At 39.2% G+C, this 121,896-nt stretch overlaps 1 protein-coding gene and 1 long non-coding RNA gene across 5 annotated transcripts; one reads left to right on the top strand and one right to left on the bottom strand.

Moving 5' to 3' along the window:
- Positions 1-205: 205 nt before the first annotated feature.
- On the bottom strand, positions 206-1,744 carry LOC105738466. Its single transcript, XR_004030837.1, has 2 exons — positions 1,630-1,744; positions 206-1,065 (listed from the first exon to the last, which is right to left on the bottom strand). It is a non-coding gene; the product is annotated as an uncharacterized LOC105738466 (long non-coding RNA).
- A 136-nt stretch (positions 1,745-1,880) lies between these two features.
- Positions 1,881-84,960, top strand: C1AH9orf135 (chromosome 1a C9orf135 homolog). 4 transcript variants are annotated; one of them, XM_003267394.4, is made up of 6 exons: positions 1,881-2,108; positions 22,265-22,373; positions 34,599-34,717; positions 35,946-36,014; positions 65,203-65,260; positions 84,687-84,960. In XM_003267394.4, the coding sequence occupies exons 1-6, from the start codon at positions 1,957-1,959 to the stop codon at positions 84,867-84,869; spliced, it is 690 nt and encodes a 229-aa protein (XP_003267442.1). In that variant the 5' UTR covers positions 1,881-1,956; the 3' UTR covers positions 84,870-84,960. The 4 variants fall into 4 exon arrangements, with proteins under 4 accessions (XP_003267442.1, XP_012356099.1, XP_012356101.1 ...); XM_012500647.2 differs by lacking the exon at positions 22,265-22,373 and adding an exon at positions 80,722-80,855 and having other exon boundaries at positions 1,896-2,108; XM_012500645.2 differs by lacking the exon at positions 65,203-65,260.
- The last annotated feature ends 36,936 nt before the right edge of the window (positions 84,961-121,896 follow it).

Here is a 121,896-nt window from a genome sequence, read left to right as displayed (position 1 = left end):
TCAAATTTGTGCCATCTGATACAGAAGAGTGCCTCACTATTTATGGGAGCACTATAACACATTTTATAAACCAAAGAATCTATTTGTAGTGTGAATGGTCTCTTACTCTGTTTTAAAGTTTGATTTTTTTGTGTACATGTGGTCTTCCTCAAGTAAGACACTTTTGGAAAGTAAATCTAAGGTAATCAAACATAATGAACATTCATTCATTCATTCAACACTGAAGATATCTGTATTAAGGACTATGCTGGGTAAGTGATTGCAAGGACGAAGTTCTTTAATGCCCCTCAGGTACTCGACTAAGGCCAGGGAGGAGAGAAGAATTCTAATGTGTTACATATTCTTTTCTTGCAAAGTCAAAAATGAAATAAATGTCTTTTCTTCTGTAACACATCTATCCAATAACTTCTTGAAGGCAATGTTTTCTTCTGTAACACAGCTATCCAATAACTTCAAAAGACCATCTTTTTGAAATCTCCTTCCCACATATAACACACAGCACAAAAATGTGATGAATTTGTGTTGTCACAAAATATCAAAAATTTCAATGAGGAGAACTTGACAAATCCTGGGGATCTGAATGCCCAGAATCCTAAACGGTACCTAGAGTCTTGCAGCGTCATAGCCAGAAGGGACTTGCGATTCTTGTGCCCACTCCACTCTACGGTCCCATTCCCTCTTTCGTTTTTCAGAGGAAGAAACTAGTGTTCAGAAAGGTTGAGGGAGGATCTGAAACTGGAGCTAGGCTTTTTGATCTTCAAACTTTTTAGGTGATTTGCTGGATGAGCCTGCTCCTCCTCTTTCGCAGGTAGGAAAGCTGTATAGAATGACAAACTTTGGGTTTCAGGGGATGTTCTCTTGTTCTCTTTTAGTCAAACTTACTATAAATAACTTGTAAGCAGAAGGTGTGGTGGCAATGGATGATGGACGGTAAAAAGAACTTCTGCAAAGGCTGGGCGCGGTGGCTCACGCCTGTAATCCCAGCAGTTTGGAAGACCGAGGCGGGCGGATCACTTGAGTTCCAGAGTTAGAGACCAGCATGGCCAACATGGTGAAACCCTGGCTCTACTAAAAATACAAAAAATTAGCCGGGAGTAGTGGCGGGCCCCTGTAATCCCAGCTACTTGGGAGGCTGAGGCAGGAGAATCGCTTGAACCTGGGAGGCGGAGGTTGCAGTGAGCCAAGATCGCGCCACTGCACTCCAGCCTGCCTGGGCGACAGAGTGAGACTCCGTCTCAAAAAAAAAAAAAAAAAAAAAAGGCCGGGCGCGGTGGCTCACGCTTGTAATCCCAGCACTTTGGGAGGCCGATGCGGGCGGATCACGAGGTCAGGAGATCGAGACCACGGTGAAACCCCATCTCTACTAAAATTACAAAAAATTAGCCGGGCGTGGTGGCGGGCGCCTGTAGTCCCAGCTACTCGGAGAGGCTGAGGCAGGAGAATGGTGTGAACCCGGGAGGCGGAGCTTGCAGTGAGCCGAGATCGCGCCACTGCACTCCAGCCTGGGCGACAGAGCGAGACTCCGTCTCAAAAAAAAAAAAAAAAAAAAAAAAGAACTTCTCTAAAGACAGCCCAAACAGACCCACTCGGGGTTCAGGGAATTTGCTTTTCCCTTGGTCCTTAACTGACCTACCACTCCCCCATAACTGTGCCCAGCCACTCTTAGGATTTGGCGGGTGGACAGGCGAAACTGCGGATCCCGGGATGCAGTTCCCCCTTTCATCAGCTGTGTAGCCCGGTCGCTACCCTCACTGCATTCTGGGAAATGTAGTTTCTTATCAGTAACGACAACGTCTAGGAAACGTTTGGCCGTCAGGTTGGAGGGATCCGCCCCTCCATTGGCCCCGCCCCAGGTTGCTTAGGAGATAAGAGACGCCGAATCTTGGTACTTGCGGTCCTGTCGGGCAGGACAGGTGCATAGGGAACTCCTCAGAGGTCTATACCTCGAGGGCTCCCATGGATAGCCTTGACAGATCCTGCCAGGACTGGTGCGACAGCAAGCAACACTGGTTGGAGATCGGACCCCCGGACTTGGTGGAGCGCAAGGGCTCCCTGACCCTCCGCTCCCATCACAAGAAATACTCGAAGCCGGTGTTGGTGTATTCCTGGTGAGCGAGGTCCCCCCGCAAGTTCCCGGGTACTGCGGGGAGGAAAGAGAGGGGAAAGGATGGAACAGGAAAGGAAAGGGGAGTCAGAGAGAGGGGACAGGAGTGGAGACGACAGAGGAAACGGAAAAAAGAATAAGTGGGAGAGAAAGGTAGAGAAAGAAGGAAATGAGAAGAAAGGTGAGAAAAAGAGACGAGAGAGGAATGGGAAGGAGGAAAAGAGAGAAAAGAAAGACAAGGGAAAGAAATATTTTCAAAGGAGAAATGGAGAGAGGGGGAGAGAGGTTGGAGCAGGCAGGAGGAAATAGGAGGGCCTTTCAGGGGCAGCTCCCAGCCACACACTGGGCCACGCAGCAGCCAAATCCCCGGCCACCTGAGGTTTTAGCTCATTCACACAGAGCAGGTGTGTATAAATAGGGGTTGAAAAGGGGCTGAGACAGGCACTTACTCATAAAAGGAATTGGAGGCCAGGGGCATAGCAGGAGGGAGATGCCTGTTTAGAGGACCAGCCTCCAGGGCTGCCACTTCCTGGGGGTAGGGTGTACATGGAGTGATTTGAACGAGGCCCCTCCTATTTTCTAGGCTACATACGAGAACTTTTCTGGCCAGAGACTGCAAACTGGCATCTCCCACTGGTTAAGGCCAACAGACATCGTTTGGCATGAGATCTGTTTACTTTTTTTTTTTCATTTTAATTAGTTGGCCACATTTAAAAGTAGGAGATTCACCATAAATCCAGGGTTGTATCTTTGAAAATTTGAAAGTCCTGGCCAGAGAGGATTTTATTTCTCCAGGAAACTACTATGAATGTACCAGAGCTGAGCACTGGCTACACCTTAAGATGGGTGTTGTTCTGTCTTTAGGAACTTCCCTCATGTAAGTTTTTGCTTGGCCCCAAGAAGCATTTGGTTTACTTCTTGTGCTTTAGACCTTGACCTGGAAATTCACTTTCTCTTTAAGAGAATTCACTTTCTTTTATTAAATATCACAGTGACCAATAGCAACACTGTGATGTATAACTGGAAGAAAAGTGGAAACTTTTAGGACTTTTCAAATTCTGTCCCTTGAATTAACTTTCCTGGCTCTACTGTTGATAGTAATTACATTTGGAGTAGCTGGAATATTTGGGAGGAGTGTGAAGAAAAAAAAGAAATGAAAAGAAGTCACAAATCTTGTCTACTTTATGTTTTTGCTTTTGAAAGAAATGAATGATTTTGACCCTGGCCCTAAGGCTAAGCCTGACTTCATCCCATTCATTCATGTAATATATGTGACCCCTGCAGTTTCTGTCTTGCAAACTTTCTAAAGCCTATTCCCTGCTTTCCAATAAGTTTACTTTTCTGCTTTTACTTCTCAACCCTGAAACTGTCTCTCTTCCTCCTTTGAACTCAGTATGAGAGGTTATACAGATTTGGAATCCAAAGCTACACTGGGAAACAGAAAATCCTCTTTTAGCCTCATATAGGGCTTACCTCATAGCTCTCAAGCAAAACACTTAGCTCTTCTGTGATTCTATTACCCCACAGAGATTTGAATCATAACATAAATCACCACTAGAAGTTATTGTTAAAGAGAAAGAGCTTTTGCAAAGGGACCGTGCTTCTGCTCTCTGCTGCACCACTATTACTTTGAAAATTGCATTGTGAAAGTTACAGACATCAATAGCAAAACCACAGAAGACCACAAATGAGAAGAAGGTGAGGAACCTGGTGAGGAGAGAAGGGTAGTGGAACACTGTAAGTCATTCCAGCCACTGCTGAAAATATAGAGGGACCTCATGCATTGGCTTTAGAAGGAAGGCTGGGGAACAGGAAGACTTAAATTCAACCCAACATACATTTGTGTGTCATGCACTTTGAAACAGATTCAAAGTGAAACAGCAAAGAGAAACAGATTCAATGAGATAATTTTTATAAAGCATTTAGCATCATTCTAGGAAAATATTAAGTTTTCAATAATATAGGGCAGCTGTATGAGTCCATTTTCACACTGCTATAAATAAATACCAGAGACTGGGTAATTTATAAAGGAAAGAGGTTTAATTGACTTATAGTTCAGCAGGTCTTGGGAGGCCTCAGGAAACTTACAACCATGGTGGAAGGCAAAGGGAAAGCAAGCACCTTCTTCACAAGGCAGCAGGAGAGAGAAGGGTGAAGGAGGAACTTCCAAACACTGATAAAACCATCAAATCTTGTAAGAACTCACTCACTATCATGAGAACAGCACGGGGACAGCTGTTCTCATGATCCATTCACCTCCCTCCCTTGACACATGGGGACTACAGGTCCCTCCCGATGTGGGGATTACAAATCAAGATGAGATTTGTGTGGGGACACAGAGTCAAACCATATCAGTAGCTAACACTAGTGATTTAGCATAGCATAATGGTTAAAACTTGGGCTCTAGGTTTGAAAACTTACTCTCTTGCTGTGTGTTGTGGTCAGTGACTTGACTGCTCTGGGCCTGTTTCTGCAACTGTAAATGGAGATGATAGGATTATTGTAAGATTAAATGAGGTATGATATGTAAAACACCCTTTAATACATGGCCTGCCACATATTAAGAACAGTAGAAGTTAGTTATATGTATTAGGACATGGCCATTGATCTCAAGGAGCTCCACAGGGCAGAAAAGGAGAATAATATCAATAAATTCAGTATCATCTGATTTTTGCAAACAAAGAAATGATTATAAGAAGCAAAGGTAGTGGTGTGGTGGGGAGGTTGGTTCCCGAGCAGGGTTTTGAACTAAGGATGGGGACAAAAAAGAATAGGCATGTGCAGTGGAATAGTAAAGAGCAGCCCCACGGGAAACAGAATTCTTTTTCAATAGTTGACAAATATAGTTGATCCTTATTATTTCCGGATTCTGTGTTTGTAAATTCACCTACTTGCTATGATTTATTTGTAAGTCAAAATTAATATTTGATGCACTTTTGTGGTCATTTGTAGACATTCTCAGAGCAGCAAAAAAGGCAAAAAAATTTGAGTTGCCCAACGTGCATGTTCCCAACTGAGGTCAAACAAAGCAACGCTCTGCCTTTTCGTTTCAGCTCTCATACTGTAAACAAATATCCTTTTCACGTTCTATTTAATGCTATTTTTTTTTTTTTGCATTTCGTGCTTTTTGTTGGCTATATGGTAAAATGGCCCCTAAGCATCATGCTAAGCACAAGAAGACTGTGACACACCCTACAGAGGAAATGCATGCCTTAGAAAGCTTCATTCAGATTTAAATTATAGTGCAGTTGGCAGCGATTTCAATGTTAATGAATCAACAATACACGTTACGTAAGGTGTTTTTAAACTGAAACACACATAATACAAGGTTATGTCTTGATTGACAAAAATATTGTGACCAGAGGCTCACAGAAACCTAACCTTGTATTTCTGTATTTGCTAATTGAGTGTTCAAGGCAACTTTATAGAATATAAAGATAGCAAGATTGACTGTGAAATGTGAGAAGCACTAGCATTTTCTGTGCTGACTGTATTGCTGGCATACTTGTTCTTCCGTATCCAACCAGTCACCAAGATCTGTCCTACAAAGCTGAAGTTGTGTAAAATTCTAAATTGAATGATGTCATTGACTTATTTTTATGCATTTTGGTCATAATTGTTAGCTTTCTATTGATTTGTTTTATGATAGATTAACTTTTTATTAAATTTTAATCTTTTATTAGTGATTTATTTAATGATGAACACTTAATATCTATAAACACACCATTTGCATGGCTTCTCAACAGAGTATTTAATCAGTTAAGTGACTGTACATATAGGTACAAAATAAAATCTGTATCTGGGAGAAATTCTGATTTTCCTCTGATTAAACAGTTTGAACATTTAGTTTTTTTTCCTGTGTTTCTCTTTATCTGGCATGTGATACAGAGCTATTTGACCTCATTACTCATTTAAAATCAGTTGTGTATAATAGACGTGATAAAGTAATATATCCAAAATCCTTTTTAGGGGATACCTTTGCTTCGTTACTGGGATAAAACGTTGCCAAAGAGCCACCTCTTCCTTGCAACTGAAGTGGTTGATAGATAGAGCCATATCACCCTCATCACACCTTGATGCTTCTGAGCGAGAGATGCCTTTTCTAGGAATTATTTTACCCTACTTACTCCTGTAGCATCTATGGAGCCATATCATCAGGTGATTCCATTAGAACTGAACTAAGGGGAAATATTTTCTGTTAGGATATCTTCCCACTCATTGGCATGATGAAATACTAAGAACCACAGCAATTTAGACTTACCCTTAACAAATTCTCTCAGGTGAGGCTAATTCTTATATTCATTCATTCATACTCATCTTTTCCTTGGCCAAATAACATCTGGTAACAAGTGATAATAATTTAAAGCAAAACAAATTCATTGGGATCTCCATGGAGACAGTTCTTGCTCTGGTCTCCATGGTGACATTTAGTTTTAAGGACTCAGGTTAATTTTATGTATTTGTGATTTTTAATTACTTTTCTTCCCTGCCTAAGCCCCAAATTAAAGAGCCTGGGAGTTTCACTTCCTGTCCCCTATAGAAAGAAACCAGAAAGATAAACGGAAAAAAGGGAAGAAATATGGTGATAATTGTGGGGTAGGGAATTTTGCAGTTTTAAAGACTTTTCTACAAAATCATTTGGGCTGGGGCAATAAATTAGAATTAGAATTAAAGGGGGGAATCTTTCCATGAAGCTCTTCAGACTTCCCCCCACCCTACTGCACTGTTTGAACAGGAAGTTTATATGTATTAAGGTACTTCACATTCACAGGAGTGCCCAGTTCCAAGACACCAGGATATTATGAGTGCACTTAAATAGAAAAGAGAGCGTCTGAATTTTCTAATATGCTGTGTCATTCTTCCTGTATTTAATCAATGATTTTCTCAGGTACTAACCTGAGAGTTCCTCCTGTCACCGGAGACCAAGCTTGTGTTACACAGATCTTTGCTAGCCAGCAATCCCATCTTTCTACATCTCCAACACACATTCGAGAACTACGATAAAAAGCAAAGAAAAAAAAAAATAAGGACCCTTGGTAACAACATGCTGCAGCCTGTCTTTTTGCTGAAATCCACAAGGGCTTCTTTTCTATCAAGCCTTCATCTTTCTGCCTTTAACAGACTCAGGCCCTCAATCAAAAGCTTATTGACTCTTAATTTGTACACATTTTTAAGTTTGGTTATGTGGTTTCCATGCAAACAACACAAAATTTGGTGGGGGAGAGAAGAGGCTTTAAAGGGGCTTTTTGGATCTATAGTTAGAAGGCAGAAAGAAGGGCAAGCCTCAGGGTAAGGGATAAGAATGCAGTAGGTGCTCAATTAATGTTTCTCAAATAAATAAGCAAATGAGCAGGCAGAAAGAATAAAGACAGAAACCCAAAAGGTACTTCAGGCTGGGACCCTGTATTTATATTTTAATGAGGCCTTGAGGTAAAAGACTATAGTATAGTACAAAATCCCCACTAAAACCAGGGCTGATTTTCACAGCTATGCTTTTGATGCAATAGCATAACATGGAAGTATGTTTGGACACCTCTGTAGAAATGACCTTAGAAGGGTATAACATATACTTCTGTTAAAATAGTAAAGAATTTTTAAATGGGAGCTAAGCTTGTGCTGTTCCTAGTTGCAGTATGTGTCATACCATCAAGAATTGACAGGTACTAATGAGGTTTTGAGTTAATATAGGGACGAATGATATTTACACTTTAAAGAGATATTTTTATTTCTCAATTTATACTTTAAAAAATTCCAAATTATAATATCATGCAGGCATTTAAGATGATGTAATAGTAGGATAAGAACATGGAAATATATTCACTCTCTAGCGGGTAGCAGAATTAGAAATATGCACACAACTCAGATGCATATATAAAATTTATTTTCTAAAACCAATCCGCAAACTTTTCAACTGTTGGTTACTAGAGAAAAATTCAAACATTCCAATTAAAGCTTATCTCTGTCTCTTTTAGTTTAACAGCTTGTTTTAGGTTAAAATAGTCTCGTTCAGAACTGTGCCCACTCTTTGAGTCCTTCCTCCTCCACCTTCTCCTTCCCCCACTAACCATCTGTATGTGTACGAGGGGCTGAGGTTGTGTGATGTTTTGGTGGGGGTGAAGGTGTGAGGCCTCCAGATCTATTGTAGGTCCTTGTCCTTGCTCACCTCATCCTGGTCCAACTGCTGTGCATGCTGCTGCTGCTGAATTTGTGGCTGATCCTGTTGGTTTGTTGAGGACTTGGTGTCTCTGCCTCCAGATTCGGTCCCACTTGGTCTCTTGCAGGGGACTACAGATACCTGTCAGGCTCATCCTCCCACAGCCCCCAACTTAGGCTGGTCACCCTGCAGCCACAGTGGTGGGGCACCTCCACCCTCAACATGGTGGCCTGCAGCTGGCCTAGTGACACTCTACTCAGCTTCCCTCTCAATGCCTTGGAGAGAGAGCGAGCGGATGCCATGGTTTGCCCAGGATGGTTTACTTTCATTGGCCTGAGACTTACCAAAAAAAGCCCCTCTTTTAGTTTCTAAAGTGTTCTTCAGAAGATTAATTACAAAGTCATCCTCCCTGTGGTATGTTTGGGAGCTTCCGGTTCTTGTTGTTAATAGAAGCTTAGGGAATTTAGAAGGCCTTTTGATTCTCAACAATGCCTGACTTTCAAGAAAATATCTCACCCAGAGCTCAAAGATTTCATTTTGTCAGTCGGAAGTTAATCAATAATACTCCATTTTTCTTCAGATTTCTGGTGAAACAGTCCTAATTTTTCCCAAAGCAAATGTGGGTATCTCTGATTTATCAGAGCAAAAGTTATTTTAAAGGGTGGCTCAGTAAAGAAAAGTATGAAGATTAATATTTGAAATATTAATCTCAAGTATAAAAAAACAGCATGTACTGGAATTTTCTCTTTGGTTAAAAATATGTGTCTAGGCTGGGCACAGTAGCTCATGACTGTAATCCCAACACTTTGGGAAGCCAAGGTGAGAGGATCACTTGAGCCAGGAGCTTGAGACCAGTCTGGGCAACATGGTGAAACCCAATCTCTACCAAAAAACCACCAAAAATTAGCTGGGTGTGGTGGTACGCCCCTGTGGTCTAAGCTACTTGGGAGGCTGAGGCGGGAGGATCGCTGGAGCATGGGAGGCAGAGGTTGCAGTGAGCCGAGACTGAGCCACTGCACTCCAGCCTGGGTGACAGACCCTGTTTCCAAAAAATAAAATAAAATAAAATAAATGAGTCTATATGCACTGAAATGAGAGTGAAAAAATATTCACCATGTAACATGATACTTATTACTGGATGGTGCATTTATGGATTATTTGTCCTTTTCTTTTTTCTCTTTGCTACTTCTACATTTTCCATAACGAACATGTATTTTCGTAATAAGAATAAAGTAAAATTACTTAAAATTTGTGATAATCACTTTCTACAGCTTTTCCCTGGACGCAAGCATTCTCTAAAGGATCAGAATTTAGACACAATACTTCATTTCTTTCAGCTTCTGAGTCACACTCCATGGTTTATTATGAGCCTTTTAAAAATATCTTTTTAATTGCTAGTTTATGTTGGGTAAAAAGAATGATGTTATTCACACTCATTTGGTTTAACCAGCCTTTCATTCTCGTCTGTGTTCTACAACGGTGGATCCTACGCCACGGTTATTTTTAATCTAGTCCTACATTCTCATTCCTCAACATACGCACATTACCTACAAATGCTTCTGGATATAGTAGTTTTTTGGGGAAAGCACTATATTTTTTATTTTTCAAGACAAAATCCAGGAGACTCAGCCTCCTTTTGCCCTGACTACATTTTTCTTTCAGTGCTATTTTCTTTTATGAAATTCCAGTCAAATTCTTTTTCTGAAAATTGATCGTTATAGAATGATTGTGCCATGACCTTTGTGTGAAAGTTTGCTCAACTTAACTGGCATTTACAAAAATAAAATCGTTTTACATGCAAGATAGGCCCTGGTAAGGCAAAGTATACAGAAGAGGCATTTCACCACACGGACAAACTTGGATAGGAAAGATCCTTGCTATGCAGAAGCACCTCTGCCTCAAACCAAACCCCTACCCTTATGACCATCTCATAGCTGGGCTGTGGAAGCCATTAGAGTCCTCTCCTTATTGTAATGCTGCTGTAGTCTTTCCTCTCACAGATAGTCTAAGGTACTTTTTCACCAAGCTTGCTTTCTTTTACCTTACTATCTCTTTCTAGGTAAGAGTGTTGTGGTTGGGAGAGGAAGTTAGAAGAATGTGGGGCTTCGTAACATTTTGATAAGGAGAAGTTCACATTGAGAAGCCCAAACTTGGGGCTCAGGGGGTTTTGTGGCACTAGAACTAGTATTGTTGGACACACTTCTCTGAGTTTCTCTGGGAACCCCATCCCCATTCGCACCATTTTCTGTGTGTACTGGTCAGAGCTCTTTTGGTTGCAAGTGACAGATGGTCAGCTTGCCCTAGCCTAAGAAAACAGAATGAATTAACTCAGGATATTCCTGGATGATTGATTACCAAGTGAGAAGGGCAGTGGTAAGCTGGGCCTTAGGAACAACTGGAACGAGGGATGAAAATGCTACCAGGTCTCACTGTGTTTCCCCTCTCTCTTTGTGGGTTTGCTTCATCTTGTTGTGGAAGAGTATGGGAAACATGGCGGCTGCAGTTCTGGAATATATAACTTACATCTTGATCCCACAGAGAAAGATTGGCTTTCAGGTATTTTCAGTTCTGGCTAAACAAATTCCAGGCCATATGTCTTTCCCTGGACCAAGTACCTGTTTGGAGTCATCTGGCTGGGCAAGGGCAAATGGAAATATGGTAGCTCTCCAAGAGCCACGAACAAGGAGGACGCATCCAGGAGAAGGAAGGAGTGCTGGGCTGGCAGTCCTAGAGAGAGTTACTGTGGTGGAGAAGGAATAGCAAATTCCACACACTCAGTTTCGCAGCAAAAGTCTAGAACATAACCCATTAATATATTGGGAGACCTCCTACAATTGATGCTATTTTGACTTTAAACTCTCCCTCCTCAGCCAATTTGTATCTACTCAATGCAATTTTAAAAAATGTACCTTAGATGTAAGGGCAGAAAACAGAAATCTTGTGTAGAGATTAGATGAAACATATCTTTGCAGTGCTTTGCAAAGGTTATGAATAAATTTGAGTACTCTTATTTTATTTTTTTAAAGACAGGGTTTCACTTTGTCACCCAGACTGGAGTGCAGTGGCTCAATCATAGCTCATGGTAACTTCAAACGTTTGGGCTCAAGTGATTCTCCTGCCCCAGCCTTCCAAGCAGCTGGGACTATAGGCATGCACCACCATGCCTGACTAATTTTAAAAAACTTTTCTTTTCTTTGGTAGATATGATGGTCTTCCTCTAGTTCCCAGGCTGGTCTTGAACTCCTGGTCTCAAGCAATCCTCCAACCTTGGCCTCCCAAAGCGCTGGGATTACAGATGTGTACCATTGCACCCAGACTTCTTACTGTTTTTGATAGACGTTAATCTTTATTACTGTTTGCTTTATTTCATTTGAAATACAATTATATTTTAATTGTTATTGGTCACACCATGTATTTTCTTTATTTTTATTTAACTTAGTTATGATGCATTAACAAAGAGCATTAATTGGCAGAAATATTATAATATGTTTATTTGGTAAGCTACTAGATCTCCGATCAGATTGTTCCAGGTTCAATTAAATGGAAGAATTAATATAATACCATTTTCTATTGCAAAGTAAATTTCATTGCAAATAATTTAGCCTCCTTTTATAGACGGTGGTAGGATAAAATTTTTTGAAATTAAAATATAGGAATAAATAACTTGTCACAATTTTTTAAACATTTGGAAAAACTGAATTGCTCAGTAAGGATCCAGAAGCATTAAATAAGCTTTTTTTAAAAAAAAAAAACACTAAGCTTTTATTCACTATCTTCTTCCTAGATGAACTCTTTTTTAAATTGCATTTATTAAAAGTGTATTTATGAATCCATTGCTCTGTTGAAGGCACTTTGCTGGGTTAGGAATTTGACAGTGACTAAGACATCCTCCCTGCCTTTAGGATGTTAGAGGTTACTGTGAGACAGGAGTAGGGAGGGCTACCCCAGCAACTACAATGTACTGTGATATGTGTTATGATTAGTGGTAAGCAGGTTGCTCAGGGAGCGTCCAAGAGGAGCCTTTAACTTAGGCCTGTTGGACCAGGGCAGCTTTCCAGAGGAGGTTCACCTAGTTCCTAGGATCCCCAAGGAGAACTAAAGTATGGTGCATTAGTTTCCAACTGAGGGCAGTACTACCCTTTCCCCAAGAGTCTTTGGAAATACGTGTGGGCATTTTTTTGTTGCTTAATGACTGGTATCTTGTGATGCAGAATGTGTGATTGTTAGAATTGTGACTCTTAGTCCTGGAGGTGGCCATAGCATCTTAACAGCATTTATCCATCTATCTATATGAAGCCTAATTTACATATCCATGAACTATAAGAACCGCCAGATGGGTGAAAACAGCAGAGCTAACATGTATCTAGCATCAACACATCAAGGTTAGCTAGTTTGCATATGGCCATTTATAACAAGGGTGTGAACAGCAACTCTCCTAATAGATCCAGTCACAGATCCAGTCACAGAAAGGGAATTCCCCACTCAGTATTGTATAAGAATCCCGAGCTTTCAGAGATCAGTGGCACTTGCTCTCCTTGTAGGGATGCAGTAAGGCAACAATGGACCACTGCAGGCAGTCTCTCAGAGGTTAAGACATTGTGATATCCCACCCAGACCTCTAACAAATAATTAGTTGTTATGTCAATTATTAGAAAAATTTAGTCTGGAAAGATTGCTTGGTTTTTTAATTTGAATTTTTCTTTGTGTGTAAAACAATCCTATAATAAACATAAGTAATTTGGAAATACTATTGGTTGGTTTCCACGTATGTCAAAGTCAGTGTGGTGAATGTCATGTGATAAGTCTTGCTCCTTGTCTCAGCCCTTGCCCATGTAGTTCTGACAAATGAGCAGGTCAAGGCATACCAAATGTCCTGCTGGACTTACAGGCGCAAATATGAATTTTTTTCCCTACTAGTACTGTTTTGGGGAATAACTCTTAGCTCTGTGATAATTTTCTCTATTTCTTCTTTGGAAATAGTCTATTTGGACTTTTTTTTTTTTTGCCCTTAACTACCTTTTTTTTTTCTCAGCTGGCCTTAGGCCTAATCTTTTTTTTTTTTTAATTATACTTTAAGTTTTAGGGTACATGTGCACAATGTGCAGGTTTGTTACATATGTACACATGTGCCATGTTGGTGTGCTGCACCCATTAACTCGTCATTTCACATTAGGTATATCTCCTAATGCTATCCCTCCCTATTTGGACTTCTTGTTTCTACTGGGGGCAGTGTTGGGAAATAGTTTTCCTTAGAAAGTGATGTAAGTCATCTAGCTTTACATATATATTTGCATAGAGTTATGGAAAGTAATCTTTAATGATTAAGATGTTTTTCTTCTATTTTGATGGTTATATCCTATTTTTAACAATTTTATTAAGATGTAATTCACATGCCATACAAATCACCCTTTTAAAGTGTATTTAATTCAGTGGCTTTTAGTATTCACCAAGTTGTGCATCCAACACCACAATCAATTTTAGAATGTTTTATTACCCCCTCAAAATAAATCCCACTCCCTTTATCCCTTACTCCAAGCCTCCCCTAGTCCTCAGCCCTCGAGCCACAGGCAACCACTAATTGATTTTCTGCCCCTATAGATTTGCCTATTCTGAGCATTTCACATAAATGGAATTATACAACATATGGTCCCTACATAATATTTTCAAGGTTCATCTGTGTTGTAGTTTTTATCAATACTTCATTTCTTTTTATTTCTTAATAATATGTTATTATGTATATTAGTAGATACGGGGTTTCGCCATGTTGGGCAGGCTGGTCTCAAACTCCTGGCCTCAAGCAATCTACCTGCCTCTGCCTCCCAAAGTGCTGGGATTACGGTGTGAGCTACTGCGCCTGGCCAAAATATATATATGCTATTTAGTCTAACATTTTCCATTGTTTCCGGTGAAAGAGTTTATCTGTGCAGCCACAGGAAATGTCACTTGGTTTGCACTCCAAGAGGCCCACCTCTGTGCAATCTTGTCGATCTCAGCACTCCTTCTACTTGGCCTCAGCTGGACTCTGGCTGCTTTTAATAGTCCTTGTACATGTTATAACCTGGGGATGATAACTTGCGATTTTGCCAAAAATTTATTTGCTTTTAATTGTTTCATTTCCTTTGCTGTTTTTGAATGAATTCTAGGAGGAAAGGGAAAAATGTACATTTGTGTAGTTATGTTCATTATGGAAGTCTGTTTTGATTCTAGATTTTATTCCTGAAGAAAAACTTATTTGTTTTCTAATGTAAATGCAGCAAATTGTCCTGAAACCAAAAGACTTTGTATTATCTACTCAATATGCACAGCTCATGGAATCACTAAGTGTGATTTAAAATATATCTTAAGGTGACATAATGTAATCTTTTGATGTTATTCTGGAATAATTAATTCAAATTATTTAAGCCAGTAAGATTAAGACTATTGGAATGGGAGCTTACACAGGTAATTGAGTGTTTCTTTGCTTTTTGTTTTGGAGGGAGGCAGCCTGATCTCCATGTCACTCCATGCCAGATATACTGCAAGGTGTTTCAGACTACAGTAATTACTAATGTACAGTGCCCCTTAAACACTCCCTCTTTAGCCCTACTTTTGCACCACTCAGTATCTTCAGCCAGCTATTGCAAGTTGTTTCTGGAGGAGAGGATCAGGGAAACTCGGAAGTATCCTAGGGTTTGAAGATAATTGAAACCCAGTTGTCTAAACGTAGGGTGATAGAATGTACTCACCCTGGTTTGACCATGACAGTCCCGCTTTTCACCACTCCTGGTGTACTTAGCATCTTATTCCCCTCTAAAAGTGTCCCAGGTGGGATTATCAATTGTAGTGCTGCCCTATTTTATACATGTCCCTTCAGCTATTTTCAAAGTCATGTGTTTGGCAGTTAATCAGACTGACCACATTTATTTAACATTTAAACTGCTACGATAGAAAAAGCCTCCAACTGTTGTATTCCTTTTGTTTCCTTCCAATATTTTCCATAGGGCCTTCTGTTTTGAAGATTTTCTATGAAGAAAATTTATAATAATGATGGGTCTTATTTACATGCCACTCAATATACGCTGAGTGAAGAAGATGACTTCACTTATCTATCTCCATCAAATGGTTTCCTTTTGAGTGCAGTTAAGTTTCAAATTCTGTGGTTTCATGGTTATAGATGCACAGATCACATACAGCATGAGACACATAGAAAATAGTTTTTCCCAAGAACATAAGATTTTCTTTATGATTCTGCAAATACACCTGAAAATCTTCATTTGTCAGTTTGAGGGCTATGCCACCGATAACACTGCCTTGGCATGTAAATCATTTGCCCACGAAATCTTCAAAGATGATTGTCAATGTCTCATAGTCTTTGATTCTATCGGTTTTATGCTTCTAATGTGTTAGAGAATATAGCTGACTCTCAAGGGTAATTTTCTTTTAAAGTTCTAGATAGCAGATGATTATAAAAATCTAATAGAAAAGGTATCTTTCGCTTCTCATTTCACTAGATTTACATCAGAAAATACAATAGCTGACGGCATGGTTGTGAACTACATTAATAATTCTAAAATTTAAGATTAATATATTCTGCCATCTGGAGTCTTAACTAAACATTTTAAACATCTTTGAAATCTGCAAAGAAAAGTGTGTCTCTTGTCAAGTCACCAGAAGCTAGAATTCAGCTCAGATTTTCATTGTTCTCATGTCAGATATTGCTCAGATTCAAACCCCTTTGCAATCAGTGTTATGCATATGTATGTTGAAAGTTTTCTCATTCAGCAAGTAGATTTATAATTCCTCTGGAGACAAGTTAGCATTGCAAAGGACTAGCATCTCTATATGCATAATTACTCCCTCTTTACGGGTGCTTTGCAGACTGAGCCAGGATACTCTTCATTTTTATGGACACGTTTGAAAGCCGTTGCTTTCAGCATTTATATTAAGGTGACAGTAACAAAATGTAAGAACATTCATTTAATCAATCAATCAGTCAATCATTTATGATTTAATGAGCATTTACAATGTGTAAGACCAAGATCACAAAGATGAATAAAAAATAGTCCCTGTGTCTAAGAAGCTTTCTGTCAAATGAGAAGGCTGATATGTGAACGGATAATTACAAAACAATGTGAAAGGTGCAGTGACAAAGATGCTGGTTTCTTTGCAACCTCCCAATTCCTTTGCCCCACATAAACATACAACCACAGAAACCCTAGAGTGTAACCTGTTTCCTTTCCTGTAAGAAGAATCCTATGACCTAATCCCACCCTCTCCTACACTGACAGGGAGGGAGCTGGGCCCTCTGGCCTGGGGCAGCCTTGGGGAGCTGCAGGACCTTCCTGACCTGCAATTCTGGACTCTAGTTTGTTCAGTCCTGCAACTCAATGTAGCAAGTTTTTCAGATAGCTAAATCTATTCAGTTTGAAGGACTGTGAGGTTGTTTTTACTGATTGTTGGTGTTAGAGACCTTCTTATGAAAGGTGATAGATGATTATTTTATTTTGAATGTTCTTGTCAAAAGAAAAAGTTGGCAGCTTTATGTTGGCCCCATCCTTTTTGGGGGAAAGTTTGGCTGCTCCATGAAGCACTTAGGTTTAGGAACCACTGAGAGTCTGGGGTGCAACCGTTCTCTAGGGCTTTCTCAACCTTGGTACTATGGACATTTTGGGCAAGTTGGGGGTTGGGGGCTGTCCTGTGCATTGTAGGATGTTTAGCAGCATTGCTGTCCACTACCTGCTAGACGCTGGTAGCACTCTCTTCCTTAGAAGTAATACCCAACAATGTCTCCAGTCATGGCCAAATGTCTGCATTGTCTCTGGGGTGGGAGTGGAGGCCACAAATCTGCTTCTCCAACCAGATTGAAAACCACTGGTCTAGAGCAATATTTTTCACGACCCATTAATGTCTTGTGAACTCAATTCAGTGGATTAATAATGGCATTTAAAAAAATAAAATAATAGAGAATAAAAAGTATCCAAATTCCTATGAGAGTAAAGACTGTTTTGTCAAATTTTGGCTCCAATTTTTTTTTTTTTTTTAGACAGAGTCTCACTTCGTCACCCAGGCTACCAGTGTTGTGGTGCGATCTCAGCTCACTGCAACCTCTGCTTCCCAGGTTCAAGCGATTCTCATGCCTCAGCCCCCCGAAAAGCTGGGATTACAGGCACGCGCCACTGTGCCAAGCTAATTTTCTGTATTTTTAGTACAGACGGGGTTTCACCATGTTGGCCAGGCTGGTCTGAACTCCTGACCTCAAGTGATCCGCCTGCCTCAGCCTCCCAAAGTGTTGGGATTACAGGTGTGAGCCACGGTGTCTGGACAAATTTTGGGTTCAATTTTATGCATGGAAATACATGTACATATTCTGGATTAAGATATATCACTTTTTGGCCAGGCGCAGTGGCTCATGCCTGTAATCCCAGCACTTTGGGAGGCCAAGGTGGGTGGATCACCTAAGGTCAGGAGTTCGAGACCAGCCTGGCCAACATGGTGAAACTCCGTCTCTACTAAAAATACAGAAAATTAGCTGGGCACGGTGGCGCGTGCCTGTAATCCCAGCTACTTGGAGGGCTGAGGCAGGAGAATTGCTTGAGCCTGGGAGGCAGAGGTTGTAGTGAGCTAACATCATACCATTGCACTCCAGCCTGGGCAACAAAAACAAAACTTCATGTAAAAAAAAAAAAAAAGATTGATCATTTTTCTTACTGGGGACTGTAGTTGAAGAGTTTGAAAGTTACTGCTCTAGAGGCATTCTAAATTCTATTTTAGTACATTTATTTATTTTTCTCATGAAGAATTTTTCATTGCAACAAATAAAAAATTATGGCAAATCGTTTGATTGACTAAACAAATGCAGGTAGCAAGGAGAATGAGGCTATATGAAATATATATTATTGCACCTTGATTATTTTTATATATGTACATACTATATTTTAATCACAGAAAGACTATAAGGCTTAGTTAGTTTTGACAAAGTGTTTAAAAATACCCAACTAAGGCCTGTTGTAGATATTATCATTACACTTAATAATATATTGCATTTATATGTCACCTTTCATTTGAGACTCTCAAGCTGTTGATTCATTTAGTTCCTCGGTTTATGATTCTCAGTTCATCTCAGGAAATCTGAGGCACAGGCCACTGTTCCCCTAACATAATAAAGTCAGAGAATTAATTCAGTCTCCTGTTTCCTTTAGAAAGCCTTAATCATTTTATATATGGTAAATATGTATTATACAGAGAGTATATAGTAAAGACATATCTTATATTTTATTTGGGTCTATATATTTTACTATATTTCATACAGTATATTTTATACATTTTATAATTTTTAAACATGTATATTTCTCTCTGCTAGGCTGGCAGCCTCGTGGGAGTAGGGGCAGATTTAGGGCTGTGAATCTCTCAGAGCCCCGCAGGCTGTGGGCACAGCATCCGTGGGCAGCCAGCAGGCATGAGGAAATGCCAGTTACATTAGCTCAGTCCTCCAAAGAAACATCTTCATTGTGGATTCATGGTTTTAATGCCAGGTTTTTGGCTGCTATCTAAGGTTGCTATATGAAAAAAGAACATATCTGCATCTTTTGTAAGAATCTAGTTATCATGAAACTTAAAGTATATGGTAGGATGATTAGGGCCACATACTGACTTTCACAGACCATAAATATCTTTGCTTTCTTGGGCCCCTTCTTCCATTAACAAAAAAGTTAAAAATGATAGTTTGACTGATGGTATAAAGACAGGTATAATCCAAGCTGGATTATATATATATATATATATTTCTGATTTAAGGTAGTTATTTTGTAGGCCTCTAGAAGTATGGGCCCTGTGCCTTCTTCAGTGTCTAATAAAGAGGTGGGCCTTGGGGCAAATATGCTGAAATATCACTGGTATGTTTCTCCTTCACTTTTGTGCTGCTGTAGGGACGTACTCTGGTTTTATTGCCTCAGGGAAGAATGACCCAGCAGGTAAAAAAGAGCCAAATTATTGGATTTGGATTTCAAAAACTTGGGTCTTAGCATAAGCCCGATAGATTTGGGAGCATGATGAGCAAAGCCACTCTGTTCCACAGCAAATGAAGAATTCATGGACACAAATAGGAGAAGGCCAGAGAAAAAGCTGAGAATGTTTGAATTTGTCGGGGATCCTCAATTTGAGTTAAGATTTTGGAAATCCTAGAGCCAGATGGGACCTGTATTAGTCTGTTCTCATGCTGCTGATAAAGACATACATGAGACTGGGTAATTTAGAAAGGAAAGAGGTTTAATTAACTCACAGTTCCACATGGCTGGGGAGGCCTCACAATCATGGTGGAAGGAAAATGATGAGTAAAGTCATGTCTTACATGGCAGCAGGCAAGAGAGAGCTTGTGTAGGGGAACTCTCCTTTATAAAACCATCAGATCTCATGAGACTTGTTCACTATCACGAGAACAGCACGGGAAAGACCCGCCCCCATGATTCAATTACCTCCCACAGGGTGCCTCCCATGACACATGGGAATTATGGGTGCTACAATTCAAGATGAGATTTGTGTGGGGACACAGCCAAACCATATCAGGACTTGTCATTGCCTCTCCCCATCACCCCCTATTCCCAGGGTAATGTTTTCAGAACTGTTGAAGATTGGGGCTCCCATGTGTCCCCAAGCCCAGAGTGCTGGAGAAATGAAACACTATCTGTTTGGTGGATCAGGCACATAACCCAGGGATGGTGCTGGGTTTCCAGGAACCCAGGTGGAGAGAGACACTAGAAGGTGTCTGGTGGGCTAGAGAGTGGCACCCTTGCAGCAGAGCACCAGTCTACCTACGAGTCTGTGTGGCAAGGCCAGGAGGATGGAGACCTGCATGGATCTGTAAGGGAAGGCCACAGGGGAAGGAGAGTGTTTCTGCAGATGTAAGCAAGGAGAAAGGATGGCAACAAAGATGGATTCTTGGCATTGTGGCACCACACAAACCCCTCAGAACTGGAAGGAATCCAGGATTGACCAATATTCCAGTTTTTCCATTTGGTGAAATGAGAGCTTGGAAGAAAACTTAAGTTCAATTATGGCAAAACTAAGTTCCAATGTATACCAGATTTTGGATCTCAATTAGTATTAACTATATATAGATGTTTATGATGCTTTACAGCATATGAAGGATTTTCTGTTTTTTAAAAAAAATTTTAATTCATATTAAGATCTTGAAAGGTATTGTTATTATTTCTGTCCTCATACATGTGAAAATGGAAGCACAGAAAGGTTAAGTGACTTGCTCAAGGCCACACAGCTAGGACCTGGTTGAGCTTGTGTTGTCTAATATCCCCCCTGAGGACTTAAGTGAAAGCTTCCTGTTAGGATCTCATAAAATGCTGGTAGGTTACCAAAAAACATTTAGTGTTCTGCACTTTGATGCTCAGATGTGAGGAGAGAAGAGAGCTCAAGTGTGATGTTTTGCCTGCCGACCCACCGTGGGCTCCCTCGCTGCTGGGTTCTACTGCAGAGCTCCGCTGTCACGCTTAGAGGTGGGGAGGCAGGGGTGTTAATGGGAATGTGGTGCAGGGGCTGAGCCCCAGTCCAGTGGGCATGGGGAAGGGGGTCAGATCCTAAAAGGCCTCATGACTTAGATGCCCTTTGGATTGGGTGCCCAATCTAGGTTAAGGGAAGCAATTCTGCCTTCCTAGCTTTTTACCCACACTTACCATGTTGTAGATTTTTCTTATTTTTTTGTCACTCTATCTAGACTGCAAGCAACTGAAGGCAGGGACTCCATTAGACTCACTTCCCACTGCATCCCCCACACCTACCAAAGCGCCTGGCATGTAGTAGGAATTTTAAAACATTTGTGGAATAAACAAATGGCTGGATGATTGAATTCTCGGGTACTTGAGTGTCCCCTAAACAATTCTAGCCCTGTATCCCGTAAAGCAAGGTAACTTCTGAGGGGTGCTTAGTCTTAGCATCCTATATTTCACTCAAGAAAGTTCTATTAAAAATAGCTACTTCAGTTGCCAGCGACTTCTTCTGCTTTTTCCTTCTCTACCCCCAAATCCTCTTCTTCCTTCTTCCCCCTCCCCTCCCACTCCCTTTCCCTCCTCCTTCTCCTCCTCTTCCTCCTCCTCCTCCTTCTTCTTCTTCCTTCTTTCTTGTTTCTTCTTCTTTCTTCTTCTTCTTCTTTTTTGAGACAGGGTCTTGTTCTGTTGCCCAGGCTGGAGTTCAGTGGCACAATCATGGCTCACTGCAGCCTTGACCTCCCTGAGGTGATCCTCCTAGCCCAGCCTCCTGTGTAGCTGGGACTACAGGCACATGTCACCAAGCCCAACTGATTTTTGTATTTTTTGTAGAGATGGGGTCTTGCCATGTTTCCCAGGCTGGTCTTGAACTTCTAGGCTCAAGGGATCTGCGTGCCTCCCAAAGTGCTGAGATTACAGGCGTGTGTTACTGTTCCCTGCCTCTTATTATTCTTAATCACTCTTTTAATCAAGATGTTTGGTATATTTTTTCCTTCTTCCATCTACATTTTTGAGAACTGTTTTCTTCTACCTCATGTTTATTAGCTTCCTTTATTGCCTCTTTAGAAGCAGGAAGCACAGGTTATAAATCAATATGGGCAAATACTTTGCTGTCTTGTTTTGAAAAAAATTGTAATTAAAATTCATGGTAGAAAGAATTTCTAAAGTAGAAAGTTGCCTTTCCAGGATATTACCATGTCTTATTTTAGAATTTAGTGTCGGTAAACTAATCTACATTATTAAATACGATTCAGTTCATTGGAATCACTGAGTAATTACTATTACTATGTTTGATAAGTAATGTTTGGGTGATATTATTAGTTTTATCACCTATGCTAGGTTGCTTTTAGGAACTAGCCTCAGCATTACTTGAAAAGAGATGGAAAATGCTTTATATGTCACAAATCTAATAAATTTATACTTAAAATAATACTACGAACACAGAAAATTTTCATTGGATAATTTTTAAAAATCTGAATGCAATACAGAATAAATAAACTTCATCTCTTAACGGACTCCTAATTTTTTCTTAAGGCACCATGACAGAGAAGCTTTTCCCAAAGATTATGATATAGAGGGTCCCGAGAAAGTTAAAAAACTGTGTAATTCAACATATCGGCGACTTGGAACCGATGAATCTCCAGTAAGTAGTTACCGTTACTTCATTTTAAGTCTGAAATCTTTGTCATAGTGAAACATGAAAAGGTAAAGGGAGGAGTGTTTTGTGCAGCACCATCCCTCATTAACTGTGTTAGTTACTTAGATGACTTAGTCACTGTGTGCTGAAGCAACATTACCTGTAAAATGTGCCTACCTCACAAAGTGATTGGGCGAATTAAATGAGATGAAGCAAGTTGAGTACATGGCATGGTGCCTGGCACATAAAAGTGCCTAGGAAATTGTTCCTGTTGCTATGATGCTGTTGTCACTACAGCAGCAATATCCTGCTAGATGTCTCCTTTCACTGCCACAATAACCCTGCAAAGTAGGTATTACCATCTCTAATTACAGAGGAGGGGAAAGAGGCTCTTAAAGACTAAGCAACTTACTCAAAGTCACACAGCTAGGGCGTGGAAGAGGGAGAGTTTATATCCCAGTCTTTGGTTTCAGGTGTTTTGTACTTATCTTAAGCTGGTGGAGTTGTGAGTAATTAAAACATGCTATTAACAGTCTCATAATGTTTGTACAATCCAGTTACAAGAAGAATATTCATGATATAAGTAATTCCTGTTTGAATTGAGGTGAGTGGGTTAATGCTTGGCTACCTAGGTGTCTGTCCAGTCAGCATAAGGCAAGAGCTCAACTCCTAGGAGACCCTCAAATTGGGTCCTACAATGTCAGGAGCTTTGGGGCTAGCTGAAGACAATTTAGCCTTAGAGGATGGCCTCAGTGCATGAAGAGCTGGTGATTTGATGAGGGTGGTTGTACAAGTGATGAAAAGATTGGGTTTGTGTCACATTCTGCCCCCACCAGGCTGGGCTAGTTTTAGACCAGCATTTGAAATGGCGCAGGTGTAAAAAGACGCATAATTCCACATTGGAAATTGTTCTAGAAGATTCTCCATTCTGCAAAGTAATGAGGACAAATCAGCTGAGCATGGCAGTGCCATTTCCTCCTTTCCTCTTATAGTTGCAGTGGACAGAGAGTAATAAGGATCGCCTGGAGAATGGGGATTTATCGTAAAGTGACAGCTGCCTGGATATGGAATGAGCAAACTTGCAGGAACTAACACAGCTCTAAAGCAAGGCATCCCCATCGCCACCCCAACCTCTCTGTGTCACATGCACACACAGAGTCTCTTTGGCATCTCTATTTCTCTCTGCTCAGGTTTACCTCTTGCTCTACAGCCCAGATCTCAGGGGAATCTGATGATTTCCTCAGTTTCCACCCAACCCTCTTCCCTTTGCACCAGGCTGCCTCATGGGTCATCAGCCAGCATGTAGATGGGGCTCTGCAGTGTGATGCCCAACTCAGTCAACATCCACTTGCTCCATTCCCCCACAAACACAGCTTCACCTTGCTTTCTTCAGCATGGGGCTGTGGTCAGGACAAGAGTAAGTTGGGCAAGACAGGCATTGCTTGACACGCACTTAGAGAATTTGGTCCTTAAAAAACATTTATTTTTGATTCCTATATTAAAGATGTTTTTAAAGAACTTTTGGTCCTTAAAAACATTCATTTTTGATTCCTATATAGAAATGCTCTTGGTCTCTGGATAGTCCTAAACCTCATATCATGGGGGAAGTGAGATGAAGCGGGATATGAGGTATAAGAGCCACAAACGTTCCTTCCCCAATATTATATACGTTACAGTGGTCAAGCCTCAGGTTTAATGAGAATGTGTAAATAAGTATTTACTGTCTGTATGTCTTTTTGTTGATGGCCATTGAAACCCTGTCCTTCACCTGCCAGATTTGGAATGTGTATTCAATAGAAAAGAAAACAGACTGAGGAATCACTATTTCTGATGGAACTGCTATTCTCTATCTTAATAGCAATTTACATTTTTCCCTATAGACTTTCTGTGTATAAAGCACTGGCTCATCCATCTTGTTTTTCATTCTTCACAACAAAGCTATAAAGCTGTCAAGACGTATATTATTATTTAGTTCTAAACCTAGACTTACAGATCTTAAATGACTCACCCAAGGTCCCAAGTGTAAAGAGAAGGAGGGGATACTGGTGCCGAGCCCCCACACCTTCACATGCCAGGTGTGAGGTTGGATGTAGCAAGAGGATGGGCAAGTCCTTCTTCCTGTTGTTACAGAGTTTTGATAAGGGCCTAAAGACACTCTTGATAGTTGGCAGGAGGCACATGCCTTAAAGCAAGAATCTGGGCCGCCTAGGCAGGACCTGCTAAGAGACTAAATTAGATTAAACCAGTATGAGTAGTTATGTCCTTGAAGACAAGGGGCTGAAGAGTTAAAAGAGGATTCATGTAGTTGTGGGTTCTGTGCCCCTCTTTCTCCAGTTGAGAGGGGTTTCAAGGGAACCACTCAGAGATTAATATGTATGTCCTGGAATTTAGAGGACACGGGGTCCAGCCTACAAACCTAAATGTGAGAGGTCATGCCTGATATGGCACAGCAGAAAGAGGGAGTGCACTGCCCTCGGGGCACGGACAGTAGTGGTCAAGAAGAGACTTGCCTAAGACTTTTACTAAACAAAAGGAAATAACTTGCAGTGGGAGGGAAGGGGCAGTTTGATTAAAAATGAAATCGCTTTATGATTGCATCCTATTGATGCAATAGGATCAATTCAACAAGATGGTTCCATTAAAAGCACTTCATTTCATCCTCTGCACAGCTCTTCAGGCAGGTATCATGCGTGATCCACATTGGATAGATGAGGGAACTGAGAACAAGTGAAGCTTAATCACTGGTGAAAAGTCAAACGCTAGAAAGTGTATTAAAAATTAAAATCTATTGTTCTTCTCTGGCTCTAAACATTAAGATCTTAGAGACTTTTCCAAACTGCCTCCTGGAGTACCAAACTTTTCCATGTCTAGTGTGCTGGCCTTTTTACCCCACTACACTGCACCTTCCTTGTAGAAAATAGACTTGATTATTTTTTGCGCTGGCTTGGATATTGTATATCTCACTGCATATGTGTTGGGGCTTTGATTTCTTACATCTTAGCCATAACTTCTGTCCTATTTCCTGAATTATGTCCACACACATGCTGGCTAGCCCTATTCCCATCTGTTTCCCCTTCTGAATGCCTTCTTAACATTTTTGGATTTTTGCAAGATTGCTGCTGAGTGGCTGCTTTGTATGTCCACTGCATTTTCATTTAGCTGATTGAAGGTGTCCTTGTCCTTAAATGCTGTTGCAGGAGCTAATGTGAGCATCATTTATTTGTAGCAGAATTTAAAATGGGACTTACTTTTGTCTACATTTTGGCTAAGGCTCTAAAAGTCTAAGAACAGAACAATAGCCTCATGTGCTGAAGTAAAGAATTAGGTCACTTATGCAAGATCCTCAAAGAAGATGGTGCTAATAGGCTCCCACTCACATGAGGGATGTAAGAGAATTGAAATGCAAGAAGCCTCAAGAGGAGTTTGATAGTACAGAGAGGGTTTTGGAAAGAGTGTCCTCTAAGTCTTATCTGCAAGAACCATTGTGTGCCTCACAAAGTTAGACACAAGGCTCTGGTGACTGGTCAGAGGAAGCAGAGCAGAAAGACGGAGCCAGCTCCTCTAGAGGTGGAGCAAGGATGTGTGAATCCTCAGTCCCAGATGTGCCTCTTGTGGATCCATTGTGGACCATGGGGAAGAAGAAAATGACGTGGAGTCATTTCAGAGCCTGTCGAACAACATCTCATAGTGGGTGCCCAATAAATATTTGTAGAAGGAAAAAAGGAGAGATGGGAGGGCGTCTAGCTGGGTTTCCAAGAGCTGAGGCAAGACATTTAAGTCTAGCCAGAGGCATCTTCTATCATGGGACATGCCATTCAATGTTCCCAGAGGTGATCCCAAAGCCTACTAGAACCTCCCAAGAAAGTCACCTTGGAACATTCACCAGTGCCAGAGAGGGTCAAAGATCAACATACCCAGGGGAAACCAAAGCAAGATTACATTCTGCCATTCCCACATTTACCTCTCTCTCTTCCTCATCTCCACACATCCATGGCATCTGTCCCCAAGGAGATAGAGGGTGGTGGGAAATAGGGAAGAAGTCCAAGTGGGATAATTGAGAAGAAGCCAACTGTGCCCCCTGTTCCCAATATAGTGGGCCAGGCCAAAGCAGCCCCAAGGTGGAGGAATGAGAATCTTCCCATGAAGTTAGAAGTTTTGGCTATTATATGGGACTGGCATTTTAATTACCTCAGTGAAAATCCTTTTGGGACAAAAGTAGCCAGAGAAGTTTTGTATTATCTGAGAGTCACCAGAAATGCCCCGGGACCTGTCTTATATTTCATCAAGGAGCATGAGAAAGAACTAGTCCCTCCAAATGACTGTGGATGGGCAGTGATGGAGGAAAAATAGATTTGTTTTCTGATTGTACCTACTTACAAGTCCCACTTGTTCAATGAGCCAATTGCCCTTTTGTATGTAAAAGAGCAGTCCATTCTTATCATATCTCTCTATCCCCTTTCCCTACTTTAGTTTTCTTCATGACACTTACATTGCTGGACATATTTTAGACTTATTTAGTTATTAATCCTTTGTCACCTCCTGTTAGAATACGAGCTCTATGAAAGTGGGGATTTTGGTCTATTTTGTTTCCTGTTTTATCCCCAGTTCCTAGAACAGTGCCTAGAACATAGTGGATGCTCAATAAGTATTTGTGGAAGAAAGAGAAGAAGGAAGAAATGAAGTAAGGGAGGGAGGAAGGGATGAAGGAAGGAAACAAAGAAGGAAGGGAGGGAGGAACGGGAGGAGGGAGAAAGGGAAGAGGATAAAAGGAAGAAGTTCTACATTCAACAAACATTTTTTGAGGCTCCATTACTTTGCCAGGCATAATGCTAAGTGCTAGGGTAAGAAACATAATTCAAAAATTGGTACTTTAATATAAGGAACTCATAGGTTCCTAGGGGAAATGGGAACACATAACCATGGTGGCAAAGGGTATGATGGATGCTATGATAGGAAGAACATCAGGATGCTGTGAGGTGCACCTGAACTGAAATGGGTTGGAAGGAGGTTTGGGTGTGGTTTCCTTTGAAGCTCTGGAGCTGAATCCTAAAGGAACCATCTCTTGGCAGAATCTGGAAACATACCATTCAGGTTTCAATGGTGAGATAATTGATTTCCTACTTCAATGGTCCCTCAGGTTTCAGGAGGCCAAGTGAGGCCATTGGGGAAATAGATTCACAGGAGAACAGTAGTTCAAGCCACTGGGTTTGCCCTGATTTTCTTATTCTAAGCTTAGTGGGTAATAGCATTCTAAACTATGGTCTTTTACCTGGACTTTATTCAGGTGCTACATATCTCTACCCGGGTGAATTCCATGCAAACTAAAATCATCAAGAGTATGTCTATCATCGTTGCTTCAACTTGTAAAGCCTCTCACCCAAGGATCCTCACAACACTACCAAAGGCCCTATCACAATCACTTATGTTACCTTCCTAGCATGTGAGGCTAATACTAAAGTGAGAGCCACTGGGAGGCCAAAGAAAGACCACTTCTGAGAAGGGAGTGCATGTTGAATCCCATACATTTAGAAGGATTAAGTACAGAACACATATGATGCTGTGTCATAGAAGCTGAGAACTTGTCAGACATAAATGGACAAAGAAATACATGAGCAATTTATTAAACAGATTTTTCTTATACGGCTAGTGGCTTAATGCCAAGGCATTTTTGGAACTAACAGGACAACATTGTTGAGCAAATTAGGCTAATATTAACAGCATCACAGATATTTTGGATTTAAAAATGGCAAATAAATGAATAGTACAAAAGTATATTAGCATTCATTTTATGAATAGATTAACAATAGCCGAATAAGCCTAAATCTGAGCTGTTTTAGTGAATAAAAATATCACATTTGAAAACTAATGTTCCTAAAAGGGATACCAAGGATATAATTATACCAGATATGGGAAATTCAATTATTTACTTAATTGGTTCAAGTATTTTTTTCTTTGACATTGTAGGATAGTATTTTGATCAGTATAATCTTATAATCTTATAGATGCTTCTTGCATTCATATCTAAGCACCTGAAAGGGGTATATGGATCAAATGTTTATAAATGGAATAATTTTAAATGCCATTGCAGGGGAAAGGAAGATGTTTGGGGATAGTAGGCTGTTAAGCTAGGGTCTCCTCTTGCTTCCTGTCTCCATAATCTTGGAGCTTGTGGTTGATGTCACAGGTTTCAGCATTCTTTCCTGGAACAACTTTGGATCAGCTTTTCCAATATCACCACAATCACATCTGGCTTTCCCATGTTAGGAATTCCGTATAAATTTTGGCCCACTGAGTGTACTTCTCTTGTTTTCTGCTGCATCTCCGAGTCCATTTATTCTAGCAAATATCTTCTCTGTCATTTCCAGACATTTGGGATGGGAATGAAAGCAGGCCACCCAGCATTTTGATCCCATCACGTTCATTTGCTGCTCCTTTTCTACATCAGTAATCATGCCCTAATTTAACTCTTACAGAAACTAGACTAATATAGTTTGCTTAAGCAGGTGTAACTGTTATGTTGAACAAATGAGACTTAAATTGGGCAATCATGTGCATGTACATACACACACCCGCACGCACAAACATGCAGAGACACACACATCCATATTTTTTGCCTCCACTGCCTATTTACCCTGCTTTCTGGAGTTAGTTCTTCCTTTATGCTTGGACAAAATCCTGTACAGCTTCCTTAGGTTTTATGGACAATCTCAGATAATAAAAAGCCTATTGGTCACATTTCAATAACTAAAATATTTCATCAAAATGATGAATTTCATTTAGAGTTAAAGCTTTTCTCTTCCTCCAGCTACAGCCTGCTCTAGGCTGGTAAGTCTGCAGAGGGAAGTGAGTGTGAAGGGTAGGCCGGGTTGGATAATTTTTTATTTCTCCACCTGCTCTGCTTTTCCTTTCCCCCAGACAACTAGAAGAGCCTTTTGTGTTTATTTTACTAATATTAAATATTTAATTGAGACTATTTTGTGACAAGGAGTGGTTTTGTTATCTCAGAGTGATCAGGAAAAAATGAGACTTGTTATAAATTTATTTCTGCTAGAGACAGGAAAAGGAGCATCCCATAAGCCAGGTGTGGTGGTGCACACTTGTAGTCCTAGCTACTTGGGAGGCTGAGGCAGGAGGATTGCTTGAGCCCATGAGTTTGAGGCTGCAGTGAGCTATGATTGTGCCACTACACTTCGGCATGGGTAACAGTGAGACCCTATTTCTAAAAAAAGAGAAAAAAAAAAAAAAGAAGAGGAAGAAGGAAGAAGCTCACAAAAGCTTGCTTGAAGAGGTAGTTTAGGAAAACAATAAAATTATTTTTCTGATTGCACCCTATGAGTCTCAGTTGTTCAAAAGAGTAGTGGTTATATTTGCAGAGGCCTCTCTCAGATCCTTTAGAATCTTTACATGGCACTGCTGAGTTAACCTAGATGCGAAAACAGCCAGGATTTCCAAGGACAAAACTTCTGAGAAATAAGTATGGTCTTTGTGATGATTTTAAAAGATAATCAAGCCTTTGTATTTTTTTTGGCAATCGTGCAGAAAAGCTACAGTTGGTAGGGGGAATGCTGCTTAACAGGCTAAAATAAGACTCTTCCTTAGTTATGACTGAAGATCTAAGATAATAGATGCCAACTCCTCCTTTATTCCAAGTAAGTGAGATGCCAACCCACTCATGCAGAAAACATGCAAATTATTTGGGCAGTAACTGAGTTTTGAGCTGCTTGGTGTCTCATTCACCTTGATGATTTAAAAACAAATAAAAAAGGTTGAAATCAAAGAGATCTGGCTAAAATAATTTAGAAGTTGGAGGAGTTGTCTGGAGAGAGCGTGCATGCTGTGAATCCCACCCCTCTAATCCCTTAAGGGGTAGGGGTGGAAAGTGTGTCTCCTTAATTCCCACCCTGAGAGTGGGGCCTCAATGATACCACCCAGGGAACTTGATGCACTGGGGTCTCACTCATGCTTGACAAAACGCTGCAGACTGGAGGGTTCCAGAAGCAGCCTGTGGCATCAGAGGGAAAAGCTTGATGTGAGAAGTACCTGAGCTTCTAATATGGTTTGGCTCTATGTCCCTACCCAAATCTCATCCTGTAGCTCCTATAATTCCCTACAAGATGTGGGAGGGACCCAGTGGGAGATAATTGAATCATGGTGGCGGGTCTTTCCCATGCTGTTCTTGTAATAGTGCATAAGTCTCATGAGATCTAATGGCTTTAAAAACTGGAGTTCCCATGCACAAGCACACACTCTCTCTCTCTTTGCCTGCTGCCATCCATGTAAGATGTGACTTGCTCCTCACTGCCTTCTGCCATGATTATGAGGCCTCCCCAGACTAGTGGAACTGTAAATCCATTAAACCTCTTTCTTTTGTAAATTACCCAGTCTTGGGTATGTCTTTATCAGCAGCATGAAAACGGACCAATACAGCTTCCTTCACTGTGGGTCAGAGGAATATACTTTCTGGGTGCCTGTAAAGAACCCAGGAAAGAATTGTCAATTGGGGATTATCTAAAATGAATCTTGCCATGAGAGATTCTGCCAAGGGTAAGTCATCCTCAACAGAACAGTCTGGCCAACCTGAAATATATAACCTGAGAAGTCATAAGTGTTCTCCTCATTCCCTGTACCAGTCACCCAGGTTATGTGTCTACTGGATTTTCTTCCCATAAGTGTAGCACAAATGGGAATTCATTCTAGAAGAATAGAAATTGGGATTTAAAAATAATTCATACTCAGGAAAACAGGGAATATGAATAATATTATGAAATGAGCTTCCTATATCCATTAGATATTTTCTATATTATAATTTGTCTCAAGCTAGAATTTATTATGTAAATTAAATGGAAATTTTAGTGATTATCCTGCGAGTTTGTGCTGTGTTAATTTAGCTATCTCACATACCAAATTGCCAATCTCCAGTCTGTGATATACATATATACAAAGCCCAAAAGACTTTTAAACATATGGAAGTGCTTTTATGAAGTACCATCCTTATGTCAGGTTATGAACATTTCTGCACCAAAGTGATTTTTTCACATTAAGATGGTGTAGGATTAGGTTTGCCTACATGCAACAGACACTGAAAATCAACAGAGGCTGTTCATATAGGGTTGTATTATTTCATGTAAAGGGTCTAGAGGATAGCAGGACTGGTATGAAAGTTCTATGTATTGTCAGAGACCAATTCCTTCCAGTTTTCTGCTCTGCCATCCTTGGGTAGGACCCAAGATGGCTGCTGGAAAACAGTCATTATGTCCCCATTCCAGGTAGCAAGAAGGAAAAGAAAAGAAGGACTTTTTCTGGAAGTTCTTTCCAGGAAACAACTATTTCCACTTATGCTCAATTGTCCAGAACCAGTCACTGATCATATCTAAGTGTAAAATAATCTGAAAAATGTGGTCTGCAACACCAGGCACCCAGCTAAAGTTTGGGGATTCTATTGATGATGAAGAAGGAATGTCTAATATTGGGAGATAACATTTGCCGCTGGTACAGGAAACAGAAGTTAAGAGTTGTCTTTGGAGTCAGATGGCTTCTCTTTAATTCTTGGCTCTACCACTTACAGGGTTGTAACTTAAGTCGAGTCTCAAACTTTCCGTGTCTTTATTTCCTTATGTGTAAAATGAGAATTGTAGAGTTGTCACAAGCATTTAATGTGAAGATATTTAGAATGGTTTCTGGCCATGTGCTGTTATTACCATTATCCCCATGATTTACTATAACCTACTATGCTATAGCTAGTGTAGCCTCTGGAATTTGTTTACAAATCTAGTTGTAGAACCTGGTATGATGCCTGGCACTTAATAGATGTGGATAGATGGATGAATGAATGAATGAGGCAGACTGCATGAGTCTTAAATTGTGGAGCTTCTACTTTCTAGCTGATTTGCCTGGGCATTATTTAATCCCGTCCAGCCTTAGTTTTCCCTTTTTTAAAACAGAAATAAATCATACCACGTGTTCTTCATTTGCACCTCCAGGTCCACTCTCCACTCTTCTCACTCTGCTTTGTGCCAAGGAGGCTGACCTCTAGGGTTGGCTGCAATGAGCTCCTTGCTTTCTGGCTTTCCACTGGATGGGCCCATGGGAGGCACTGGCAGGTGACCAGAGGTGGGAGGAGAGGGAGCTTGGACACTTATTCCTGTGATTTCCTCCTTGTAGGACCATGGTTTGGCAGTGGCTGGGTTTCTGTTATGAAAGATACAACTATCAAGTGGCCCTCACTACAGCTGTAGGTTGTTCTGAGTAGGTTGATACAACTATCAGGTGGCCCTCACTATAGCTGTAGGTTGTTCTGAGTTACAGTAACTGTTCTACCCTCAAGGTTCTCCACTATTGCTATCCTCAGGGTGCTTCAATAGTGTTGATTTTCTTTTTTTTTTTTTTTTGAGACGGAGTCTTGCTCTGTCGCCCTGGCTGGAGTGCAGTGGCGCGATCTCGGCTCACTGCAAGCTCCACCTCTCAGGTTCATGCCATTCTCCTGCCTCAGCCTCTCTGAGTAGCTGGGACTACAGGCGCCCGCCACCACGCCCGGCTAATTTTTTTTGTATTTTTAGTAGAGACGGGGTTTCACCGTGGTCTCGATCTCCTGACCTCGTGATCCGCCCGCCTCGGCCTCCCAAAGTGCTGGGATTACAAGCGTGAGCCACCGCACCCGGCCAATAGTGTTGATTTTCTTAATGGTTCCCACACGTTTATAAAGAGATCCTTCATTAAGTTCTCCTCAGTTCCCAATTTGATTGCTTTTCCCTTCTGAGACCATGATTGATATTAATACATAACACTCAGAGGGTTGCTTTGAGAAGGTATTGAAATAATACATTTAAAGTGCTTAGTACATTGTCTGGCACAGAATAAGCACTCATTCTGCTCCACTAATGCTATGATTATCTGTTTCCTTTAACTCCTCTATTTTATGTTTGGCAATATCTTTGTTTCATATGATTTTCAAAGAGTTGGTTGATTTGCTGAAATATTTTACTGTTAAAAATCATCAGAGCATATCTAAGCTTAATTTTTACACTTGATCTTAGCCAAAAGGCTGAGAAGCAATCTAAGCTTAATTTTTTGGTCAATCTTTTACCTTCAAACAAAATGGTGGCTACTAATTATTTCTCAAAAGATTTTTTTTGCTGTTAAAATAAATAAGACCCAATGTAGTGTCCCCTACCATTGACTTTGACACCTGAACATCTAAGAAGAAGAGTAGTTGAGCTAAGGGTATATGGATCAAAGCTGGGAAATTTGGCTGGGAGGATAGTAATTCAGGAGGTTGAGGTCTTGGAGAGCAATGCTCTGAGAAGCCAAGGATCCAGAGAGCCATGGAGTAGACCAGGAAACCAGCACCAGAGACTTAATCAAAATGGTTTTGACTAGGCTAGACTCCTGGTTATAGCAAAACCTTATTACTAAAGCAAAATGGACCCAAAGCATCTGACTATAGCCATGATACTCTTGCAGTTGAAGGCTCTGGTTTTCTAAAGAGTGGTCTCTCTTTAAAAACAAACAAACAAACAAACAATAAAAACCAGAAAGTCTAGTGGTATTAATGTGTTCTCAGGCTTCATGAATATCTTGGGGAATCTAGTCTTTCAGATAAAGTAATGGATTTTCTTGGTGATGAGTTCTGGTTCTTGGCTCTGAACTTCCAGCTTCATGATCTTCTAGAGTTTTGTGTGGAGAAAATATTGAATCCCTTATATCCATTTTTGTTCCTTTGATCCCTGAGTTGCTACCCTTGATGTTTCTGCAATTGGTTTGAGTACATCTTATAGTTTGCAGATTTTTCCACATCGCAATAATTGCTTAGTAATTAATTGAATTATGCTGTATGACAGAAAGTGAATAATAATGATGACGATGGTGATGATATCTGAAGTCCTTGTGATTTACAAAGTGATTGCTACAAACATTTTCCTACTTAGGGTATTTAAAATATACCAACCCTGAAAAGGATAAAGAAGGAAATAGAAAGTAGGTAGAGTTAGTATATTTAATTGAATGCAGTTCTTTCTGTTTCATAGAAACAACGAATTTGCTTTTTATTTCCCAACAGCATCCAGTAATTGCTATTTTTACATATTTATGATGAGCTATGAGCTATTACTTATTTTTAATGTCAACTAGAGTCAACAATTAAAATCAGAATGTACTTCAATAAAAACGTGTTTTAGTAACTGACCATTTTTAGTAAGAATTCATTTTTCTTACATGTGGCTTCTGTGTTTCCAGACTTGGATATCAGAAACACATGAAAAGTCGTCACAAATGTGTTTAAACACAGAATGGGCTGAAATGAAGAGCAAGGCTTTATTGAATGAGGAAACAGTGAGCTCTGGGATTATTGAAAGGTATTCTTAATACTTTTCTTTACTTATAGAATGTGGACATGCAGAAAGGACTTGTATAAGTAGCAAAAAGGTATATATACCCCAGTTCCACACTAAGGGAACACATCAAGCACATTCGTCTCAAGCTTCCATGCTTTCTTCTCATGCTGTTTTCTCTGTTTGGGAGTTTCTTTTCCTCAATTGTTTACCAATCAACTCTCTACTTATTCTGGGCCCAGCTAAAATGCCATTTCCTCTTTATATGTGTTTTTTTTTTTTCTGGCCCAGGGTTCTGACTATCCAGGTTTGAATCCCAGCTCTACAATTTACCGTAAAAGTTATTTGGTGTTTATAACCCAGCTTGTTCACTTGTAAAATGGGAATTACAAAAGCATCTACTTCGTAGGGTTGTTATGAAATTTAGATGAAATAAAATAAAGTATGAAGTGTGCATAGAAGTATTGACTGACATGCAGTAAGAATTAGGTAAGCTGTCATTAATCAGAATTAATTCCTTTTCTATTTTTGTTCTCTGAGTATTTTATGTCCTACATGACAGTTGGACTTGCATTCTAGTTATTTATATGAAGGCATTTCGTCAGGAATAGAGAGTTCTTTGAGAATAGAAATTCTTTATTCATCATAGCTGTCATCCTGCATCCTGGCACAGTGCCTCCCCATCGAAGTGTATGACACATAGCCTTTGTCTTATACTGTAATTGTTGAAAAATGCCGTCAAAATAATGACAAAAATGCTAAAAATTCCATCGACTTGAGACATTTTGTTTTACAAAGTTCGTAAAAGTTGCAAACATGAAAACTCTTTAAAAAGTAATCCTCATAAAAATCTAACCCTGAATTAGTTTTTGTTTTGTTTTGTTTTTTGACATGGAGTATTGCTCTGCTGCCCAGGCTGGAGTACAGGGCGCGATCTTGGCTCACTGCAACCTCCACCTCCTGGGTTCAAGCAATTATCCTGCCTCAGCCTCCTGAGTAGCTAGGACTACAGGTGCATGCCACCATGCCCGGCTAAATTTTTTTGCATTTTTAGTAGAGACGGGGTTTTACCATGTTGCCCAGGCTGGTCTCGAACTCCTGAGCACAGGCAATCCGCCCGTCTCGGCCTCCCAAAGTTCTGGGATTACAGGCGTGAGCCACTGCGCCCGGCCCCTAGATTAGTTTTAAATGATTTTAAAAGTTTACACATTACAGTCTAACAAGTTTTCTAAAAAATGTTATCTTGTTTTAGGGTCACCGGATTGCCTGCCACAGGTTTTGGAGCTGTCTTTCCTAGACATCCACCAGATCAGAGCAAAATGTTAGTAGTCCCTAAACTGTTACAATTGTACAAAATGTTTCTTGATTCAGAAGGTTTGTTTGCAGGGGCAAAGGTATGAGAGGGTGAGCCAAGGTCAACAAAATGCCCTTTACGTGACATCTTCGACTTGCCTTTAACCAAATATTTTCTCCATTCACATGCATAGCATTAATAACCATAATAATAAAACAGTAAATCCTCACTATTTGCAGATCCTGTATTTGTAAATTTTTCTTCTCTGTAAAATTTACCTATTTGTATCCCACAAGTCAATACTCGTGGTTCTGTCGTGGTCATTTGTGGACATATGCAGAGTGGTAAAAAAGGGAAGGCACCAGATGTGCACAATCCCAACTGAGGTTGAACAGGGTGATGCCCTGCCTTCTTGTTTCAGCTCTCATTCTATAAACGTGTTCTTTTCACAGTCTATTCAGCGATACGTTTTTCAAACTCTTATGCTTTTTGTTGGTGATCTCGTTTAGGACATCCCTCAAGCATGGTGGTGAAGTGCTGCCGTGTTCCTTAGAGCAAGAAGGTTGTGATGTGCCTTTCAGAGAAAACACATGTGTTAGACAAGCTTGATTCAGGCATGAGTTGCAGTGTTGTTGGTCATAAATTCAAAGGTGATAAATCAAAAAATAAGATGTCTTTAAGCAGAAACAGACATACAACAAAGTTTTATACTGATTGATTGGTGAAAATGTGACCAGAGGCTTGCAGGAACCTAACCCTATATTTCCCCTAAGATCAATGGTTCAATATTTGCTAATTCAGAGTTTGCAGCAACATCGTAGAACATTACTGTGAACAAAGAGAACTGACTTTACAGCAAGAGACTATTTTTACTGATATAAGAGATAAGTTTGTTTTGGCAGGGAAGCATGAATTTTTACTACAAAAGAAAAAGTTCTTATCCACTCATCTTTCTAAACATAAACTTTCATTATGTACAGGTAAGTAATGTGGAAATGCACGCATAAGCATGAAAAAATTCTAAGGATTGCATTGTGCATTATGGGGTTGTTGTGGAGATTAATCAAGTTAATATACGTCAAACAATTAGAGCAGTAACTGATGCATAAGTACTAAATTCTCTGCTGGACATGGTGAACCTTTCAGTTTATAAACTCGTATCAGTTCAGAGAAATTTTCTTGATTTATTTTATTCTTGACTTATTGTGTTTTTTCACTGTTTTCTCTTTTGGAAATCCTTTATTTGAATGTTGGATTTCTTGTCCTGATCCTAAAACTTTCCTGTCTTTTCTCACCTTTTCTTTTTGGTCTTTACTATCTACTTTCCTCTCTGTTTCTTCATCTCTACCATTGAATTATCTTTTTGTTTTCTGAATCCTTTTGTTTTTATAGGATCTTTTTTTTTGGTTTCATGACTTCAGTGTCTTTTCTATCTGAAGATGTTAATGAAAGTTTTAATGATAGCTTTCAAATTTTTTTCTTCCCCATGCATACTCTCTGTTTTCTCCAAGATGCCTTTTGTTTCTGTTTTTTATTTGTTTGTATGGTATCCATCTTCCACACTAGAGACATTTTCCTCAGGTACCTGCTAATCAATCCTCTGCTCATGATTAAGTGATGGGGCTCCCAGCCTGTGAGTGAGGCTTACTGCCTTGGAGATTCCATGGAGGAATCTAGGTGGGTTATTATTTCAAAGAAGCCCTAGTACCAGTACAGTCATGCATTGCGTAATGTCAGGGATACACTCTGAGAAATGTGTTGTTAGGTGATTTCATCATTGTGTGAACATCATAGAGTGTACTTACACAAACCAGATGGTCTAGCCTACTACACACTGAGGCTAGATGGTAAAATCCATTGCTCCTAGACTATCAACCTGTACAGCATGTTACTGTACTGAACAGTGTAGGCAATTATAACACAGTGTTAAGTTTTTATGTATCTAAACATATCTAAACATAAAAAGTACAGTAAAAATACAGAATGAAAGATAAAAAATGGTACACCTGTATAGGGCATATGCCATGCATGCACCCTGCAAGACTGGAAGTTGCTCTGGGTTAGTCCATTAGTGAGCAGAGAGTCTATGAATGTGAAGGCCTAGGACATTACTAAATACTACTGTAGACTTTATAAACACTGTATACTTAGGCGACACTAAATTTATAAAACAATTTCATTTGTCCATTTTGCATTGCTATAAAGGAATACCTGAGACTGGGTAATTTATAAAGAAAAGAGGTTTATTTGGCTCACAGTTCTGCAGGCTGTACAAGCATGGCACCATCATCTGCTTGCCTTCTGGTGAGGCGTCAGGAAGCTTTTACTCATGGCAGAAAGTGAAGGGGAGGCAGGAATGTCACATGGCAACAGCGGGAGCAAGACAGAGGGGAGGAGGTGCCAGGGTCTTTTTAACTACCAGATCTCATGTGAACTCTCCTTACTGCAAGTAGGACACCAAGCCACTCATGAGGTATCCACCCCCATGACCCAAACACCTCTCATCGGACGCCACCTCCAACATTGGGGATCAAATTTCAGTATGCGATTTGGATAGGTCAAACATCAAAAATAAATCAACAGTATTTGCCTTTTCTTCAAAAAGAAATTTACCTTAGCTTGTTGCACCTTTTTTACTTTATAGCTTTTTTTTTTTTTAATTTTTGGACTCTTTTAGCAACACTTAGCTTAAAATGCAAACACATTATATAGCTGTATAAAATATTTTCTTTCTTTATATCCCTATTCTGTAAGCTTTTTATTATTAAACAATTTTTTTTTTTACTTTTAAAACTTTTTTCTTAAAAACAAAGACACAAACACACACCTTAACCTAGGCCTACACAGGGTCCGGATCATCAATATCACTGTCTTCCACCTCCACATCTTGAGCTTCTGGTAGGCCTTCAGGGGCAATAACATGCATGGAGTTGTCATCTCCTGTGATAACAATGCCTTCTTCTGGATACCTCCTGTAGGACCTGCCTGAGGCTGTTTTACAGTTCACATTTTTTTTAAATAAGTAGAAGAAATATGCTCTAAAATAGTGATAAAAAGCATAGTATAGTAAGTGCATAAACCAGTAACAGTTGTTTATTATTGTTATCAAGTATCATTATATACTGTACATAATTGTATTTGCTCCATTTTTATATAGCAGCCAGCACAGTAGTCTTGTTTACACTAGCATCACCACAAATAATGTGAGTAATGCATTGTGCTATGATATTACAGAGGCAACAACGTCAATAGAAATTTTTCAGTTCCATTATAATCTTATGGAGTCTTCATAGTACATACTGTCCAGTCTGTTGTTGACTGAAAGAGCATTATTTGGCATGACTCTATTTTAGTCTCTCCTTTTGGGCTGGTCATATTTCCAGATAAGCCTCTTCAATCTCCCTTCTGAAGGGTGAAGAGTGGGCTGGTGCCTGTGTTCTTAGAGTGAGCAAGCAATTGGACTGGGACATCAATATGAATACTGCATTATGTATGGTCACTGAATTGAATTGTGTTTTTGACTAAGGACTTTCTTACCCTACAGATGAATAAATTTCTAGCTTTCTGCTAAGGGAGGGGAGGGGCAGTTACCTGGCAGTTGGGGAAGAGCTTTGGAGCAACACCTGCTTTTCAGACAGCTCTCCCCACAGGCCTTTGCTGACTTAGGATTCATTCAGCTTTCTGCTAAGCCAGGAACCACTTGTCAATCTTCTCTTCAGTTTCCAAAATTTGTTTCTCTTGTCCTTTCTCCTGTTCTCCATATTCTTATGGGTCAAAAAAACAAAACAAAACACTTTCTTAAGTCTCTTTACTGTGGTTTTAGTGGAGCTTTTTGAGGAAGCAGATTCAATGTTCATCTTAACTCTGATGTTATCAGAGTTATCAGAGATTCGATGTTATCAAGTCTCACCTGATCTGCAACCTCCTCTAGAGGACCTTCCCATACCTACTGCCACCCCACTCCCCATAACTTGGTTAGGTCCCTCACTGTGGGTGCCCATAGCACTGTGTGCTTCTTTTATGCAAACACTATTAATATTTGTTGCAATTGTTTGCATTCTTCTCGTTCTTGCTAAATTCAATGCTCTGAAGGGAAAGACTATCACAATTCTGTCCCCAGTGCCTAAAGAGAGCCTAACCTGCAGCAAATACACCACAATTATCTCCTGAGTTAATAGATTAATTATTTCTGAGATTGAACAGCAAATTATAATAGAAGGGGTTTTGGCTAATTCCTATCTTATTTGATTTAGGGGTTCAAGGCCTTTAGAACGACAAGTTGTTCTCAATTATTTTTGGTAAATGCATTTGAAGACATAGTTTCTTTTAGAAAATCAGCCCTTATTAGTTTGAATTGCTAGAATTACTCATTTGTTTTATTTGATCCATGAGTATTAACAAGGAAATAAATACATGAACACCTTCAACCGGCCCCTGCTAATTCCATATGTAATTCTTTCTTTCAGTTAATACGCACTAATTATAGAATGTTTCATACAGTACAATGCTGTGGTGTTTTAGAATCTGCTCTCTTGAATATTAAATAATCTTTTGCTTCTTGCCAACTCTACAGCTCTGAAAGTTAAATGTCAACTTTAAAAGGCAATGAATAAGAATGAGTTTGCTCAATGGACCAAAATATGCTTCAAGTTATAAAAGAAAGACTGTAATCATAAGGTAAATTTAAGGTTTAGGTTACCTGTTAAGGGAGAAAAATCAGGATGAGGTAAAGTTTTGTTATTAAGAAGACATTAGGTTGATGGACTTATCTTAATTTTTAGATGATGTCCATCATGCTGAAATGGCATTTGACTGACTCTCTTTCTCATAACTCAACCTATATCCCACCTAGTTTATTTTGGACCAATGTGAAGAAGACATAACACCTTTCCTCCATAAGTGGGTAGCAAACATCTCAATGAAACTAATTGAAAATCAGAACAGCTAGAATGTTTGACACTACCAGAACCTGTCACTCCTGACGTTAACTAAAGAAAAGGGCTCTGTGAATAATTCCTTCCATGTGCATCACAGATGGAGGAGATAGATGAAAAATAAATTGTAATATAGGGAACAGTTAGGATGACACTAAAGTGATATCAAAGACTTAAACTTTAAAAATGAAATTTATAGACTTTGAGTCTCAATTGAGCTTGTCCAGAACTAAAGCTGTTGTTTTCCTTGAGAGTTGGTCTCAGTCCCATTAGTGAGTCTCCACGGAATTGACAGTGGCCTGTGATGGGCACAGTGAGAGTCAAGGAGGCTCAAAGACCTCTTAAGCATCAACAATGCCCATTTGGTCTCAAACTATTAATAATACAGATGCATGTGTAGGGAGTCTCTAACATGGATAACTTACGCTACATGGATAGAGACAGTAGAGGAATAGAAAAGTAACGAAAGGCACATTTCCTTTATGGCATATAGGAAAAGTAGATGGGAACATGCATATAGTTAGTAATTCAATTTAAGAGTTTTTATTTGCCTTCCTACCTGATTCTCAAGCATTCTCAAGAAATTTTAGTTAATTTGAAAGTACTCTTTATGAGGCATGGAAAATAAATTCACTGATTTTCAAAAGGCCCCTGTATATCTGATTATGTAATAGAAAATCATTTTATGATTTGTCCACAGAACCAGATGACTGTAGCTAATTCATTCTAGGAAGTAAGGTTTTCCATGTACAAATCTCCGGGCTGTTTCTACGACCATTAAACAAGCGATCAGAAACCAAACCAGTAAAACAAACAATCAGAACTGTATCAAGCAGATCCAATTTTGAAAGGGAGATGTAGTAATAGATATAATTTTATGTTAAGATCTTATTTCTCAGAAGCCCTTATTTAAATATACACATAGAGTTCCTTCTCTATTCCCACTGTTTCACTTGACTTCACTTTTTTTTTCCTCTTTAAAAAAAGAAAGGAAAAAAATATATACACATATAAACATGTGTGGTCCCAGGATAATGGTCCACAGGAGAAGTCAGTTTTTTTTGATAGGGAAAAATCAGTTCAGGCAGGGTATTTGCTGTGTGAGAAGCAGGTCCGTGGGGCCCTGAGTTTGAGGGCTCCCCAGGAGTACTGAATTCCCACTGGAGGACGGAGAAGCACCTGAGGTAGACCTCACACAAGGTCAGCCCTCACTACTGCACCTTGTCGTTTTTACCAAATTTGATTGTCTCCTGGTGGTAGTGATTAGTGTATATTGTTGAAATTTCATAATAAATGGCTCGTTTCCATAATTCATCCAAACATTTATGTAATCCACATAATGGGAGAAGAAAGAAATTAATGGTGTTTGGGATCACTAAGTAGCTTTTGGAAATTGTGTGTGTATATGTGTGTGTGTATGTGTGTGTGTATGTGTGTGTGTGTGTGTGTGTGGGTGGGTGGGTGGGTGTTTGCTTTTTTCAGAAAGAACATGGTATAGAAACACAGGATAGGAAACCTGGGTTCTACTTCTAGGCCTGCAATAAACCTGCTACGTGACCGTGTGCTGCCTAATAACCCTCTCTGGACTCCCGTTGTTTCCATTTGGAAAATGAGGAGATTGAATCAAATGATCTGTAAAGTCCTTTCCTACTCTAAAATTTTATGGCTCTAGGAGAAAGGCATCTATAGTTGCATAAATGGGCAAGTTAAATGAGGCCCAAAAGTAGTTCAGGCAGTTAAGTGTTCATTGTTGGGATGGAGCACTTATCCTTATGTGTGTGGAGTGGTCTTCATAGTAGCAGTAGCAAGCCTGGGCTGCAGTTTAAATTCTTCCCTTTTATTCCTCTCTCTGAGACATTAACATCTATAAAACCTTTGGCACTCTTCAGAGGAAGGGGACTACATGTAAATAGTAAGAAGGATTTTTCTTTTAAAGTACAGTACAAAACATTTGTTTTCTTTTCTACTTACGCATTTGTGCTGTAGCTTGTCTCTTGGTAAAATATTACCCAGTTGTTGAACATTTTTCCAGAAGAAAAAAGGTTTCAAAAGTTACCCTATGATGATGATGATATGGTAGGCTTTGCATCCCCACCCAAATCTCATCATGAATTATAATCCCCATAATCCCCACATGTCAAGGCAGAGACTGGGTGGAGATAACTGGATCATGGGGGCAGTTTCCTCCATGCTGTTCTCTTGATAGTGAGTGAGTTCTCACCAGATCTGATGGTTTTATAAGGGCCTTTTTCCCTTTTGCTCACTGTTCTCTCTCCTGCTGCCCTGTAAAGAGGTGCCTTCCACCATCATTGTAAGTTTCCTGAGGTCTCTCCAGCCATGCTGAACTGTGAGTCAATTAAATCTCTTTTCTTTATAAATTACCCAGTCTTGGACAGTTCTTTATAGCACTGTGAGAATGAACTAATACAGATGAGGAGGAGGATAAAAACAAAAATATGCAAAGAGGAGAGTGGGGTGATGAAAGGTCATGAGAGTGAGACAGGCTTGAATTCAGTTCTTGATTCTCCATCTTATTCATTGTGGGAGCTTTCAATTTTGTCCGGCCAGCTTTCTTCTTTTGGACAACATCCTCTCACCTATTCAGTGTAATTTGACTAGGCCATATTATGGATGGCTGACTCTGTTCCCCATTTCTACCTCCCCACAAGCCTAAGTGTTGGGCACAAATCCAGACCAGGCTGTTCAGAGGATAGTTATTGGAGTTCTAGGGAAGATGCCCTGTCCTGTTCCAGTTTGCAAGTTATAGAGGACATCCTGCTTCTGTGGGAGTATCTATGTATAAATGAAGTTAAGCAGAGGTATGGGAAAAGACAGTTCTGATGACATTCTTCTTATATGAGCTGATATTTTCCTTTAATTTTTATCTATTAAGTTTGAGTTGGGTTTCTATAACTTATACTAATAAAAGCAAACACTTACATGATGCTTATTATGTACCAGGCACTATTCTAAGTGTTTTTATATATGTTAACCCAGTACTCCCTACAAAAACTCTATGAATTGGTTTCTTCATTATCTGCATTCTGTGATGGGAAATACAGAAGCACAGAGAAGTAAATAACATGTCCAAACTCTCACAGCTGACCGGGGATAATGGCCAGGATTTGAGCTGAGATAGTTTAATACCAGAGCTCGTAGCCACTCTTCTATGCTGCTTCTCTCAATGATAGGCCAACTAAGAGACCTCTGGCATATACTTCAGTTTCCTGAACATCACTTGTCTTTGTAAACATGGAGAGAATAATGGCTATATTTAGTCAGGCCAGGCCTTGAGCATTGGATTAGTCAGTATTCTCTGAGAAAGAAAACCAATATGATATATATGAGGAGATTTATTATGTGCTTACATGGTTATGGAAGCTGAGAAGTCCTACCATCTGCCTTCTGTAAGCTGCAGGGCTGAGAAACCCAGTGGTGCAACTCACTTAGAGTCTGAAGGCTGGCGGGCCAAGGGAGATGATGGTGTAACTCCTGGTTCAATTCTGAAAGCCTGAGAACTAGTGGGCCTGCCGGTGTAAATCCCAGAGTTCAAATGCCAGATAACTAGGAGCTCAGATGTCCAAGGTCAAGAGAAAATGGATGTCCTAGCTCAAGAAGAGAGAAAATGTACCTTTCCTCTTTTTGTTCTGTTCAGGCCCTTCATGAATTGGATGATGCCTACCTACATTGGTGAGGGCAAATCTTCTTTACTCAGTCCACCGATTCAAAAGCTACTCTATTTTGGATTAGCAAAAGAGATGGACAGATACAGACAGAAATAATGTCTTACCCGCTATCTGGGCATTCTTTGGCCCAGTTATGTTGACACATAAAATTAGCCATGACAAGCACTAAGCTTATAAAGGAAATACTGGTGAAAAGTTATTTATCCATTTTGAAATTTCTCAAATCAAATGTTCCATTTCTTAAACTACCCGGGCTCCTGGTTCCTTAGACATGCCTAGGTCCCTGCTTGACATTTTTGCCCTGTGAGTCAGGAATGCTACCTGAGTGCATATCACCAACTTGAATTTCCTAGAATGGATAGCTTGGCTGGTACTGAGTGGTGACGGCTTACTAGTTGGCAAGTTGCTGAGTTAATTTTGGAGTCAACCTAAATGCAGTTTTTCTTTGTGTTATCCTTGCATATAGGATATCTCTCCTTAGCTGATGTATGTTGAAGCCAAATGACCGAGGAGGTGGGATATCTGGTGTTAGTATTTGGGGTTGTGATTCAGGTTCTAATGAGTTTAGTTTGGAATTTGGATTGTGTGCCTTGGCAAAGGATATTTTAATGGCAGGTAACAATAACCTATTCTATCACTATCCTTGCATTGTAATTCAAATAATTTGATAAGAAAATATATGTGAAACCACATGATATAGTGCCCATTAGATCTGAAGTTTTGGCATCCTGATGGGCTGATGGCTGACTCAGACCATCCTTTGTTTCCTGTAAGTCTTTATGGAGTCTAACTTTATTACAGTAGCCATTCAAGTTATATCTGCCAAGTGGAAAGTCAGGTTTCTTTGTAGATTTGGGTGTGCTCAGTGAGGCCCTAAAACCAGCATTATGAATATAGGCTTATATGGTTTATCTTGTGGCCACTAGTTTGCAGAGATGGCTGAAGCACTTTGTTCCCTCCCTGAACATGCATGCTGCTGCACCCAGAAAGAGGCTGAGGTTATTTGCCTGCCCTCTGCACCTGGGCTGGTCTTTTGACTGGTTTTGATTAATAGAATGTGGCAAAAATGATATCCTGGGACTTCTGAGCACAGACATTAAGAAAAATAGTAGTTTCTACTTTCTGATTCTCAGATTCTAGCTGATATGCTGTGAGAAGCCGAAGACACATGGAGAAGCCACATGGAGGAGAATCAAGGCTTGTGTTTGACAGCTCCAGTGAAGCTCCCAGACAATAGTCAAAACAAACTGGAGCCATGTGAATGAGCTGTCTTGGATCATCCAGCACAGTCAAACCTCTGTACAACTGTAGCTCTAACTAACATCGCATGGAATAGATAAACCACCTAGCTGAGCTAATCATTCCACAGAATAATCAGAGATAATAAAATAGTTGTTATTTTAAGTTACTTTTAAGCCGTAACAATAGATAATTGAAACAACCTTCATATCTCTTAATACCATGCTTATATGGTCATTTCTTCTGATATTAAGCCTATAGGTATAGTTTTTGCCATTTCTAATCAATCAGAGATGCAAGCAGTTCAAATTATGGGGACTGATGATCTAATAAAACAATGTGCAGAATAATCAACTCAAAATGGATTAAAGATTTAAGTGTAAGACCTGAAACCATAAAACTCCTAGAATAAAACATAGAGGAAAACCTTCTTGACATTGGTCTTGGAAATGAAATGATTTTTTTGGACAGACATCAAAGGTACAGGCAGCAAAGGCAAAAAACAAACAAACAAAAATGAGACTACATCAAACAAAAAACAGCTTCTTCACTGCAAAAGTAACAAAAATGAGGCTCAGTGTCGTGGCCCCAGCACTTTGGAAGGCCAAGGGCAGTGGATCACTTGAGGCCAAGAGTATGAGATCAGCCTGGCCAACATGGTGAAACCCCGTCTCTACTAAAAATACAAAAATTAGCTGGGCGTGGTGGCACATGCCTGTAATCCCAGCTGCTTGGGAGGCTGAGGCAGAAGAATAGCTTGGATCTGGGAGGCAGAGGTTATAGTGAGCTGAGATCATGCCATTGCACTCCAGCCTGAGTGACAGAGTGAGTGAGACTCCGTCTCAAAAACAAAAACAAAACAAAACAAAAACAAAAAGAAACAAAAACGAAAAGGCAGCCTATGGATGAGGAGAAAATATTTGTAAGCATATATCTGAAAAGAGCTTAATATCCAAAATTTACAAGGAACTCATAACAACTTATTAGAAAAAAAAAAAAGCCTGATAAAATGAGCCAAGGACTTAAATAGGCATTTTTACAAAGAAGACATACAAATGGCCAATAGGTATTTAAAAAGGTGCTCAGCATCACTAATTACCAGGCAAAGATAAATCATAACCACAATGAGATATCACCTCATGCCTATTGAAATGACTTTATCAAAAAGACAACAGATAAGTGTTGGCAAGCATGTGGAGAAATTAGAACCCTTGAACACTGTTGGTGGGTGTGTAAAATGGTACGGCCATTACGGAAAAAAGTATAGAAGTTCCTTAAAAATAAAAAATAGAACTACAATATGATTTATCAGTCACACTTCCAGGTACACATCCAAATGAAATGGAACCAGTATCTTGTAGATACCCTCATCTTCATTGCAGCATTATTCACAATTGCCAAGATACAGACTCAACCCAAGTGTCTGTTGATGGATATTATTTCACCTTAAAAAAGAAGGAAATCCTGCAATTTGTGACAACATAGATAAACCTAGAGGATATGATGCTAAATGAAATACAGACACAGAAAGAAAAATACTGCATAATCTCACTTCTAAGTGGCATCTAAAACGTTGAATTTATAGAAGCTGAGAGTAGAATGGTGGTTGCCAGGACCTGAGGGGTGGGAGAAATAGAGAGATGTTGGTCAAAGGGTACAAAGTTTCAGTCATGCAAGATGAATAAGTGCTAGAGATCTAATGTACAGCATGAGGATTATAGTTGACAATAATGTGTCACATACTTGAAATTTGCTAAGAAAGCAGATCTGAAGTGTTCTTATTGCAAAAAAGGTAACTGTGAGGAGATGGATATGTTAATTAGCTTGATTGTAGTAAAATCAGTTTAATATGTAAATATATATCAAAACATTATGTCATGCACTTTAAAGATGTACAGTTTTGATTTAAAATAATAAAAAAACCCAAATTGAGTGGGAAAGATTTTTTAAATATCAGGGCTGTGGAATTTATATTTAAGCCTGACATTTCCTTTAGTCCCATGTATATTAATAAAGAGCCAATATAATTAGTATTACTCTTCATAATATTTAAAGTTTATGTAGTTGTCATAGAAAATCATTAGTTATAATTACTTGAAGTCTTCAGTTGATCTCAGTGAATAGTAGTGTACTATGCATCTTTGAGTTACAGAGGTGGCTTCACAAGAATAAGAACTTTCCAGAATTTCAGAAGTCTTTGCTGCTATCTGTATTTAATTTGATTCTGTATTTGACAGTTATGGAGTTAAATTATTACTCAAACATATTAATCTTATATTGTTCTTTCAAATGGCTTTTAAAAACTATTAGGCCTGAGGAAATTATATTTGTCCCACATATCTGAGTTAATTCTTTCAATATAACCATTTAATGACAACATACTATTTACTAAGAAGAGTTAGGCACTGGGAATACAGAGAAAAAAGATATCAGCTCATTTATCTAATGTATGAGACAGAAAAACAACCAATTAATACTTGTGTATCAGCCAAGGAATATGCTTGGCTGAAAGTAACAGGAAACCTAACTAAAGCAGCTTGAATAATTAAGACATTTATTTGGTCACCTGGCATGAAATATAAAGGCAAGGAGTCCAAAACTGGTATGGCACCTAAACAATGTCGTCAAGAATTTGGATCTTTTTGTGTTTCTTCTTTACAAGTGTTATTAACTAGCTTTCATCCTTGCGACCTCAAGATGGTTGCTGTGCCTCCAATCCCCATTCTGTTCCAGAAAGAAAGAAGTGAAAAAGAGGTAAAGGGAAGCCCACCCCAGGATCTTCATCCTACATCTATTTTATGGACTGTGGCATGGCCGCCCATGGCTACATGATTGTTTTCAGCTTCTAAGTAGGGAAAGACAAGGGAGAAGGGAATTTGGAATAAGTGTTATTTGGGCCAAACTGCATGCCACAACACATTAGGAGTGAACATGATGCAAGGGAGCACTGAACTCAGATTTGGGAGGTCAGGAAAGGCTTCTGGGTAGAAGCGACACCTGAACTGAGTCACGAAGTCTGAGTTGGAGTCAGCCAGATCAACAGGAGAGAAGGGCACCCTAGGCAGAGGATGAAGGATGTACAAAAAAGGCAGGGAGGCCGGGCGTGGTGGCTCACACCTATAATTCCAGCAGTTTGGGAGGCTGAGATGGGCGGATCACCTGAGGCCAGGAGTTCAAGACCAGCCTGGCCAACATGGTGAAACCCCATCTTTACTAAAAATACAAAAGTTAGCCAGTATGGTGGCATGCACCTGTAATCCCAGCTACTTGGGAGGCTGAGGCATGAGAATCGCTTGAACCAGGGAGGTGGAGGTTGCAGTGAGCTGAGATTGCCACACTGCATTCCAGCCTGGGGGACAGAGGGAGACTCTGTCTCAAATAAAAATAAAATAATAATAACAAACAAAGGTAGGGAGGAGCGGAACCTATGGGAGGCATGCATGGTTCATAGAGCAAGAATTTGCAGTGATGACAGCTAAAGTTGGAGAGAAGTATTGGGGCTAAGAAAGCAGGGCCTGAAAGCCATGTTGAGTTTGGACTTTATCATGTAGGTGGTATGAAAGGTTTTTGAGCATAGGATAGGAATAATCAGATTTGTGTTTAGAAAACAGAGAACAGATTGGTAGGCAACTGAGATTGCCATCTTGAACGTATCAAGGCAAGACGTAATAAGGGCCTGACCTTAAGCGATGGTGGTGTGGAGGGGGAGAAGGGTGCAGATTTTAGATCTAGTAAAAAAAAAAAAGAAGAGGCATTGACATCTACTTGAAGATTGAATAATTATAGGAGTAAAGCAGACTTGAGATTGATTCCTAGGCTTCTGGATTAGGCAACTGGAGGGTGATGGGGCCATTCACTGAGGCAGTGAAGTCAGGAGGAAGAGCAAACATCAGATAGCATGTGGATATTTGAGACTGGAGCACAAGAGAGATTACTGATCCAATCCCAACTGCTGATATAGGTATCCTAGCTGGCTCTTCTGCCTCATCTTTCCCTTTCACTTCATTCTCCAACCTGCAGCTTGAATAATTTATTTAAAATGCAAAGATAACCAACCCCTCTCACTGTTTAATGTCATTACAGTACAGTTTTCTCTTCTACCTTAATGAGCATTTACTATGTGTCTGGCACTGAGTTAAGGGTTTTACATGCCATATTTTATTTAATGCTCATTCTTTAAGATAGATACTGCAACAATCCTCATTACAAAGGGCTCAGAGGGGTAAAGTAACTTTCCAAAAGTTTTTTATCCAGTAAGCACTAGAGCTGGGCTTTAAACTCCTATCTGGTCTGTCTGACTGCAGAGCCTGTGTCATTAACTTTTAATGGGAAAATCTGCAATTACTTTTGCACCAACCTAAATACTACATTGCATCATCTTTGATGCTTAAATGTGTATAGTGCTCCATATCTTTCAGAGTACTTTCACACACATTATCCATTATTCCATTCTGCTTAACAATCATGCAAGGTCATTTGGGTGAGTATTAAGTGTATAGAGGAGAAAATCAAAACACAAAAATAACCAAAGAATTCAATTTCTCATTAAGTAATTAATCCATTTATTCTATAAATATTTATGAGGCTGATACTAATGGGAGGAGTTTAAATGCAGAGTGGTTAAGTGACTTTCTCAAGGCTCCATGACTGCTTAGTTGCAAAGCAGAAACTGGAAGCTTTGGGTCATAGTTCCGTGTTCTTGATGGGAGGGGAGAACATCTTGCAAAACTGCTAGGGATCTTAGCAAGTGCTGGGCTTGGATCAGGATTAAAATCAGATTCAAATTGTCCTCCATTTCATCTTTCCTCTCCACCTCTTACCCACTAGCTTCTTAGAGGTTGATCTCTAAAAAATAGGCCTGGGGGCTAGGCACAGTGGCTCATACCTGTGGTCTCAGCATGTTGAGAGGTTGAGGTGGGAGGATCAATTGAGCCTAGAAGTTCAAGTCTGCAGTGAGCTTGAATCACCTGCTCTGTGAAAGGGCTGTGTATACAAAGTGACCCCCCAAATGCTGAAGAAATAAGAAACCAAATAAAGAGGCAGACAAATCCAGGTCATAGGTTTTGGGTAGTTTAAGGGGAACTTAAAAGCAGGGAGACTTACAGAAGAATGGTCTTGGGAGGCCACAATACAGGTAGATCTCCACATCACAAATCCCCAGACCCAGGGCTTAAATCTTGGGGAAAGTATCCCTGCTCTGGAAGGAATGTGTAGGTGGCTATGGGTGTCAAAGCCTATGATTTCCAGAACAACAAGGGTCGTTTTGGAGGAAACTTAAAATGAGTAGGTCTTCCTACATAAAGAGTAATACATCAGTCAGACATTTGGGAGGCATTCTTGAACTTGGGGTTAGTTAGAAGTTACATGGCGGATTGGCATTTAAAATAAAGTCACTCTTCTCTCCATATTGTCACTGCACTCCAGCTAGGGTGATGGAGTGAGATCCTGTCTTTTATTTTATTTTATATTATATTTTATATTTTTATTTTATATTATATATATTTATTTTATATTTTATTTTATTTTATTTATTTTAATAAATAAAATAAAAAAATAGGCCTGGCATTCAGCAGCTGTGGATTTGTTCTGTGGCTAATTCAGCAGGTAGAAGTAGGAGGAAATGACAGGGATGTCTGTATCAGCTCAATTTAAGTTTTTTTTTTTTTTTTTTTTTTTTGTGAATGATGGTTGCTGTTAAGAATGAGACAGAGTTTTCCAGAGTGGTTGTAAGTTGCGGCCTCACCTGCACAACGCACCCCGTCACCTCAACACAGGGTCAGGTAGACTCCGTGACCCGCTGTGGCTATGTTTATCTTAAGTAATGAATACTGCTTCTACTGCTGCCAGTGACAAGATTAACTCCAAATTAATTCCCTGATTCTTTAAGTCACATACTCACATTCAGACTCCTAGATGACCCATCTGATTTGGTGAATACATGTCACATGCCCTTGTTCTGGCTGCCAGGAAGCTGTGTGATAAAATATCTGCCCCCCATCTAGACAAAACAGAAAAGAAACAGTTGGTCTTTAAGGTTCCTTTGAGCCTAAGAAGCTGTGATTCTGTGGGCTTGGGTACATCATCTTGTCATCCAGTCGCATATGTTACCACTGGTGCTAGGGCAGCTGTAGACATTTCAACTCATACCATGAATTTTATGATAACTCCAATATCAGACACCTTTTCCTTTCTTATTTTACAAAACACCTTTCATTGTACTCTGCCTTATAAAGTATATAATAACTACAACTGTTAAAGACAAAAGAGGGCACGTGTAGCAAATTGTGGGTGGTGCAGGGTGAAAGCCAGCCACCTAACTTCCTGGCATCGTTACAGTGTGGCATATCCTCGTGAATTTACTGGTTTCTGGTCTTCAGTTTTACATTTCCAGAAAGCCTGTTTTTATCAGTACTTCAGAATTTAACGGATGCATGGAGATCAATTCGTGCTCATTAAATTCACGATAAACACCAGAATTCTAATTAGTTAATTTATAATGAGAAATAAAAATTTCAAGCACACCAGACGCACATGTCAGCCTAACAAAAGGCATTCTCTCTCTCTGAAAAACCATACGGGAAGCCAAACAATAATCAGAATGTTGTTCACTCTTTGGAATCAGAGCAAGGGGAGTTGGTTACATGATTACAATGATGAATGGCCTTAGACTTTGGTGGCCTGATTGTAATAGGATTTTTTCGGTTGTAAGGAACAAAAACACAATTAAAATTTTCTTGGGCAAAAAGGACAGTTTATTAAAAGAGCACTGGAGTGCCTCATGGAACTTTGGGAAAGTCCTTGGAAGAGCCTGGCTTCAGAGATGACTGGACTCAGGACTAGAAAAAACTTGGGATTCTCTTCCTGTTGGCTTCATTCCCTCCCTCTGAGGACCAACTTCTTCCACCAGCTGGAGGATGTTACATCCCTCAGTTACTGTCACGGGAGAGTGAGTGGCCCGTTTCCATTGGTTTCTATTAAGAAAAGGAAATCCCAAAGAGGGCCCTGATCAGACTGGTATTTGGACCTAAGAGCCACGAGTAGGGATGGGAACTGTAAAGCAGAGCCACCTGGTGCAGGCTTGTTCTTGCTGGTTCCAGATAATGACTTAAAGTCACTGTTGGCTGTCAGTAAGTCCAGGTTGGTGAATTGACATTGATGTAGTCCAGCTCTGCTTCCAGAACCAGGGGGATCTGTTTGTAAACCAGGATACCTCTTCCCCAAGACAATGCCTAGAAATAATGCCTCCCTTGTCTTTCTGACCTCTTGCTTCCTGGAGTTTCTCTGAAGGGCATTTCTCTTAATGGACTTGTTCTTTTTGCTACAGCTAATATCTAGAGGAAGATCCATGTTGATTTCCCATATTTTTATTCTCAAAAGACCACCTTATTTCCAGTTTGGGGAGCACATAATGTACTCTCTATCACTTAAAGATTGATTGTTGCCCTGTATTTTGGATTTTTTTTTAAGGGGGTGAGGGAAGGAGAAGGCAGTCACAAAGAGTTGGTGAGTAATTGGCTGAAAGTCGTCATTCAATATTATAAAAGTTTCCATTTTGTTCCACAATGCCTTTTTAGAAAGATAACTGAATGTTTTAATCTTTCACCTGTATTTACTTTGCATACTCAATGTAGTTAATCTATATATCTTTATATTCTAATTTTATTTTTATTGATTTAAATATTCAATGAATGCTTCTCATTGCCTACTTTGTATCAGACTCTGTGCTAGGAGGTGATAATAAGGAGAGGGAGAAGGGCTCAATTAGGAGGGATAGGTTTCTATCTGCTTTACATGAGTAGAGAGATACCCAAATGCTGACCTGCAGGATAGTTCTATCCAAAGCAACTCTCCAGTGTTCTACTGGGGTTCCTGATAAGCATATCTTTTGAGTCATAACTTTGAGTGAGAAGAGGGTGGGGAAGCAAGTTCACTGTTATCTATTAACACAAACATATTTTAAGATTATGGAATATTTTCATTATCTAAAATACTCTTCAAACACCCATCTACTCATTACCCAGTTATAATGTAAGTTAATATTTTTACTATACATGCTTCAATGTTTTTAAAGAAATGGTTTATCATGATTTATATGGCCATTCAATATATCCATTTTCTTGCAGGACATTAGCTTCCAAATTTTCACTATTACAAATAAGGCCACAGTAACTATCACTATACACATCTCCTTGAATATATATGTAAGAGTTTCTTTATACACCATAAATATTACAATTATAAATCATCAATTCACAATAACATTTTTTAAAACAATTTTCTTTATATTCATAATTGTTGGGTAATAAGACATATGCACCTTCAATTTTGCAGGATACTGCCACTAGTTTTGTTTGAACATATTTATTGTTTCATATCCTCATAAATAGGGATTTTTAATTTTTATCAATCTAATAGATATTACATGGCATTTCATTGTTGTTTTACTTTGCATTTCACTAATTACTAAATTTGATTTGCAAGAGTTTTAAAGGCTGGGCACAGTGGCTCACACCTGTAATCCCGGCACTTTGGGAGACCAAGGCAGGTGGATCTCTTGAGGCCAGGAGTTCAAGACCAGCCTGGCCAACATGACAAAACCCCATCTCTACTAAAAATACAAAAATTACTTGGGCCTGGTGGTGCGTGCGTGTAGTTCCAACTACTTGGAAGGTTGAGGCAGGAGAATTGCTTGAACCTGGGAGGCGGAGGTTGCAGTGAGCCATGATTGTGCCACCGCACTCCAGCCTGGGGATGACAGAGTGAGATTTTGTCTAAAAAGAAAAAAAAAGAGTTTTAAAAAATTAATTCTGTTAGTAATCCTCTTTTGGTTAGATTTATTTTATTGATCCTCTTTTGGTTAGATTTATTTCATTTTACTATTTTTTTGAGATGGAGTCTTGCACTGTCTCTCAGGCTGGAGTGTAATGGTGCGGTTTTAGCTCACTGCAACCTCCACCTCCTGGGTTCAAGTGATTCCCCTGCCTCAGCCTCCCAAGTAGCTGGGACTACAGCCACCACGCCTGGCTAATATTTGTATTTTTAGTAGAGATGGGGTTTCACCATGTTGGCCAGGCTGGTCTCAAACTCTTGACCTCAAGTGATCCACCTGCCTTGGCCTCCCAAAGTGCTGGGATTACAGGTGTGAGCCACTGCACCCAGCCTTTTGGTTAGATTTATAATAAATATCTTCTTCCAGTCTATGACTTTTCTGAAAACTTTGTTTATAGTATCTTTTGATCAACAGAAGTTTTAAATTACAATGTAGTCAAGACCTAAATATGAAATGTCAAATTCTAAAATTTTAGAAATTTCATATATATATATGCATACATATATATGTAATATACATGTAATTATATATGCATATATGTAATATTTTTATAAGACTAAAGGTTTAGCCCAGCATCATGTGACTCACTCTTTCTTCACTGACTTGTAAGGACATTTCCGTCATACACCAAATTCCTATATTTAAGCAGTTCTTCTTCTAGGCTTTACATTTTCTCAATTGGTCTATTTTTATACTGACTCTCTTTGGCACTTCATAGAGTCATATGACTATTAGGATTTGTTTGTCAAGTTCTACAAAACACCTTATTGGTGTTTAGATTGGAAGTGCTTTAAATTTTTTGGATGGAATAATTGCTATCATTATATCCACCATTCCACACATACATAAATTATTTTATGTTTTTCAACAACATTTTGTATTTTCCCCATAAATGTCTTGTATATCTTCTGTTCTATGTATTCTTATAGAAAACTTAGATATTTTGTTGCAAGTATAAATGGGATTTTCCTACTTTGATTATGCTTTCTAATTTCTTGTTGCAGGTGTATGGCTATGCTATTTTTGTATATTGATCTTTTATCCAACAACCTTGCTGAAACTTGCCTATTGTTATAATTTGTATATTCTCTTGTATTTTTTAAAATGTAAACAACTTTGTCATCCACGGAAGACGACGATTTTGTTTCCTTTATTCCAATTATGCTATTTGCTAATGCTGATTTTGCTGGTTTTTCTTGTTTTACTGCATTTTCTAGGCTCTCTAGTGCATTATTGAATAGAAATGCTAGTGGAGGACTTCTGTGACTGGGAATATTTCAGGGGAGAATTTTCATGAGCTTAGTTTTTATTCTTATTTATTGTGTTCTTCTCATAGTAATGTTGCCTTGTTCTGTTCATTTAAAGTATGATGGATTTTCCAGGACTAGCAGCAATCATAGATAATTCTATCCAGGAGGAATGAAATCTTTGGGCAGTTTGCTCAATATCTTAGTTCTAGAGTGCCCTCTTCAGTTCTAACAGTGAAGTGAGGCTTATTTAATTAATGACACGTTTCAGGGGTGGCAAAACATAGGAGGGAGTGATGTTTACTGATAATCATGATACTATCTTATAGCTCTAGGATCCTTATTTTCTTGTGTTTTATTTCTTATTTTTCTTTACCTTCTAGTTGCCCCGCTCCTCCCCAGAAGCAGTGTCTTCCCAAGACTATAACTGTGGTCCTGGATACTTCCTTGAAAAGTCATGCTTCAGATCTTCTGGTCTCAGACCTGTTCTCACGATTTCCTCATCAGGAAAGGGTGTTCTCTTTCTGTGGGTGCTGTCCTCTGTGTTCCACCCTTGCTAGAGACTTGCCACCTCTCCTGTCTTCCATATAATCCCTGCCTGATTCTGTTTCAGCATGGGCTCTGATTTGGCTCTACTGATTCTGGTCTGTTCTACCTACATGTAAATTGAAGTTTGTGGTATTTCCTATCCTTCACTATGCTCTACCTGTGGGCAATTGTGTAGTTTTATTTGATTTACTGTTGACCTGTATGGTTTTGGAGGATGTATGTAGAGATTTGGATTTAAGAAACCAAAAGGTTGAGAAATGTGTGTTACAACCTTCCTGCATAAATGTGGTTTTGTCATTTTATTTCTGTGATTCTGATCTATTTTTGCCTTACATATTTGTATTAGGCTGTTCTTGCATTGCTATAAAGAAATCCCTGAGACTGGGTAATTTATAAAGAAAAGAGGTTTAATTGGCTCACAGTTCTACAGGCTTTACAGGAAACATTGTGCTGGCATCTGCTCAGCTTTTAGGGCATCCTCAGGGAGCTTTTACTCATGGCAGAAGGTGAAGGGGGAGCAGGCACATCACATGACAGAAGCAGGAGCAAGCAAGAGAGTTGGGCGGCAGGAACTACACACTTTTATATGACCAGATAGTGCGAGAACTCACTCACTATTATGAAGACAGCACCAGGCCATCAGGGATCTGCCTCCATGACCCAAACACCTCCCACCAGGCCTCACCTCCAGTATTGGAAATTAACAATTCAACATGAGATTTGGGCAGGGACAAATATCCAAACAGTGTCAATATTCTATATGTTGTTAGGTTTATTGACATAAGATTGTTATATACTTTCTTGGTGATTTGGTCTTTTAATCAGTAGATAATGATCTTTGTAACTAGTAATTTTTGCTCAAAGTCTCTTACATAGGATATTATTATAAGAATTCAATTTCCTTTGGTTAATATTTGCTGTTGTTGACCAAAAGACCACCAGGATGGCTAAATATTAGAAAGGAGAGCTTTATTGGAGATATTGGTTTGGAAGCTGGGAAGAGAAAGTCTCCAGCATGGATGAGGGGAAGCACAGGTTGGGTTTTATGCCTCACAAGGCCTGAATCATGCATATTCCGGAAGTTCTGGGGAAAAGCTATATGTATTTATGAGGGAGCTATGCGCATATGTAATGGATAAATACGTATATGACATACATCCTACGTTCACTTTGGGACGGGGTTTTAACATTAAAATGAGGTGGAATTTGGCTCTATCGAAGGGTGAACTTTAGGACACAAAGATAGTTTATGCACAGCCTCTATCAGCTGGCTGAAACTGGTTAAAGGTCTGCAATTGCTTATCAGAGAAGAAAGTTTGTAAGGCCAGTCCTTTATCCAATTAGAGTCATAGTGGTTTGGATTGTAAGTCAGAATTAGGACAATTGGCCTGATATCTCCTATTGTTAGGATATTTAGTGAGAATTTAGAAATTTGCCATGCCAAACCATCCCTGAATCCCCAACCCATAGGTAACTTTTTGTTTCTTTTTTAACCTTAGGTTCTGTCTTAGTTGATAAAGGGGCATCTATTTTGGTCTCTCACATTGCACTGTATATACTTTCATATATTTTTGTTTGTTTTGGTTTATTTTTTATTATTTCATGTTTAATTTTTGTGGGTACATAGTTGGTGTATGTATTTATAGAATACACGAGATATTTTGGTACAGGCATGCAATGCATAATAATCACATCATGAAAAACTGGGTATCCGTCCTCTCAAGCGTTTATCCTTTGTGTTACAAACAATCCAATTATACCCTTTTAGTTATTTTAAAATGTACGATTAAATTATTATTGACTATAGTCCCCACGTTGTGCTATTAATTACTAGGTCTTACTCATTCTCTCTATTATTTTTGTACCCATTCACCATCCCACCTCCCTACTGCACCACCCTTTCCCTGCCCTTACTATCCTTCCCATCCTCTGGTAACCATCCTTCTACTCCCTATGTCCATGAGTTCAGTTGTTCTGGTTTGTAGATCCCTTAAATATGTGAGAACATGTGATATTTGTTTTTTTTGTGCCTGGCTTATTTCACTTAACAGTGATCTCCTGTTCTATCAATGTTGTTGCAAAAGACAGAATCTCATTCTTTTTAATGGCTGAATAGTACTTCATTGTCTATAAGTACCACATTTTCTCTATCTATTCACCTGTTGATGAATTCTTAGGTTGCTTCCAAATCTTGGCTATTGTGAACAGTGCTGCAACAAACTTGGGAGTGCAGATATTTCTTTGATATACTGATTTCCTTTGTTTTGCATATATACCCAGCAGTGGGATTGCTGGATCATATGATAGTTCAATTGTTAGCTTTTTGGGGAACCTCCAAACTGTTCTCCATAGTGGTTGTACTAATTGACATTCTTTTTTTTTTTTGAGACGGAGTCTTGCTCTATCGCCCAGGCTGGAGTGCAGTGGTGCAATCTCAGCTCACTGCAAGCTCCGCCTCCTGGGTTCACGCCATTCTCCTGCCTCAGCCTCTCCGAGTAGCTGGGACTACAGGCGCCCGCCACCACGCCTGGCTAATTTTTTGTATTTTTAGTAGAGACGGGGTTTCACTGTGGTCTCGATATCCTGACCTTGTGATCCGCCCGCCTCAGCCTCCCAAAGTGCTGGGATTACAAGGGTGAGCCACCGCGCCTGGCCCTAATTGACATTCTTACAACAGTATATAAGGGTTCCCTTTTCTCCACATCCTCGCCAGCATTTGTTATTGCCCGTCTTGTGGATATAAGCCATTTTAACAGGCGTGAGATGATATCTCACTGTAGTTTTGATTTGCATTTCTCTAATGATCAATGATGTTGAGCACCTTTTCATATGCCTATTTGCCACTTGTATGTCTTCTTTTGAGAAATGTCTATTCAAATCATTGGCCCATTTTTTGATAGGATTATTAGATTTTTTTTTCCATAGAGTTGTTTGAGCTCTTTATATATTCTGGTAACTAATCCCTTGTCAGATGGGTAATTTGTAAATATTTTCTCCAGTTCTGTGGGTTATCCCTTTGCTTTGTTGATTGTATCCTTTGCCATGCAGAAGCTTTTTAACTTGGTGTGATCCCGTTTGTCTACTCTTGCTTTGGTTGCCTGTGCTTGTGGAGTATTGCTCAAGAAATCTTTGCCCAGACCAATGTCCTGGAGATTTTTCCCAATGTTTTCTTGTAGTAGTTTCATAGTTTGAGGTCATAGATTAAAGTCTTTAATCATTTTGATTTGATTTCTGTATATGGTGAGAGATAGGGGTCTAGTTTCATTTTCTGCATATGGAAATCCAGTTTCCCCAGCACCGTTTTTTGAAGAGACTGTCTTTTCTCCAGTGTCTGTTCTTGGCACCTTTCTCAAAAATGAATTCACTGTAGGTGTGTGGATTTGTTTCTGGGTTCTGTATTCTGTTCCATTGGTCTGTGTGTCTGTTTTTATGCCAGTACCATGCTGTTTTGGTTACTATAGTTTTGTAGCATAATTTGAAGTCAAATAATGTGACTCTTCCAGTTTTGTTCTTTTGGCTCAGGATAGCTTTGGCTATTCTGTGTCTTTTGTTATTCCATATAAATTTTAGAAGTGTTTCTTCTATTTCCATAAAAGTTGTCATTGGTATTTTGAATAGGGGTTGCATTGAATCTGTAGATTGCTCTGGATAATATGGACATTTTAACAATATTGAGTTTTCCAAGCCATGAACATAAAATATTTTTCCATTTTGTGGTGTTCTCTTCAATTTCTCTCATCCATTTTATAGTTTTCATTGTAGAGATCTTTCACTTCTTTGGTTAATTCCTAGGTATCTAATTTTATTTGTGACTATTGTAAATGGGATTAGGTTTTTTTTAACTTCTTTTTCAGATTGTTCACTGTTAACATACAGAAATGTCATTGATTTTTTTTTTTTTTTTGAGACAGTCTTGCTCTGTCGCCCAGGCTGGAGTGCAGTAGTGTGATTGTGGCTCACTGCAACTTCTGCCTCCCAAGTTCAAGCAATTCTTCTGCCTCAGCCACCTGAATAGCTGGGATTACAGGTGTGTGCCACCATACCTGGCTAATTTTTGTATTTTTGTAGAAGCCAGGTTTCACCGTGTTGCCCAGGCTGGTCTTGAACTCCTGGCCTCAAGTGATCCACCCACCTGGCCTCCTAAAATGCTGGGGGCATGAGCCACGGTGCCTGATCTGCCACTGATTTTTGTACGTTGATTTTGTATCCTGCAACTCTAGTGAATTTGTTTATCAGTCCTAAATTTACTGAATTTGTTTATCAGTATAGTTTTTTTGGTGGTCTTTAGGATTTTCTAAATATAAGATCATGTCATGTGCAAACAAGGATAATTTGACTTCTTCCTTTCCAATTTGGATGCCCTTTATTTCTTTTTCTTGTCTAATTTCTCTAGCTAAGATTTCCCTTACTATGTTGAATAACAGTGGTGAAAGTGGCCATCCTTGTTGTATTTCAGATTTTAGAGGAAAGGCTTTCAGTTTTTCTCCATTCAGTATGACACTAGCTGTGGGTCTGTCATATATAGCTTTCATTATGTTGAAGTATGTTCTTTCTATACTCAGTTTTTTGAGGATGTTTATCATAAAGGGATGTTCAACTTTTATCAAATACTTTCTCTGCATCAATTGAAATGACTGTATAATTTTTATCCTTCATTCTGTTGATATAATGTATCACACTGATAGATTTGCATAGGTTGAACCACCCGTGTGTCTCTGGGATAAATCCCACTTGGTCATGATGAATGATTTTTTTAACATGTTGTTGAATTTGGTTTGCTAGTATTTTACTGAGGATTTTTGCATCAATATTCATTAGAGATACTGGCCTGTAGTTTCCTTTTTTTGATGTGTCTTTGTCTGGTTTTGGAATCAGGGTAATACTGGCCTCTTAGAATGAATTTGGTAGTATTTCTTCTGCCTCTCTATTTCAGAATAGTTGAGTAAGATTGGTATCAGTTCTTTAAATGTTTGGTAGAAATCAGCAGAGAAGCCCTCGTGTCCTGGGCTTTTCTTTACTGGGAGATTTTTTTATCTTTGATCTCATTTACTTGTTATTGGTGTAAGAGTTAAAGAAAGAGGAAAGAAACACAAAAAGTGTCTCAACAGTCAGACAGGTTTACTTTGGAGAATAAACCTGAGAGGGGCTTCTGGCCTATTTCTGTCAGGAATATTCTCTCATACAGACTAAGAGTATTTAAAGGTTCAGTGCTAGAGAACTTATCATAGGCTTGGAATGTTTCTGTGTTGGGGAGAAGTTTATTGTGGGGTTGGAATGACTCTGGTTGGAGCGGAGGTTATCTTGGGGCTGACATCTCTCTGGTTGGGAAGGGGTTTGTCTTAAGGTTGGAATGTTTCTGGTTGGAGATGTCATTTGTGGTTTATGATCATGCTGACCTTAGCCATTAGGCTGATGCCCTTTGGATTTAGGCAGTTTTTGATCAAAGTGAACTTTAAAATGGTGGTGTTTGTCCAAGATGGCGATGCTCCTGCTCTGCCAACTAGCCTGTTTGGGTTTTGGATTTCCTCATGATTCAGTCTTGGTAGGTTGTATGTGTCTAGGAGTTTGCCCATTTCTTCTAGATTTTCTAATTTATTGGCATATAGTTTCCTGTAGTAGCCACTAATGATTCTTTGAATTTCTGCCCTATCAGTTGTAATGTTTCCTTTTTCATCTCTTTTTTTCTTAGTCTGGCTAAAGGTTTGTCAATTTTATCTTTTTAAAAAAAATTTTAAAAAAATCATTCTTTTATATTGTTTTCTTCATTTCAAATTCATTTATTTCTACTCTGATTATTATTTCATTTCTTCTACTAATTTTGGATTCGGTTTGCTCTTGCTTTTCTAGTTCTTTAAGATGTATCAATAGGTTATTTAGGTTATTTATTTGAGGTGTTTCTTGTTTTTTGATGTAGGCACTTATAGCTATAAATTTCCCTCTTGGTACTGCTTTCACTGTATCCCTTAAATTTTGGTATGTTGTGTTTTCATTGTCATTTGTTTTAAGAAATTTTTCAGTTTCCTTCTTAATTTTTTCATTAACCCACTGGTCACTGAGAAGTATATATTTTAATTTCCATGCATTGGTATGTATTTTTATATACTTTTACTTTCAAGCTTCTTTGAAAGGAATTTTATTTTAGGTATAAAAGCAGGTAGTTGATTATTAAAAATTGTTTTTGTTTTAGAGACAGGGTCTCTCTCTGTCACCTGGGCTGGTGCTGCTATAGCTCATGGCAGCCTCGAACTCCTGGCCTTAAGAGATCTCTTTCCTCAGCTTCCTGAGTAGCTAGGAGTACAGGTGCAAGCTACTGAGCCAGCCAGCATAGGACTTTTGACCTGCTCCCTTTCTGACCTGGGCTGGTTCCCCTTCCTTAGGCAATCTGGTGGTCCTGCTCCTGGGAGGTCACCATACTAATGTTGAACTTAGTGTGGACATCCCATAGGCATACAGCACTATAGCTCAGAACTCCTGGGCTCAGTTCACCCTCCTGCCTCAGCCTCCTGAGTAGCTGGGACCATAGACACATGTCACCGAACATGACAAGTAGGAGTTTTTTTTTTTTTTAATACAGTTTGATGTTTAATTTAAGTCTGAGAAAATATTTTCATGGATAGGTTTAACCCCTTTATTTTTATTATAATTGCTAAGATATTTAATTTTATTTTTATGATTTTAATTTGTTTTATGAGCAGAAATAATGTCCCCTGTTCCTTTTATTCTCCTTTCCTGACTTCTATTAGATTTGTCTTAAAAAAAAACCTATTTGATTGTTTGAAAGTTACATTTCTAATTTTTGTTGTTTTAATCATTAGTACTCAAACTCTAGTGTACATCAGAATCTCCTGAAGGGCTTGCTAAGATATGTATTGCTGGGTCCCACCCCTAGAGTTTCTAATTTAGTTGTTTTGTGGTGGGACCCAAGTATTCACATTTCTATTCCCAGGTACTGCTGCCACTACTCAGGAAATCACACCCTGAGGGCCTGGCAAGAATTGGTGGTTACCACCCCGGTATCCAATAGCCCGTCTAAGTTGGACTTGTTATTTTGAGATTCTTGTTGGGGTTCTGTTACCTTCTCACCAGCTCAGCCATGCATTAAAACTTCTTAAACTTTCCTTTTACCCTGGTTTTTCAGTATGCAATACTCAGAGGAGTTTCTTTGGCCATCCAGTCCCATAATATGGTCAGGAATGGAGGTGGGGTTTTAATTTATCATAAGAGAATAATTTTTCCCCCACCGTGAACTCAAGCAGAGAGAAACTTTCTTGCAAGTTTCTCTGGACTGGTAGCTGAGGTTTCTCTGGTTTCTTTTATATGGAGGTATACCCTTTACAGATTCTTGGCTATAGTTGGAGTTTCGCTCTCTGCCTCCTGTGAATCTAAGGCCAAGTCTCTTACTCTAGATGTGTGGGTCAAACTCCACATCAGTTTATGGTTTCCCATTGTAATGACTATCCTCTTCAGTTCTAGCACCTCAGGGTTTCTCTTTTGGGCTTGGCTATACCTGTAGACTTTGGGGGATGAGCGTGAATGTATTTCATCCAGCATTTCTGTGTGTTTAATGGGGTGGAGGTTGGGGATGTTATGTAATCTCAGTCTATCTGGCTGTCCTCCACTATTCTTCAGCGGTCACCTGGCAAAGAATGTGGGTCAAAAAGCTCATAGAGGCAGGAAGTTGGTGGTAAAGAGAATCCTTGGAATGCAGAGCTCCTGAGTTCAGGAACTTGAGCCTGGGTTTTCACAAATGTCATTAGTACAGGAGAGTAGTAAGTGGTGCTAAATTGGAAGTACAGTAGTCTCCCCTTATTCATAGTTTTGTTTTCCACAGTTTCAGTTACATGAGGTCAACTGCAGTCCGAAAATATTAAACAGAAAATTTCAGAAATGAACAATTTGTAAGTTTTAAATTGCAGGTGGCTCTGAGTAGCGCCACAAAATCTTGTGCCATCTGACTTCATCCAGTTCAGGACATGAATCCTCCCTTTGTCCAGTGTCTCCACACTGTCTACTGTCCCTGGCTGTTAGTCACTTAGTAGCCTTCTTCATTATTAGATTGTCATGGTATTGCAGTGCTTGTCTTCAAGTAACCTTTATTTTACTTGATGATGGCTCTAGAGTGCAAGAGTGGTGGTGCAGGCATTCAGATATGCTAAAGAGAAGCTGTCAAGTGCTTCCTTTAAGCACTTTAGGTGCGTAAAGATGAAAGTTCTTAACTTAAGGAGAGAAAAAAAAATCGTATGCTGAGATTGCTAAGACCTATGGTAAGAACGAATCTTATCCTTGCAATTATAAAGAAGAAAAGAAAAATTCGTGCTAGTTTTGCTGTTGTACCTCAGACTGCAATAGCGAAGGCCATAGTGCTTGATAAGTCTTTAGCTAAGATGAAAAAGGCACTACATTTGTGAGTAGAAAACGTGAACAGAAATGTGTTCTAATTCACAGCAATTGGATTCAGTACTATCGGAGGCTTCGGACATCCACTTAGGGGTCTTGGAACATATTCCCTAAGGATAAGGGAAACTGCTGAAATTGAAGTAGGGGGTACCCTGCTGGTGGTGGATAATACTATATACAGAGGCTGGGACTGCTGTGGAGTTTTAAATTTTGATTAGGGCCAATCCTTCCTGAAATGTTTTTATTTCATGTAAAGTATATACCAATAAAAATTTAAAATATTTTTCTTTTTTGAAGTCATTCTTTCCTCAAACATTGACTTATCCCTCTTAGGTGTGCGTTGACAACGTACTCAGAAGATTATGTTCCACCTTATGATTATCAGCCACATGTGAGTACAAGAGCTGTAGTCTTCTACCTATTTGTGTACTTGAAGTGATTATTTGCACCTAGTATAGTCAAACTTGGGAAGAAAGGAGAAATCACTAAAGTTTATGATATTTTACATTTACTTTGAGATATTAGCTGTTTATTGGAATCATGACAATGTTTTATAGTTATGATTTGTTTTTGGATGTTTATTGATTTCAGGGAAAAATATTGCAGTATCTAAAATATATTAGACACTTTCTTCCTCATCTTATTTACTTGTCCCCTCCCTGAATTCAATTTATCTGGAATAAGAACCCACTTTCTATTCATTTGTATTGCATCAACACATAAAAGTAAGTGGCTTAATATAGCTCTGGGAAATATGTATGTTAATTTAAGAATGTCCAGTTTATAACTCGAATGTATTTGTACTTTACGAATTATGCAACAGAAACAAAACAAGGCTGCTTCCGATTAGCCTTGTTCTGGAAATCTTACCAGGGCAGTAGACATGAGGTAGAAATAAGATATTTAACTATTGATAAAGAAGAGAAAACATCTTATTTTCCAATAGTATAATTATCTATTTAGGAGAACCAAGATATTAAGCTGAGAAGTAATTAGAATAAATAAGACAATAGCTTTCCTTCACATCAACACTAACGGTTAATAAATTATAAAAGAAAAAAGCATACAAATTATTATTAGCAACACAAATTCAAAATTATTTAATGAGGAAAGTTCCACCAAGATCAATAAAAGATAATGTGGCAGTTTATCTCCAAAGATGGCAGACCTTCCTGTTGGCACAAGCCACTCCCCGCTGAAGGTGAGGATTCCTCCATCTCGAGTTGAGGTGATCAGTAGAACATGGCAAAAGTGACTGTGTGCTAGTTCTAAGCCTAGCTTTAAGATTGCCTCCACCTTTTAAGCTCTGAGCCACCAGAGAAGAAATCCAGGCTACTCTGTTGGAGGGAGAGGCCGTGGGAGGAACACTGGCAAGCTTGACTTACAAGTGAGGAAGACCTCGTGGATAATCAGCTTAGCAGAGCCTGGACTCCAGCTCTGGCTTCCATCTGACTGCAACCCTTGAGGACCCACAAGAAGAAATTGAAGCCATTATCTGTTTTTTTAAAATATGAACCAAAACATGACTGAGGCAGATATCTCAAAAAAAAAGGAAGAACTACCATTTTAGGGAACTGGAAAACTAACTATAAACCAAATTTATAAGTTTGATATAAAAAAATCCCGATGGATTTTGTTTTCTATGAGAATTTTAAGATTCCAGGAATTATTTGAAAGGACAAACAGATGAGAATACTCAGAAATGTTTTGAAAAGGTAGCATAACTGATTTAGGGAAGTAAGGGGTTTAGGATGCCACCTTCATTATATGCTACATTCTGATTTATATTTTTCTATTTAAAAAAATAATATTTAAGACATAGAAACAGCAAATGTGGTAGTTTATTGTTTAATATACTTAATATATATAGAACTCATACATATTGGCAGGAGAAATTTTAATGACCCTAGAGAAATGAGCAAATGAAATATACGGGCAGTTCACAAAGTAGGAAATATAATCAACTAATTAGTAAATATGGGGAACATACCCCATTTTCAAATAATAAACAATATGAATTAAGACAAAAAGATTTTTTCTTTTGAGAATAAAATTGTCAATGTTTTCAAAAAATACTATTTGAGGCTGGGCATGGTGGCTCAGGCCTGTAATTCCAGCACTTTGGGAGGACAAGGCAGGTGGATCACTTGATGTCAGATATTTGCAACCAGCCTGGCCAATGTGGCAAAACCTTGTCTCTACTAAAAAAATACAAAAATTAGCCACATGTGGTGGTGCGTGTCTGTAAGTCCAGCTACTTGGGAGGCTGAGGTAGGAGAATCTCTTGAACCCGGGAGGCAGAGGTTGCAGTGAGCAGAGATCGTGCCACTGCATTCCAGCCTGAGTGAGAGTGGGTCTCAAAAAGGAAAAAAAAAAAATTGACCTAATAATTCGTTTTCTAGGAAACTTCCCCAAAGAAAAGTAATTCAAACTAGCAATAAAATTCATATGCAAATATATTCATCACTGAATTATTTATGATGACAAAACTTGGAAAGTACATAAATATTTAGTATTACTGAAACTGCCTTTGCAAAAATTACAGTAAGAAGGGAAATGTGACATAACTGAGTCCATCTTGCCTCTACCAGGCTCAGTTGCTTTTGCTCCTTCTTGTGTGGAGGCCATAATAGTTCTTTTTCTGAACTGATACCGTCGTTCAAAAACGGAAACCGTATTTGTAAATGCTAACAAAAGGTCACAAGGTTAGACTTATGGTAAGGGCTTGAACTTTTCTAAAGAATAGGCATAGTTAAATAATGACCTGGCATTGCTTAACTTGCTTTTCTATACGTTGCTTACTGCTCCGGATCCATTTAACGGGGGTCACAAGATTTATAACTTCCCCAACTACTCCCGGATAACTTCACTATTGTGAAACCTAAAGAACTGGTCTTTGAGATATTTTTCAGATTTAGCATTTCAGCAGACAGAGAAATGTTGCCTGGTCCTGAGAGCCTCTCCTAGGAACTGACTCAGCTATGCAAAGACAGTTTAGACACTCCTGTGGTTTCATTCTCAGCCAATCTTTTCAGTTCCCCAGGCCCTAGCCCACCAAATTATTCTTAAATCCTCTAGCCTCTGAATTATTAGGAAGGTAGATTTGAGAAATTTCTCCTGTCCTTCTGCTTGGCTGGTCCTGTGATAAGTAAACTCTTTCTTTGCTGCAACACCTGCTGTTCTCAATGTATTGTTTTTTGAGGGATGGCAGGCAAGAAGAATCCATTGGGCTGTAACATTAGGAGTAGCATTAATCAAGTATGTTATAGTCATATGATGAGATATTGTGCAGCCTTTATAATCTCCATAGATAGTTCTTAGTGTCTTGATAAATCTTCATTTAAGGGTAAAAAAATTAAGTTACAAAATTGCATGTATATTTTATCCAAACTACATAAAAATATAGAGAAAATTTTAGAAACTAGGGAAACTGCCAAAATGCTAGCACAGTTGGCCAATGAATGTTGAGATTCTAGGTGACTTTCTTCATCTTTGCACTTTTTGGAATTATCCAGTGTAACAAGTGTGATTGTTTATCGTCAGAAAAACCACAAGGAAAGAAACATATTATTTTAAAATGCATTTCAGGTCCATTTTCTTATTTACATGGGATTTGGCTGTATCTTTAAATAAAAGAAATCTAATTAAAAACTCACAAATTTCAAAGGACTAAATATTATAAATATAAATAATGTGGGATGTATTTTCAGGGCACATAAATCATTAACCATTGCATTATATATTTATGCTTTTAATTTTTTCAGCATTATTTCTAATATTTCTCATGTTATTTGTTTCCACATTAACAGCACAGCATACCATGACAGTTGTTTGCCTTTATTTGCAATTTTGTTCATTTACTTCTAATGTCTTTTCCAAAGTAATTGATTTTGAGGCATGTTTTTAGTGCTGCTTCTGATACCCACATTTAAAGAATGCTTGCATGACATTGTTATTGGATACAAATAATTTTTAATTATAATAGTAGTGGATAGTTAAATAACAGAGAATAGTGATTGAAGTCTAACAGATGTTGTCATGCACATAAACAAGCGTATAATTCACACATACTGAAAAAGGAGAGAATATTTTCTTGCTAGAGACTTCGCCATGTGGCCTTGCCATGAACGCAGTTCACCATTCATTCAGTCTACTACATTTGCAATTATGCAAGTTTTGAAGAAATCTGAAAATATTTGGATTTATATTATCTCAAGTGTTGTGCATAAATTGAGACTTGATTAATTTTTATATTATGGTCTCTTACATTTGCTTAATCCACATTTGTATAAAGTGGGACAGCATTATAGAAAGTAAAGGAAATGCAGGTTATCATTCCATAGCTCTAAGCACTGGTAAAGAAATACAGAGGATTAGGAAGCCATGGGGTCATTTCCAAGGAGGGAAATGGAAGAAAATTGCAAGCTGTTTATTTTGAACTTCTCCTGTTAAACTGGATGTTTATTACAGCTCATCTCAATTTCAATTAAAGAAACCTTCTCTTGAAGGTACCTCTATCATCTCCCAAAGAACCAGAATAGCGGAAACGTTGGAAAGAAGGCACATTAGAGAACTGGTCCAAAGCTGGCTGTTAGAAACTGAGAAAATTTTTAACAGAGAATTGTTTCACAATACGTGGACAAGGCGTCCATGTATTGTTTCAGAGTAAAGAAGAAACTATATCCCTTTAACAGCAGTTATTCCCTGAAATGGCAGGATTGCCTGTCCTACCACTGGGACTCTATGCACTGGTATGGATGTGGCATTGCTAAAATATTGAGATTTCTGTGCTGGTTGGAAATGAGCTGTGGCCTCAAGTCCCCCAGGACCCTGATGTCTCAGCCTCTGGACTTCCTGGTTGCATTATGACTTTCCTGGGCCCTAAGCACTTTTGCCTTCATGGGCCCCTTCCTCCACTAAAACAAACAACTATATTTTACAACTGAGTTTATATAAAGACAAAAATAATCTGAGTTAGACTATATTCTCCTTTTTTTTTTTTTTTTTGGATTTAAAGCTTATTAAAGAAATATCTAAACTACCTATTGGGTACTATGCTTATTACCTGGGTGACAAAATAATCTGTACACCAAACCCCTATAACATGAAATTTACCTAAATAAACAAACCTGCACATATACCTCTGAACCTAAAATAAAAGCTTTTTAAAAAGAAATATCTTTTTAGGCTATAGTTCTCATTTTCATTTTGTAAAAAATACCCATCTTTTCTTCCCTCTTTTACGCTGTTTGAATCCTTGCCTATTTTTGACTGCGTTACTGTATTTTACGGCCATGTGATGTGACCGCGTTATTCTTAACCCTCCTGAAATTATTACTAACATACCAATGAGTGTTGTTATCACACAGTGTTCTTTTTTTCTCCCCCACTGGGAAGTACTTTTGGACTTCTATGCCCTATTTTAAGACAAATTTTCTGTATAACAGCTGTCATCAGTTTCTTTGCTCTGAGGTGTTTATGGATATTATATTTTCAGCATCATTTCCGGGCTTAGCTTTGAGTTTCTACGGAGTTTGTTTTTCAAAATGGCATCTGCATTTTTTATTGTGGTAAAATATGCATAACATAAAATATACATGACGTAAAATTTACTATTTTAATCTTTTTTAGCATGTAATTCAATGGCATTAAGTACATTCCTGTTGTTGTATTCATTTTTAAAGATTCTGATTTTAAAAGAAATTAAAATATGTTCATGGGCCCCTAAAAGTATTGTGAGCCCTAGGCACTGTGCTTTCTGTGTCTGATGGCTAAGTTGTTTCAGCCTGGACTTCCTAGAAGCCAGATCAGTACCTGGCTGACTGGGGGCCTCTAGAACTTACTCAGTTGGCTTGGCTGAGAAATATTTACCATCCCAGATGCAGATGCATCTTCGCTAAAAATCAAGAGTTGGGCATGGAGGAATTACCATTAGGAGCCCTTTATTGTTTAATTAGGCTCTTTCACCTCAAAGATACTCTCCAAAGAGGAATTGCATTTGGTTTTCTATTTCCTAATGATACGGAGAGGAGGTAGAGAAATACTGGGTAGAAGAGGGTGATCCCCAGTGAGGGTCACATCCTCAAGCCTGGACCTATGGCCCAAAGTGAGAATATGCATTCCTGTTTATTTACCTGCCTGAATGTTGCCTTTCCAAAGACACCCTGGCCCGCCCCACCCCCCATCCTGTACCTATAAAAATCCTAGGCCTCACCAGCAGAGCAGCAGAGAAGGAGAGACGAGAAGAAGCAGTCAGACATTGGAGAGAAGCAGCTTGATTTCAGAGGGACAGTTTGTTGGGAGGACCTCAAAGAAGAGTTCAGCCAGGGACAGCTGAGCTCCAGGGGAAGATTATATTCCCAATCCATCCCCTTTCCAGCTCTCCATCCCACTGAGAGCCACTTCCACTGCTCAATAAAATGCTCCACATTCACCATCTTCAATTTGTTTGTGTGATCTGATTCTTCCTGGACACTGAACAAGAGCTCAGGATACAGAGGGCTGTCACACAGAGCTGTTAAAACACTTAGCCATCTGTGGATGGCAAAGCTAAGACAGTACACTTTAACACATGCCCTCAGGGGCTCTGAGGGTCATGGGCAACCCCTAGGCACTTCCATGGGCTCACACAGAGTTCTGCTCCTGCTGGTCACCCAGAAGCACTTATCCCAGCCTCTGCACTCACTTACCTACCTGCAAGGAGTTGAGAGCTGCTGGCTGAGTAAGCAAGCCACCCCTTCATGAGTCCCACGAAAGGGTCAAGGGAGCGATCCCATTTTACTAAGAAGGGTTGCCCACCAGGTGCCTTAAAAAGAAGACAAGAGAAAGAATGGCTTGCTGAAAAACAGAAAGAGCTGGGACAGAAAGAGAATCCAGAACAGGGTGAAGATTCTATAGAAAGCCTCACTTGTCTGAATTACATTAGCTTTCAAATCCCAGTTATTTTAAGGCCATCTCTTTGTATCTTTGCTTCATTCCATGTTCCTATTGTCTTCCCCATTTTCATTTCAGCATAGACAGTCTCTTTCTTTTTCTTTCTCCTCCTCCTCTCCCTCCTCCTCTTTTTCTTCTGTTATTTTAAAAAATAATAGCATGGAAAATTGTTCAAGTTAATCTGGCCACATAGAAAAATCAAGTATAAAAGCCTTGTATTCTAGAGTAAAGTGTGGTTTTTCCAAACTTGTACCTGGAAAATTAAGGCTGAAATTTAACTAAGTTCCAGGCTTATAATGTATCTTTATTACTTTCATTTTAGTGCTATTTTATTTGTACTTCATCTGACTATATCCACGATTTAATTTTCTTTGTCTTGTTAATTTTCTGACTCAATATTCACTAACAAACGAATAATTGCCATTTGCTTATTTATCTGTCGTGTACTATTGACTGAAATGAAATGAGTGAGAGTTTTAGAATCCTCTGCAAATAAGGTAGTGGTAGGGGGTGGAACTGGAGAAGAGGGAAGGGTCTTATAATCCCTGCCAGAGTGTTCCATAATGCTGCTGCTAGTTAACCATGGAAACAGGCTTTTTTGACTTGGTTTCAGAAGGATATGGTGGCCTTTCTAACCTAAATATCTTGCCTGAAAGATCTCAACACATGTCATACATATGTGTGCTGACCTTATATTTATACTTGAAGGCTTGGTTTTATATAGTTTTATAAACAAACAGTTCTGGTTCTGAGTCTCATGTCATTCTGCCAGCTCTAAGAACCACATTTCCTAGGCCCCAGCTTCAACCTTAGGATCTGCTGGTTGTTGCTCATATAACTCCATAGAACTTCCATAGATTACCAAGTTGATTGGGATACAATAGAATTTGCCTTATTGAATAAAATATACAGTTGCTGGTAGATGAGTAGAAGCAAGGAAGGAATGAAGCAAGGAAGCAAGGAAACAAGGAAAGGAGGGAGGACAGAAGAAATAAAGGGAGGAAGAGAGGAATGAAGTAACACTTATTGTCTACCATGTTCCAGGCACTGGCTTAGTTATCTTACATGTATTAGCTCACTTAATCCTCACAACTGCCCCAGAACATCAACCTATTAGAATTATATACTGAGGAATCTGTGTCCCAGAGAGTTTAAGTATGAGTAATAACACACCATATAAGTGTTCAAAGTGAACTTGGGTCTGATTCCAAGTGCCATATTTCTAGCTACTTTGCAAAACACGACTCAAAACTTATATACTCCAACCTTTGTAGGCCTCGATATCCTCACTTTAAGACTAGAGTTAGATGGACAGGCACGGTGGATCACACCTGTATTCCCAGTACTTTGGAAGGCTGAGGTGGGCAGTTCATTTGAGCTCAGGAGGTCCAGGCCAGTCTGGCCAACATGGTGAAACCCCATCTTTACTAAACATACAAAAGATTAGTTGGGCCTGGTAGCAGTGAGCCTAGATTGGACCACTGCATTCCAACCTGGGTGACAGAGTGAGACTCTGTCTCAAAAAAAAAAAAAAAAGACTAGGGTTAGACAGTATGATGGTTAATTTTCTGTGTCAGCTTAACCAGATTATTTGCCCTGTAGTTTAGTCAAATACTTGTCTAGATGTTGTTGTGGAGGTCTTTTGTAAATGTGATTAAGATTTGCAATCAGTTAACTTTTAGTAAAGATTATTCCAAATAATGTAAGTGGGCCTCATTGAATCAGTTTACAGCCTTAAGTGCAAAAAACTAAGGTTTTCTGGGGAAAAAGGAATTCAGTCTCAAGATTGTAACACAGAAATCCTTCCTGAGTTACTTGCTGGCCTCCACAATCATGTGAGCCAATTCTTAAAATCAATCTCTCTCTCTCTCTCTCTCTCTGTGTGTGTGTGTGTGTGTGTGTGTGTCTATTCTGTTGGTTCTTTGATACAGACACAATGATCTTTCCAAGCTCTCTGGCTCTCAGATTCTACTATTTGATTTGATTTGATTCTGTCTCAATGATCTTTTCCCATTGAAATAGTAATTTATTTATGACCACGTATCCTTTTGGATTAAAGACCTTGGTAGACATTTAATTCAAACTTAGTTGAAAATTAAATGTTAATTATACCTAATTATAAATTAATTATTTTAACTTCCTGCTCATCTTGTATATTACCAACAGTAGAGAAATTGTGGGGTCTTAATTCTCAGGAAACAGATTAAGTGTTTTTTAGGGTTGTGTTCTTTTAGTAGAGAGATACCCTATTTCTCCAGAAACTTAACTTTTGCCTTATGTTGTCTCTAAAGTTATTTATTAACTTTTTTGAGACGGAGTCTTGCTCTGTCACTCAGGCTGGAGTGCAGTGGTGTGATCTTGGCTCACTGCAATCTCTACCTCCAGGCTCAAGTGATCCTCCTGCCTCAGCCTCTGAAAGTGCTGGGATTACAGGCGTGAGCTGCTGCTGGTCTAACATTTGTTTCTAAGTTAGGCCATAAAGCTAAGTTCTGCTTCAGAGAACTTGGAATTATGAGATATTTTATTTTCTTCTTTTTAATTATCTTCAATTTCTACAGTGAACATATATGACTTTTGTAAGGAGAAATAAAGTTTTAAAGATTGAGAAGCCTAGGCCTCAAATTGATATACAGCCCATTAAGTCATTCCATTATAAAACAGTGGCAGAGGTAAATGTCCTCACATAATATAGACTGAAGAATAAGAAAAATCATATTTGTGTTTTATATGATTGAAGTGATAGAGCCAATCAATTTTGTGCATTAGAAAGAAATAAATATATTAATAGCTAATGTTTAATTGTGTATTGCTTAGTTTTTGATGCTGGCCACAACTAAAATTTGTGTGATATTAATCTTTAAAAGTCAATTTATTTGTGAAGTGTTCATTTACACAGATCTTCATATTTTTTTGTAGTGAAACCTTACTATGTTGACTGGATTCATTAGTGGTAGAGATACTTATATTTCTGTCCACAGCTTAAATTTCTTTGTACTTTCCATGGCTATTTCCCTGTAGCTAAGAGTCTTATGCTCTATTAATACCTGTATTTGTTACAAATGCTTCTCCCTTCTAAAACTTTATCAAGTAAATAGTAGTAGTAAATAATTCTTAAATACATAAGAATATATCCCACTAGTTACATATTTATTTAGCTACATTTGCCAATTATTCTTATGTTTGTGACACAATCATTGGAGGAAAAAATATCCAGTAGAAATAAAATTTGGCCAGGTGCGGTGGCTCACACCTGTCATCCCAATGCTTTGGGAGGCTTGAGATGGGAAAATGGCTTGAGGCCAAGAGTTCAAACCTGCAGTGAGCTATGATCACACCACTGCACTCCAGGTTGGGTGACACATCAAGACTCTGTCTCTGAAAAAAAAATTTTGAAAAAATTAAAGAAATAAAATATTTTAAATTTAGTGAAAGATATGAATGAGGGAATCCACCTTAGATACCCATCCCCCATTGGTCCCCAGGGTAGATAAGGTAGGTTTGATTGTAGGGTAATTCTTCTTTTCCTCCCACCATTCTGCGCGTGTGCTTAGAAGACAACCTTATTAGAGGAAGGCAAGTCTTCAGTCAAGTGCATGTAATTGGTAAAGACTTTTATACATGATGTCTGCTGGAAATAATGAAACAAAATATCACAATTTACTATTATATCTATTTTTATTCCATCCAATGTGACATTCACATAAATAAGCTTACTAACTCAAATATCATTTTAAGAGTAAATGGAACACTCAAAATGAGCATCCTTATAGGCATACTAGGGAAAATGGTCTTTGCTGTAATAATGCCAGGCGGCTAATAGCTATCTTTAATAGTGGACGCAAGGTTAGTTTGCACTGACTAATTTGGCCAGGAAACATAGCCCATTATGCATTTTTATGGACGATCTGGATGAAAGAATTGAGACTATGTTTCCAAATTATCTTGTAATATTAAATTAGGCAGAGTTACTATGTTCCAGAAGGCAGTCCTAAAACTGAAAATGACCTTGAAAAATAAAACTATCAGAAATGAAAGGTCCTAAAGAAAAAGGATGAAATCCTATATTAATGAGTAGAACCAAGGAATAGCCTACCAGAAGATTGGAAAAAATCAGCTAAGGACTGGCTATGCAGTTGACTAAGAAGTAGCAGTATCATCTTATCCCGAAAAAAGGTGCAGGAGATAATGGTGCTTAGAGTAAGGATAGAGCATACAAGGGGCCGTGGGGGTGGAGGTGGAGTGGATACTGGAAGAGCCCATCATTTAAAGATACATTAATGCATTTTACTGATGTAAGTGGTAAAACCATGAGGGAAGGTGGGTTGGGGGAACCACTCACTAAGAGGACCCTCCTTTAACATCCTAACCTGCCTTGCCATGATCTGAGAAAGAAAAAAGAGAAGGAAGAGAACAAGAAGAAAAGAAAGAAGAATGCTTTCTTAACCAATTTTCTGAAGGCCAGTTTTCCCCTATGGTGATTCTTTGCTGCAACTCCAGTGCTTCCTGTCTTGCATGGCCTGTTTTGCCTTCAGCATTCCTTTCTCTGATGCTCTTTCTTTTCCTCCTTCTACCAGCATGTTTTATGGGACTCCCCCAATCCTTCACTGAAAATGCACCCTCAAGGGTGGCTAGAGGTTGATTGACATTGTTGTGTTTTGTCAGGTGCTACTCTGGGTTAGGCTTCTTTGGAGCTTAGCAATTGTTGGTTACCGCTACATTCTTCAGCCTCCCTCCCTCTTCAGAGCCTATGACATTGCAACACTCTCTCCTAACTTCTCCTTCTCTGTCCTTCATGGCTTCTTTATGGACCCAATCATGGGATTCCCCAACATTTGTGCCCCAGATCCCTGCACCTCTCATTTTACACAATCTCAGAGAATTCATCCATTGCCATGGCTCTGTACCAATCAACCAATCAACCCCCTAACCAATTGGGCGGGGGGTAATTTTAATTGTTGTATAATTTCAAACTTACAGGAAAGTTTCAAAAATGGCACAAGGAGCTTCCATATATTCTTTGCAGAGTTGATAGCTGTTTATCATATGAAGGTAGGCTGAAGACATCCTGCCCTTTTGCTTCTAAATAGTTCAATGTGTATCTCCTAAAAATAAGGACGAGTGTCTGTGGTATAGTTTTCAATTTCAGCAAAATTGATACAGTGCAATTATATAATCCACAGTCCATGTTAAATATAATCTATGGTCCCAATAATGTTCTTTATAGCTATTTTTGCCCTGCCAGTGATCACTGCTGTGCTTAGGGCACTGACTTCTCTCCAGGCCATCTGTCCCACAGCACTACCTTCCAAATAAACATTTTTTACTGATGTCATCTTAAATTAAAAATGTCTAAAATGTGACTCATCATTTCCCCCCTAAAACAAATCATCCCCACCCCCATGTCTTTCTAATTCTTTTCAGTGTTATTATAACTCTCCTGGCCTTCCAGGCTTGAAGCTATGAATCATCTTTTGTTCTTTATCCCCAGTTAGCTATGTAAGTCCTTTATGTTCTTCCTGTGAAATGACTCTTTCATTCTGCATAAGCCTTTGTGCACTAATGCCCACTCATCCCACACATCAGACAAATTCTTCTGATTACACTCATCTACCTGAAGGGCTCAGAAAAAGCTTGCAATGGTTGTCCTTCCTTAAGTAAACTCTGTCACAACTCTGTGTGTGTAGCACTGAATAGTGACCTAGCCAACAGTAACATATAGTAATTCACAAATCTGTTTCAATACACACCTTCTTCCCATTCCCACTAAATAAATGTTGAAGAGAGATTTACCAATTATGTTAGGGTGTGGAAAACATAACTACAACTCACATATGCAGAGGAAATTTATCTAACTGATAATTGACCTTCTTCTGGAGCCCACCAGTGGGAAAACATAAGTGCTTCAATCTGTATAAAGCTTAGTCTGATGCCATAATTTAAATAGTTCTGCTTTCTATAGAAAGTGTTTAATTCCTCCTGAAGAAAACACTCACCTTCTCAGAGATCCTCTCCCATCCTGTATGTGCAGAGAAGAGCTAACATAGCAGAACTGAGACTACTATCCTTTCGAAGCCTGCTTACAATGTTGGTCCTTGATGGGCATCTAGAAACTTGGCTTTCAGGATAAGAATTCCCTGATTAGAATGACCCATTGTAGCTAAAATGTTTGTGCAAACAATATGTTTTATGCTGAACACCTGTTTCCTTCTGGCAGTCTGAAATTTTGGGACATGCTAGGCAGAGGCTGCCTACATGACCTAGCTCCCAGTAAAAACTTTGGGCACTGAGTCTGCAATTAGCTTTCCCAGCAGATAGCATGGCACAACTCACTGTTGGGGGATTTACACTCATCCTGTGTGACTCCACTGGGAGAGGACTCTTGGAAATTTGCACCTGGTTTCCTGTGGATGTCAGCCCATAGCCTTTGCTGATTTTGCTTTGTATCATTTTTAGGTAATAAATCAAAACCATGAGTACAACTATACAGGCGGTCCCTGACTTACGATGGTTCAACTTACAATTTTTTGACTTTATGATGCATTTATTGGTATTAAATGCATTTCACCTTATGACCTTTTTTTACTTAGATGGGTTTATTAAGATGTAACTGCATTGCAAATTAAGGAGCATCTGTATATAGGTGTGTGTGCATATACACACAACTGTGAGTCCTCCTAGATCATCAAACCTGAGGTGGTCTTGGGGACCCCAATACACCATACTCTTTTCTCCCTGAAAAGAGGAGAAAAATTCTATTTTCCAAAACTGGTCACAACTTGTGCTCCTGTCCCACATGCCCTTATGATGTGATTTTGACACTCCTCCAACTGAGAAGCAGAGTCTAAATTACTCCCCTAGAGAGAATCGTGGTGAACTGTGACTATGGTGGCATGGATGCTATGTGACTTTCAAGGCTAGGTGATAAAGAGCAATACATCTTCCTCTTGTTTCACTTTGTGGGATGCACATTCTCAGGACCCAGTCACTGTGCTGTGAGGAAGCTAAGCAGAGGACCCATGCAGCTGTTCCAACCAACGGCCCCAGCCGAGGTCCCAGCAGCCAGCCAGCATCAGTGACCAAATGGAATGAGATGTGTACAGCCCCTACCCTCAACTCACTTCCAACTTTCATGTCTTCTATGAGTCTGTTTTCTTTCTATGAATCAGCTGAGACCCTGAACATTGCAGAGCAGAGGGCTGCCTTTGCCATATCCTGTCAAATTCCTGACCCAAAGAATCTGGAGGCATAGTGAAATGGCTATTGTTTTACACTAGTATGAGCAGAGTGGGTTGTTTGCAGCAACAAGAATGCAGCTTTCCCTGCAGTGGCATCCAGATACATGGAGAGAAGGATGTGACTTAGTATCCTGATGCCAGAAGGGAGGAGGAGTGTTTTACATGTGGTATTTTCTGCCTGTTCTGTTCTCTGGGGTGATATCCCTAGTCTACCTGGCTGCTCTTTTCTTTGCTGGCATTAGTGGCCCAACTTTATGGACATTGTAACTGGCAGTCTTTTTCTCTTTATCCCTGGGCTTGGTTGGAGCCTAGAAGGCCTGTCTGGGATGACTCAGCCTCATTTCCATTCCCATAGACACTGTACACCCTACAGACAACTTCTGTGACTCTTATGCAGCCCCAGCTCTAATGGTCACCTCTACAGCCCCTGTTAGTATCCTCCCCTGCAGACTTGCAGCTACCTTAGGATCTCATCCATGCTACAGGAAAACAAAAGTGGCTCAGAATTGATGAATCTTAGTGGTTCCCTCTACCTGACCATGCTAGTGAAAGGAAAGGGCCATCTGAGAGTTGATCCATTTCAAGAGTTTCCAACAGAAATGGGGGCCAGGAAGCTCCTATGTATTTTTTTTACACTTTAAGTTCTAGGGTACATGTGTACAACGTGCAGGTTTGTTACATATGTATACATGTGCCATGTTGGTGTGCTGCACCCATTAACTCATCATTTACATTAGGTATAACTCCTAATGCTATCCTTTCTCCCTCTCCCCACCCCACGACAGGCCCCAGTGTGTGATGTTCCCCACCCTGTGTCCAAGTGTTCTCATTGTTCAATTCCCACCTATGAGTGAGAACATGCAGTGCTTGGTTTTTTGTCCTTGCGATAGTTTGCTGAGAATGATGGTTTCCAGCTTCATCCATGTCCCTACAAAGGACATGAACTCATCATTTTTTATGGCTGCATAGTATTCCATGATGTATATGTGCCACATTTTCTTAATCCAGTCTATCACTGATGGACATTTGGGTTGGTTCCAAGTCTTTGCTATTGTGAGTAGTGCCGCAATAAACACACGTGTGCATGTGTGTTTATAGCAGCATGATTTAGAATCCTTTGGGTATATACCCAGCAATGGGATGGCTGGGTCAAACGGTATTTCTAGTTCTAGATCCTTGAGGAATCGCCACACTGTCTTCCACAATGGTTGAACTAGTTTACAGTCCCACCAACAGTGTGAAAGTGTTCCTATTTCTCCACATCCTCTCCAGCACCTGTTGTTTCCTGACTTTTTAATGATCGCCATTCTAACTGGTGTGAGATGGTTATCTTATTGTGGTTTTGATTTGCATTTCTCTGATGGCCAGTGATGATGAGTATTTTTTTCATGTGTCTGTTGGCTGCATAAATGTCTTCTTTTGAGAAGTGTCTGTTCATATCCTACAGAATGGGAGAAAAATTTTTGCAATCTACTCATCTGACAAAGGGCTAATATCCAGAATCTACAAAGAGATCCTGTGTATTTATTGCCATTATTCTCATTCATCTAGTGTACCATTCCCTATTCAGGTCAAAGGGATTTCGCCTGATTAAAGCCCAGGGATGGGAAAATTGGGACATAATGTTGGCTCTTTCTGCTTTCCTTTCCCCTTTGCTTTTTAATTCTTATAATTCCCTAGACAGGTTCTTCCCTATCTTCCTTCTCTTCATTTCAACTCTTCTCTAAGTCTTCATAGCAAAGGATATTTTCTCTACCCATTTGGAGAACTCTATAATCTCCCAGGTTTGGTCATTGACATTCTAAAGTCCTCAAAACTGTGAGTTGGATTACAAGGATATTGTCTTGCTCAAAAATCCTATTTTGTATGTTAGAAGCTGGTATGACTTTGCTCTTTGGTTGGTGTTTTTCCGAAACAAAGTACAAATGGGTGGTTGTATACATGGAAAGAGGAAAACACATGAATAATTTTCCAGTTATTACCCCCTTTATTGACTTGAGTGGTATACTAAATGACTTTCTTGTCCGGGATTCCCACAATACCAGTTTTGCCTCGGTTCCGAGCTGCAGTCAATAGTAACGTTTTTTAAGGTTGTTCTTGGTATACTTGGTTTTTTTTTCTATTCTATTTCATGCTTTTTGTGTTAAGCTTTGAAAAGGGTACTCACTCTGCTTTCTTATAATTATACCCTCTAGGTTTCTAGTAAGTTGTTCTAATTTTTGAATACCTGCCTTGTTCTCCTATTTTATGTTTGCATGTTTCTGATTCCTAGTTGTATGCTTTGTCACAAATTTCCTGTTTTCCTTCCCTCCTACTTTTCTTTTTCTTTTTTTTTTTTTTGAGACGGAGTCTCGCTCTGTTGCCCAGGCTGGAGTGCAGTGGCGCAATCTCGGCTCACTGCAAGCTCCGCCTCCCGGGTTCACGCCATTCTCCTGCCTCAGCCTCTCCGAGTAGCTGGGACTACAGGCGCCCGCCACCACGCCCGGCTAATTTTTTTTTGTATTTTTAGTAGAGACGGGGTTTCACCGTGGTTTCGATCTCCGCTGGGATTACAAGCGTGAGCCACCGCGCCCGGCCCCTCCTACTTTTCATATATGCCCTGCTCCCTTGGTTTTAACCCATTTTTTTGCTCTGATTCCAAGTACCTCAGTGTTCCAATATTGTAGATTATTCAGGTGTATGTTAGGATGCTTTTAATAAGATGTACAAAATCCAGCTCAAACTGGGTCAGACTATAAAAGCAACTTACTGGCTTCCATGTTCTAAAAAGTCAGACTTCAGGAAATGATTGATACAGTAATGCTATTGTGTTTCTTACTGACTCTCAGATGTGACTTTTATGGTGTTGGTTTCATGCTAAATTGGTTGTAGGAGAGCTGCAAACAGCACCCTGGGATAGATGCTTCTTCTTTTATGTCCAATCATGGAAAAAGAACTCTTTCACATAGACCATTGAACGGAAGTCCTGGGCTTTAATCTGTTTGGACCACTTTAAGTCACATGCCTAACACTGAACCTATTACTGTTATTGAGAATGAGATGCCGCTATTCTGATTGTCTTCAGCCAATTAGATTCTGCTCCTAGACCTGGGACTGGGATCAATCCTACTCAAACTGCATCCCTGCTACACCCTGGGAAATGGGAGAAGCGGACTCAGGGGTGAGCTGGAGCCAGCTCTTAACAGTTGGCATGGGCTAACTATGCTCACCTCTTCTTCAGTGTTCACTTACCTCACTCTGGTAACTTGAAGTTAGCCTTAGTGGGGGTATTTACACCACAGAAATTGGCAAATATTACAATTTTAATTTTTTAGAGCTGGTTTACCAACACATCACGGAGAATGAGAGGAACCCAATGTAACTAACATGGATTAACAGGCAACAGTCTCTTAACTAGTTTTTCTAATGTCAGAATTGCTTCTTCCAATGCATTCTTTTTTTTTTTTTTTTGAGACAGGGTCTTGCTCTGTTGCCCAGGCTGGAGAGCAGTGGCATGATTGCGGCTTGCTGCAGTCTCAGCTTCCTAGGCTTAAGTGATCCTTACACCTCAGCATCCCGAGTAGCTGGGACTGCAAGAACTTGTCATCATGCCCAGCTAATTTTATAAAGATGTGGTCTCACTGTGTTGCCCAGGCTAGTCTCAAACCCCTGGCCTCAAGTGATCCTCACACCTTGGCCTTCCAAAGTGTTGGGATTATAGGAGTGAGCCACTGTGCCTGGCCCATTCTTTTTTTAATAACAGCTTCACTGAGATATAATTTCATATACTATAACACTCACCCTTTTAAAGTGTACAATTCAGTGATTTTTTAGTATATTTATGGGATTGTACAATCATCACCACAGTCAATTTCAGAACATTTTTGTCATCCCAGGAAACTCAGTACCTATTAACAGTCACTCCACATTCCTTCCCATCATCCCATTCCCTGGCAATCACCAGTCTACTTTTCTGTCTCTGTGAATTTGCCTGTCCTGCACACTTAATACAAGAAATTGTACAATATGTGGTTTCGCTTCTTAGCACAATGTTTTCAGGGTTTTTCAATTCTGTAGCATGTATCAGTATTTTATTCCTTTTGTTGACAAATAATATTTCATTGTATGTTTAGACCATGTTTGTTTATTCATGTAATTGATGACATGTGAATGATTGAGATCCAATTCTAACCACAGTTCCAGAATCCAGTTTTTTCCTCCTCTAGTCTTTAGTGCTTCTGCTACCAGAATCACCTTCCTAGAACAGCACATTTCATCTTGTCACTCACCTCATAAAAATCCTTCTCTCTGCCTATGAAACCCTCAAGGAGCACATAGATGCTGTATTTGAAGCTCTCTTCAGTTCGACTGCAGCAGGGATGGAAATGAGAAGATCTCACCTTCCTTTGAGGGAATATTTTGGCCAGTGATGCTCAAATCTCATTTAAAGGACCTCTATTTGACTTACCCACCAAGCAACCAACCATAACACCTGAAGAAATAGCCCGAATGACAAAAGCAAAAGCCCAAACTACATAGAACAGTGACACAGATATTATATAGCTCTACAATTTTATAGTCGATATTTATTTTCATCTCTTAATTGATAAAGGTTTTGTTAGGGTTCTGGAGGGATAATGAGTTTTATAGTCAGATAGATCTAATTTGTAGTCCTGGCTTAGTCGCTTATTACTGCCTTTCTTTAAATTCTCTCCTGAGATTTTAAGCAAATCATCATTTCTACGTGTAAAGTGGGTGTAATAATTCATACCTCAGAGCCCAGTTATGGATTAAAAACATAGAAACACTCAAATACTTGTGCCTGACCCATAATAGGCACTCAATAAATACATGGACACTATTAAGGTTGAATATATGAATAAAATTTTCAGTTATTTTTGACAAAACCAATCTAAGATTATAACTGGTGTTCTTTCATTGTTTTATAGCTTTGGTGATTTAATTTCAATATTGTCCTAGTGCTTTAAAATTAGAGCCAATTTAAAGCAGAAATTAGATAAACAGTTAAAAGTCTTTATGTTCCATGTCTGCCATTACCCTTGGTGTAATCAGTAAGAATCAATATATCCTTTGGGAAATAGTCAATGATAGTATCTTGTCTTATTACAATGAAGCTTTTCTAAAGTGGCCTAAGGATAAACATCTTAAACACTACACTGGGTTATGTTGAGGTAAATTCTTACAGGAATGTGTCAGAGCTTGGCATTTACCAGTGTCATGGGAAGTATGACTTGGTAACAATTATTAAAGATATAACCCAAGATATTATTCTTTGCAAGGTTATAACATATTTTTAAAAGGTGTTGAATTGTAGTTAAATTATAATTGTTTTGTTCTTATATATATGATCATAAAATTTAAATTGTTCTTTATGCTATGTATTTGTGGTTTAGAAAAATTTTACATGTGTAGTAACTTTTTAGTTTTATAAACAACAATGAACTATATTCTTTTTTTGGGCTTTGAAGTAATTATGAATGCAATAGCCATTTTTTAATTGAAACATTTGCTATTTGAGAGAACAAATTGATCAATTGTTAAAAATTAACCTTCAATCATAAGAATAATATATGAAAAATAAACTTTTGAAGATTACTTCTTTTTACATATTTCAGTTATTAAATATTATTTCTCTTCTTTCCCCCATAGGCTTATCCCTGTCAAGATGATTATTCCATAGTCCACAGAAAATGCCGTTCTCAGTTCACAGATCTAAATGGTTCTAAAAGATTTGGCATCAACACTTGGCATGATGAGAGTGGGATTTATGCTAATTCAGATGTAAAACGGAAACTCTATCCCTTGACTAGTGGGCCTACTGTGCCCATTTAAAAATAACGTATAGAATCAGCATCTCTGACTAATGAAAAATGGATGTAGCAGTTGATGATTTTCTATCTTAATAAATGCAATGGAAGTGTTACTATAGTAGATTCCTTTAAGCAGAAAATCTTACTTTCTGGACCAGTGTTTATATCCTTATTTCATAAGCTACTCTGGTATTTTCCAAAGTTTATTGTGTGTCTTGCTGAGAGTATGCTACACAATTCTACATGGTATTTAGTGAAACATTATTTTATGGATTAGGTATTTCTTTTAATAATTATTAGAAAAACACATAAAACTAGCACAATCAAGCTTATGATTGCTTAGGGTGTGGCTAATTATAAAAAAGTAGGCCAACTTAAATTCCACTGAAGACAAATTTTAAGTGAATAAATATATAGGTTGACATAAAACTTAAATGGCCAAAGTTTAGGCAACACTGGCCCTATAATAATGTTGAGTATGTATATGATTTTTTTTTGAGGGGGAAATTGGTATCTATAAATTTATATTTATCTGTGGTAGCTAGTTTCATTGTGGATTATTTATTTTGCGTGACATTTTTCCTTATTCAAGTTAAGACCTTTTGAATATACAGATAGCAGAGGTGCAGATAGAATCTTTGTGAAACTCCAGGGGTTTAATGGGAAATCTAGTCATCTAGTGTTAGATTTGGATGAAATCTTAGTCATTGTTTTGACTTACCCTCACATTTTACAGATGAGCAAACAGAGGTCCGTGGAGGTTTAAGTAGGCTGCTGTATTAGTCAGCTGGGTCTACCGTAACAAAATACCATAGACTGGGTGGCTTAAACAACAAAGAAGTCTGCAAGCCAGGAAGACAGCCCTCACCAGAAATAAACCCTGCCAGAACCTTGATCTTGGACTTTTCAGCCTCCAAACCATGCAAAAATAAATTTCTGTAAAATAGGAAGGTGAGTCAAAACAATTGCTAAGATTGTTACCTTCTTGCCCTGTTCTTGCATGGCAGGAGGGGGATGGGGATGGCAGACATCTTTTGCTTCCTCTTCATGTAAGGCTACAGTTTGATTTGGTTAGACCCCCACTCTTATGTTCTCATTTAACCTGAATTACCTCCTAAAGACCCTATCTTCAGATAGCCACATTGGGAGTAACGGCTTTGACATATAAATTTGGGGAGAACAGAATTCAGTTCATAGCTGTTGCCCAGGGTTATAGGAGTAGCAGATTCTGATGGATCTTTGAGGTGCGTTTGAAAACTTTTATTTCTTCTGATGATGTATTTAATTATTTGGTCAACTTGGGCTTCATTTACTTATTTTTCTTTAAAAAAAAAATTCACGAACTAGCATTTCATGATAAATGCTAATTGAACACTGTGTCTAATGCTGGATTCACAAGATATGAAAAAGACTATAAGCTTTTTGATGAGAGAAATGATAATTAATATAGAAAATGTGACATACAAGGTAAGCATGTGCCAGAAGAATTTTACTGTAATTTCCTGCTGCTTTAAAATGTGTGTCCATATGCACACAAATATGTATATTATATATGCTAATTATGTATATTACATATACATTAAGTATAATATAGTCTATATAAATGTTAATTCATTATGTAGTACTTATTCTAGTAGATATCTACCTATGATTACCTTTCCTTCCACATACTATACATCCAAGTTTAACCATTCCTAACACTAACATATCTGGGATGAAGAGCTATTTGAAGTATGCAAATCTGGATGTCAAGCCACTCATCATTTAATAATTTCTTTTTGTGGAGAAAAAGTTTTAATGGCCACATCATTACCTTTGAACACTGCCTGGTGCCTAGAACATAAAATAAGACTCACTTACTTTAGCAGCTATGTTAATACTGTCACGATGACTAACATGACATTTTGTATAAACGACTGGGTCTGCTATTAGGGATCACCTTAGAAATCAGTTTGGGTTTGGGTTAGAAGGAGAATGAAAAAGAGAGATTGTATTTAAACTAGCCAAGGAAAATGATGCACTGAAATAAAGGTTACTGCAGGGGTTTTCCCCATGACAAGCATTACGTTGCCTTCAGTGAGTGAATGAGTGAATGTTGGACTCAGTGAACTCTACATTATTCTAACAACTTGATCTTTTAGGTAAAAATATTTTATATTGAGATAAGCGCTTCAATGGTTCATCTCACCAGCATCAAAGACCACTTCAAATAAGACAAGCTGGAATTCAGATTTCATCGTTGGATAATGTCCTCTGTGGGAAGTGACCACACTGTCTCCTGACTGGTCCATGTGTATGTGTCATAGAACCCCACTTAAGACCCCAAAATCACACTGTATCTTTTATGCTTATAAAGTTAATAAGATCTGTATCTACATCAATATCTCATTCAAATGAAACCTCAAAATCACACCCGAGACCCCAAAATCACACTATATCTTTCATGTTTATAAAGTTAGTGAGATCCATTTCTACATCAATATCTCATTCAAATGTACACAGCATCTCTCTTTTGGCCTTTATGCATTGCTGTGTCAGAGACATTGGTGTGAGCCCACCACGGCAGGGTGCAGACTGCTTGGAGAATGAGAGAATGTTGGGCAGATCCTAAGCAGATATATCAAAGAGGGGGTCTCTGAGTTAAGTTTGACCTACACGTAAGTTTTATGTGGTCTGCACAGTGTGTTTAAAAATTAATTTTAAAAAATAGAACCAAACTTTATTAATTAAGACATTTTACTTAAAAGTCAGGATTTCTACTCCCTTGAAAATCTGGCAAATCTGGCACCACTTGGCCTCATTTTCAGGCAGTAACAATCAGCAGGGCTATGAGGGAGGGCGGGGTCTCTTTAGATGGATGCTAAATTCATCGTTTTGCTGCAATTTCCACCCGGTACACTTCACTCAACTGTGGAGGCATTATGACCCCCTCCCTAGGGAGAGCTGAGACAATGTGAAATAGTAGGGGGAAGGAGTGGTAGAAAAGCAGCAAACTGGCAGCTCTGGTGACTGGGGTTAGAATGAAGACGGCAGAGGCTGCATCCTGATAGTGGGGATATAGCACATCTGGTTCAGTTCAAGTCAAAATCAAGATCCCAGCCTAGATAGAACATAGAGATGGGGAGTGGGTCAAGGACTTTGCTTTATAAATATAGAATAGAGAAACCTCAGCTCAACTGGTTTATATTAGGAACGTATTTGAGATGAAGTAAGAAGTGAGAGTACCAGGCCCAAACCCTAGGATATGACACTGGCAGATCAAGACAAGAGTCAGGGCCAAGCTAGCTCAGTGGTTTGTTTATAAAGGAAAGTCACTCCATGGACACCAGTGCTCCAGAGGTGCAGAAAAATTCCAGATTTGTGAAAATGCTAAGAAAAAATGGTGAAGTCTTTTTGTGGGACATAGAATGTAGGTGGCGGGCTGGGAGAGGCCATGGAAGTGCCTGGCACAGCCACTGCCAAAAATAAAGCAGCAGGAAAATTCTTTCATAAAGATGTACAGATCAGAAGCTAACTTTATTTCAGAGAGAGCAGCAGGGAAGTTTGCAGATAGCTGGGAGCTCACTCCAAATAGCAGAGAATGAGGTATGAGGCAACCATTGTAAACCAAAGTGGAAAATCTGAGCAAAACCTAACACAGTAAATTATTGTTCCAAATATTAAGATCATAACTTTAAAAAAATGTTTAACAGCTTTATTGGGATATGATTCACATATTATACAATTCACCCCTTTAAAGCATATAATTCAATGGTTGTTAGTATATTCACAGAATTCTGCTATTATCACCACAATCAATTTTAGAACATTTTTATCACTCCTGAAAGAAATCCATATCCATTGGTGGTCATTCTCCATTCCCTCCCAATTCCCACAGTCCTAAGCAACCAAGAATCTACTTTCTGCCTCTGCAGATTTACCTATTTTGGATTTTTTCTGTAAGTAAAATCTGACAATATGTGGTCTTTTGTGACTGGTTTCTTTCACTTTCCATAGTGTTTTCAAGGTTCATCCATGTTGTAACATATATCAGCACTTCATTCCTTTTTGGATGAATAATATTCCATTGTATAGATAAACCACGATTTATCCATTCATTAGTTGATGGACATTTGGGTTGTTTCCACCTATGAACATTCATGTATGAGTTTTTGCATGCATCTCTCTTGGACGTTGTGATGGTTAATATTGAGTGTCAACTTGATTGAATTGAAGGATGCAAATTATTGTTCCTGGGTGTGTCTGTGAGCATGTTGCCAAAGGAGATTAACATTTGAGTCAGTGGGCTGGGAGAGCCATACTCACCCTCAATTTGGGTGGGCACCATCTAGTCAGCTATCAGCACAGCCAGGATAAAAGGCAGAGGAACGTGGAAAGACTAGACTGACTTAGTCTTCTGGTCTACATTTTTCTCCCATGCTGGATGTTTCCTGTCCTCAAACATCGGACTCCACGTCCTTCAGCTTTGGGATTCTTGGACCTTTGACCACAGACTGAAGGCTGCACTGTTGGCTTCCCTACTTTTGAGGTTTTGGGATTTAGACTGACTTCCTTGCTCCTCAGCTTGCAGACGGCCTATTATGGGACTTCACCTTGTGATTGTGTGAGTCAATTCTCCTTAATAAACTCCCTTTTATATATACATCTATCATACGTCTATCCTATTAGTTCTATCGCTCCAGGGAACCCTGACTAATACAGACATGTACCTAGGAGTAGAATTGCTGTGTCATATGGTAACTTTATGTTTAACCTTTTGAGGAACTACCAAACTATTTTCTAAAGTATTGCACCATTTTACATTTCTACCAGCAATGTATGAAGGTTACAATTTTTCCATATCCTTGCCAATATTTGTTATTTTTTATTGTTTCGATTGAAACCAGTTTGTCAAATGGCCGTTTCACAAAACATGAGTTCTTGAAGAGTGGAGACTGTAGCTGCTCATCTGGGGGTTACCAATGTCTAATACACAGTGAGCACTCAGAAATGCTGAAGGGTTGGTATAAATATGTTTGTCATAATCATATCTTAATATGAATGAATGCTTGGGTAATTGATAAAAATGCAATCTGTATGATCGGAATGGCCTTGTTTAAAAATATTCTGATATTTAGCATGTTTGTCCTACTAAGGGCTTCAATGGTAATCTTGTGAAATTGGAGGAGTTGGCAAAATTGGCCTAAGAAAATGTTATGTCCTGTATGGAAAACCTGAGTTTGCCAGAGCATCCATGGAACTGACTAAAATCCTCCTTAAAGTAATGATTGCTGGCTAACCAGAGCACCAATCAGAATAAACCCTGCATATTCAAACACTAAAGACCCTGAGAAATTCTGTAGAACAGAAAGTAGTTAAACTCTATTTAATCCAGCATTTCCCAGGCTTATTTCATCAAAGAATCATTTCTTCTTGCAGGAGATATCTATAAATATATCCCAAGATATTAGTATTTCATGGAAAACATTAGGGAAAACATTAATCTAAGCAATTTCTAAATAAGGATGAAGGACAAAATAAATATTTGTTGAGTGGCTACTAAGTACCCCATACACATGTGAAGTAGATTTTATAAAATCCCAGTTCTACTGCTAAGAAAAAAAATTCTAAATACCTCTTTCAGTCAACAGATTTAGACAGAATCCCAACTTCATGATAATGAAATAAAGTATAAATTTATTTTAACAGTTATTGTGATTGGCATGTACATATTCTATACTCTTCCTTATCTTTCTAAACAAAGAGGTATGGCTAACTCCCTCTACTTTAAATTATCAGAGCTACTTATGTTACATTTCCCTGTAAGGTTTTCATTAAGTACCAATACAACTTATGGTCTATAGTTTCACCTATCATTTTAATGTAGGCAGAATTGAGTATTTGTAGGTTATAATTATTTTATTCTATAGGGTAAGAGCAGGCTAAAGGCTTAATAAGAGACCTTTTACCATGGCAGTTAATGTGTTGGATTCACATAGGTGCCTAATAAAGTGTTCATTTATGAGAATATAAGATTCTATGCAACAGGTTCTTAACCTCAAGAACTATCAGGAAAAATTTGCATTTTTATGTAACATAAATGTAATTAAACTTAATTTAAGTCTATAGAAATAGGTAGAATGACTAAGTAGGAAAACAAATAGAATGGGATAACCTGAAGCAAAGTTAGAGAGATTTGGAAGAGGAGAAATTTACATTGTAATTGGAAAATGAGGAGAGATAAAGAATGAATTACAGTGAAAGTATTTTTCAATATTGTATTCTTTGGATGCATTTGATTAACATTTTTATTAAAAATTAATTCAAAATCCCAATAGATTTAATTTAGGCAGTATATTGACAAGATACTTGATATGACACTGATCATTAACAAGGTGACTAGGTTGTTTTTATGAAACCCAAGAATTGGTCACAGAAAAGCCCTTCGTCATGACTTAAAAAAAAAAAACTGCACAGCATATATAGTGGGTTTTTAAAAGTTAAAGTACCTCAAACAAAGAAATATTTCTAAACACCCAAGCAAATGTTGAAATCTGAAACATTTTTCTATTGAAGCCAAGTGAAGAAAATAACATGGGGAAACCAAAAAGTAAAAGGCATTTCTTTTCAAGATGCCTCTTTCTATACATCGTTTAAAGTCCAACAGAGTGTACATAAAGCTCTTTTATAAAGCAGGAAGGTAGAAAAAGAAGCTGTTGGCATTTCTGGTTTTTATTGAATAACTGCAAGAAAGTGGCTGTGAAGGAAGAGAAAAAACTCAAGGAAATGGGTAGGTGAAAAACACAATAAGACAATCAAATGAAGAAAATGAAGTTTGTGTGGAGGCAGATTTAATGCCTCGCACGTCAGAGAAATCAGGTGGAGAAATTTATCTCATTAGCTAGCCAAACAGATGGCATATTAGAGAATCCTGGGTTTCTCTGAAGATGGGATTACCTTAATTGAAGTCCTGGGGTAGGGGCAGGAGTTTTTCTGAGTAGAGAATAAGCAGATTGTCTCCCCTCTCTAATGCTGCTAAGGAAAGGTAGAGGAGGTGATTACTCATGGAAAAATATCAATGATGCATTTTTTTACATTTCTAGACTTTTAGAACTTAACAGTAGAAAATGTGCATTGGCTACTCAGCTTGAGGTGATGCCTGACTCAGTAAAAGTGTTTGTGGCACCAGGGCTCCTTGGAGAAATAGTTGATTCTATGGTGCGGCCAGGAATATACACGATGAGCCTGGAGCATCTTGTAGTCCCAGAAAGTAAACACGCACAACAGACAGACAGACACACACAGAATATGATGAAGATATGTCAAAGGGACACGAGTCAACAGAAAGAGCTTCAAATGGCCCATACTGATGTAAATAAATAATTGAATAAATGGATAAATGGGGAGAATAGACACATCTTCCATGCAGAAGAATCCTGAACAATTTATGTAACTACTCTACCCTTGGAAGAGTGGAGCTCCTCTTAACTCTCAATTTGTTAAGTGTAGGCTGTACATAGCGACTTTCTTCCAAAAAGTACCACATAAAAATGGAAGAATAAGAGTAATGACAGTGGAGGTCCCTGACAAACACTACCTTAGCCAGGTGACCAAGGTCAACATCGACAGTGATCAGCCATATTGCTAGTATGTGCCCATGACATGGTGTGATGAGAATGGCACTTTACCTCTGTGGTAAAGCTCCTATCTAGTCATGAGAAAAACATCAGATAAATTCCAGGTGAAGGACATTCTACAAAATATCCAACTAGTCTTCCTTAAAACTTTCAAGGTCATTAAAAACAAGGACAGTATAAGAAATTGTCACAGCCTAGAGGAGCCTGAGGACATGTGATAACTAAATGTAAGGTCATATCTTGCATGGGGTGCCGGGACAAAAAAAGGACATTACATAAAAACTAAGGACATTTGAAAAAAGCATGGACTTTAGTTAATAGTAATGCGTCAACATTAGTTCTTTAATTGTGACGAATGTGCCAAACTAATGCTAATAATAGGATGATATGGTTTGAATCTGTCTCCCCACCAAATCTCACATCGAATTGTAATCCCCAGTGTTGGAGATAGGGCTTGGTGGGAGGTGATTGGATGGTGGGGGCTGTTTCTCATGAATGGTTTGGCACCATCCCCTTGGTGCTATTGCCGTGATAGTGAGTAAGTTCTCACGAGATCTGGTTGTTTAAGAGTGTGTAGCATCCCCCCTACCCCTTCTGCCTCCTGCTCCAGCCATGTGAGGTACCGGCTCCCCTTTCACCTTCTGCTATGACTTTAAGTTTCCTGAGGCTTCCCCAGAAGCCAGGCAGATGCCACCATGCTTCCCGTGCAGCCTGCAGAACCGTGAGCCAATTAAACTTCTTTTCTTTGTAAATTACCCAGTCTTAGGCATCTCTTAAGAGCAATTCAAGAACGGACTAATACCTAGGGAAAACTGGGTGAGAGGTATATGGAAATTCTGTACTATCTTCACAACTGTTCAGGAAAGCTCAAGCCATTCTAAAATTGAAAGTTTATTTAAACATTAAAAAATGTTTGTTAAAAATGCTGGCACCTGAAGATTCTGGCTGAGAAATTGTTACAGAGATGTGATATCTGATATTGATAGCCTAGCCTTGAGATGTGAAACTTGTTTTTCCATAAATTAATCTACTTGCATGAAATATCTTGTTTTTTACATGATGAATATACTTCTATATAAATTCAACAACAGCAGTTCTAAAAAAAAATCTGGTAGAAAAAAAGGTCAAGAGGTAGCTGGAGTCCACAGGTGCAAAAAATACTATGTGATTTCATTTATTAAAAGTTCAAAGCAGAGCACAATGGCTCACACCTGTAATCCCAGCACTTTGGGAGGCCGAGGCAGGCAGATCACGAGGTCAGGCGTTCAAGACCATCCTGGCCAACATGGCGAAACCCCCATCTCTACTAAAAATACAAAAAAATTAGCCAGGTATGGTGGTGGGCGCCTGTAACCCCAGCTATTCAGGAAGCTGAGGCAAGAGAATCGCTTGAACCCGGGGTGGGCGGAGGTTGCAGTGAGCTGAGATCTCGCCACTGCACTCCAGCCTGAAAGACACAGTGCGACCCCATCTCAAAAAAAAAAAAAAAAAAAAAGTTCAAAGCATATAATTAAGGTGAAACTAATCTAGAATGTTAGAGGTTGAAATGGTGATTATCTTTTGAAGGTATGACTGGGAGAGCCACTAGGGCTGCTTCAGGGAGATACTGCTCTTTTTCTTGGACTAGGTGGTAGTTTATTTTGTAAAAATTTTTTGGTCTGTAAGCTTATGATTTGTTCACTTTTCCATATGTGTATTATACCTCGAAAAGAAAGTTTATCAAAGAAAACAAATGTGCTTTTTGGCCAGGCGCGGTAGCTCACACCTGTAATCCCAGCACTTTGGGAGGCTGAGGCAGGCAGATCACGAGATCAGGAGATTGAGACCATCCTGGCTAACACGGTGAAACCCTGTCTCTGCTAAAAATACAAAAAAAAAAAAAAAGAATTAGCCAGGCATGGTGGCAGCACCTGTAGTCCCAGCTACTTGGGAGGCTGAGGCAGGAGAATGATGTGAACCTGGGAGGCGGAGCTTGCAGTGAGCCGAGATGGCACCACTGCACTCCAGCCTGGGTGACAGAGTGAGATTCTGTCTCAACAACAGCAACAAAAGAAAATAAATGTGCTTTTTGACATTTATTTAAATATGGTCTGCAAATGGGTTTTGGATAGTAAACACTTTTCACAGTTGAGGACCTCGCAGTGCTGTGTTGTTATTAGAAAAGTATGTTGCCCATTTATTCACTCGTTCCACAAGTATTTATTAAACACCCAGGACTGGCACCAGGAAAGGATTGGCCTGTCTCTAAAACAATAGATTATATGGGAAATAGACCTACAAACGAAAACTGTAATATGTTATGATAGTGTTACAATGCATATGTGTGAAGATGCAGGGGGATTCTAGAAATGTGCTTCAGTTTCTTGGGGAAAATCAGAGAAGGCTTCTCAGTAAAGAGGGGCACTAGAGTTAATACATGAAAAACAAATAGTACGTATTTGGCCAAAAGGAACTGGCTGTGGGTACAGCAGGACAAGAAGGGATGAGGAGGGAATTGCAGACAGAGATCATGGCTAGAGAAAGGTTGCAGAGGCAGAGTACATTTTGGAAAGTTCCTGAAGTTTGGGAGAGTGGCAGGGAGTAGGGGGAGCTGAGGTCATAGAAGAAGGCAAGAGCCAGATTGTGAAAGGCCGTGAAGAAAGAAAAAAAGACTTTATCCAGGAGATGATGAGCTTTAAGAAGTCGAGTAACACGACAGAACTATGATTAGAAAGATAACTCAAAGGTGGTGTAGAGGAATACTTGAAGGGAACAAGGCTGGAAGTAGGAAGAACAGCAAGAACGCTACCATAAGAGCGCGAGAGAGATGGCAGCAGCATAGACAGAGCAGCAGACAGATGTTTGAGCCTAAGACTGGGCAGGTGTCAGTGACTAATTAGATGGGGAGGGGTCTGGTGGGTGCCTATGATTACATCAATGGTACCATGAATAATGACAGAGAACACTGAAGGAATACTGGGGATGGGAAGGAAGAAGAGTTCCATTTGGAATATGTTAACTTTGGAACATCCAGGTGGGGACATCTAGCAGGTAGTTGGACATAATGGGAATGAAGCCCAGTAGGATGATCTGGAGCTTTGAGAGTTCTCTTGGTAGATACCAAGGGAGGTCTGAGTTTACTAATGAAGAGTAAGTGTAGTAAGAAGATCATTGTGGACAAGGCTGTGTAGAATAAAGTGCTGAAGAGTTGGAGCTGTCAGGAGTTAGCTCAAGTGCTTCGCCATCCATGGGTCCAACTCCATACGAAGGACAACCTAGTCAACTCGGGTATGTAGAGTGGCCAAGGGACTGTAGGTCCTAGTGTGGTGGAATTATGAGATTCAGAGAAGTGAGGAAGTGAGAAAACCAAGAGGATGTGAGCCTGTGATGAGACAGCATGTAAACCAAGTTTAAGATTTCAGGCTGAGCCAGTTCTGACTTATAAATAGAATGGGGCATATAAATTCCATGAGGACATGAGCATTCTGCTTTCATATCCCCAGTAGGTAGGATAGAGTATGACATATGGTAGATGCTCAATAAATATTTGATCAGTGAATGAATAAATGAATGACGTATTGCTGAAGTAGACTGAATTGAAAGTTAATAAAATGGATGAGGTCAAGGAACTCTGGAAATTCTTAGAAAACTTCAATAGGTGACTTTGATTTGTGTTTAGGAATACATATCTCACATCTTCCCTTGTGGAAAGCAAATTAATAGGTAAATTCAGGAGATTACTGTTGCATGGGATATGATCATATTCAGGAAACTTCTTTCACTACTTCCTGCCTTAGAGAAAATGAATACATAATATGTAAATATCTATATTACATTCTAATTAACAATATTCTATTTTGAACATTTTACCACACTACCACTTGAAAATGTTTGATATGAGATTATGTAATATCACCTATGATGTAGTCTAGCTAAATGTTTAGCTTGAATACCTTGAGCTGTTAGTTCTTGTAGTTTATAGGAAATATAAAGGATATAACAGTAAACTAAATGGTACCACAAGGAAACAGCCAGACAGATTGAGAAGATGGGACATTTTGTAGGACAATTGGCCAGTTTATTTAACGTCAGTGAGGTTTAGAAGGACAAAAAGGAATTCTGCTAGATTAGAAGAGGAAGCCTGGATCACATTGTTGTTTGGACAAAGCAATTGTAAAAGAATTCTGTGACTATTGAAGTTATTAGACTATGGACTAGGTATGAGAAAAATGAAAATTTATTGATGTGGAAAGATGTAGATCATCAGTGAGTAAAGCAGAATATAAAACATTATGTGCAATAGAATTTTGACAAAAATATCATTTATGCTTATAAACATATAAAAAAGACCTGAAAGGATGTGTAATAAGCTTTTAAAGGGCCACTGTCTGGTTTGTGGGAACATGATATTTTCATTTTCTTCTTCTTGTTTATCTGTATTTTCTAGCTTCTACAATGCCTTTGTATTTCTTTGAAATATTAAAAGGTTTTTTTGTTTAAAAAAATTAAAATGAAAAGAAACTGGAAATGACGCTTAGAAAGAATACATTTATTCTAAACACTACAAGAGAATGAAATAACTTCCTGTTTTAGTTTGCTACGGCTACTGTAACAAAGTGCCACAAACCAAGCGGCTTAAACTACAGAAATTTGTCTCACAGTTCTGGAGGCCAGAAGTTTGAGATCTAGCTGTCAGCAGGTTTTTCTGCTGAGGGTGTGAGGAAGACTCTGTTCCATGCCTCTCTTGAGCTTTGGTGGTGTGTGGCATCACCCTGATCCCTGCCTTCCTCTTCACATGGCGTTCTCCCTGTGCGCATGTCCGTGCCCACATTCCCCCTTGTTGTAAGGACACCAGTCACACTGGATTAGGGATCCTCCCCACTTCTGTATGACCTTGTCTTAACCAGTTACATCTCCGAGACCCTATTTCCAGATAAGGTCACATTTCGAGGAATTGAGGGGTAGGACTTCAACATATGACTTTCAGAGGGGACACAGGAGACACAATTCAACTCATTAGAGTTCCCAAGAGATGAGTCCGCATGATTTAAAAGTGTATAAACTTCCCTACACAAGGGAGTGAAGCCTACAGTCCATAAGCTGCTTTCTCTCTCTCATAATCAACACGAAATGCCTTTTTTTTTTTTTTTTGAGACAGGGATCTTGCTCATTGCCCAGGCTGGATTGCAGGGGTGTGATATTGGCTCACTGTAACCTCTGCCTCCTGGGCTCAAGTGATCCCTCCACTTAAACCTCCCTAGTAGCTGGGACCACAGGCGTGCACCACTACGCCCGGCTAATTTTTGTATTTTAGTGGAGACGGGGTTTCACAATGTTGGCCAGGTTGGTCTTGAACTCCTGGCCTCAGGTGATCTGCTTGCCTTGGCCTCTCAAAGTGCTGGGATTACAGGTGTGAGCCACCTAGCCTAGGCATAATTTTGTACTTTTTGTAGAGATGGGGTTCTGCCATCTTGCCTAGGCTGGTCTCAACCAAAATGCTATTCTTAATGGACTTTTCTCTTGACCTGTAAGCAGTGCACAATGAAGAACTAATAAAAATATCTACACTTTAAGAAATAACTAAGCTGTAGTAACACCTTTTATTTGAATTTGAACTCAGATAACCACAGGCTAAAACATTTAATAAAACTGCTACCACTTCTGATGAAATAAATAGAGAAGGGTAAAGAAAAATATCTCTTACTGAGAAAAAGCTTTTGGAGAATTAGTGTTGGTCTCATAAACAGTTTTTACTTATGTAAGGCCCAGAAATGAGTATTCTGTATCAAAATACAAGTTTTCTCTTTCTAGATCCAGCAAACAGTGCCATGGAATAAACTGTAGTCTGGTTAATGTTTAAATCTGGCTCCCTCTACTGGAGGATATGAGTTTTCTCCTTTCTTTTTAACTGGAGGTCCAAAAAGCATACACACTGTACAGGATGGGGTTCACAGCTCAGGGGTTTCCATTCTTCACTACATATATAGACATTGCCTCATTGACTGGCTTGTGGTTTGTAATAAGAGAAAATGTGTAAATCTCACTGTTGATAAGTCAGCCACCACATCCCTGCTACCTTCTACTTCAGAGATAAAGTTTAACTCAGATCTTAAGACAAATAAGAACATGACCTTGACATTCAATCTTCCCCATGATGGGACATAGACTGCTGATCTGAATTTAGGCATTTAGGGCTAGAATAAATCCCTAGAGATCCTACAATCCAATTCTTCATTTTCCTGGTGAGAAAATATAGGTGCAGAGAGAGGAAGTGATTTCCCCAAATTATGCAATGTCGAGATCTTCAATGTGAATATAATCACAAATTGCACACAATGTACTTCTCTAACATTTTATAGCATTTAGGGCATCAACTCAAGTTAATAAATATTTCTAGATTGCCTACTGTGTGTCAGACATGAAGAGATATACAAAGATGTGTGAGATGTGATTTTTGCTCCTTCAAGAGCTTATTGTTAATTAAATTATATGAAGGATAATTCCAGGTGCTGCCAGGTCTGCAACTCCAAATGGCCAACTAAATGATATTTCCCACATTAATAAGTACTGATTCTTGACAGATGATTGATCATTTCTTTGCACAGCCAATCTTCTTGATTAGGTCTTGGTGCCAATAGAGCTGCTTTGGGGTTTGATTGTTTTTCTGAACTGGAAATTGATGACTTTGAATGGAGTTGGGGAGTGATATGTGTGTTGGGGTAGAGTTTCAAATTTTTGTTTTTGTTTTTATTGCTCCTGTATAAATGACTTTGGATCATTCCTGGTAAATGATTTAACGTTGCTTTTGAATAGAAATGTCAGAACACATCTGAGTATCTGGTTCTATTTGTTGGTCCAGCTGTCCCAGCCTTAAGCCCATCTCGCAATGCTAAGATGCCCATGCAAATCTTTTGTGATCAACTCAATGCATTACTTTCTATCCGCCCACAGTAGTAACACAATCCTTATATGCCTGTATGTGAATACAGACAACTAGTGAGGAGAGAGAGAAAAACAGAGAGAGAGAGAGAGAGAGATCCTAAAGCCATTCTGACTTTATTGTTTGAGCCACTCTATGCTTATTCAGTTCTGCCATTTGCCAGCTGTGTCACCTTGAGAAAGTTACTTAACCTCTTTGTGCCTCACATACCTCATAGGTAGTTGTGATGATTAATGTATTAATATACGTGAAGCATTTAGAACAGATTCTAGTACATAATAAGCATGTATGTGACTTCATTGACATTATTACTTGATTTGTACGTGCAAGGAAAACTAATATGGTGTTTACAAATTCCAAGAAAGGGCTCAAAAGGTGATTTACAAAATGGGAGCCAACTAGATTAACACTATTTCATGCTGGCTCTGGACACAGATGTAGGGGGACTTATTCTCTGGGGAAAGTGAGCCTCTTCAGAAACCACAGGCACCAGGGTGAGAAATCTTAGTTCTAACCCAATGAAGTAAATGCTGGGATCCCCTACTGTTCTCATATATTCTGCTTAGAAGATATGAAAGTATTATGGAAATGATTTTAAGTACATCAAGAGAGAGAGAAAAGAATCCTAGCGTTGAAAGTCAAAGAATATGTATTTGAGCACACTACATTTCTCTTCCTCCTGAAATATCTTTAGAAATCAGCCTTTTTAAATTTAAAATTCATTGGTGATCCTTAGGTTTTAGCATCAAAGTGAGGACTAAGCTCTGATTTTTTATCTTGCCCAAATTCCTACCTAAGGGGTCTAGGGAGTCATGCCCTATGAACCATAAATTCTTGTCAGATGGGTTTTATTTGACCCTATATATTGTGACTGACTTTTCAGTCTGATTTTGGCATAACGTTATGAAACAAGGAAAAAATATTTAACCTCAAAATATATTTCCTTGCCATATCTTGAAACTGCCCTGCAAAGTCTCTTGTGGGGAAAAATCCACATTCTCTGGAGAATCCCCTTCCCCCTTTGTTTTCCTCCCTTTCTTTCCAGATCCAGGAGAGAATTAACTAAGAGGCTGGCACCCTTTTAAGTCCCATAAGAAGCATTTTACAACCTACTGTCTCTCTAAAGTCTGCTGAGAGATTCCTCTGCACACTAAAACTTGGTACCCACAATCCTTTATCTTAACCTGAACATTCCTTTCCATTAATCCCAGGTCTTCAGATAAACTCCACCAATTGTCAACCACAAAATATTTAAATTTACCTATAGCCTGGAATCCCCCGCTTTGAGTTGTCCCGCCTTTCTGAACCAAACCAATGTCGTGCTTTAATGTATTTGATTGATATCTCATGCTTCTCTAAAATATATAAAACCAAGCTGTATCCTAACCACCTTGGGCACATGTTCTCAGGACCTCCTGAGGGCTGTGTCACAGGCCATCGTCACTCATATTTGGCTCAGAATAAATCTCTTCAAATATTTTACAGAGTTTGACTCTATCAATAAAAGAAAAGGTACAATTGCAACAAAAGAATTCTGCATTCTTAATATTCATGATTAAGTGGCTGCTCTGCTCAGCACCTCTCGGAAGATTTTGTACAATATGAAATACCTTCCAGAGCTGAGCATCATTCTGAGCTTCAGCATTACCTCATTTTCATCAAGATAGATGTAAATGTGATTATTTTAAATGACTAGAGCTTTTCCAAGCATTTAGCTTTTAAAACTGAGAAGAGACTTAATCAACTGTTTTCCCATTTTATATCACCAACGTCTCTTATTCTGCATAGCTCAGAAGTCAAGCTGAGCTTGAATTAAAATCCAGTTTTCCAGGCTGTTACTGAAAGATAAAAAGACTAATTGGTTTACAGCTTCCTCAAAGCCTGTATACCACAGGTTGAGTTTCTGATGTTTAATCATTTATGTTACTGTATAGTGTCTATCCTATTACTGACAAACCCAAACCTTCTGTGGGCTGTTTTCTCTTAGTGCCTGTGATCTCACCACAGCAAATCACCATTTCACCATAAGCATCTTTTTATTATTAGTTGGAGATCCCATACTATGCCACTAGTTGCTGCAAATCCATTTGGCATTAATGACATATACTCCATAGCCATTCTGCTGTGAGTTAGCAATGAATAAATCCGTTAAAAATGAAGGGTTGCTGAACTTCCTGCATTACTGTGTGAGGAGCTTTGCCAGCTTGCTTCACAGAGAAACTGGTGAAAATTATTAAAAGCAAACTAACTCAAAGCCTCTGGAAATGGTCCTAAAGGCCTACAGCAAATGAAGAAATAATCCCAGCACTTTGGGAGGCCGAGGCGGGTGGATCATGAGGTCAGGAGATCGAGAGCATCCTGGCTAACATGGTGAAACTCCATCACTACTAAAAATACACAAAAATTAGCCAGGAGTGGTGGAGGGCGCCTGTAGTCCCAGCTACTCAGGAGGCTGAGGCAGGAGAATGGCATGAATCCAGGAGGCAGAGGTTGCAGTGAGCCGAGATTGTGCCACTGCACTCCAGCCTGGGCGACAGAGCAAGACTCTGTCTAAAAAAAAAAAAAAAAAAAAAAGAGGCTGGGTGCGGTGGCTCATGCCTGTAATCCCAACATTTCGAGAGGCCAAGGCAGGCAGATCACGAGGTCAGGAGATCGAGACCATCCTGGCTAACATGGTGAAACCCCATCTCTACTGAAAATACAAAAAATTAGCTGGGCATGGTGGCAGGCACCTGTAGTCCCAGCTACTCGGGAGGCTGAGGCAGGAGAATGGCGTGAACCCAGGAGGCGGAGCTTGCAGTGAGCCGAGATCACGTCACTGCACTCCAGCCTGGGCTCCGTCTCAAAAAAAAAAAGAAAACCTACAACAATTTGGCAAGAAATATGAGAGTCTCTGGTATTTGAACCAAGACTACTCTCCCCTTCCCCTTTCCCAGCTTAATGAGGCATAGACTTTGCATCATGTTGTCATACCCAAGAAGATGGGGATCCCTCTCCCTCTAGCTCCCAGTGGAGAGGGCTTTCTTCCCAGGAGGAGCAGGACTTCAGCATTTCTCATCTTGTCCACAGCTCTCTGTTGCTGAGGTTAAGCAGCGGGTGTGTTCAGTCAGAGTGGGGGCTCCCTTCCTCCTATCCCCCACTTATGGAGTAGAGACTGTACCTTGGACAGGCACATTAAAAGCATTGGGGCCCCAGTCACCCTTGCTGCAGTTCATGAGTTGGTGGTTCCATGCCACTAAAAACAAGCTCAGGCTGTGGCATTTGCCCTCCACCAAGCACTCAGATCCTGGAGCACAGCTGTCACTCAGAAAGCAACTTGTCTTTGTCTTCATCTCCAGCTCTAGAACCCTGGCTTAGAGATTTTGCCTGGGGAAAGAAGCAAGCTATAAAACAAATAACTCTCAATCTCTCCGAAAGGAAACTGACTTCATTTGCAACACACTGTGGAGAAGCACAAGCCAAAGGGCACTCTCAGGAGCAGTGGAGACTGTGGTGAAAGGCACTTGGGAGGCACGTTTGTGAAGTTAATGAAGATAGAGCCTAGACTGTGGGTTGCCTAGGAGAGAACCAGAAAGAACCAGAATATGACAGCTGGAAGGAGCCCTCATAGGGTGAAAACAATTATCAAGGACCGACCACAGAAATCATTCCTTAAAGGGACCACAGTTTGGGGTGAATTAGTTTGTAAAGATATTTATGCCCCCAGGGTACTTTTTAAAACAATAAAGAAATCAGCCAGCAATTAGTGGAGTTCAATAGCTGGGTGTGGTCAGGGAAGGAAAGAAAAAGAGTCCTAGCAATCCTATGGTCATCCCAGGGTTACTGTAGTCATCCCCAAAGCCATGCCTCCCTGAGGAGCAACATTGGAGGCTTAACAATGTGTGTGTGTGTCTGTGTGCGCGCGCGCGCGTGTGTGTTCACATAAAACTTCACTAAAATAACCCAGCTGGTTAAGAAAAAAAAAAAAGAAGCAAATAATAATAATAGCCCAGGAGAGGGAAGTCTAGTGTTCAGAATTGCTACAGTATATGACATATTTTGGATGCTTGTCCCCTCCAAATCTTATGTTAAAACTTGATCCCCAATGTTGTTGGAGTTTTGGCCTAGTGGGAGGTTCTTGGGTGATGGGGGTAGATCCCTCATGAATGGCATGGTCCCTTTCTCTTTGTAATGAGTGGGTTATCACTCTATTAGTTCATTTAAGAACTGATAGTTGAAAAGAGCCCTACCCTTCTCTCACCTCTTCCTTTCTTACATGTGACATGCCTTCTTCCCCTTCCTGAGGCCCTAACCAGAAGTAGATGCTCATGCCATGCTTCTTATGCAGCCTGCAGAACAGTGAACCACTTCTTTATAAATTACCCACCCTCAGGTATTCCTTTAGAGTAATGCAAATGAACTAATACAATATATTATCTAAAATGCCCCATTTCCAACAAAAAATTATGCAAAGAAACAGGAAAGCATGACCCATACACAGGAAAAAAGCAGGCAACACAAACTGCCTATGAGAGCAACCAGATGTCATATTTAATGGGAAAATATTTTGAAATTGCCACCAAAAATGTTGGAGATAAATGCTCGGTGCCGCAAAGTGAAACCAGCACTCAGGCAAAAGTTTTTGCAGCAAGGCAACTTACTTCTGCAGAAGGGTGCTGCTCACGTCAATCACAATTGTAAGAGCGTACTGAATAAAGGAAAGCAGGGGTTTTTATTCCTAATGCAATCCCTACGTCTGTGTCACTCCCCCATGGGCTGGGGTCAGACTGCACAATCTAAACTGACCTGATGGGCTATTTGTGAATATTTTCCCAAATAAGGAAGGGAAGGGGAATGTGAGTTACAGTGGTGGGACATGCAATTTCAGCAGGAGGAATGGGTGTAGAGCAGGTAGCCAAGGGAACAGATGTGAGTTATTGATTAGAACTGACAGGAAGGTTGTTTATAGTAACTAGGGGCAAGGAGGCATGGAGAACAAGAAAGTTGAGTTTGAGAACAAAGAACAAGGAAGTTAACAGGCTAAACATTTGAAGAGGAATAAATTTATTGTATCCTACAATTTTCCCCCTCTTAATTTTTATAGTCCTTCCTCTTCAAACCTTTTTAAGATGTCTTGGCTTTGCTGTTCGACTTGATCCTCTAAAAGGAACAACTTATCTGAATAAAGTGGAGGAGAGCTAAGGGAGGCTTTAGTAAGTACTGTTTCTATAAGCCTTTGTACTAGCCCATGGATGCATGGTATGACACAACACCCTACAAGAATGAGTACACTTATTACAGCTGCAAGAGAAGTAAGCACTGAGGCTATGATTCCTTTCCATTTACCAAACCACCTTTGTAGCCATCCTAAGAAAGGGTTATCAACTCCAGAATTTTTAGCTAATTCATTGGATAAAGAGGTAAGTCTCTGTAAGGCCCTTGTTATGTTCCCATTGGGGGCAGTATTGTTTGGGATGAAGGTATAACCTTGAGTTTGAATTATAATGCAAACTCCCCCTTTTTCAGCTAACATCATGTCTAGGGCCATTCTGTTTTCCCAAACCATCTGGCTAGTAGGCCCTAACTGGTCAGCTATTACTTTGACGGCATCTCTAGTGTAATTAATAAATCGTTGCTGGTTATAATAGATGTAATTTATCCAATTTACATTTTTATTAATAGTTACTCATGGAAATATTGATTCAAATCCTACAGCTATTTGGTCTGGGCTTTGAATTTATCAGGTACTCCCCATGGGACTATAATTGCATCTAAATAAACGTGAGAGTCAAAAGACCCATAAAGGGCTTCTCTTATTTTACAGTGTTGTGGTTTTTCTTTTTCTGGTTGATGAAATGCCAGGGTGAAAGGGATAGCCAATTAGACAAGAGCACAAGTACCACTCCAGTTACTTGGCAGAGTGTCCAGTAAGGGTCTGCCACAATACCACCATACATCTGCTTGAGGATGGCTAAGGGCAGACTGATGGGTAAGCTCCTAGAAGGGCTTAAGCTCACTGCATCCTGTTAAGCTTCAAAGGAATGCCAAGTTTTCCTCTTGTTGTGGGAGACACAAGGTGAAATTGATGTTGGGAAATGGAAGCTGGATGGCCTTCGGGGGCTGACCTGCAAGGTGTGGATTTCAGGATAGAGCAGAAAGAGAGCTTGGCATTATTTATTGTCCCAAGCTGTAGAATCCTGGAAGAAAGCTAACATGCAGCCCATGCTTGGTTGACTGGGGCAACATCCCAGTGGAAAGGGGACAATCGGGGCCACTGGCTGGCTGTGCACACAAGCGTAACAATTGCTTTTGTTTAATGTGTGGACAGAATATTTGATCCATTCCAACCAGGCATTTGCATCCTGATATCCTGTTTCGATTGCTAAAGTTTGCCTTAGATCATTTACTTCTACAATATCTACTTTAGTCATATCATTGGGTATAGAGGAGATAGCAGTTTGATTAGAAGGCTTAGAAGGAGAAGAGAGGAAAGGGGGTGAGGAGGATGAGGGATTAATAAAATGTATTTCAAAAGACCCTAGGAGGTCTGTGCCAGCCAAGTTGGCTCCCATGCTGTAGAAGCGGCTCAAAGTAGGTCTGGGGTCGGTAGAGGTGGAAGTGAGAATAGAAATTTGCACTGGATTACATTGGTTATACTGGCAATTGGGGTGGGATGTGCTTTCTTTAGTAAAGTGAATGTATGGTTTTAAGGATACACAGCCACCTGTCAATGAGGTCTAGCCTTGATATTCGGTTGTCTGCAGAACATCATTCCTGATATGGCAGACCTGTTTCTCTATATTTGTTAAACAGCAAGAGTCTTGGTAGGGGGAACCTCTTATTTTAAAGGGGCAGAGATACTTTTCTGAGGCTGAGAGTTGCCTTTGACTTTGAAGATCTCTACAGGGTATTACTAAACAAGCATCAAACGTAATAATTTTGGGTGAGTTTGATTTAGTTACATTGATAACAAGGTGGTCGGCAATAGAATGAGAAAAGAAGAAAGAGTAATAGAATAGATGAAAGAGAGTTAAACTTAGCTTAGTTTGAGTGGGTTTTCCCCTGGGACAATGGCCCATGACTGCGGAGGGTGGTGGTGCTTTCTTGACTCAGGTGTGATGGGTCCATCCTTTTTCTGCTGTCAGGACTGTGGTTTCAGTGGCTAGAAGCACCAGGTAAAGTCCTTCCCAGGCCATCTCAAGTTTTTCTTCTTTCTAGCTTTTGATGAGGACATGATCCCCAGGCTGATGTTGATGTACTGGGAACTCCAGGGGCGGCGCCTGTGTTGGAGACCTTTGGTTTTAAAAAAAGAGAAAGTAGAGGAGAGACCAAGTATGTAATTCCTGAGGAATTGATCTTTTGTTTCAAATGTAGGAATGCCAGCAGTGGAGTGTAAATAAGGCAATCCACAGAGCATCTCATAAGGAGAAAGGCCAATATCTTTCCAAGGAGCAGCTTAGATTCTTAATAAGGCAATAAGAAGACATTTGGTCCATGGCAACTGAGTCTCTAGAACTAATTTGGTTATGTGGTTCTTTAAGGTCTGATTCATCCTTTCTACTCTTCTTGACGAAGGTGGGTGCCAAGGAGTATGATATTCCCATCTAATGTCTAGGGCTTGGGATAGCTTTTTAATGATACGTGCTGTGAAATGGGTTCCATTGTCTGAATTAATATTTTCTATTGATCCAAACCTGGGCACTATCTTTTCAGTTAATGCTTTAACTACATTATTGGCCATTGCATTTGAAAAGGGAATAGCTTCAACCCAATGAGTGAGGTGATCTGCTGTTACTAATAAATACTTTAGGCGACCGATTGGGGGCATTTCAGTGTAGTCAATTTGAACACTTTGGAATGGTCTTAGCCCTGGATCCCTCCCCGCAAGGGGTGATTTCTTTATAACTTGTTTGTTGGGTTTTTTTTTTACATATGAAGCAACTATCTTTAATCTGGCTACAGTATAAATTCCTAAACACCCATAAACCCTGAGAACTGCATCACACTAGCTTGGGGTCCCCGATGGGTCCCTTGATGCAGATGGGACAGGATTTCCCTCATGACGAGTTTGGATAGTATTTCTCATTGATCTGGTAACACCCATTTTCCTTCTGAGTTTTCTTTGGCTCCTATTCTTATTAATTTTTCCTTTTCTGCAGCAGAGAAGAGAGAGGTTGCAGCAGGGGGAAGAAGACAAGGAGTTAAGGGAAAGATAAGTGTTTCAGATGAAACAGCAGCCTGCTTAGCTACTTGATTTGCAAGGTTATTTCCCCAACCTGTAAAGGAAAAGTCTTTTTGGTGTCTGGGGACGTGTACAATGGCTATTTCTTCTGGCAACTGGAGACTGTTTAAAACATGGATGATTAGCTCTTCATGGGCAAGATTTTGGCCTTTAATATTAATAAGACCTTGCTCAGGCCAAATTTTTCCAAATGTATGTGCTACTCCAAAGGCATACTTAGAATCAGTATAAATAGTTTCTTCCTTGTTCTGTAAGTGTTTTAAAGCCTGGCTGAGTGCAAATAGTTCACAAGCTTGGGCAGATCAACTATTGGGCAACCTTCCTGACTCTATTTCTTCAAGAGTTTCTCCATCAATTACTGAATACCCATTATGCCTTTCTCCTTTAATTACTTGGGAGAAACCATCTATAAATAAGCATCGCCCCGTTTTGAAAGGGGTCTCTTCTAGATCTGGCCTGACCTTCATTTGGTAGTCAATTAAATCTAAACATAGGTGTTCTTTTTTTAGATTTGGGTCTCCTGTCAAGAAACCTGCTGGATTGAGTGAATTATCAGTAGTTAAGGTTAAATCATCTTTTTCTAGTGGAATAGCTTCATATTTTAATTTTTCAAGATTCAATTTCAGTATTTCAAGATTCTGGAGTCAATGAGCACCTTCCTGCTTTTTTATTTAAAGTAGCTCTAACTTGGTGGGGTATGCTTACAGTTGATTTTCCCCCAAAGGTTAATTTTCTGGTTTCTTCAACTAATACTTCTGTAGCTCCAACAGATTGAAAGCATTGAGGCCATCTACAGATAACTGGGTGTAAAACTTTTGATAGGAAGGCTATGGGCTGCCAGCGGCCACTGTGTTCTTGAGTGAGCACCCCTAAAGCTACCCTGTTATTTATGTTAACAAAAAGATGAAATGGCTTTTCTAGGGAAGGTAAGGCTAAAAAACCTGATCAACTTCCTCAGAAGTCCACAGGAGATGGTCCAGCTTCCACTAGGTAAGCTTTTCGTATAAAAGTTTACTTTTTAGGGCATATGAGTCAATCTGTGAGTGGCAGTATCCAATAATCCTAAAATTTTCTGAGTTCTTGCTTAGTTTGAGGCAGGGATAAGGACATGATGCCTTCAACTCACTTAGGCCCTATCCTTCACTTACCTCCACTGATAAAAGTGGCCTAAATATTTAACTTCAGGCTCCACATACTGAAGCTTTCCCTTTGAGACCCATAGCCCCTCGAACTCCAGATGGTTAAGAATATGTGTAGAGAAGCCAGCTACTTTCTTTACATCTTCACCAGATATAAGAATATCATCCACATACTGGAGCAGGCATATCTGCTTTGGGATGACAACTTGTTCTAACATTTGTTCTAGATTTGGCCAAAAAGATTTGGGGAGTCTGTGAACCCTTGAACTCTACTGATACTGTTGTTTTTGCCCTGAATGGGGATCCTCCCACTCAAAAGCAAATATGTCTCGGCTGTCTTCAGCCAAGGGGCATGCCCAGAAGGCATCCTTTAAGTCTATTACTGTAAACCACTGATAATTATATGGAATTTTGCTGAGAATGGTGTATGGGTTGGGGACAACAGGATGAGTAGTCTGGACTATTTGACTGATGGCTCTAAGATCTTGCACTAGTCGGTATGACCCATCTGCTTTCTTGACTGGCAATACTGGAGTGTTATGAGGACATACAGGGTACAAGGGAGTCCATCTTTAATAAGACTTTCGATTATAGGCTTTAACCCTATTCTGCCCCCTAGGGGAATGGGGTATTGTTTCCTCCTCACTACTTCCCCAGTGGGTTTTTAGCTTAATGTGGCTTGGAGCAATTCGGAGTTTATCTAGGTTTCTCTCCCTTGACCAGACACTGGGATTACTGTATTTTTCATCTGCAGTGGAGAGTAGGTTTAATGAGGCAAGAAATCCTTTAGGGTGAACTTGTAGGCCTATGCCTAATTTCAGCATTAAGTCTCTTCCCAATAGATTAGTTCCTGCCTCAGGGATCAATAAAAATTGGATATGAGTCAATCGATCTTGGTATTTAACTTCTGTATTTCTAAGATTTTTGCCTTAAATCCTTCTCCTTTTACCCCAGAGACTAAAAGTTCTTCTGAAGAGCAGGCAATGTTAGGTGGAGGGAAACAAATGGAGAAGCGAGCCGCTCCTGAATCGACTAAAAAGATGATAGGCTCCTTTTTGGGTCCCACCTCTAAATTTATCAAGGGCTCCTGGTGGGATTTGAAGCAAAAGAGACAGAGCCCCTGACTCCCCTATTCTTCCTCAAAAGTCATGAGTGGAAGGGCTTCTTTCTCCCTTTCCAATTTAGGACATTCTCTCTTGAAGTGGCCTGACCTTCCACATTTGTAGCACCTATCCTGTCTCTCTCTCAGTCCTGGGGTTCTTTAGCTTTGTTCCCCCATATTCTTTAGAGGGTCTGGTAGATGAGGGGCTGGGTCCTGTAGATGGAGGCTTGGGTCCTTTAAACAGGGGTCTGGACCCTTTATAGTTTCTGGCCCCCTGGAAGCTATATTTAGAAATGTGTGGGTTTGGAGCCACCTGCTGGAAAGTGGATAACATGAGTTTTGCCTTTTGTTTTTGCTTTTCTTTGTCTCTCTTTACGTACACTTTTGGAGCTTCCCTAAGAAGTTCACTCAGAGATCGGTTTTCCCAATTTTCTAATTTTTGTAACGAAATATCTGGCCAACTTTTAGTGACAAAATGGAGCTTTAACATTCCCTGTCCAAGGGGATCTTCTAAATTTAGGTCTGCATATTGTCTCATTTGGTCCTTTAGTCTGTCTAGAAATTTCATAAGCCCCTCATCTTTTTCCTGTTGTGACACAAGAATCAAGTGCTTTAGAGAGCTTTTGGGTTCGGGGTACTGATTCCCTAATTCCTTTTATTATCGTGTCCCTTAGGTCTTGCATATTTTCCCGGTGAGCCACATTATTATTGTTCCACCGGGGGTCTTGGGTGGGAAACTTCTGATCTGCAGTAGGAACGTTTTGACCGGGAGGGTGTTCATGTTCCCAAATTGCCATAGCAGGCCTATGGATCATGCTTCTTTCTTCCCCCGAAAAGAGGATGCCTAGGATGGGCATTAACTCAATGCAAGTGTATAATTGAGATCCCAAGAATTGATCAACTTGATCTGCCACCCATAAGGGTCATCAAACAATGGCTTAAGTTCCTTCTTCAAAGTTTGGACCTCCAAACTGGTTAAGGGAGCATTCACAAAGCCAATAGCTCCCCCTTCTTGTGGCACCTCCTTTAAGGGGAAGAGATTTGGGGCTGACTCCTTAGATGTGGAGGGAAATGGGAAATTTTGGATAGCCTTTGTCCATTGTTCTATATCACGTTGGAGTCCTTTTAGGGAAGGGTACTTGGGCTGAGAAGTAACAGGCTCATGGGATAATTCCCAGAAATCAGGATTGTAAGGAGGAGGCATAATGTGAGCAGGGGAAGGATCTGGAACAGGATCTGGGATGGCAGCAGCTGCCTGAGGGGAAGGGTTAGGGGCACTGAGCAGGGGAAGATGGTCTAGGGGATCCCGTGTGCTGGAGTCTTTAGGCACAGGAACTGGCTTTTCCGGCTCTTCATTTTGAGATTCTAGATTGAGTTTTTCCCTAGTTGTCTTTAAGGGAAAAAGGAGAATGGGTCCCTGACTCCAAACAAAGAGCATAGTCCAGTTCTTCTTGAGAAACTAGGCTTTTATCATTTACATATTAAATCAGAAGTCGACACACCACATCCTCATTCGACCCAAACATCAGCCAGAAGATTGGGGGGTTTGAGGATGGGTCCCTGAGTCCAAATAAAACAGCAATATTTTATCATTTGTTGCTTTTTCTTCATGTTTAGTTCTCTCATTATCTTTCTAATATTTTAACATGAGACCCAGGGGACTATCAGAGGGAATATCTTTATTGCTATCTTTATCCCTTTTACTCCCTGTCTTTCTTGGGGTATTTCCAATGTTGAGTCCTAGTTAGGCTCAATCCCTCATATTAGAGATTTCTTGCCTATCCTTCCCTGGAGGCTTATTAAGGCTCTATCCCTCGTATTAGTGATTTCTTGCCTATCCTTTAGCCCCACCTGCTGGAGGCTCCTTGTACCCTTCTTTCACTTTGTCCACTCTGGCCACTTCCCTGAGGGGAATTTAGGTCCGTCATAGCACTGGTGTGCCAGTATAAACCCCACAGCAGGATCCTCCCTAAGCTATATGAGGTGACCACAGAACTGCAGATAGGAGCCACTCACTCTGCACAGCAGTAGTGCTTAGTACCATCCACACAAGCAGCACTGCAAGCAGTGGTGCTTGTGATCATCCACACACACTTTCAACCTCCAGAATATCCTGACCACCAAGGAAATACTTTGTCACCCCAGCGACATTTCTTACCTTGGTCTGTGCACAGAGTTACCTGGTCTCTGTGCTGTTGCAAGCCTTTTTCTCCCTGCGTTGCTGAGAGTCCGGGTTTATTCATTGCACTGGGTAGGTCCCAATCCCTCAGCCTGAGGCCACTGCAACAAGACAGTGGGATGCATCTCCTCATGAGAGGTGACAGGAAACCCCCTTCTCAGAGGAGAATGGGAATCCTGGACGAGCCCCCAGATTTGTTGGAGATAAATGCTCAGTGCTGCAAAGTGAAACTAGCACTCAGGCAAAAGTTTTCTCAGCAAGGCAACTTACTTCTACAGAAGGGTGCTGCTCATGTCAACCATGATTGCAGGAGCACACTGAACAGAGGAAAGCAGGGATTTTTACTCCTAATGTAATCCCTACCTCTGTGTCACTCCCCCATGTGCTGGGGTCAGACTGCACAATCTAAACTGACCTGGTTGGCTATTTGTGAATATTTTCCCAAATAAGGAAGGGAAGGGGGATGTGAGTTACAGTGGTGGGACATGCAGTTTTGGTGGGAGGAATGGGTGCAGAGTGGGTACCCAAGGGAACAGATGTGAGTTATTGATTAGAACTGACGGGAAAGTTGTTTACAGTATATAGTGGCAGGGAGGCATGGAGAACAAGAAAGTTGAGTTTGAGAACAAGGAACAAGGTAGTTAACAGGCCAAACTTTTGAAGAGGAATAAATTTATTGTGTCCTACAAAAAACGTCTTCATAGAACTTAACAAAAGCATGATTATAGAGGTAAAGGAAGGTATGATGACACTGTTGCATCAGATACAGAGTATAAAAAAAGAGATAGAAATTGTAAAAAAGATCCATAGACTGAGTGTGGTGGCTCATGCCTATAATCCCAGCACTTTGGGAAGACAAAGCAGAAGGATTGCTTGAAATCAGGAGTTCAGTATCAGCCTAGACAGTAAACCTCATTTCTACAAAAATAAATTAGCCCAACATGGTGGCATGCAGCTGTAGTCCCAGCTACTTGGGAGGCTGAGGTGGGAGGATTGCTAGAGCCCAGGAGTGTGAGGCTGCAGTGAGCTATGATCACACTACTACACTCCAGTCTAGGCAACAAAATGAGACTACATCTCTTAAAAATAAAACGAACCAAATGAAAATTCTGGAACTGAGTAGCTCAGTGATTGAAATAAAAAAATTCAACATCGGGGGCTCAGCAGTAGATTTGAACTGGCAGAAGAATTTTCAAATTTAAAGATAGATCAACAAAGATTAAGTAAGCTGGAGAACAGAGAGAAAAAAAGATGGATAGAAATTAACACAGACTTAGATAAATATGAGACACCATTAAATGCACCAATATATGCATAATGGGAATATCAGAGGGAGAGGAGAGGGAGAAGAGAGGAAAAAAAATTCAAATAAATAATGGCAGGCAACCTCACAATTGTATTGAAAAAGAATAATCTATATAGCCAGGAAGCTCAATGAACTTCAAATAGGATAAACACAAAGAAATACATAAACAGATATATCATTCTAAAGATGATAAAAGTCAAAGAAAAGGAGAAAATCTTGAAAGCAGCAAAAGAACATCTCATTCCTTATAAAGGAAGCTCAATGAGATTAACACTCAATTTGTCAGTCAAAACAATGGTGATCAGAAGACAGTGGAATGATATATTCAAAGTGCTCAAGAGAAAACAAAACCCTTGTTAACCAATAAACGTATACCTCTAAACTATTTTTTAAAAGTGAAGGAGAAATACAGACTTTCAAAGATAAGAAAACTGAGTTTGTTGACAGCATACCTATCTTACAAAGCATGCTATAGGAAGTTCTTCAGGCAGAAAGCAAGTGACCCCAGATGGTAATTTGAATAGAAAAACAGAGAGTACCAGTAAAGGTAATTATGTAAGTACAAAAAACAGTATAAAGGCACATTTTTGTCTCTTTCTTGTCTTAATGAATGTAAAAAGCAATTGCATAAATAATATGTAAATAATGTATTGTTGGACCTATAACACATAGAAATGTAACATAAGCATAATGTATTTACTAATAACAGCACAAAGAGATGAATGGAATCAAAGATGTATTGGCCAAGGAAGTGAGTACAGATGATAAAGTAATAATTATAACACTGTATCTTTTGGTCTGCAATATGTATAATAATAGATGTAATATGTATAATAATAATATTACAAAAAGGGAAAAAGTAAATAGAGCTAAGTATCAGTAAAGTTTTTATGTAATCACTATAATTAAGCTGGCTTAATATTGAAGGTGATTTTGGTAAGTTAAGATGTATATGGTAAACCCTAGAGTAACTATTAAAATAAAACTTACTAAATAGTAAAAAATTATTAAAGAAATTAGAATGCTACATTAGAAAGTATCCACTTCATACAGTAGAATTTAGTGAACAATGAAGAGAAGAACAAAAAGGCATAAGACACATACCTCAGTGTTCTCCAGAGAGACAGGACCAATAGTATATAGTTACAGATATAGACAGAGACATATGAGAGAGGGTTTATTAGGGGAACTGGCTCAAACAATTATGGAAGCTGAGAAGTCCTACGACAAGTTATGTGCAGGTTGGAGACCCTGGGATGCTGGTGGTGTGGCTCAGTCCAGTTCCAAAACCCTCGGAATTAGGGAAGCTGATGGCTCAATTCTCAATCTGAGTCAAAGGCCTGAGAACTTGGGGTGGCAGAGGGTGGGGTGCTGGTTTAAGTCCTGGAGTTCCAAGACTGAAGAGCCTGGGGTTCTGATGTCCAAAGACAGGAGGAGAAAGTCTGTCCCAGCTCCAGGAGAGACAAATTCACCTTTCATATTTTTGTTCTATGGGGGCTGCCAGCTGGTTGGATGGTGTCTGCTACATTGAGGGTGGATCTTTTCCACCTGTCCACTCAGATTCACATGCCAGTCTCACAGACACACCCCAAAAGAATACTTTAAAATCTCTCTAAGTATTCCTTAATCCAGTAAAATTGAAACCTAAAATAAACCATCACAGAAAGCAAAATGTAAAATGGCAGACATAAATCCAACTACGGTCATGCATTGTTTAGCAACATTCTGAGAAATTTATTATTAGGTGATTCATTGTGCAAATGTCATAGAATAGATTTACACAAACCTAGATGGCTACTACACACTAAGCTACATGGCATAGACTGTTGCTATTAGGCTACAAACTTGTACAACTTGTTACTATACTGAATACTGTAGGCTGTTGTAACATGATATGAGCATTTGTGTATCTACACACAACAGCTTGCAGGACTGCAAGTTGCTCTGGATGAGTCACGGTGTGAATGGTAGTGAATGTGAAGGCCTAGGACATTTCTATACACTACTGTAGACTTTATCAACTCTGTATGCTTAGGCTACACTAAATTTATTTTTAAATTTTTAATCATAAATAAAACTTAGTTTACTGTAACTTTTTTAGTTTACAAACTTGTACACTTTTTTAACTTTTTGACTTTTTTATAATAACACTTAGCATAAAACACATGTTGTATAGCTGTACAAAAATATTTTCTTTCTTCATATGTTTAGAAGAATTTTTTCACTAAACTTTTTCTAACCTAAAATTTTTTTTTGTTAAAAACTGACACACAAACATACATATTAGCCTAGGCCTATACAGAGTCAAGATTATCAATGTCACTGTCTTCCACCTCCACATCTTGTGCCACTGGGAGGTCTTCAGGGGCAATAACAGGCATGGAACTCTCATCTCCTATGATAATAATGCCTTCTAATCCTGAAGGACCTTCTGAGGCTCTTCTTGAGAAGGTGTCACTCTTTTCAGAAATATGACCATGGTGATTTGCTTGGTTTGTTTCTTTTTTTCATCTTAGATTTGGTTGTAAGCAGATAACACACCATGAACATTGCTCTTTATTAATGAAAACCTTTCAGTGTTGGGGTTCATGTTTTCAGTTTTTTAAGGAGTGTGTTGGGGTCTGCAAAAGCTCCTGCTAAAGCTTTCACTATAAATTTTTTGAGGGTTCTTCTTTTACTTCTCCTGTAATTATCTTTCCTCTTGCCTCTTCTTCAGCTATCTGTTCCTCCTGCAGTTCCAACAACTTCTTGTTAGCCAATTCCTCATGAATCATCTCTAGGAGCTCTTCAATATCATCCTGACACACACCCAGGCTTAAGTTGTTTGTCATCTCAACGACAGCCTTGTTGATTTTTGTAACCTCCTCATCCTTTGCAAATCCTTTGATGCCATGGTTGAACCTTTTGAATGTTTTCTTCCAGGTACCATTTATATACTCCTTGGTGACATCACCCTAAATGAAAGCAAGGTTCTTGATGCAGTCATAGATGTTGTAATTCTTCCAGAATTGCATCAGTGTCTTCTTCAGTTACAGCAATAGCCTGGGCAAAGGTCCTCCTCAGGTAGAAAGGCTTAAAAGCTGCTATACTTTCTCAATCCTTTGATTGGATCAAAGAGGTGGTGTTTGTAGGGAGAAACACTACTTTGATATTGGAATAAAGATCACCAATAAGAGGAGAATGTGCAAGAGCATTATCAACAGTAAGTAAAATTTTGAAAGTTATGTTATTTTTCAGACAGTACTTTTCCATTTTGCTGGCATAGCAATTCAAGATGGCACCTTAGAAGTGGAACTGGGTCATCTGTGACTTCTTACTCCTCCTGTAGTGCACTGGCAGTGTGTGCTTTTTAATATGCTTGAAGCCCTGGAGCTCTCAGTGTGACAGATCACAAAGGGTTTCAATTTGTAGCCTGCAACATTGCCCCCAAACAAGACTATGATCCTGTCCTTAAAAGACTTGAACCTGGCATTGACTTAGCTTCCTTATGAATGAAAGTCTTTTCAGGCATTTGTGTGCAGAATAGGGAGATTTCATCCATATCAAAGATTTGCTCTGGCAAGTAATTTTCTTCTGCAATCAGCTTATCTAGAGTTCCAAAAATTCTTCAGCTGCCTTCATATCAGCACTCACAGACTCACCACTCACTTTCACATTATGTAATGAATAATAATTCTTGAGTCATTTAAACTCCTGAGCTAGCAGTAAATTCAATGTCATAGTCGGGTCCAGTCTTTTCCTTCAATATCACGAACAGACTTTTTGCTTTGGTTATGATTATCATGGTGCTGAGAGGAGTATGCTTCCGTATCTGATCTTCAATCTAAGACATTAGAAGTTTCTCCATATCTGATATAGGATCATCTCAAATTTTGTTAGTCTCATTGGCTTTGATGAAGCAGATCCTTTAACAGCCTTTAACACTTTGTCCTTGTTCTTCAAAATGTTAGCTACGGTGGAATAGGACATGCCTGATTGGTGAGCAATAATCATCACTGATTTTCCACCTTCATAGTCCTTAATCACTTTAATTTTGTTTCCAGGTCAATCATTTGATGTGGCCTCTTAATGGCAACATTATTCATGATTTTTGTATACTTAGGAATCATAATGAACAAAACAACACAAGATTAAATCAAGCACAAGAGAAAATGGCACAAGCAAAAATGAGGTAAATATGAGATGGATAACACTGCTGCTGGCATGACATGACATACTGTTTTACCGTAAACTTTTTTATATGTAGAAATACACTCTAAAATGTATAGTGTAGCTGACATGGTGGCTCATGCCTGTAATCCCAGCACTTTGGGAGGCCGAGGTGGGCGGATCACCTGAGGCCAGGAGTTCGAGACCAGCCTGGCCAACATGGTGAAACCCCATCTCTACTAGAAATACAAAAAATTAGCTGAGTGTGGAGGCAGGTACCTGTAATCCCAGTTACTCGAGAGGCTGAGGCATGAGAATCGCTTGAGGCATGAGCCCCAGAGGCAGAGATTGCAGTGAGCCAAGATCATACCATTGCACTCCAGCCTGGGCAACAGAGCAAAAAAAAAAAAAAGTATAGTATAGTAACCAGTAACACAGTCATTTATTATTATCTAGTATTATGTACTGTACATAATTGTATGTGTTATACTTTTATATGACTGGTATCACAGTAGTTTACTCCGGCATCACCACAAACATGTGCATTGAATGATTGACCTGGAAACATGTGCATGTTTGTGGTGATGCTGGATTAAACTACTGTGATACCCGTCACATAAAAGTATAACACACACAACATTACGGTTGCTATGATGTCAGTAGGTGTTAGGGATTTTTTTAGCTCCATTATAATCTTGTGAAACAACTGTCATATATGTTGTCTGTCATTGACCAAAATGTCATTGTGCAGCACATGATTGCGTATCAATAATAGCATTAAATATGGATGAATGAAACAATTGAATCAAAAGGCAGAGATTGGTAGACTATTAAAAATATGATCCAACTATAAGCTGCCTACAGGAGACACATTAGACTCAAAGTACAAATACATTGAAAGTAAAAGAATGAAAAAATATCATGCAATAGCAACCACAAAAAAGTTGGAGTGGCTATATTAATACCAGAAAAAATAGACATTAAAACAAAAAGTGTTACTAGAGATAAAGAGGGATATTTGACAATGATAAAAGGATAAATCCACTAGGAAGATTTAACTACTATAAACATATATGTGCCTAATAGCAGAGTACCAAAATACATGAAGCAAAAACAATCAGAGGGTGGAGAAATAGACCAACAATATGAGTTGAAGACTTTAATACTCCTCTTTCAATAATGTATAGAACAACAATGCAGAAGATCAAAATGAAAATAGATGACTTGAACAATACTATAAGCCAACCTGACCTAGCCATCCATAGAACACTCTATCTAACAACAACAGGATATACACTCTTCTAACATGCACAGGGAACATTTTCAAGATAGAACATAAGCTAGATCATAAGGCAAATCTCAATAAATTAAAAAGGACAGAAATCTCACAAAGTACATTCTCCCACTAAGGGAATGAGATTAGAAATCAATAGTGGGAAAAGCCTCAGCCTGTCATGGTGGCTCATGCCTGTAATTCCCCTATTTGGGAGGCTGAGGTGGGAGGATTGCCTGAAGCCAGGAGTTTGAGACAAATCTGGGCAACATAGCAAAACTTTATCTCTAAACATTTTTTTAAAAAAATTAGCCAGGCATGGTGGTGAGTATCTGTAGTAGCAGCTACTTAGGAGGTTGAGGTGGGAGGATTGCTTGAGCCCAGGAGTTCGAGGGATGCAGTGACCTACGATGGCACCACCACTGCACCCTAGACTGGACAGCGGAGCAAGACTGTGTCTCTAAAATAAATAAGTAAATAACTAATGAAAAAATTTTAAAACAGTGAAAAAAATCCAAAACCTACAAATATGTGGAACTTAACACACACCTAAATAACCAATGGGTCATAGAAGAAATCAAAGATGGGATCTGAAAATATCTTGAGATTAATAAAAATAAAGATACAACATGCCAAGATGCAGAAAAGCAGTGCTTAGTGGGAAGTTTATAGCTGTAAGTGACTAGATAAAGAAGAAGGAACTCAAACTAATAACTTAACCTTCCATTTTAACGAAATAGAGAAGTGCAAACTAAATCTAAACAAGCAGAAGAGAGAAAATAATAAAAATCAGAGTGAAAATTAATGAAATAGATAATAGAAAAACAATAAAGAAAAATCAATAGAACTAAAATTCATTATTTGAAACAATCAACAAAGTATACAAATCTTTAGCTACATTGACTAAGATAAAAGGGAGATGCCTGAAATTAGAATCAGTAATAAAAGTAGGATCATTCCTACTGTATTGACTTTACAGAGATGAAAAGGTTTGTAAAGAAATATCATAAATAGTTGTAAGCCTAAAAATTAAATAAGTGAGATGAAATGGACAAGTTCCTAGAGAGACTCAAACTATTGAAAATAACTCAAAAATAAATAGATGCTTGAATAGATATATAATAAGTGAAGAGATTGAGTTTCGGAAAAAAAAAAAAAAACCACAAAGAAAAGCCCAGACCCAGATGGCATCACTGCTCAATTCTACCAGACATTTAAGATTTAAGGAAGAATTAATGTCAATTCTCCAAAACTTTTTAAGAAAATAGATGAGGAAACATTTCCCACCTCGTTTTATGTCCCCTGTATTGCTCTGATATCCAAACCAGAAAAAGACATCCCAAGAAAACTGTGAACCAATTTCTTATGAATATAGATGCAAAAATTCTCAACAAAATATTAACGAAAAGAATTCGGAAACTTATAAAATAAATTATACACGTGACCAAGTGAGATTTATTCCAAGAATGCAAGATTGGTACAGTAATGTCATATAACATATTAATAGAATAAAAACAAAAAATCACACTATCATCTCAATTAATACAGAAAGAATATCTGACAAAATTTAACACCATTCCAAGATTTAAAAACTATCAACAATGAGAAATAGAAGAAAATTTTTTCAACCAGATAAAGGGCATCTACAAAAACCTGACATTATTATATAGCTAACATTATACTTAATGGTAAAAGAGTGGCAACTTTCTCCCCAAGATCAGGAACGAGAATGTCCACTCTTACCACTTCTATTTAATATTGTATTGGAGGTTCTAGCCAGGGCAGTTAGGCAAGAAAATGAAATAAAGGACATTCAGATTGGAAAGGAAGAAGTAAAACTATTTCTATTAGTAGATAACATAGTCTTGTATATAGAAAATCTTAAGAAATCCACTCAAAATGATTAGAACTAATGAACAAGTTCAGCAAATTTGCAGGATACAAATTAATTGTATTTTTATACACATGCAATGAATGATCCAAAATGGAAACTAAGAAAACAATACTGGTTGGGTCCGGTGGCTCATGCCTGTCATCTCAGCACTTTGGGAGGCTGAAGCAGGAGGATTGCTTGAGCCCAGGAGTTCAAGACCAGCCTGGGCAACAAAGTGAGACCCTGTCTCTAAAGAAAAACAAAGGAAAAGAAAATCCCATGTATAAAAAAGAATAAAATATTAAAATATTTAGGAACAAATTTAACAAAAGAAGTGTGGTATTTATACCCTGGAAACTATATAGATATTAAAGACCTAGATAGATGGAAATCAACCCATATTCATGCATCAGAAAACTTAATATTGTTAAGATGGCAATATTCCACAAACTGATCTACAGATTCAACACTACTCCTATCAGAATCCCTGTGGATTTTTTTTGTAGAAATTGACAAGCTGATTGTAAAATTCATGTATAATTGTAAGGAAACAAACATAGCCAGAAAAACCCTGAAAAATAATAAAATAGGAGGACTCACACTTCCCAACCTCAAAACATACCTCAAAGCAATGGTAATGAAGACTGGCAAAACAATAGATATATGGACGAATAGAATAGAATGGGGAGTCCAGAAATAGCTGCATACACCTATGGTCAACTGATTTATGACAAGGATGCCATGACCATTCAATGGGAAGATAAGAATCTTCTCAACAAATAGTGCTGATACAACTGGATAACTGCATATGAAAGAATAGAGACGGACTCTCACCTAACGCCATAAAAAAAAAAACCAGCTCAAAATAGACCAAAGACCTAGATATAAGAGCTAAAATGATAAAATTGTTAGAAGAAAACATAGTATATCTTCATGACCTTGAATTTGACATAGCGTTCTTATATATGGCACCAAAACCATGGACAACAAAAGAAAAATAGATTAATTGGACTTTATCAAAATTAAAAAATTTTGTGCATTGCAGGACATCATCAGGAAAGTGAAAGACAACTCACAGAATGGGAGAAAATATTTGCAAACCATACATCTGATAAGGAATTTGTATCTGGAATGTAAAGAACCTTAATGACTCAATGTAAAAGTAAAATAACCCGGTTAGAAAATGGGCAAAGGGTCTTAATAGACTTTTCTCTAAAAAGATATTCAGATGGCCAGTAAGCACATGAAAAGATGATTTACATCGTTAGTCAT

This window comes from Nomascus leucogenys, chromosome 1a (assembly GCF_006542625.1).
Source record: "Nomascus leucogenys isolate Asia chromosome 1a, Asia_NLE_v1, whole genome shotgun sequence".
NCBI lineage: Eukaryota > Metazoa > Chordata > Mammalia > Primates > Hylobatidae > Nomascus > Nomascus leucogenys.
This window is presented reverse-complemented; position numbering and strand designations above follow the sequence as displayed.

Coding starts and splice junctions, on each gene's coding strand:
- C1AH9orf135 (XM_003267394.4), top strand. CDS start 1,957: ATGGATAGCCTTGACAGATCCTGCCAGGACTGGTGCGACAGCAAGCAA. Junction 22,374..34,598: donor TTGGAACCGATGAATCTCCA/GTAAGTAGTTAC, acceptor CTGTGTTTCCAG/ACTTGGATATCAGAAACACA. Junction 34,718..35,945: donor AGCTCTGGGATTATTGAAAG/GTATTCTTAATA, acceptor ATCTTGTTTTAG/GGTCACCGGATTGCCTGCCA.